This window comes from Erpetoichthys calabaricus, chromosome 14, assembly GCF_900747795.2.
Source record: "Erpetoichthys calabaricus chromosome 14, fErpCal1.3, whole genome shotgun sequence".
NCBI lineage: Eukaryota > Metazoa > Chordata > Cladistia > Polypteriformes > Polypteridae > Erpetoichthys > Erpetoichthys calabaricus.
Genome location: NC_041407.2, coordinates 101,816,240 through 101,960,418, shown reverse-complemented (window position 1 = coordinate 101,960,418; position 144,179 = coordinate 101,816,240). Strand labels below are relative to the sequence as shown.

Here is a 144,179-nt window from a genome sequence, read left to right as displayed (position 1 = left end):
CCACGTGACCACACGGTAATACCCGAACTATTCCGAAGTGACGTTAGCACTGATTTGTCTTTTTTGTATCTCACACACCTTTATCGTAAGAGAATCCCTTATCTACGATGTTGTGTTCGATCAGAAGAAAATATGAAGCTGGTTTTAAATTAAAAGTCGTTGAAGTGGAGAAAGACATCGGTAACTGCGCTGCTGCAACAAAATTCGATGCATCTGAGAAACCGATGAGAGATTGGAGGAGGCAAGAAGATGTAAAAAAATAAATTAAGTGTCGCATTTTTGAACGGGGTCTGGTTTTATGATTGTTTTTTTGGGTTTCATACGGTGAGTACATACGGTAATTGGATTAAATGGGGTTCAGAATGTCTGGGGTCTTTGGAGCACTAAAACGGTCCTCACGGCCCACAGATGACAAAGCCGTTTGCTCGCTCGTTGAACTCAAGTGCCGCCTTCCTGCACCACACATAAGAGTCGGCTGCTGCTCCAATGCCAACGTACCTGGAAGAAAAATACGAGCGGCCCGAGCCAAAAAGGTGAACGATACGGCAGAAGAGCTAGAGGGGTACCTGAAAAGACAGCCACAGAAACGTTGTAAGGGAAACATTTTTAATAAATATTTAAATAGACAAAATATAAATATTTAAATACAAATACAGTATGTAGTACGGATATTCCCAGTCTTTTTCACATTTTGCGACATAAATAAAAAATACCAAAATAGACATATTTACTGTACAGCATAAAGGAATTTCAGTGGCTCAGGACTTTGGTTAAAAAAAAACAAACACGGAGATGACGTCATCAGGTCACCTTGAAGACGTCCCCGTTGTCCGCCGAGGTCAAGAGACCCCCAAACTCCGCACAGCGGCCTCGTCTTCAGGTTCCGGGACGGCAGCCCGAGGTCCGTACATTTTTGCCGCGCGCCTCTCAAAGGCGGCCACCATCTGTTTGACGACTTCATCGAAGAAGATGGTGGCGAGGCGGGAATGGAAAGCCGACTTGAACTCAAAGGAAACCTGCAAAAGAAGAGGAGAGGAGATGCAATTTTACAATCCAAGGTTGTCCTTTCGAGGAGGTCGTTTGAGGTTGGATTTCAACAAAAGTGCCGCCGCCTTACAGATTTGGCTTCTGGGGATCGATTCTAACCACCCCCCCCCCCCCCCCCCCAAAACCCCAGGATGTGCGCCCCCTTGTGTTCGTCAGGGTTGTTCCTCTGGGTAATCCATTTTTTGAAATCCCAGTGACATACGAGTGGAGTTAATGGAATGGATTGGCACCCTAACTGGAACTGCTTCTGGATCCTTCCAGGGTAGACCCCAGACCCCGTAACTGGGCACTGAATTAATCAGCTTTCAGAATGTTGGTATAAAAAAAAATGTATAAAACTGTAAATGGTGCCAAAAAAATCCACATTGTGCCACCTGTCTGATGCCAGCTGTGATTAGTTTAAATTCTTACAATGTGTCACCCTAGGAGCCTAAACGGAGATATCAGCACCGTTAGTCCTCATCATCAGCACTGCTTTAGCTGCAGGGACGTGCAGTCAGGGGAGGCAGGAAAAGTAAAATAAAATTAATAATAACATAAAATACTTGTGTCCACTGGTCTGTGCGATACGTTTGTTTTCTGTTTGATTCCAATAATTTTTTTCATTTTTATTGTCAAAATTGCTGAATTGGCGCACTTCCTGTTCAAATACAGAGGAGAAACGTGAGGTGCGATTAGGGACGAGCCTCCCGTCACCTCGGACTGCGCTCTCCTCACTCACGGGGTTGATGTATGTGAGTGGCGCGTGCCTGTCGCTGTCTCTCTGTATGTCGCCAATGTAAGGTTTGCAGAAACGTTTATTATACACCCTGACTTTCGAATCTCTTTAATGAATGTGTGTGACATATTTAGTCTTGCTGATCTGACATAAAACCACAGTGAAAAGGCACAAGGTGAGGCAGACAGTAGCGTACCGCCCTGAAGGGGGCGCATGTGAGCCCAACGGGTGCTCGTCGCTGCTCTTCTCCGCAGACGCTCGGCGCCGATAAGTTAGCGATATCAGAAAGTCAAGGGCACTGCAGCGCTACGTTTATTTTTATTTTTTATTCCGACAGCCTGCCAAAATGGAAGATTAAGATTTTTTTTTTTAAACTAAAAGGAAAATAAGGAGGACTTTTACAAGAAAGTGACGGAGATTTTGTTAAGGATCTCTTTGTATACCACGTTGTCAGTCCGCCCCTCCGGTTGTAATATGACCAAGCTGTGTGCTGAGCTTACTCTTGAGCATGAAATCTAATGTGGTTTGTGCCCTTCAGAATGAAAACAGTTTGCATTTACCTCTTTAATAAAAGGCGAGCTTTTAAGCCTGAGAAATCACCCCGTAAATGCACACGTTTAATTGCACATGTGTTAATATGTATGCTTACACAGTATTAAGACACTCAACAATTAACGTCATTTACCTTCGTTCCCGCATTTGAGTCGTGCTGTAAATCTCTTCCTTGTTTTCAGTTCACGTGATTACGTAGGAGGCGTGATGACGCGATACGTGACTCCGCCTCCTCCATTAGAGTATATGGACAAAAAACAGGTTCCAGTTATGACCATTACGCATAGAATTTCGAAATGAAACCTGCCTAATTTTTGTAAGTAAGCTGTAAGGAATGAGCCTGCCAAATTTCAGCCTTCTACCTACACGGGAAGTTGGAGAATTAGTGATGAGTGAGTCAGTCAGTCAGTGAGTCAGTCAGTCAGTTGAGGGCTTTGCCTTTTATTAGTATAGATACTAAGAAAAAAAACTCCAATATTTAAAAACTAAAAATTTTGACCTTAAATAAAATATTTTTGTTTTTCTTGTTATCCTTTTGTTGAGCAGTCTCTATTAAAATTGATTAAATCGTCAGAATTAAGCTTTTAAAAACAACTAAATATTTCAATTAAGGTCAAAATTGAAATCCGTTTTTCTCGTACACCTCTCTGTACTTTCATTTGTATTGAAGGAGTGTGAATTGTGGAATAGCGACGGCAGATTTAGAACACACGGAGGGTGAGGAGCAAATGCGCTCTCTGTACTCTAAATGTAACGTTCTTTCTTATCCAAATATGAACCTCACCTCTGTGTGTAAAGAATGTTGATGAGATATGAAACATAACCAGTAGTCAGTGTGCATGCTGCCAGCTGAATAGTGAATAAGCGACTGTTTTGGGGTTCATATATTTGTAAATCCAACTCTGAAGGAGTCACCGGCCATGAACCTCACCGCACGTCACTGTTTAACTTCCATTTCCTGGCTCTACCCAAACCCCCCTCCAGCCCCTCTTCACGGTCCCAACTGTCCTTCAGGATGAGACGCATTCTTTCCCTATCGTCTTCTTCAGACCCACCTCATCCTCATCCCCACCACCTCCATCTTGGGGCACCCTGGTCATCCTGTCCTCTACCCTTCACTCCACATTACCTCCATGCTCGGTCTTACTCTTAACTTGCCATTCATCTTTCTCTCACTCCATGACACTCCACACATTCATCTCATTCTCATCTCCGTTCCTTCCGGCTTTGCTTCCATCAACCACATCTGAAAACTCAAGTAAGCACTTGTGGAACAAACAGTTCACCTCACCTGGCCGACTTCGGGATGCCAGATGAAAACCAAAATGCAGGGAGAATAAACCGCGCACGGGATTGAAACCCAGAAGGGAGCGGCGCCCACCACTTAGCCCCCGTCCTTTTGCTTTCCCCTGTGAGACGCGTTGTACGATGTTGAATATTCAAGTCACCCCTTTTATATGTAACAGTCTGATGTAATCCGCACTGTGCCCCATGACACCCCATTGTGTGATCACCGCACTTACATAAAACTCCAGGATGCAGCTGTCCTTCTGTTCGCAGCTCCCCGGCTTGAACCTCCAGACGGTCTCCAGGTGACTAAAGAGGGAGCCATCAGAGCAGACCGCCTGCAATACAAAACACAAACACGCGGATTAACACGGGACGTCAGAGATATGGCTAAGGGTGGGCAGGGGGCAGTGGGTTTGCGGATTATAGGGGAACAGGAAAATCCACAAAAACGTTTTGGGCTCGTCATTACTGCATATTGTAAGTTTATTGCACTAAATAAGATGGAAACAGAAACGCGAGGCTGAACAATCTGTGTGCTGGCAAATCACGTGTGTGTGAGGCAGACTGCTGAGACAAAGACGCATGGCAGCCCCCCACCCCCCAGAGCGTGTAGTTCAGCAGTACTTTGTGAACGGCAACTTTTTACAAAATACAACTTATTGTGATAAATTTGTGCATATATTTATGTTAGCACAAGACACCAATGCTCTGTACAAAAAGATGATTAGATAGACAGGAGAGAAAGGCACAATATGATTGATAGCTAGAAGTGAAAGGCGCTACATGATAGACACGAGAGGCACTGTACGATATATAGAAAGAGACAGAAGTGAGCGGCTCTATATAAAAAGATAATTAGATAGAAATGAAAGGCACTATATAAAAAGATGATTAGACAGGTAGAATTGAAAGACTCTATATGATTATAGATAGATGTGAAAGGCACTATATGATCAATAAAGTGAAAGGCACTATATAAAAGATGATTACATAGGCAAAAGTAAAAGGCGCTATATAAATGATGATTAGATAGAAGTAAAAGGTGTATATGATAGATAAAGTGAAAGGCTCTACATACAAAGATAATGGAATTGCTCAAAGTGAAAGGCGCTATATGATATACAGACAGAAGTGAAAGGCTCTATATAAAAAGATGATTAGATAGGTAGAACTGAAAGGCGCTATATGATCATAGATAGATGTGAAAGGCACTATATGATCAATAAAGTGAAAGGCACTATATAAAAGATGATTACATAGGCAGAAGTAAAAGGCACTATATAAATGATGATTAGATAGAAGTAAAAGGTGCTATATAAATGATGATTAGATAGAAGTAAAAGGTGCTATATGATAGATAAAGTGAAAGGCTCTACATACAAAGATAATTGAATTGCTCGAAGTGAAAGGCGCTATATGATATAAAGACAGAAGTGAAAGGCTCTGTATAAAAAGATGATTAGATAGATAGACTTGTGTCCTGTGTTGGCTGGGATTGGCTCAAGCAGACCCCCGTAACCCTGTACTTAGGATATAGCGGGTTGGATAATGGATGGATGGATAGAAGTGAAAGGTGCTATATGATATAGATAGATAGATAGATAGAAGTGAAAGGCACTATAGGATAGATAAAGTGAGAGGCTCTACATACAAAGATAATTGAATTGCTCGAAGTGAAAGGCGCTATATGATATATAGATTGACATGAAAGGCACTGTATGCTACATAGACAGACAGAGAGAAGTGAAAGGCGCTACATAAAAAGATGATTAGATAGGTAGAATTGAAAGGTGCTATATAATATATAGATAGGGGGACGTGAAAGGCACTATATGATATACAGATGGACAGATGGAAGTTAAAGCAACTATATGATTGATAAAGTGAAATTCTCTTTACAAAAAGATAATCAGATAGAGGTGAAAGGCGCTATATGATAGACAACATGCAGACAGGTCGATAGATCACTGAGTCGTATCCAGGAGCCCCAGTATTATTCCTGACATACTTATTTTGGATAATTAATTGGCTATAAGTACTTGGTGACTGTGTGCCAAAAACTGATTAATAATAGGATCTGAAAAATATTTGGTCACTCAGAGTGACAGATAGATGAAGGCACTCAATGACCTGTAGATGGGTGTGAAAGGCGCTATATAATAAACAGATAGACAGACTGAAGGTGGCATGTCCTCCCAAAGGGACATACAGTGGTGTGAAAAACTATTTGCCCCCTTCCTGATTTCTTATTCTTTTGCATGTTTGTCACACAAAATGTTTCTGATCATCAAACACATTTAACCATTAGTCAAATATAACACAAGTAAACACAAAATGCAGTTTGTAAATGGTGGTTTTTATTATTTAGGGAGAAAAAAAAAATCCAAACCTACATGGCCATGTGTGAAAAAGTAATTGCCCCCTGAACCTAATAACTGGTTGGGCCACCCTTAGCAGCAATAATTGCAATCAAGCGTTTGCGATAACTTGCAATGAGTCTTTTACAGCGCTCTGGAGGAATTTTGGCCCACTCATCTTTGCACAATTGTTGTAATTCAGCTTTATTTGAGGGTTTTCTAGCATGAACCGCCTTTTTAAGGTCATGCCATAGCATCTCAATTGGATTCAGGTCAGGACTTTGACTAGGCCACTCCAAAGTCTTCATTTTGTTTTTCTTCAGCCATTCAGAGGTGGATTTGCTGGTGTGTTTTGGGTCATTGTCCTGTTGCAGCACCCAAGATCGCTTCAGCTTGAGTTGACGAACAGATGGCCGGACATTCTCCTTCAGGATTTTTTGGTAGATAGTAGAATTCATGGTTCCATCTATCACAGCAAGCCTTCCAGGTCCTGAAGCAGCAAAACAACCCCAGACCATCACACTACCACCACCATATTTTACTGTTGGTATGATGTTCTTTTTCTGAAATGCTGTGTTCCTTTTACGCCAGATGTAACGGGACATTTGCCTTCCAAAAAGTTCAACTTTTGACTCATCAGTCCACAAGGTATTTTCCCAAAAGTCTTGGCAATCATTCAGATGTTTCATAGCAAAATTGAGACGAGCCCTAATGTTCTTTTTGCTTAACAGTGGTTTGCGTCTTGGAAATCTGCCATGCAGGACATTTTTGCCCAGTCTCTTTCTTATGGTGGAGTCGTGAACACTGACCTTAATTGAGGCAAGTGAGGCCTGCAGTTCTTTAGACGTTGTCCTGGGGTCTTTTGTGACCTCTCGGATGAGTCGTCTCTGCGCTCTTGGGGTAATTTTGGTCGGCCGGCCACTCCTGGGAAGGTTCACCACTGTTCCATGTTTTTGCCATTTGTGGATAATGGTTCTCACTGTGGTTCGCTGGAGTCCCAAAGCTTTAGAAATGGCTTTATAACCTTTACCAGACTGATAGATCTCAATTACTTCTGTTCTCATTTGTTCCTGAATTTCTTTGGATCTTGGCATGACGTCTAGCTTTTGAGGTGCTTTTGGTCTACTTCTCTGTGTCAGGCAGCTCCTATTTAAGTGATTTCTTGATTGAAACAGGTGTGGCAGTAATCAGGCCTGGGGGTGGCTACGGAAATTGAACTCAGGTGTGATACACCACAGTTAGGTTATTTTTTAACAAGGGGGCAATTACTTTTTCACACAGGGCCATGTAGGTTTGGATTTTTTTTCTCCCTAAATAATAAAAACCATCATTTAAAAACTGCATTTTGTGTTTACTTGTGTTATATTTGACTAATGGTTAAATGTGTTTGATGATCAGAAACATTTTGTGTGACAAACATGCAAAAGAATAAGAAATCAGGAAGGGGGCAAATAGTTTTTCACACCACTGTATAGCTGTAATATAACAAGCACACTTACCCGAACCTGGCGGTGAGGCTTCAGCATGACCTGTGACGTGTAGCGCTCCACCACTGGAGGGAAGCCGATTTCCAGCTGGGCTTTTCTGACACCATTGCAGTTGGAGGTGACTTTGGAACTCTTGCACCAAGGAACAAACTGGCAGTACTTCTCAACATCTGCAACCACGTTGTACATCTGCTCTGCTGAATACCTGGAGTGGACAATTCAACATTTCTTCAGCATTTTATTTTAAAAAGCATCGGTGACACAGCTGGTGCCTCGAGCGTCACAACCTGTTCCACTGTGTATAATGGGATTGTGGTGGATGTTATAATTGCTGCGATTGTCTGCATTGTGTTTATTTTAATGCTTCTTTGTACAGCATTTTGGCGCAACCTCTGTTTTAAATGTACTTTTATAAATCAATAATCTAATCTAACTGATGCCACTACCGATTACTTGTAGGAGCACCTTAAAAAAAAAAAAAAAGAATGGAGGAGCCCCCCTGCCACAGCCACATTTTATATCCCTTCAATGAAGCCATCACTTCAGCAAAAACTGCACCCGCCTGGAAACCAACTGTTGTGGGTATGAACAGCGGGCAGAGAGTCATGAAGAAGTGAAGATTAGACTTAGAGCTGCCGACAGAAGAGGTGGGCACCATGTTGGCTAACCTAGATGTGCCAGCCTTTAGACCGTATGTGATATCCGAGGGGCACCTGTGTAGTGTTTGTCCCCATGTGGGGGTACTGAGGAGGCTGCGATCACAATTGGTGCCAGTGTGGGTCCATTATGTATTTGTGTGAGACTGCATGGCAATCTGTAATGAAGGTGGCGAGTCCCACAATAATCCGGTCCCCCTAAGGAAAGTTTCCAGCACCTTGTTAAATGTTTGCAGCTTGGGTGGGCCGGGAAGGGTCCTGTCCGCTAGTAGGTAGATGGACCTGACAAAGTCTGCACCTCTGAAATGCAGGACTTGCTCTTACATTTGTTCAAGTGTTGGCTGCTGTCTATACACATTTATTTTTTAATTTTATTTATATTGTATTTTGGTGTAAATGACAGCAGCAGGACACCAAAATAAATTTTGAGACCAGCGTAACCCAAGCCAAAATCTTTCATTTAAAGTTCCACATCAACATGGAGATGTGAAAGACACAAAACAAGACATCCATCCATCCATTTTCCAACCCGCTGAATCCGAACACAGGGTCACGGGGGTCTGCTGGAGCCAATCCCAGCCAACACAGGGCACAAGGCAGGAAACAATCCCGGGCAGGGTGCCAACCCACCGCAGGACACACACAAACACACCCACACACCAAGCACACACTAGGGCCAATTTAGGATCGCCAATCCACCTAACCTGCATGTCTTTGGACTTTGGGAGGAAACCGGAGCGCCCGGAGGAAACCCACGCAGACACGGGGAGAACATGCAAACTCCATGCAGGGAGGACCCAGGAATCGAACCCAGGTCCCCAGGTGTCCCAACTGCGAGGCAGCAGCACTACCCACTGCGCCACCGTGCCGCCCACAAAACAAGACATAAATGACAATTTTAATGAACCAGGTGACACAACATTGGGGTTGGTCCTGGGGTCCAGAGCCTATCCAGGCAGTGCCGTGTGCAAGGCAGGGACCGACCTTGGATGGGGTGCCAGCTTACCACAGGACCCCCTTGGGCCCACATGTGGATCTCACTCACACTCGGGTCAATTTGGAATCCCCAACTAACCTGCAGGTTTTCACGGAGACACTGGGAGAACATCCCACCTCCACATGGAGCAGCGCTTAACCCCAGGATGCTGGATTTGTGAAGCAGAGTCACCAACTACTGCCCTCCAGTCAAATTTGGAAATAAAATGAATGGATGGCTGTGCGCACAGACATTCCAAGAGCCCCCCACTCACTCACGCCAATGGTTATAAGGGTTGAACGGTCTCAACAGGCTTCAGCTTTCTTGAACTTTTACCAAAATGGTGGCTTGAACAGAAAGGTCCCACTTACCCAAGGAGCTTTGCTTCAGCGTACTCCATCTTCTTGCAGCCCACAAAAGGGGCAATGACGTTGAGAAAGCCCCTGGACGGCTGGTGGCTCAGCACACTTCCATTCGGTCGAGGAACTGGAGACGTTTGGGTGGCAAGGATACCACAGGAAGTCAGGTGTCTGGGAGGAAAGAAAGAAAAGGAAGGAGGTCAAGATGTTGCCACCATTTTCCAACAGAAAGCTATAGATGGGCAGTCCATCAAACCCTTTAACAAAAATTAAACCCACGTCGGTTGTTTCCCTTGGCATTTCAAGCTTTGACATGAGCGTCTAATAATATTCGACATGCACAGTCGGCCAAGTTTAGAATTTCAAATGACAGCTCAGTTGATCCGATTTCAATTTTATGTCCAGTATGTGATTAACCAGCCAGGACGAGAGCGGGCGCTGCCCCTAACTTTCTCTTCTCCTCCTCTCCCCGCATCACCCGAGAACCCGCCCAGTGAGGGCACTTAGCCCCGCCCCTTCTGCTTTGTCAAGTCTTTCACGTATACAATAACTGAAATAAAAACCCGCAGTAACCCTCCACCTGCACCATCACAGTCCTGCCACACATCTGAAGACGAAATCTGTGGGGTGGCACCGCCACCACAAGTCCACCTTTCACATCCATAACCCAAAGCCTTTAATCATTCCAGGACGCCAACCGCAGAACTTCAGTCATGCACACCGCTTTGCTCTTCGTTCCAGGTGATGTGTTCAAAGCAAACAAGGCAGTGTACTCATCCTGCCCCACTGGCGGCGCCCAGCCTCCATTACAGAAAATGACAGCTTTGTCAGCAGCACAATACAATCCCCCCATGGACTTATCTGTGCCATCAGAGCTCAGGTTTCCAAAGGGGCCGCATTCACCTCTTCACGTTTCATTCCTTTGAGTTAAGTCTCTTCACTTGTAACGCAGGGTGGCAGGCACATTGGTGCAGAGGTTAGTGCTGCTGCCTCATGGGTCGGGCACCTTGGGTTCAAATCTCCCACCCTATGTGACTGTACGAGATTGGGCCCTGCAATGGACTGGCACCCCGCACAGGGATCCTAAACTGTTGGGAAAGGCTTGGGCTCCTCTCAACCCTGGAGGAACACTGGAGTATAGGCTGTATGGCGCCTTGATGCAGTAGCAAGGAGAGCTCGGGGAATATGATCTCAGTAGGACAAGAGGCTGTGTGTCTGTCCAGTTCCTAAGCCTCTGTCACTCCAACAGATGGTGCATCATAAAACATTAATGCTGCTTTCACGAATCCCATACCAAATGGCATCTAACTGAGACATAGGCATTGCATGGTGCACTGCAATTGTTAACACCGAGGTCAATGTTTATTATTTAGATTTCAACCCATCTTAGACGGGCATCACAGCTAGCGAAAGGACAAGAATCTATGTTTCTGTGTACATGTGTGTCCATCTGGCTGTTGAGTCTCTGTCCACATCAAAAGCCATTTGTAGTAACAAAATGTATTGCAGTTGTAATTCCAACAGATGGAACATCAAAAAACCATTTGTAGTAATTAAATGCATCGCAGTTGTAATTCCAAAAGATGGCGCATAAAAAATCATCCATCCATTATCCAACCCGCTATATCCTAGTTACAGGGTCACGGGGGTCTGCTGGAGCCAATCTCAACCAACACAGGGCGAAAGGCAGGAAACAAACCCCGGGCACCACAGGGCACGCACACACACACACACCAATCACACACTAGGGACAATTTAGGATTGCCAATCCACCAGACCTGCATGTCTTTGGACTGTGGGAGGAAACCCACGCAGACACGGGGAGAACATGCAAACTCCACGTAGGGAGGACCCGGGAAGCGAAACCGGGTCTCCTGACTGCGAGGCAACAGCGCTACCCACTGTGCCACCGTGCAGCCCCATCAAAAAACCATTTGTAGTAATAAAATGCATGGCATTTGTCAATCCAACACAGGGCATATCACAAACCATTTATAGTAATAAAATGCATTGTACTTGCCATTCCAACAGATGGCGCATCACAAAACGTTAATGCTGCTTTTTCGAATCCAATACCAAATGGCATATAACAGAGACATGTGCATTGCCTGGTACACTGCAAATATTAATACTGAGATCAATGTTCATCATTTAGGTTTCAACCCATCTTAGATGGGTAGCACAGCTAGTAAAAAGGACAAGAATCTAAGTGTCTGTATCTGTGTGGCTGTCTGGTTGCTATGTATGTGTCATTCCACCAGCTGATGCATCACAAAACATTTACAGTAATAAAATGCATTGCGTTTGTCATTCCAACAGATGGCACATCACAAAACATAGTAATAAAATGCATTGCATTTGCCATTCCAACAGATGGTGCACCACAAACCATTTGTAGTAATAAAATGGACTGCTTTTGTAATTCCAACACACAGTGCCTCGCAAAACATGTATAGTGATAAAATGTATTGCAGTGGTCATTCCAACAGATGGTGCATCACAGACCATTTGTGGTAACGAAATGCATGGCATCAGTCAATCCAACACACAGCACATCACAAACCATTTGTAGTAGCAAAATGCACTGCTTTTGTCATTCCAACACATGGCACATTACAAACTATTTATAATAATGCATTGCATTTGCCATTCCAACAGACCGTGCATCACAAACATTAATGCTGCTTTTACAAATTTCATACCAAATGGCATATAACAGTGACATGTGCATTGCAAATGTTACTGCTGAGGTCTGCATCATTTACTTCGTTTTCAAACCATCTTAGACAGGTAGCACAGCTAGTAAAAGGACAAGTGTCTGCGTAGCACAGCTAATTGATCATAAACTTCTACTTTATGATGTTAGAGGCTAATTGTAAAGCCGAATGGCTGAAAGAGGATGGCAGTTGAAATGTGGTGGCTCGGGACAGAAAGAGCCCAAATGTGATAAAAGAAATCCGTATTTTTACTGCGGATTATCCCAGCCGATGACCCGTCTCATTAAAAATGGCTGTAGGTCCCCCGAGAGTCTGCATTTCTGGGCAAAGTGCGTCACTTACATTATGTCACTCGTTCAGACCGAGTGTAAACTAACTTAACAATGACGTCCTCAAATAAAACCCAGGCAACAATGGGACACCTAGCCAAGGACAAACCTATTAGTCACCCACGGCTACGCACCGTTTAGAGAGCCTAAGGCCTCGTCACGTCACACCAAGTGACAGTTAGGTGCAACTCAGGTCAGTTGCGAGTCTTATGGTGACCGCTGGTAACTCACCTGTAGATGCACCCTGGTATTCCAGAGTGGAGACATTTCTCCCAACTCATCTTTACAAACACCTATGCCATGTTTCCATTCAACAGTCATTGTAATCCTTTCACTTTTTAAAGTGCTCTTTGACCACCAGAATAAGACAAGACGCAGTGGTGTACAGTTACACTTCCCAACGGTGTCACTTAGAACAGAGTTTCTAGGCCACCGGTGGGCTACGAGTGCCTTTTGTTTATAACGGCGGCAGGTCGTGTTGCTCGGACGATCGCGCTCGATTAACAAAAGGCTGGGATGATGGTGCTGCATTCACCAAAGGGGGACCCCTGCTATCCCACTCCAACGTTTGCCTTCCATTAGCCAGTTACGTAAGAAAAAAGTGACGGGCAAAAGGCTGAGAAACGTTGACTAAAGACCCCGCTCTGATGGTCTAATGGCAGTGCCATTTAGTTCTTTGCTTTTTCAACACACTGGTAGATTAGGGGGCACTTAATAGGCCTTTGCAGACACAGAGTTTGAAGAGCGTGTCTTCCAGAGAAGGGAGAGGCACCCCGAGAGTGTTCTCCGCTTTACCTCGCCATTGTCTGCAGCCTCTTGCAGGTCGGACATGCTGGAACAGACCATAATGCAGCTGGTCAGAACGCACTTGATGCTACCTGCTGTAAAACGTTGAGGAGAATGTGAGGTGGGAAGATCTCTCGATTCAATGCTCCCCACCAAAACGTAGTCTCTGCTGGGCCTTTATAGTTAAGGAAGTCGTATTGTTAGTCCATATGAGGCCCTCGGTTGCATATCGAGAAACTTGGCACTCCTTACAATCCAATAGCACTGCATTTTTGTTTTTATTGTTCTGCTCTGCACTGTACGTGGATGTGTGCTGTGTTGACTTTCATGCTAATTACTTTGTAAATTTGATACTGAACTGTAAAAGCCCTTGTAATTATGCAAGCCATTAATGGCTTTATACAAAAATAATCCAGCTACCCATTTTCTAAATCCGCTTAAACTTGAGCAAGGATGTGGGGGGAGCTGGAGCCCACCTGAATAAACATAGGGTACAAGGGAGGAACCATCCCTGGACAGTGTGCCAGGGCATCACAGGGTGAAAACACACACAAACACGTACACAAGAGCCAAGTTGGCATCGCCAATCCACCTAACCTGCGCATTTCTGGACTGTGGGAGGAAAACAAGCAAACTCCTCACAAGGGGATGTGAACCCCTGGTCTCCTTACTCTGAGGCAGCAGGACTACCACTGCACCTCCGTGCCACCCTACAAAATAACAATTGACTGAAACGACCCTTTAAACCTGTGCAGTCTGGTATTATCCGACTTCTTTTTTTTGTGATTTGTCCTATCTTTCTCAAACCTGCTTAATCCACTTTAATGGGAGGCCAAAGTCTATCACAAAACAGCCCTAGCCAGGTGTGCCCATCCATAGCAGTGCCCACCCACGCTTGCATTCATTCTGGGGCCAGTTTATTTTTTATTTATTTTAAAGTGACATTCAGCCTAACCTGCACTTCCTCTGGGATACGAAGAGAAAAAAACAGTGGCAGACCCCCGTGGAGACATCTGCCTGCGTGAAACATCTGAACCCAGGGTGCTGGTTTATCTGGAGGCTAAAGATCTGCGTCGGTATCCGGAAGGCTGTCGGTTCGAATCCCCGTTACTGCCAAAGGGGATCCTACTCTTCTGGGCCCTTAACCTGCAATTACTCCAGGGGCGCTGGCCCCAAGGGTTATCCGAAAACTAACAAATTCCTAATAGGAGAAATTGTACAAGGCGAAATATAAGGAAAAAAAGGCTGCCGTGCTGTTACGCTACTGTGCCCCCCTGCACGTTTGGATTCTTTATTAGAAGCTGTTTGAATGATCGGATGGGGAATGTGAGTGATGCGTTAACAATTGTATTTATATACAAATTTGCAGGGTTAGGACTTGAACGAAGGGCACTGGTTTATCTAAAAAGCTGGAGTGCTATTATCATCATTTTTTTTGTTCTTTATTTCGCCTTATACAATTTCTTGTATTAGGAACTTGTTAGTTTTCTCATACCCCTTAGGGTCAGCCATTGTAAAGAACCCCTGGAGCAATTACAGATTAAGGGCCCAGCAGAGTAGGATCTCTTTTGGCAGCGACGGGGATTCGGACCGGCAACCTTCGGGATACCAGCACAGACCCTTAGCCTCAGAGCCACCACTCCGCCCTAATTTGTATTATTTATTAGAATTCTAAAAATACAAAAAGTTCGCCTTCAGGCGCTTTGTTGTTTCGATTTCGTTGCGTTGGACGCGCTCTTCCCTACAGTGAGGAGATCCCACCCAAGTCGATTAACAGACTGCCAGACAGTCCACCCCCCCCCCCCCCCCCCCCCCCCGCTTTACAGCAAGGAAGTGTGAAACTGAAGGCGACCCCGGGGGGCAGCGTTGGCATTCGGGCATTACGCTATTACAACCAAATGCCACTTTCGGGTGGCACGTTTTAAGATACCCAAATGCGCGCTTTGCACTACATTACGAGTTTATTTATTTATTTATTGCACATGTTAACGGCGATCCCCAACCCACAGAACACAAAGACCCTCCAGATCGCCATTTCTTTCTCCTCTCCCCAAATCCATCAAACCGTCACATACCTGATACTGCTGCGAGTCACACCGCTTTTTAAAGCCCGAGTTGGGTAGCCCTCCGATAAATCCACCAGCGCTTTCAGTAAAAGGCAACTCCGGCTGGCCATTCCTCTCGTCGTCGCCGTTTACCCCTCTCGTCCGTTTCCCTTTGTTAAATCTCCCAAGTATTCTTACGCCGCTGGTTACCTAGCCGCTCAACGTCGTCTCATTTCCTTATTAGGAGAACGAAGGAGGCTCGTCGGCTTCAGACGTCATTAAGCCGCCGGTCCAATGACAGCCGGGGGCTCGTACTCAGGAGGCGTTCCCTGACGTTCGTATGACGCCGGTCAAGCCGCAATTAGCATTAGAGCAAACAAAATCACTCCGGGCTGGAAAATCCGGATTGCGTTTACAAACGAGGTGGAGCTACCGATGGAGCTGCAGTGATATTGATTGATGGCCCATTTATTAAAAAAACAAAGGAGTTTCCCGACAACCGCAATAAACCTTAAAGTAAAGATAATCACCTTCCATTCCGGGAAATCGAATTGTACTTACGGCAGTGGCGTAGCGTAGTGGGGGCGGCCCGCCCCGGGCGGCAAAATTTCACAATAAATAATAATGATATCTTGTAAAAATTTGAACCGTACCTAAATAAGGGGGCGGCCGGGCGGCTGACACCCACGCTACGCTACTGACTTACGGATGAGATTGGGGTCCTCGATGGAGACGTAATGGTATCGACGGAAAACCCATTTATTATTTAACAAAAAAAAATAAACGAAATAACGCGTGTATGACTGGGTCGAATGGAATTGCTGTTCGTAGTGTACTGATTGTGCTGCCGTCTCGTAGTAAAGAGACCAGGGCTCGTGGCCGGGATCTTCCCTGTGTGGAGTTTACATGTTCTCACCGTGTATGTCAGGGTTCCCTCTGGGTGCTCCCGTTACTTGCAGATTAGGTGGACTGGCAACGCTAAGTGTGTGTGTGTTCACCCTGCGATTAACTGGTGCCCTTTCCAGGGTTTGTTCTTGCCTTGTGCCCTATGCTGGTCCATCCATTGCGTGACCTTGGTCTGAATTACGTGGGTTAGTTAGAAAATGACATGACAAAGAAAACGTGACATGTATAATATTATATGACCAGGTGTTGATGTAAGAAACCGTGACTGCACCGTACCTGCATTTCCTCTCTCACACACACACACACACACACATATGTACACACAGTATATCTCTCTCTATTGTAAAAGAAACTCTTGAGACAAAACTCTCAAGTCCCGCCCTCCTCTCAACCATTTACGGTTAACGGCCCACGCCCGCGCTCCTCTCACCTCTCATTCATGTGATTGCTTTTGTCAGACACAGTTCCTGCGCTATCAGCTCTTATAAATTGTTACCCTTTCCTTACTTTAAGTTCCCAATAAAAGAAGACTTATTATGTCCAAATCTTATTGTAGAATTTCATCACAGATTGTTATCAACAGAAGAAATGAGTACACGGGCAGTCATAGCATCGAGAAACGATGAAGTCAAATGAATTAAAGCGAAAATTGTCGGTCGGTTACACGGCAAAATTGGTTAAATACATATCAATAGACTGTGCTGAAACAGTTAGTGGTGATGGCGCAGAAGATGAAAACATTAACTTACAATATCATGAAGAATATCCATCCATCCATTTTCCAACCCGCTGAATCCGAACACAGGGTCACGGGGGTCTGCTGGAGCCAATCCCAGCCAACACAGGGCACAAGGCAGGGAACCAATCCCGGGCAGGGTGCCAACCCACCGCAGTGAAGAATATCTACAACCGTTAATACTGTCAGCCGAATTACTGTTGAAAGAAGGATGTATCGTAATGTTACTGCGTAATTTATGTCTGAGTGATGGGCTCTGCAATGGAACAAGTTTAGTTGTATTCAAAATTGGTCGAACAATACTAACATGAGGGCGGCACGGTGGCGCAGTGGGTAGCGCTGCTGCCTCGCAGTTGGGTGATCTGGGGACCAGGGTTCGCTTCTCGGGTCCTCCCTGCGTGGAGTTTGCATGTTCTCCCCGTGTCTGCGTGGGTTTCCTCCGGGCGCTCCGGTTTCCTCCCACAGTCCAAAGACATGCAGGTTAGGTGGATTGGCGGTTCTAAATTGGCCCTAGTGTGTGGTTGGTGTGTGGGTGTGTTTGTGTGTGTCCTGCGGTGGGTTGGCACCCTGCCCAGGATTGGTTCCTGCCTTGTGCCCTGTGTTGGCTGGGATTGGCTCCAGCAGACCCCCGTGACCCTGTGTTCGGATTCAGCGGGTTGGGAAATGGATGGATGGATGGAATTCTAACATGTAAAATTTTAACAGGCGACAAGAAAGGTACTGTAGTCCATCTTAACATTAGCCGACAAAGGAGATCATGATATGCCATTCATATTAAAACGTTTACAGTTTCCCGTTAGCATAGCTTTTGTTATGACAATTAACAAATCACAGGGACAACCAAAAAGTCGGTTTACTTAATAAAGAGAAAGAAACGAAATTCACTCACGGGAAATTCAAACACGGAATCAAAATTAAATGCGATATTTACGGAAAGTTAATTCCAGATATTGTTTTACACTTTTACTGTAAAACTTCCGTACGTTTAAAAAGTATTTGCGTGTTAATTTAACCGAAAGAGAACAAAAACGTATAACGCAATGAATACCTCTAACGCAACACGAAACATAATTTTCTTTCAACTTATTACGTTTTACTATTTTTTACTATGGTTAATTACTTGCTGTAAAGTAAAATAGTTAGTTCTATTATGCATAACAATTCCCATGAAAATAACAATCTGTTTAAATTGTACATCCGCTTCCCTAGAGCGGCAGAACCGCAAAATGGCTGGTGAGTAGCGCCCGCCATTATCCGAACACAGGGTCACGGGGGTCTGCTGGAGCCAATCCCAGCCAGCACAGGGCGCAAGGCAGGACACACACACACACACACCCACCACACACTAGGGACAATTTAGGATGGCCAATGCACCTAACCTGCATGTCTTTGGAATTTGGGAGGAAACCGGAGCACCCTAAGGAAACCCTTTCTTCATTAGTTGTAACCAAAGACCTTTTGCCTACACACAGGCTGTGCACAAGTCCATGTGTTCATTACACCTCCTCACCATTGTCACAAAATACACAAATTAATATATCTGGAAGGAGTCAGTCTGGCAGGGTTAGGGTTTGTGCCTCATTTTAAAAAGTTCTAGAGATATCTCAAAGATGTGTCCGTTAGGCTAAATGGCGTCTCTGAGGTGCACTGTGTGGTTGTAAGCTGATGGACTTGCGTCCCACTGAGGTTTGGGTCTGGCCTTCTATCTTAGCCCCTGTGATCCTCTGTTGGAATAATCAACAGTTAAGGCACTGGGACTGGAAACCCTGAGGTTGTGGGTTCGAATACTGACACTATGTGACCCTGAGGAAGTGACTTCACCTGCTTGTGCTTCAATTGGAAAAACAAAAAAGAAACAGAATCAAATGTTTTAAGTTGCCTTGGATAAAGGCTGTCAGCCACATAAGTAGTTGTAAATAATCGAAGAATGACCGGGTAGGATTAGTGTGAGTACATGTATTTTCAGTATATGAAAGGATGAATAAATAGAGAGCATTAGAAGGGCAGCGAGGGGCCGAGATCCTGTTTGGACACATTATCACGGGGCACACACACTCATCATCACTCCTGATAGGCCACTGTAGACTCACCAATTAACCTGCAAGTCTCTAAGATGTGGCAGGAAAACCGAAACACAAAAAACACACACACACATGCAGACATGGAGAACATGGAAGCTCCACATACAGTAGTTGTGTCAGGCCGAGGATTTCAATTGAGGACTCTGCAGCCGTGAGGCAGATGAGCAAAGCACTGCACCGTCTCACCCTCAAATGGCAGCCTTCATAAAATACTGGGGCAATGAAGTTCAGCTTTCTATTCTGGTGGAAACATGAAAATGTGTGGGGACAGTACAGAGCTTCCCCTTCTATTTTGGGACAAATAAACTGGGATGCTGGCAGTTTCCAAGATATTAGTAAGAAAGCTAAACTTACAAGACCCTTTGGCTAATATGTCACTGGAGACTCTTGATTTGTGGGCTTTAATAACAATACGCTGGATCTTGGTGAACAAAATGCAATCAGCTAGTGGAGTTTAAAGTATCAGTACCTCAGGCTTTAACACCCCCAAAACAGCCCTGAGCCGGACAGTCCCCTGCCCGCACTACAAAGAGGCCTGTGCATCCCCTGCCTGTTTAATTCTTCTTCAGAATGTATGATTAATACTCTTCTTAACATTACTAAGTTTTCTAAATGACTCTCTCTCCTAATGGTAGATAGTGTTGTAAAAGGAGTTTTCAAGTTGTTGAGCTGAGGTGGTTTAAGAGAGTGGAGGTGTGCTGCGTGTTGAATAGCAGTTAGCAGACATGGCAATAATCCACCTTAATAAAAGGACAAGTGTCTGTGCATCTATACGTCGTATCTATGTGTCCGCCTGCTTGCTACATCTCTGTAATTCCAACAGACGGCGCATCACACACATTCACCTTAATAACAGAATAAGGGTCTGTGTGCCCATTTGTTCGCTCTGTTTCCGTCATTCCAACAGATGGCGCATCACAAACATTAACACTGGTTTTACGACTCCCATACAAAATGGCATATAAAACAGGGACATGTGCATTGCATTGGATGATGAATGACATATATCCACCTAAATAACATGATAAGTATTTGTGTGTTTATCTGGCTGGCTGTCTGGTTGCTATGTTTCTGTCATTCCAACAGATGGCACATCACAAACAGTAACACTGCTTTTGTGAGGTATATAACAGAGACATGTGCATTGCATCTTTCATTTCAACAGATGGTGCATCACAAACATTTACAGTAATAAAAGGCATTGCAATTGTCATTCCAACAGATGGCGCATCACAAATATTAACACTGGTTTTATGAATCCCATACCAAATGGCATAAAACAGAGACATGTGCATTGCATCTTTCATTTCAACAGATGGTGCATCACAAACATTTATAGTAATAAAAGGCATTTCAATTGTCATTCCAACAGATGGCGCATCGCAAATATTAACACTGGTTTTATGAATCCCATACCAAATGGCATAAAACAGAGACATGTGCATTGCCTTGGATGGTGCATCACATACATGCACCTTAATAACAGCACAAGTGTTTTAGTCCATGTATCCATTGTCAGTGGTGTAAAGAAAATGCTTTTAAAGTTTGAGCACATTTCGCCTCGTTTTATTCTATCTGTGCCTCTGTGCTCTAATTTACATACTCACCTTAACGTAATGGCTGGATTTTACTCAACTAATTCATTTCATAATTTTAAATAATTCTCTCATTGCTTAAATGGAAAAACGTTCAGTCCTTCCAAACTGACTCATAACCCACAGACCTATAGAATCAGCCTGGCTGTACCTTTTTGGTGCTGGAACGACTTTTTTGTAATACGGAGACCCATAAAAGATGCACGACATTCTGGATGAGACCTCGGAGGAAGTTTATAGAGCTTACGGATAACACGGGGGTGAACCAAAAAGTAAAACGCATTAAAATTCAACCCCAATGCATAGAAACTGATGCAAAATAACGCGTTCGCAATGACTTATGGGTAGTTTGACCCCGCACAGTGCGGCGCAGCGCTCTGCCGTTACTCTCGTTGAAGCCAGGTGTCAAGTGAACACGGACGCTCATTGGTGGGATCGCACAGATGCCGAAAAACGCGCTGTAGTGGGCAGCGGGAGTGAAACCTGCTGAAATTCACTGCGGGATGTCCGCTCAACAGGACTCAACGAGAGGTTTCTGAACGGGTACAAAGGCGTAAAGTGGGAGAGACAAGTGTATGTGACGAAGCTCGAGCTGGTTGACCATCAACATCCCACAAGCCCACATCGACACGGCGAGCGCCTTTATCAGAGAAGACCGACGGATTACGCTGTCCGCTGTTGCTACACATTTGGGTATCAGCTATGGATCTGCACAGGTCGTAGTGTGCGATGACTTGGGGTACCGTAAGTTTTGTTCAAGATGGGAACCCAAACAGCTTACTGATCTGCACGAGCCAACATCCTTCAGTGAACTTCAGCAGGTCGGTCTCCCTCCCTCTGCACAAAGACACCTCGCTGCTATACTCCGAGTGTGTGTGTGTGTGTGTGTGTGTTCGAACTACCCAGAAGCCATTGCGAACACGTTGTACTGCGTCAACTTCTAGCCATTACGATCACCGTGTAATTGTCAAACTGCCTTTCCGTTTTGATTTAACCTCCTAATTTTTTCGTCCTTGTATCCTAAATGGCAAACGTCTTTTGGACTTCTTACTCTTCTTGCTGCCTGGAACTGAACAAAAGAGTTCACTAGGACTTGCACGTCTTGTCCTCAAGGCCTGCTTTACGTTTCATAACCCTCATTGTGTAATTACATCAGATATTTACTTACATGAATTTGTGAAGTGCTTCCAACTATGCCTGCCTGTGTCACCAAGACAATCTGTATCTGTCAATTCCAGCACATTTACAGGGGCCACGGCCGACCATCACACAGGCAAGATCAGGAGCTGAGTAAATTTATGGAAGTGTAGCTGCCATCCTGAATTTCCAAGTCAGGTCAGGTTTCGGGCGCTCACTGGTAGGTAGATAGATAGATACTTTATTAATCCCAATGAGAAATTCACATTCTCCCGCAGCAGCATACTGATACAATAAATAATATTAAAGAATAATAATAATGCAGGTGAAAAACAGACAATAACTTTGTATAATGGTACAGCACCTTGCCGCACCCACCTCATGAAGAAACAGCTTGGGACCCTGGTTGGCAACCCTCTAGGCAGACATGCGGTCCAGTCCCCACCCTCCTGAAATGACCCTCTATCTGCCGCAGCCAGGTGTTACGTGGGCGAACCCTTGGCCTGGTCCAGCCACTCGGGTCCCCAACAATGAGGATCCTATGAGCCGGATCACCCTCGGGTAATCGCACCACATGGCCGTAGTTCGTAACTGACGCTCCCTCACAATGCAGGTCATGTGCCTCATTCGGGACTCCGTGTACACCACAAAGTCAAACCAGCGGGACACAAGGGTTCTCTGAAGAGACACAGTACTGATGGACTCCAGTCTATTTCCCTATGAGATTAGATAAACTTTATTAATCTTATTATTTATTAATCTAATTCTGCTCATTTTTTCCCCCCACAGGTGCCACACACAGGCGATAAATGGAGTCGGGGTGACTGGGTGGTTCCGTCATTGGCAGACAGTGCAGTACTTTTACTCTGCTACCTTACTTTAGTAATGCAGTTCAAATAAATCTTCTGCACGTTGCCCAACTACGTACCGTTATGCAATGAGTGCTGCGTAAAATGTACTTTGAGAGTCATCACGTCAGGTGTGTAAGGGCAACGACAGCACTGCTACTGGTTTATCAAGTGCAACCTACTGAGTTTATTAACCCAAAAAAAAGGTTAAGTACACGAAAAAAATTGACAAAACTCAAAAGTGCCAAGCATCGGCTAATGCTTAGCTAAGTGCAACTCTATCTGGTTAAGCTGAGCTCCATGACATTGAGCACGAAAGAACAGATTAGAAAAGCTCATGGCCAGCCATTTAAAGAGCTGACATAACCACTCACCGCAGTGTCCTGCTCTGGCCGAGTCCTCCGCCTGGATTATGACGACTAATCTCCGCAAATTAGCAGACATCCGTTATCTCGAAGTCAAAAATACTGAGTAGCCTTGAAGGAAAAAAGTGAGTCTGGTGATGTAACAGTCACTTGAACTCCATCCATCCATCCATCCACTTCATTCTGCTTCTCTTACTGAGCCAAGCAGAGAAAGCCAGGCTTCTAAATCTCTAATAATCAAATATTTATAGGAAAAAGAGTGGCGTGCAAAAGTCATCCTAATTTTCTGCACAACAAGAAGTTTGTCCTCGTATTTCTCCATTCAGCATTTTAATGTGAACTCTTCTGCTGTAGCAAGACATTTGCAAAGTCCAAATAAACCAGATATTTGTGTTTGTGTTTGCCTGAGCATTCAAGGCCTACGTGTTATTAAGTAGAATTAAATCTAAATAGACCTCGAATATCCATATGAAATTTTTTTTAGGTGCCATCTCCATTCCCATCACAGAAATGAGGTGGCACTAATTGTCCATTAGTCAATAAGGCACTATATACACAAAATATTTAAACATAAGGATCAATAGGGTTAAATCTAGGGCCCAAGGGCTTATTTAACCTTAGGGTCCTGTTAAGATTAGGGCTTTAACATACAAATGTTAAGTTCAGGATACGGGTAGGGGTAGATATAAAAAGTGGGACCCTGAGGAGTTACCCTTAACATCAGGGGCCTTACCATCAACGTTTTAGCACACTTTGTCGAGACCCCTTTTTCTGCAATAACAGCCTTCATTCTTTTGGGTAGGTAAGCAAGTATATCCCAGTTTTGCACATTATGATTCTTCTTCATTATTCTTGGCAGAATTTCTACATGGTGGGATGGCGTGGCTGGACAGCAGTTTTCAAATCGTGGCACAGCTTCTCAGGTAGGGTTAGTCCTCACAGGTGGCACAGTGGTAGTGCTGCTGCTTTGCAGTAAGGAGACTGTGGAAGATTGTGGGTTCGCTTCCCGGTTCCTCCCTGTGTGGATAGCACTTTGAGTACTGAGAAAAGCGCTATATAAATGTAATGAATTATTATTATTATTGTTAAGATCAGGGATTTGACTCGGCCATTTCAAAATATTCAGCTTTCTGTTTTTGAGCCATTCCAGTGTTACTTTGACCTTCGGCATGAGTGAGGCCAGTCAGGTTGAAAGAAGAATCTTTTTCTGAGATGTAAATTCGCAGCAGATTGGTCCAAGCTCTCCTGCAATATTGTGCAGTAGTTATGTCCACCCATCGTCCCTTCAACTCTTGACAAGTTTCCCAGTCTCCATAGCCTGATGCTGCCCCCACCATATTTCACTGTAGGCCTGGTGTTTCTTGAGACCCGGGCAATGTTAGTTTTACACCACACATCCCTCTTTTGAAGTCGGGCCAGAAAGTTCGTTTTGGTTTCCTCTGACCATAAAACCTTCTCTCACATCTTAACAGGGTCTTTCTCATGCTTTGTAGCAAATGCCATACATGTTTTATATGGAACTTCTTAAGGAATGGCTGCTTTCTTGCTACCTTCCCATAGAGGCCTGTTTTATGGAGAGCTTTTGAAATTGCGGACCCCTGTACCTTCACTCCAGTCACAGACTTCTGAGAGCGACGGTTGGATTTTTAGTCACCTCTGTCACCAGTCGACGTCTCGCTCTGATGTTTCGTTTTGAAGGATGGCCTGTTCTAGTAGGAGTCGGGGGTGCTGTGATGGACCAGCAGTGTGGAGCAGGACATTGAAACTCTTCGATTTTTTTTTGTAGCTATTTCACTGACTTTGTTTCTCACATCAGGTGAATGCTCCTTTGTCTTCATTTTTTTAGTGATGTCCAACAAAGGATATGGCCTCACAAAGGGGGCTTTTAATATCTACAGCAGTGGTAGTCAACCTGGTCCCTACCGCCCACTAGTGGGCGTTCCAGCTTTCATGGTGGGCAGTAGCAGAGCAACCAAACCACGCTGCGATTACATACTAATCGGCTAATTAAACTATATTAAGTTGTTTTATAAAGATTTATTCTGCCAAACTTAGAGAAAATCCGACATAAAGTACTTGGTAAGTAATTATTATTATATGCTTTAACTTGCTGTAACTCTGCTTTATAAATTTTATGAAGTAAAGTTACTTCCCTACTTTATAAATCACCATTACTCTGGAACCAGTGGGTGGTTAGAAAATTTTACTACTAACAGAGATACAAAAGTGGGCGGTAGGTATAAAAAGGTTGACTACCCCTGATCTAGAGAGATGTAAAGGACTAAGGCCGGGTTTATACTTCACGTGACGCGACGCATGCTGCAGCGGACGCTCCTGCTATGCAAGTGTTTTTCTGTTCATCCTTGTGCACGTACTTTACGTAAATCTGGGGGAATCCAGCAGGTGGCAGTACGAGATATCATCACGGTGAGAACAGGCTCAGCTTCTCTGTGTTGTGAATTGACTGGAACACCCATTAAATACCGCTGGCACCTTACTGCAATATCTCTGAAAAGGATGTTTAATGATTAAATCCATCAATCCTGGGATGTGTCCATTCCAGCTAGCACTGGGCACGAGGCAGAAACAATCCCTGGATCTTTGGAAGGAAACCGGAGCACACGGTGGAAACCCAGCAGGAAACATGCAAACTCCAGGCAGAGAATACCAGTGAGGTGACTCCCTGCGCGACCGCTCCGCCACTGTGTCACCCCCATGTTTGTAATTATTAACAATATTCATTATTTAAATGAAATTAATGATTTCTGTGTAAAATGTAACATACATACTGTAATGCATTTCATCATGAAAGTGATATCAAGGATAAATCTAAGGATTCTAAATGTGCAGAGAGTTGGCATATCATACATTTAATGTGTTCTGTGTGGCGATCTATTGCTGCTTGCCGCTGTTGTCAGGTCGATTAAAATTTGGGATGACGTTTACGACGGTCTGCTTTAATGATAAAGTAAACTACGAGGTTAAAGTGGACATTTCGAGATTAAAGCCGAAATTTCCACTTTAATCACAAAATACACGTTTTCACCATGTCCTTAATTTTTTTTTTTATCTCTGTGGCTCAAACACAGCGCTGTATATTGTGTTGCTGTTGTGAAGTTGCAAAAAAAAAAAAAAAGATGGCACAAAAGATGGTATGTGAGACTTTTAAAACGTATTGAGTCATTACGATGGGGAATATGCGACGCTTGAATATCAAAGCACCACGAATGCATCTGTATGTCGGCATTCTGCGTCACCACATCAAACCATTCATCAAACATTGAAGTGCGCACATCGATCCAGTAGGATCCACATAGACTCGGCTTTCTGTCACATGTAGACAGTAAACAGAGACTCTGACGTCACTTTCTGACTTTTATCACACGGCGCCCCCTCGACTTTTTGCTGGTACTGCAACTCGCGCACACATCATGTTAATTTCTGAGGACCTGCTCAGAGGACGCGTCAAATGAACGCTGGGAACGCGTGGCAGCCATGATGTGTGCGCGTATGCGTTGTGAGTGTGAAGTATAAACAAGCCCTCATTATGTTTCATTACAACTGTCACCTTTGTGTCATTTGTAATTCATTTGTCATTTGTGTAAACCTGGAGCTTCCAAAGCCCAGGGGTTTAAATACTTAGGCAAACACTCATTTTGAAGTTGTTCTTCTTCAGTTCAGTAATATCTACAGAAAATGGTTTATTTGGACTTTAAGAGTTCACATTAAAAATACTGAACAGATAAATATGTGGACAAACCTTTGGTCATGCAGACAGCGATGATGACTTCCAAGTGCGTCGAGTGATTTTTGCACACCACTACAGCTCTACAGCCTTATGTACCAAAGAGACACGAATACACAACCTTAAAGTTAAACAGAGGGGAAAATCAAAAACGGTACAGCAGCATCCTCTAATTTCCTGCCAGATTTTTGTAACTTTAACATGTTTGCCCGTACTTTCAAGACAGACATTTAACACAAAGAAATCCATTCATCTACATTTTTGAAAACTGAACCTTTTACCTTAGGGTGGCCACATTGGTTTTGGAGTTACATTCACTATGACTGGCATGTCCAACACCACCATGTTAAGATACAAATTTAACAAAATACTGCTGGATGACTTTAAAGGAATACTCTGCTTAAAAGTTATATATTTTTTTATATGTTACTTAACCCCATGCACTTTGTAGTGGTGGCAAAGAAAAAATGTTCTCATGCAGAATGGAGAGAGTTTATCACATAGCAGAACTCAGTGGTCACCAGTTCTGTACAGCAGCAAACAAGCAAAGTGATAAACACCTGGGGAGGAAGAAAACATAAATAAATCTGTTACTTGTACTGCATAATCCACGTCTTTTATCCAGTTGGATACTCAAAACCTGCAAAACAAAATGCTTTTTTGCTTTGCGGCCTACCTCACCATAACCTATCGTCTATGGGGGAGAAGCAAAAGCTTTAGATTTGTCAAAAATTTTGATCTCCGGTTTTGGATGGATCTCAATGTTTTAGGGTCCCCCGATATCGAAAACATGGACATCTCGATGACGGGTGTGTGTCCGTCTGTCACGGTTTCTTGATGGAAAAATACAAAACTGGAAACTTAAGCCTGTTATGAGATGACGATGTGCTGATTAATTTTTTTGAGTCAAATCGTGCAAGAGAAAGAGATGAGAAATCTCGTCAATTGCTATTGTTATGACCTATTTTATGATCAGAAAGATCAGCATCACGGCGGTAAATAACGACTGAAATGTTCTAGAATAGTTCAGGTAACTTGGTTCTTACAGCGTAAAGCCTACTAACGCTCACGAACACATTTTTTGCCAAAACATTGGAAATGATCAGCTTGTGCATAAAGAGTAAACCCAAAGACATATGTGAAAGCCTTTTTGACTTGAAGACCTGCCATTCTCTGCTATTTGTTGGTCAAAAGTCCTGTTTCAATTTCAAAATGTCTCTCCCAGAAGTCTTAGGGTTTCCCATTTACACAGAAACAAAAAATTCAGGAAGTAATTATTTAACAATATTTTAGCAACAAAAGCATTCGTTTTGAGCCACCAACTTCATAAAAGACGTGGCTTATGCTGCACAAGTCAAATAAGATTTTTCTCCTGCACCCCACCATGGATGTTTATTTATCACACTGCCTGTTTGCTTTTGTACAAAACTGGTGACCATCGACTTCTGTTATGCGATAAACTTCTCTCTCTGTACTGAATGAAAACATGCGACTGAAAAATGTTCTCGGCCACCACTACTAACTACATGGTGTAAGTGACATATAAAAGAATAAATACATATTTTTGAGGGGAGTATTCCTTTAAGTGAATCTATCAGAACTGAAATAGATAAAGATTAAAGCAGCGCCATCTGCTGGAGAAGAACTTTTAACTACAGCAGCAAAGCCAAGAAGATGCATTTCTATGGGTTGTTGAGGAAGTCGTCTTGTACAGTCGTGGCCAAAAGTTCTGAGAATGACCCAAGTGTTGGTTTTTACAAAGTTTGCTGCTTCAGTGTTTTTAGATCTTTGTGTCGGATGTTTCTCTGGTGTACTGAAGTAGAATAACAAGCACTTCATAAGTTTCAAAGGCTTTTACTGACAATGACATGAAGTTTATACAAAGAGTCCATCTTTGCAGTGTTGGCTCTTCTTTCTTTTTCAGGACCTCCGCAACTCACCCTGGCAATCAACTTCTGGGCCAAATCATGACTGATGGCAGCCCATTCTTGCAGAATCAGAATTGGTGGGTTTTTGTTTGTCCACCCGCCTCTTGACCACAAGCTCTCAATGGGATTTAAGGTCTGGGGAGTCTCCTGGCCATGGACCCAACATTTCGATGTCTTGTTTCTCAAGCCCCTTAGTTATCACTTTTGCCTTATGGCCCGGTGCTCCATCATGTTGGTCACCAAGTGGTTCTTGGATAGTTGGCAGAAGTTGCTCTCAGAGGATGTTTGGGTCTCATTCTTTATTTATGGCTGTGTTCTTAGGCCAAATTGTGAGTGAGCCCACTGCCTTGGCTGAGAAATAAGCCCACGTGACATGAATGGTCTCAGGATGCTTTACTGTTGGAATGACACAGGACTGATGGTAGTGCCGCTCACCTTTTTTTCTTTTCTTTTTTCCGGATGCCTCAATCAATCAGAAAGGGGATTCATCAGAGAAAATGACTTGACCCCAGCAGTCCAATCCCAGAATATCAGTCTGTCCCTGATGTTTTTCTTGGCTTCTTTGTTGCCCTTCTTGACACCCACCAGGCCATCCTCCAAAAGTCTTCACCTCACTCACACCTGCCTGCTACCATTCCTGAGCAAGCTCTGCACTGGTGTTGTCCCCCGATACCAAGCCATGAATAAAGAATGGGACCAAAACATACTCCGAGAGCAACTTCTGCCAACCATCCAAAAACAGTTTGGAGACTAAAAATGCCTTTGCATAAACTTCATGTCATTGTCAGTAAAAGCCTTTGAAACTTCTGAACTACTTGTCATTCTACTTCAGTACATCGGAGAAACATCTGACACAAAGATCTAAAAACACTGAGGCAGCAGACTTTGTGGAAACCAACACTTGGGTCATTCTCAAAACTTTTGGCCACGACTATAAAGCGCCGTGTCTCTAATTCTGCTTTTAATAACTATGACGGCCAAATCCTTTAGGTTTATGTTAATAGTAAATTTACCTTAGTTTTTGGTTAATTTGAAACTGAATATAATGTAGATTTTAACATACATAATTGAAGATTCTCTTCCATCTCAATAATTTAAAGGTTATGAAATGTTCTTAATGATGATAGTATATACATGGGGTCGCCAATTGAAGTTAGATAAGTGAAGTAGGGACCATGTGCACCCTACCACACCACGTGCCACCTGGATTGTGACCCAAGTGCAGCAGGTGACACCTCAACATCACACTGGAACAGTGTGAAGTTTTTGTTTATGGTGGCTGGAGTGCCAATCCTGCCACCAACCACCCAAATTGGAAGTACCTTGAGAAATATGAACTAAGAACACAGAGTTTTCTAGCCATGTGTGCGTATGTGATAATACTGTATACAGAAACCTTAAGGTTAAGCCTCAAGCGGAATACCATAGATAAGAAGTTTCCCTTTATTTGTATGTACTGTATTATCCTTATTTTGTGTTCACTGTTTGCTTTGGGGGGCGCCACTGTGGTGCAGTGGTAGTGCTGCTGCCTCACAGTTAGGAGACCCAGGTCCACTTCCCGGGTCCTCCCTGTGTGGAGTTTGCATGTTCTCCCCGTGTCTGCGTGGGTTTCCTCCTACAGTTCAAAGTCATGCAGGTTAGGTGCATTGGTGAACCTAAATTGTCCCTAGTGTGTGCCCTGCGGTGGGCTGGTGCCCTGCCCGTGGTTTCTTCCTGCCTTGCACCTAGTGTTGGCTCGGATTGGCTCCAGCAGACCCCTGTAACCCTGTGTTAGGATATAGCGGGTTGGGAAATGACTGACTGACTGTTTGCTTTGAACTTCACTAAAATCTATCAAACAAAGACACTTGGACTTTGAAAACCCTCAACAAACACAGTTATAATGACATTTAAAGACAAAGTACAATTTCTGACCTGGTCACCGAGTAGCGCTATGTTACACCTCGTCTGTCTGGATTTTCTCTGGTTTTCTCCAAAAAAAATGTAAGCTATGTTAATTGGCAGCTCTAACTTGTACTCAAGTCTGGGCTCATTCTAGCCGGCCTGTTTCTCTGGGGCAGTCCTCAAATCCCATCAAAGACAGCAACTGAGTGCATGCTGTTCTGAATCAAGACGATCGCACTTAAAGCCGCCAGCGATGAGTCACTTGCCCTCAGTAGTCAAAAAACAGTCCAGTAGCCACCTGTCAATAAACAAAGGGAGACAAAAGCAGCCACCAAATTTAGCTGTGTGATGATACACAATCTGGTCATCTGAACTATTTGGCAACACTTTAACAGAAATACAGCAAAACAAAAACACAAAAACAATGAAAACTTCCATAAAATCTATTAACCTTTAATCCAACAGTATTGAATGTCACATTACCAGGCCAAAATTAAAATAAAAACATTACTAAGATTAAAAAGGTCTCAGAGCCAGTTGGTTTCCATCTTATCCAATGTTCCCTTTCCAGGAAGGTGAAACAAGTTAAAATTACAGAGAATAATACAATTCTGGAAGTCATCAAATTTAAATTCAGTCCACTGCAGAAATCCAACATGACAATGGTGGGCTGCTAGTTTGAACAAATGAGAAGATCCTCAGGCGGATCCTAAGGCAGATTTCTCTCTTTATGGTGATGTGAACATACTGGCACATCATGATAACTAACTGCATGACAATGTGTCACAATTAATTCTTCTGTCCCTCTCACCATATTCTGTGGTTCAAGTTCATCTCACGTAAAAATATTCAGCTTCTTCAATTATAAGCACAAACATTCTTGCTGTCACGATGTGACAAGCTATTCCGATGCCAAACCTGGTTTACCAAGAATTGAGCAAATTTAAAAAAAAAATCATTCATTTCAACAATCTTTTTCTTTTGTTCAATCAATATTTTGTAACATTAAACACTCCAGTTCCTCGCAGGCCTTTTCAGGACAGGTTCTTGTTTCTTTGGTTTCTTATTCTCTCCTGTAGGAGATCCCAAGCTTTCTGTACCTGCAAAAAATAGCAAAGGTAAGTATTATGCTATTGGTGCACTCGTCTCAAAAAACGTTCTGAAATAAATCTGCACAACAAGCCTGAACTGGATTAAAGGACTGAAAAAAATCTACATTACTGCTGCCTCTAAAATGACCAAGTCATCATTAAGGGAAAATGACCAGGAAATTTTGAATTTTGTGTGTGAGCAATTACATTTTTAAAAGTAGGATGTGAAATCAAATAAAGTAGACACATGAAGTAATATATTAATAAGAAGGTACTGTCACTAAGAAAAGCTTCCATTTAATGTAAAATATTACAGGCTTGCGGTGGGTTGGCACCCTGCCTGGGATTGGTTCCTGCCTTGTGCCCTGTGTTGGCTGGGATTGGCTCCAGCAGACCCCCCGTGACCCTGTGTTCGGATTCAGCGGGTTGGAAAATGGATGGATAGATATTACAGGCTTTATTTTCTGTTTCAAAAATTTCAGAAAACTCCTGAGTGTGAACTATGTGTACATGGATATTCATATTTCCATCTATATCTCTGTATTTATATATCTATATCTATCAATATCCCCAAATCTATTACTATCTCTATACTGTATGTATATACTTATATCTATCTCTATATACTGTGTCTCTGTATTTATATCTCTATCTCTGCATTTATATATCTATATCTCTATCCCTACATCTCTCTGAATTTATATATCTAGCTCTATACCGTGTTTCTGTATTTATTTATTTTATATATATCTCCATCCTATGTCTCTGTATTTATATATCTATCCCTATATCTTTCTCTGTCGCTCTAGTATTTACAGTTAGGTCCATAAATATTTGGACAGAGACAACTTTTTTCTAATTTTGGTTCTGTACATTACCACAATGAATTTGAAATGCAGTTGAAGTGCAGACTTTCAGCTTTAATTCAGTGCGGTGAACAAAACGATTGCATAAAAATGTGAGGCAACTAAAGCATTTTTTGAACACAATCCCTTCATTTCAGGGGCTCAAAAGTAATTGGACAATTGACTCTTTCGCTATTTCATGGGCAGGTGTTGTAAAGTCCGTCCTTATGTCATTATCAATTAAGCAGATAAAAGGCCTGGAGTTGATTTGAGGTGTGGTGCTTGCATGTGGAAGATTTTGCTGTGAACAGACAACATGCAGTCAAAGGAGCTCGCCATGCAGGTGAAAGAAGCCATCCTTAAGCTGTGAAAACAGAATAAGCCCATCCGAGAAATTGCTACAATATTACGAGTGGCAAAATCTACAGTTTGGCCCATCCTGAGAAAGAAAGCAAGCACTGGTGAACTCAGCAATGCAAAAAGACCTGGACGTCCACGGAAGACAACACTGGTGGATGATGGCAGAATCATTTCCATGGTGAAGAGAAACCCCTTCACAACATCCCACCAAGTGAACAACACTCTCCAGGTGGTAGGCATATCGATATCCAAATCTACCACAAAGAGAAGACTGCATGAAAGTAAATACAGAGGGTGCACTGCAAGGTGCAAGCCACTCATAAGCCTCAAGAATAGAAAGGCGAGATTGGACTTTGCTAAAGAACATCTAAAAACGCCAGCACAGTTCTGGAAAAACATTCTTTGGACAGATGAAACCAAGATCAACCTCTACCAGAATGATGGCAAGAAAAAAGTATGGAGAAGGTGTGGAACAGCTCATTATCCAAAGCATACCACATCATCTGTAAAACACGGTGGAGGGAGGCAGTGTGATGGCTTGGGCGTGCATGGCTGCCAGTGGCACTGGGACACTAGTGTTTATTGATGATGTGACACAGGACAGAAGCAGCCGAATGAATTCTGAGGTGTTCAGAGACATACTGTCTGCTCAAATCCAGCTAAATACAGCAGTCAAAGTGATTCATGATACAGATGGACAATGACCCAAAACATACAGCCAAAGCAACCCAGGAGTTTATTAAAGCAAAGAAATGGAAAATTCCTGAATGGCCAAGTCAGTCACCTGATCTTAACCCAATTGAGCTGGCATTTCACTTGTTGAAGACTAAACTAAAGACAGAAAGGCCCACAAACAAACAGCAACTGAAAGCTGCTGCAGTAAAGGCCTGGCAGAGCATTAAAAAGGAGGAAACCCAGCATCTGGTGATGTCCAGGAGTTCAAGACTTCAGGCTGTCATTGCCAGCAAAGGGTTTTGAACCAAGTATTAGAAATGAACATTTGATTTCCAGTTATTTAATTTGTCCAATTACTTTTGAGTCCTGAAATGAAGGGATTGTGTTAAAAAAATGCTTTAGTTGCCTCACATGTTTATGCAATCGTTTTGTTCACCCCACTGAATTAAAGCTGAAAGTCTGCACTTCAACTGCATCGGAGTTGTTTCATTTCAAATTAATTGTGGTAAAGAACAGAACCAAAATGAGAAAAAAGTTGTCTCTGTCCAAATATTTATGGACCTAACTGTATATCTCTATATTTATCTCTCTGTATTTATATATCTCTATCTCTATACTGTCCCTCTGTATTTATATATCTATCCCTATATCTCTATACATTATCTCTGTATTTATATCTCTATATCCCTGTATTCCTATAGCTATCCCTATGGCTCTCTCTTTATCTCTGTATTTGTCTCTCTGTCTGTTCATCTATAATATGGTGCCTTTCCATATCTATCTATCTATATACAGGGGTAGGCAAAAGTAGTCACAGTTGTATGTAAAAATGTATTCTTGTATTATTGTTTATTAATTATTGAATTATTTATTTGTATTATTTGTCCCTTATTTGTTGTCGTCTTCATCATATTATTGTTATTATTTCATATCCTTACTTATGATTTATCTTTTAGGTAATGATGGCTGGTAATTTAACCAACAAACTAATGAAAGTGGACACATAAACATACTGAAAGGAGGAGAACAAACTTAATAAAGCTAAGAGTTAATAAAGCTATTGTAATAATCATAGCCTGCATGTCTTTTTCCATACAAACAACTGTAAACCTACATTTGTCCACCCCTGTGTATATATGGGTCCTACTGGTGCTCTGTCCAGGGTTTCCTCCTGCCTTTGTGCCCAACACTGCCTGTATAGTCTGTGTCCTTCCACAGCTCTGAACTGAATTAAGCAGCCTTAATGGAATACTCAACTCAGAAATAATTTATTTTTTATACACTACTTACCCCATGTAGTTTAAGTGATGACCGAGAAATATTTTAATATAATGTTTTCATGCAGAACAGCGATAACATTTTTGATACAATAGGCATCAATGGGAACCACTGCTGGAGTGGAGCAAACAATACCAAAAACATCCATGATAATTTTTTTCACTTGTGCCTCAAAATTCACAGGTCAAGTTGTCCAGTCATATAATTACAATGTCCCAAACACATGCACTTTTACTAAAATATTGTTAAATAAACCACTCCAGGAAAATGTCTTCATGAAAAAAACTGAACAGGTTATGCGAATGCGAGTGAGTATTTGATAGAGCTACTCTTGGACAATTGTAACGATCTACAAAAAAATCCTGGTGACAATTTGGTTTAATTTCAAGTATGTATGCAAGTTGTTGTCTCTATAAGATTATTTTCTCTTTTATTACCACTAATGCATGAAATACAGGGGGTCCTCGGGTTACGACACAGTTCCATTCCTACAACCTGAATTTTGCTGTTAAGTCGAAACACACCCTAGCCTAAGTCACTTACCTATCTTAACACATTTGCAAAATCATAATCTAGAACATGAAAACACAACTAAGCCACAGAAAAAGGAAAAGGACATAAATATACTGTACTGTAGTAACGGAAAAAATGAGTGTATCTTACCTTACTTTTATTCCTTCTCACGTCTCAATTTTGTTTTTAAGTTTTTATGGGAATGAGTGTTGTAAACTCGAAACGTTCTATGTGGAGATGTTGTAACCCTAGGACCCCCTGTACTTTGAAGTGTTAAATGCCATAATCTTCTTCAGTCTCCATTGCTATGTATAGTAAAGTGAGAAACTTTATGCCTGTGAAATGTTCCAACATACTGAAGATAATGCGACCCACCCAGAACCACCTTTGGGGGAGAGAGAGGCTCTCCTCCTGCTTCAAAGTCTTCTATGTTGTTTCTTTACTCAATAACACACTGATGAGTATGAGAGTGCTTAAAAAAAAAAAACTTAAAAAAAAATGTAGAAATAAAAATACTGCCAGGACATGCTGTGAACAAATAGAATAATTAAGGTTTAACAATATTATGTTCCATTTTGTTCATTGTCCGTTATATGCAAAACACTAAGGATAACAATAAAGATCCCCTTTGGTGTTAGTGCTGTCCTATATGCATAGTTTACTATGAGTGAAGCGACAGTAAATTACAGTAGTGAAAGTTGAAAATGAGGTGCGAAATGACTGTTCTTGAAAAAAGAAAAAAAATGTCATCATAAACAACGCAGCACTCTTCTGAAGTGTCCGTGTTCATTTGTACGTCTGTGTTGTTTAAGCACTGTGCACAAGTCCACACAGTCAGACTGATGTCAGTTTTGTCTTTATGTACAAATGTGAAGATTCTGTAATGTCCCGTGCCAATTAAGCCCCACAACAATTCACCTTGGGCATTTAGTAGTTTGTGAACCAAAACCAGTGGTGGAGTGGAATGACACGGACACAAAAAGGCAAAAGTGAAAAAAAAACAGTGACTCTTTATAGAAATGAAAGCAAAATGTAATCAAACAATTCAAAATCCCTGCCGTGTCAAAAAAAAAAAAGAATCAGCACAGTCGCAATGCTATGCATTAAAAAAGAACGATTATTTACAACAACAAAAGATGAGCTCCCCAGCTTAACCCGATCAAACTTTGCTGCTGCTCAGAATGTCTCTAGGCCAAAGACTGCAATATGACCTCAAGTGCCTGCATATCCTTTTTATATGGTGGTAGGACTGTCATAACCAATCACTAATGATGCCAAACCCTTTCCTTCACTGGGGGACCGGGACAAGATGGTGGCCATGTGCCACCTCCTACCCAAAGTCTACAGTTAATCGAGTTCACTTTTGTACTCCTGTCTACAGGCAGATGAAAGTTCAAGGACACACTCTCTCAGGCACAAGCAATCCTCCTTCACCTGCTCCAAAGCAGGCATGGGCCATGTAGTACTCCGAGCTGTCAGCTTACCGGAGCCCATTGCATTCCCTCAACTGATAAGGCAAAGTGTTTGCCCTTTTATAATATGGAAAAGAAAGCTATAAATAGTTATTCCATTATTCCAAACTGAACTGTGTGAAGTGACCTATCACAGATTGTGTACGATATGAATTCCTCTGGTGGTGCCTCTTTTCATACTGGGTTTGCCAGCTCTTTTAGTTTTAATGACTAAGCAAAACCATGACTTGAGGTGAACAGGTAAGTCAGAATATAGGACAGCTACAATTTGTATTGCAGAGTATTTAATAAGAGATGCTTGAAAGTTAGAGAGAGGGGTTACATTATTATTTTTCACTGTTCCTTTCAAATAAGAAATTCTGTGGATGTCTTATTTATATACTAGACATTAAGCCCATTACAATAATGGGCGCTAGAATAGTAGCACATAAACATTAGTAGGAACAGTCTATATTAAATGGCAAAGGACCGTCTATTTTCTGTTACAGTAATACTGGCTTGTATGTGGCTGTAATATGCGTCACTGTATTGTGTGCCTTTGATTTTCTCTCACGGTAATACGTCTCTCCAGCAAGTATTTTAATCTGTGCTGGCGTGCAGCTGATTATTGTATGTATGGCGTCTCCCCAGCAACGGATTTTATGTGCGCGAAAATAAATCTACTTTTAAAAGTCATCCTATTGTAATATGAAAATTCGTATATTTAGGAAAACACTTTACACTTTACTGGGCCAAGTTTGTTAATCGCAAATCTGACATCCTCAGAGTGAACACTTGCACAACAACAAACACTAATCCCACCTCTTTGGGGAAGCTGGTCTCTGCGTCTCAGTACCCGATTGGATTTTATGTGCATTATGTTTTAGGTCTTACCTCATTTACCGAAATCCGATTGGATCGGCCGCGCGATATTTTATAGGTCCCGCCCTCTCTGTCTTGTGTAACGCGTCAGGCGGCCTTTGAAGCATTGCACCATGCCCCGCGCATGCGTACTTCACCAGAAGACAAACACACACGGACGCACACAGGGATTTTATTAAAGAGGATTGGAATAAATTCCTAGTGTGCTTCTTTCATCTCATTCAATGCATCATACATCCAGCTTGTCTGCATTCAGTCGTATCAGCTGAACGAGATCATCAAGATGTTCCACATGAACTCTGATTAATTTAAATTCTTGTATATTCAGATATTTCCAGTTGCTAAAACTGTCCCGACACCATGACTCTCACCTGTCTTTGTGTAACCTCTGGCTCCCAGGATGTGCAAAGGACAACATTTGCTCTCTCCACTCTTTGTTCATTGGTCCACTGATTATCCAGCCGCTTTTGCGCATTCTCTTTACTTACACCATCTCTGGTCATTATGCGGGCAATTGCCTAATGAAGCAAAAATAAATAATGAGTTCAAAAAAAAAACCAAAAAAAACAGGCTAGCTGAACTTTCCTACAACTGTATAGAGGGAAAAAAATGTTGTCTTACCTCGCCATCTGGGATGATTGTTACCCAGACCTCATGGACTATATCGGTCCAACCAGCCTCCAGTAGAACTGCTGCATCCAGCACACACACAGTCTTACCTGACAAGAAAAACGATGACAAATGGCTTTAACTTAACAACCAGAGAGAGAAAGAAAACACAGGTGTCACGTTATTACTCAAGGCTGGGACACAGATATTTAAAATCAACATCTCAACAATCAACAATCAAAATGTGTAAAAATCAAACGAATGCACTCATTTTAGAATAAATTACAGATTATGAAAGATAGCACTGCTGAACCAAAAAGATGAGTCTTAATAAATGCAGCAAAAGTTACAGCAGGTGCAAAACGAAAACAGAATGTCTTCTGAGGAGGGTGAAGCCCATATGATTTGATGGTAAATTATGCCCTTAATCCAACTATGCTGGACCGATTGTTACGGCCAAAAATGTGATCTGAGCTGTGAGGATGTGTGCCAGTATGCCTACACGAGATAAAAAGTATACTCCAAGTCTTTTCCTTAACTCCTATCACTACCCATACAGCCTGTGACGTAAGTATTCAGCATTACATACCCCGGGTCTATCCTGGTCACTACCTGATAGGTACTACATAACAAAGAGTATAAATGCTTAATCTAGCAGTGAAGACATAACATACAATGAAACAATGCACAAAAATGAAATATTTTCAAAATGCTATACTCTCATTATGGTCAGCTAAGGTACCCCCTCAAATAAAAATACTGACATTTTATTTATTTTATATGCATGCAGGGTGTACTGATCGGGTAGTGGCGTATACACCATAAACTATTTACCCATGTGCAAAGTAGATCAAGCAGCGCTGTAAAGTGTGTGATGGCCGCTTATGTGATGCACGTGTGAAAGTTCTGCTCATGTGCTACGCAAATTAGGCAGGTAGCACAGACTGGGCGATGACATCCCACATCCAACATAGCTGCTACAGCTCTGATGTCATGCTAGAATTGCAAGGCATCATGGGCCACTAGGGGAACAGAATTTGTCTAACCCTACTACACAGCAGATTTGTAGGGAAAAATTCAGTTAAGAAGAACACAGGCAAATTTTGATGATCAACACTAGTGGCTGTCCAAAACAATAAAAAAAAAAAAAAAAAAAAGACAGTGAATCAACAGGTCAGAGGAAAATAAAAATAGAAAAGACACACATGGTTTTGAATTATTTTTTTCTTTACACTTACGATCCAGAGCTTAAAATGATAAGTGGAAGCTTTTTAAACAAAATCCAAAAGCAACACTTTAACCATGGATGTCCTAGTCATTACCAGTAATTAAAACACCTATTGAACATACCCTGAGATGCAGCCTCCAATATTTTCTTTGTAGAAAGCTTTGCTATTTCGGGCCACACAATATCAGTCAAACACTTCAGTTTCTCCTGAATAATAAAATGAAAGTAAAGAAATTAATAATACATTGGCAAAAAAATGAAGGAAGGATTCCTCAAAGTATAAGATGATGTACATGATCTAAAATGAAATGAAAAAACTGCTGTATTCCATCAAGTCTGTGAGAGCACTGTCATGAGACAGGTCAACACGAGACTGACACCAACCATCTAACCATTTTCTAAATCCATAGCGTGTGTGTTCTGATTTGTTTTAATTAAAGGTTACAGAAAATGTGCTTAAAATGGCAGCATTGAACACAAGACAGACATAAACCCTGACTGTTTTTTATATCGTGTGATTCATGGGGTCACCGTCACTCTCAAGTAACTTTACATGTTGTCACACACGGTGCACATGGGAGGCAGCAAAAGGGCTTGAGTAGATAGATAGATACTTTATTAATCCCAATGGAAAATTCACATTCTTCAGCAGCAGCATACTGATACAATAAATAATATTAAATTAAAGAATGATAATAATGCAGGTGAAAAACAGACAATAACTATGTATAATGCTAAATGTTAACGTTTACCCCCCCGGTGGAATTAAAGAGTCGCATAGTGTGGGGGAGGAACGATCTCCTCAATCCGTCAGTGGAGCAGGACGGTGACAGCAGTCACAAAGTGTACAAAGTGAGTAAGGGCAGTTCCAAGTCATACTGGGATGTGGCAGAATGCACCGACTCTTTTTCTCCCTTTCATTCATGGGAGATTCCACCTGGTCCTCTTGACGTCACTTCTGGGACCGAGCCTATGGAAGGAGTCCTTGCTGGCTCCGGGCCCTGTGATGTCACGTCCAGGCTCGAACCTACGGCTGAAGACCTTCATGAACCCGTCCCCTTTGATCTCACTTCTGGTCTTCCGCTTTAAAAGCCTCCACCTTTTCCTTATTCCCTCAGTTCTGTTTTGGACTCAGTTTTGTGCACATCAGTGCTGTATACATTTTTACAACTTTGCAGCCAGGATACCAATTACACGGGTGGCTGATCCAAAACTTACTATGTCTCTGAGTCAAGTTTGTGACAATGTGCATTATAAGAACATTGAAAAATGAGAGGAGATGATTCAGTCCTTCAAGCTTGTTTGTTTAGTCAATAGATAAGCTGTCCCAATATCTCATATGTGTACTTTCTAAAAGTAGTGACGTTTTCTGCTTCAACTCCATGTCTCAGTAGGTTGTTCCAGATTCCCATAACTCTTTGCGTGAAGAAGTGCTTCCCGACTTCAGTCCTAAATGCACTTTCCCTTAATTTCCACTGGTGGATTCACTGTTTAGGTAAAAGAGTTTGACTTAATGGATGCCTTTGAAAATTCTGAAGACCTGCGTTAGGTCCCCACCCAGTGTCCTCTGCTCAGACTAAACAGGTTGAACTCTCTGTTGCAGGAGGACATGTCCATAAGTCGTCAGATACACTTAATTGCTCCCCTCCGCACAGCTTCAAATGTTGCCATGTCCTGCTTGTAGCATAGTGACCAGAATTGCACACAGCACTCTAGCTGTGCTCTCACCAGTGCAGGACATAGTCTGAGTAAAATGTCCCTTAACTTCAGTTTTTACAATATAAAAACATTTTATTGCCTTTTTATTTGCTTTTATTTATTGCTTAGATAAGTGGTCTCAAATTTCAGTCCTGGAGGGCTGCAGTGGCTGCAAGTTTTCATTGTAACCCTTTTCATTAGTTTCACATTACTTTAACATGGCTTTCTCATATCTTCATTTTAGTTTGATGCTTTGTATGGTCTGCATATTCAATTAATTATCATTATCACTCATGGTGGCTCCGAAATCTGTACTAACCCTTACTTTCTCTGCTGTTCTTTTTCCGGTTTTCTGTGGTGGCGCCACCACCTGATCAAAGCAGCATGATGTCCCTACATTGACGGATTAAAGGCCAGAAGTCATCATCAAGTTCTTCCATTTGAACCCTGAATACAATGAGGACTGATTGATGTCATTTATGTTAGGTAGAATACCTAGAGGGGGCTGGGTGGTCTCGTGGCCTCGGAACCCCTGCAGATTTTTTTCTCTCCAGACGTCTAGAGTTTTTTCTGTCATCCCTGGTCATTACTTACTTTTATTCTATGTTAATTAGTCCTCCCTAATTCTATTTTCTTATTTATGTTGCCTTTTTTCTCTTTCTTCATCATGTAAAGCACTTTGAGCTACATCATTTGTATGAAAATGTGCTATAGAAATAAATGTTGTTTTGTTAATTAGTGACCTGTTTTGGCTAATTAACTTCTTTTGAACTCATTTTAATTGGCTTGTTCTTGAAGACTCAGACCCCTTAATTGTTTCTTTTTCCTTAATTAGCAGTCAAAACAATAATGAGACATAAAATGAGCCAAAACATGAACAGCAAACTGTGTCCATCATAAAATAAATCATAAAATAAATCATCTGAAAATAAAGAAAGATGAGGGTCTCAGGAATGCTGATCTGCTCAGGTCCACAAAACATTCTAACAGTGCTCTTAGAAAAGGCAAAATCAACAATTTTGGAAATGTATGCCATTGCACAATGAGAGCAGCAACAAGCCGTGGAATTAAAGAGCGGGTTTAATTAACAACAAGAATCAGCACCTAATTAAGCAACTGGTTGGAGTGAACATGGTTGGAGTCTGAGACCCTGACTTAGTTGGTCTTCTGTTAATTGACTCACTTTACGTTTCATTTCTGTTTGGGTGCCATTTAAGGAAAGAAATTCAGGGGAACAAATCTTAAAAAACAAGTCAATTAAAATGAAAAGAAAAGGAATTAATTAGCAGCAAAAACTGGTCACTAATTAAAAAAAGGGTTAGAATGAAAACCTGCAGCCAGTGTGGCCCTCCAAGACTGGAGTTTGAGACCACTGACTTAGATGATGAAAATATTTTGTCAACATAAACCGCCAAGTCCTTTTCAGAGGTTGCCTTCTGTATGACAGGGTCTCCCATCTTGTATTTATAATTAACAAGCCTTTTGCCCACATGTAGCACTTTGAACTTTTCTAAAGTGAACTGCATTTTCCAAGTGTTCACCCAGTTCTGAAGTTTCTGATTTGTGATTGCTGCCTCCTCAGTGTCTGCCATTCACCCAGTTTAAGTGTCATCTGAAAACTTACTTCTCAAGTTTACTAACAATACCAAAGTCTATGATATCAATATAAATCAGAAGAAGCATTATGAATACAGCAGCATTAATTTTAGGTAAGGTAAAGTAATTGACAGAAGATGGAAGAATCAAAAGAAACTCTATTTGTCTCACTTGTGCCTTTGCAACGGGATATTTCTAAGGTCTGGGTCATGGGGGTCTGAGGGCTCTCCCGGCAACACTGGGGACAGGGTGGTAGCCACTGATGAACAAGGCGCTAGAGATGCACTCACATGCATTAGCATTTAATCAATGACTTTGTTAAATGGTGCGACTCAAACCACCTACAACTGAACACCAGCAAAACCAAGGAGCTGGTGGTGGATTTTAGGAGGCCCAGACCCCTCATAGACCCTGTGATCATCAAAGGTGACTGTGTGCTGATGGTGCAGACCTATAAATATCTGGGAGTGCAGCTGGATGATAAATTAGACTGGACTGCCAATACTGATGCGCTGTGCAAGAAAGGACAGAGCTGACTATACTTCCTTAGAAGGCTGGCGTCCTTCAACATCTGCAATAAGATGCTGCAGATGTTCTATCAGATGGTTGTGGCGAGCGCCCTCTTCTACGCAGTGGTGTGCTAGGGAGGCAGCATTAAGAGGAAAGACGCCTCACGCCTGGACAAACTGGTGAGGAAGGCAGGCTCTATTGTTGGCATGGAGCTGGACAGTTTAACATCTGTGGCAGAGCGAAGGGCGCTCAGCAGGCTCCTATCAATTATGGAGAATCCACTGCATCCACTTAATAGTATCATCTCCAGACAGAAGAGCAGCTTCAGCGACAGACTGCTGTCACCGTCCTGTTCCATTGACAGATTGAGGAGATCATTCCTCCCCCACACTATGTGACTCTTCAATTCCACCCAGGGGGTAAACGTTAACATTTAACATTATACAAAGTTATTGTCTGTTTTTCACCTGCATTATTATCTTTCTTTAATTTAATATTATTTATTGTATCAGTATGCTGCTGCTGGAGAATGTGAATTTCCCATTGGGATTAATAAAGTATCTATCTATCTCTCTATCTATCTTTACATTTAAATATATGTTTTAGGATTTTTCTAGTAAGGAAGACATAAATTTTGAGGCAAAGTAGTTATAATCCATTAGTCATGGAAAACCTGTTTGTTGAATAGAATTTCACTGCCTCAACAATTCTTGCTTTCATTAGGGAAGTGTAACAAGACAACCACCATTTCTATCAGACCTCAAGTTGCAAGTGGAGTTAGCGTTCTAACCTCCATCATGATATTTAAAAAGGAAATGTTAAAAAAAAAAAAAAGTTAATATACTGTATATAAAAAAAAAAAGTGTCATACGAAAATACTTGAAATTTTTAAAGTCTTAAAAATCAAACTATATTGTCACCCACCATAGTCCCTGAAAAGTTTCAAGACTCCTCACCTTATTCCCAAACACTTTTTTTCCAAGTAAAGATCTGTTGATCGTACCATCTTCATTTAAGATATCTGGAACAAAAATGTTGTCACGTCAGAGCTTAACTGCAGGATTCAAACAACAATGAGTACTATGTGCTCACAGCTTCTTAGATATGTAATATTTGAAGAAGACCAAAAGCACTAAGCACAGATTACGCACCATTACCAAACACCTCTTTTACTTTGTGATAGGTGGGTCCTCCTGGATTATAGGTTTCGTGTCCCAGGCGGTCACTGTCGATATGGGCGGCCCCCAGAGCTTCTAGGCGCTTTGCAATGGAGGTCTTGCCGCTCCCACTACCTCCTGTCAGGCCAATCACATAGGGAAAGAGTGGAATGTTTGGATTTTTCTAAAAAGAACAGTGGAAACATGAACAGGAAATTTTAAATCAGATTCTTTGGTTGTATTCACGTTATGAATTCAGTTATCACTATTTGTTCACCCTTGTGGTAAAAGAGTGCCACAACTGTAAAGGTAAAGACAATGAAGGATTTGTAACAGGTGTGCCTCATACACACCCAGTTATAGGCTGTCCCACTATGTCAATCAAGACCTCTTGGGTGCACATAGGATATCAAAGAAGAAGCATTTAAGTCCTGCTAATGCCTCAAAGCCTGCATACCACACGGTGCTGGAAACACCCTAAAGCTGCGATTGTCAATCCTGGAGATTCTTATGCACACCTTTTAGAGTCTCCACACCCTTTAGTGAATACTGTCAAACTGAAAAACTGCCAGGTTAACCAGATAGCCGCAGGTAAGCTAAGCCCAATAACTTGCTGGAGTGGTTAACAAATAGTGTATACAGTGGAATCAGAACCTATCAAGACTAGGAGTGTGTGATATGTACTGCCTACAATAATATCTTAATTGACGTTTTAACGATGCGTGAGTTGAAATAATCGGGTATGCCACTTACTTTGCAAAAAACAATCAAAAACACGCCTTGAGAGTCCGTGCATTCACTGTCTCACATAACCTAACAGGACAGACCACTGTGTGTGTGTAATGCGAGCGCATAGGCATGCATGGTCAGTTAAAGTAGCATAGCTGCCTAAAAATGAGTGCGCAAACGGCACCAGGAGATAAAACAGCGTAGCAATCTACATCATTAGATTTAGTTGTAAGATGTGTGGATCATCCTCACTTGCGTGGAGGTGGGTTGGCTTTGAAAAAGAGCAATTTTGCTCAAGAGACGGCTATCTGCATACTATATCGGAAATCGGTCGCCGTTAAAGACAAGCTCGACAACTAACTTGTTTCACCATTTGAGAACTAGCAACCACACAGAATATGAAGAATAGTAGGAAAAGTGCACAGTAATCTACTAGAAAAGATGTTCTCACAGGACAAAGGTTTTGGAACAGTTGTAGTGCTGAATTCAATAATTGTGACCAAGAGTTTCGATTCACCTCACCTTAGGTGGCGCCAACAGTGTGCCAAGCAGGCGACTACGGAGACTGGACGAACTGATCTTTTCTTCCTCAGTGTCGCTATGGTGGGCATCTTTGATGAGCTTAATCTCATAGATGACCAATTCAGGGTGTCCCTATCAAAAAAGAAGAGGTTTTTTTTTTTTTAACCTTCTGATCTCCGGCACACTTTCTCCAAAAAAAAGTACAGAAACATGATGGTCACACTAAATCTTTTAGTACTGTTCTGTATGCCAATCACCCTTATGTGACATTTACTATAAAATGGAAGCAAATGACAATGAGAATAAAAAAACTATGACGCAGCCTTAAAGTTTTGATGCAGTAAGCAACAGCACTTGCTTCCGACATAAATGTAAAGCCACAATGCAAATGCACTGTTCCATGAACTTAACATTACTTGTGCTGCTATTGACACACTTGCTCTATTAAGATTTACATTGTTGTTCTACTGTGTTTCACTCGCCTTCTCTTCAGTTCTATTCTATAGTGCTTTACTAGGCCGTATGCATTTTGCTAGGATTACATTTTCTACTCTCTTTTTGTTCACGGCTTGGCCCCCTTTGCGGGTTTCTTCGCTGACCACAATACACTGGAGATCAGGATAGGTGATGGATGGACCGTAGGGGTCAGACAGTGGTACAATCTCATAGCGGACGGCTGGCTTGACATCTTGTAGGAACTCGAGGAGTTTTTCCATGCGGAGGGCATAAGGTTGAATCAGCTCCTTCAGGACTTTGTCTGCAGGGTAGACAAGAAAATAATTAGCAATTCTAGTTCCTGCTACACAGACAGGCTGAAAAACCTGACACCAAATGTACAAGGAAGCAAAGTCAGTAGTCACTAAATATGTTATTCTTATGCTAAATATGTCAAACCAGCAAAGCTTTTGTTTACACAACAGTAGTGCTGGTGAATGTTAAGTCAATACATGTTTAGGAAATTCTTTAGAGGCAAATTAACACAAGAAACAGATGGCACGCTACAGGAGCAGGTGAGGCACACTGGTCTGGTCTGTGAGACAACTATCAGGCATAGTTCAGTAAGGGCTATGAATCACAAACAAAAAAAAAACAGAAGGAAGAGCCCCAGGGCTGAACACCAGAAATGGACCACAAAGCTAAAAGGTCTTAAAATCATTTTGGGGTGTACCACGCAGTAGGGTCAGATAAGCCATTTCCTTAATAAATGAATGGAATAGCAGCACTTGCAAATCTTGAGCTCAGAATCCCATGATGTCGCATTTCCTGAAGAGACAGAGGTCTTTCAGGATACACAAAGCCTGAAAAGTAGGAACACCCAGTTTTTAGGGTATTGCCCATTGAGAGAGTGTTAAATGGCTGGTTCCCACCTCAGATCACATCTACAGCATTTGGGTTGTGAGGTGCGTCCTGTGCTGGAAACTTGCTGAATGAAATTTTCTTTCCATTTCTATTCTGTATTTGTCTATTACCTAATATGAACTAATAGTGCACAGGTGTATGGGAGTTAAATAAAACCTTCTTCTTCTTCTACTACTTCTTTTGGCTGCTCCCGTTAGCGGTTGCCACAGCTGACCATCTTGTTCCATATCTTTCTATCCTCTACATCTTGTTCTGTCACCCCCATCACCTGCATGTCCTCTCCCACCACATCCATAAACCTCCTCTTAGGCCTTCCTCTGTTCCTCTTGCCTGGCAGCTCTATCCTTAGTACCTTTCTCTCAGTATACCCAGCATCTCTCCTCTTCACAGGTCCAAACCGACGCAAAAATGTAATGAATTATTATTATTATTATTATCCCACCTCTCTGACTTTGTCTCCCAACCGTCCAACCTGAGCTGACCCCCTAATTTCTAATCCTGTCCATCCTCGTCACACCCAATACAAATCTTAGCATCTTTAACTCTGCTACCTCCAGCTCTGTCTTCAGCTTTCAGGTCAGTGCCACCATCTCCAGCCCATATAACAAAGCTGGTCTCACTACTCCTGTAGACCAGTGTTTCCCAAACTCGGTTCTGTGGCCCCCCTGTGGCTGCAGGTTTTTGTTCCAACCAGCTTCTGTTTTAATTTGGACTCCTGGGCTAATTAAGTGATGTGTTATTTCCCAAGTTCTATATTTTGGGAACAATATAGAAATTAGAAAACTAAGTTTGGTAAAATATATATTTATATAAATATATTTATTATATATCCATCCATCCATCCATCCTCTTCCGCTTATCCGAGGTCAGGTCGCGGGGGCAGCAGCTTGAGCAGAGATGCCCAGACTTTCTCTCCCCGCCACTTCTTCTAGCTCTTCTAGGGGAATCCCGAGGCCTTCCCAGGCCAGCTGAGAGACATAGTCCCTCCAGCGTGTCCTGGGTCTTCCCCGGGGCCTCCTCTCGGTTAGACGTGCCCGGTACACCTCACCAGGGAGGCATCCAGGAGGCATCCTAATCAGATGCCTGAGCCACCTCATCTGACTCCTCTCGATACGGAGGAGCAGCGGCTCTAGTCTGAGCTCCTCCCGGATGACTGAGCTTCTCACCCTATCCTTAAGGCAAAGCCCAGACACCCTGCGGAGGAAACTCATTTCAGCCACTTGTATTCGCGATCTCGTTCTTTCGGTCATACTCATAGCTCATGACCATAGGTGAGGGTAGGAACGTAGATCGACTGGTAAATTGAGAGCTTTGCCTTACGGCTCAGCTCCTTTTTCACCATGACAGACCGATGCAGAGCCCGCATCACTGCGGACGCTGCACCGATCCGCCTGTCGATCTCACGCTCCATTCTTCCCTCACTCGTGAACAAGACCCCGAGATACTTGAACTCCTTCACTTGGGGCAGGATCTCGCTCCCAACCCTGAGAGGGCACTCCACCCTTTTCTGGCTGAGGACCATGGTCTCGGATTTGGAGGTGCGGATTCCCATCCCAGCCACTTCACACTCAGCTGCGAACTGATCCAGAGAGAGCTGAAGACCAGTGCCTGATCAAGCAAACAGGACAACATCATCTGCAAAAAGCAGTGACCCAATCTTGAGTCCACCAAACCGGACCCCCTCAATGCCCTGGCTGCACCTAGAAATACTGTCCATAAAAGTTATGAACAGAATCGGTGACAAAGGGCAGCCCTGGCGGAATCCAAGTCTCACTGGAAACGGGTTCGACTTACTGCCGGCAATGTGGACCAAGCTCTGACACCGATCGTACAGGGATCGAACAGCCCTTATCAGGGGGTCCGGTACTCCGTACTTCCGGAGCACCCCCCACAGGATTCCCCGAGAGACACGGTCGAACGCCTTTTCCAAGTCCACAAAACACATGTAGGCTGGTTGGGCAAACTCCCATGCACCCTCCAGGACCCTGCTAAGGGTGCAGAAATGGTCCACTGTTCCGCGACCAGGACGAAAACCACACTGTTTCTCCTGAATCCGAGGTTCGACTATCTGACAGACCCTCCTCTCCAGAACCCCCAAATAGACTTTTCCAGGGAGGCTGAGGAGTGTGATCCCTCTGTAGTTGAAACACACCCTCCGGTCCCCCCTCCTTAAAGAGGGGGACCACCACCCCAGTCTGCCAATCCAGAGGCACTGTCCCTGATGTCCATGCAATGTTGCAGAGACGTGTCAACCAAGAAAGTCCTACAACATCCAGAGCCTTGAGGAACTCCGGTTGTATCTCATCCACCCCCGGGGCCCTGCCACCAAGGAGTTTTTTGACCACTTCACTGACCTCAGTCCCAGAGATGGGGGAGCCCACCTCCGAGTCCCCAGGCTCTGCTTCCTCATTGGAAGGCATGTTAGTGGGATTGAGGAGGTCTTCGAAGTACTCCCCCCACCGACCCACAACGTCCCGAGTCGAGGTCAGCAGCGCACCATCCCCACCATACACAGTGTTGACACTGCACTGCTTTCTGAGACGCTGGATGGTGGACCAGAATCTCCTCAAAGCCGTCCGAAAGTCGTTCTCCATGGCCTCCCCAAACTTCTCCCACGCCCGAGTTTTTGCCTCAGCAACCACCGAAGCCGCATTCCGCTTGGCCTGCCGGTACCTATCAGCAGCCTCCAGAGTCCCACAGGACAAAAGGGTCCTGTAGGACTCCTTCTTCAGCTTGACGGCATCCCTCACCGCTGGTTTCTACCAACGGGTTCGGGGATTGCCGCCACCAACCACCTTATGGCCACAGCTCCGGTCAGCCACCTCAACAATAGAGGCACAGAACACGCCCATTTGGACTCATATTATTATATATTTATTATTATTATATATCTGCGGTGGGTTGGCACCCTGCCCAGGATTGGTTCCTGCCTTGTGCCCTGTATTGGCTGGGACTGGCTCCAGCAGACCCCCGTGACCCTGTGTTCGGATTCAGCGGGTTAGAAAATGGATGGATGGATGGATGGAGATATATATATATATATATATATATATATATATATATATATAACCAAACTTAGTTTTGTAATTTCTATATTGTTCGCAAAATACAGAACTTGGAATATAACACATCACTTAATTATATATTAAAATGTACCAAGCAGTTATATGGGAATAATGTATTTTTTTCTTTTTAACAATATTTTCATCTTGATTTTCATTCTACTTTTCTAGGTGTTCTAAATGCTTAATTAATCCATTATTTACTAATTAGTGGGTCTGATGCTAAAGTACTTGCACCCTTCGATTATTCCGTGTTGTTTGCCAGTGTGTCTGCTCTTCTCATTTTTAATTGTCATTAATAAGATACAATGAAGGGGAAAAACTGCACAGAGAAAGGGCAAAATATAATGAAATCAACAAAACAAAGTTAAGCATTTAAATCTATAGTAAAAGCAGAAATATTTCTAAATGTCTTATAAATGTAAAAATCATGCTGCTGTGCTTTTCTGAATGTATGAATGTAGAATAAAAGAGAAATAAAACCAGCTAATTAAATGAGATCAGTGTTATCAGATGTTGTCACTGATTAGGAATCTGGTTGGAACAAAAACCTGCAGCCACAGGGGGGCCAGAGGACCGAGGTTGGGAAACACTGCTGTAGACATTCCATTAAATAATTAAGAGGTAAATAAAATAAATAAATTAAATTAAATAAATAAAATAAAACCATTGGCTGTTAAACCTGCATGATAAAGGCACCACAAATCAGAAATACTTTAATTAAATATGTGTGCCCTGTAGTGGTATTGCCTCCAGTGAGGATCTGTGCCCACTGCCACTCACTGCAGATCTGGCTCCACATCACTTAAATTAGACTAAACGGGTAAGGAAACAGTTTAATTAATTTACTCTTAGCAAGAAACTTTAGACACACTGGGTGAGTTTTGTTCCACTTACTTTTTAGTAAGGCACTGTCTGAAAGTCCAATCAAAAAGCGCTTCTCTGTCATCAGACATGACACGGTAAGGAGAGTGCGGTGAGCTCCATGAAGTCTATCAAAAGTTCCCCCAACAACCACATCGCTGTACGTCTCCAAGAGTTCAGTTTTTTGAGGCTCCATGTCTTCCCCAATGATTTCCACCTCGGGTGCGAGCAGAACAGACTTCAGGTGGGGTTTACAAGCGTAACAGCACATGGTATATTTCTCCAAGCAACTCTGCACTAGGCTGATCTGACTGGAATCTGAAACACTGAAGTCTGTAAGAACCACATCGGGAGTATGAGACAAAATCTGGGCTGTGGGGAAAGGGTTGGTGGACAGACCTTGATTTCGGACATTGGTCAACAGGACCCGTATGTCCAAATGGGCACACACGTCTGCCGCTCTGGAATAAAGTTTTGTTATAAGACTTGAGAGGTTGTGAGATGGGGGGACAAAGACTGGTCTGGCTGGCACTATACTGGACAGATTTAAGCCTGGGTGGAGATGAACGTAGAGAGTCTGCTCCACAAACTGGGCGGCTGATGTCAGAACAGGTGTGATCCGCAGGGGTAGAGTATGCAGTGGGGATGTGAGGACGAGTATGCCAGTCCTAAACATGGACATGTTGCACAGCTCTGTAGTGCCTGTGAAAGATGGAGAGAGAAAAAATAAACTTTCTACACAATATCATAATTTCTACAGAATGTGAAGGCATTTTATCTTAAAATTAATATTTGTGACACAGTACAAGCAAAACAATAAAATCTTAAAAAGTCAATGGTGGACCCATAAAGATTATTAGTAATCATCTGTCTGGAAAAATTATAATGAGCACTAAGCAGAGATATGACATGGAGCAACAAAATGTTACAATACATAGACAAGTATTTAATGTCTGCAAATAGCTAAACAGAAGAAAGAGGGAGGGATGGATGGATGGATGGATACACACTTTATTAATCCCAAGGGGAAATTCACATTCTCCAGCAGCAGCATACTGATAAAGAACAACATTAAATTAAAGAGTGATACAATGCATTATTTGGACACTATTATTTTTGTTTGCTGTTATAAATAAGAGCACTTCTGCACCATCCCCTTGCTCCATTTGTTGTGCAAAAATTATTTTACATGTAAAATAATTATTACATTAATAAAGTATCTATCTATCTATCTATCTATCCATCTATCCATCCATACAGCACTGAATGACCGAACCGCTATGATATGCTGCAGTATCCATGTGGCAAAAAGTCAAAATGATTGCAATCGAGTGGAAGAACAAGAAAAATGTTAGCCGCCTAAGCACTGCTCATAACATAGCAACTGTCAATGTTCCTGTCAGGGGAAACGTGGAGCTCACGAAGCCATTTTCCGTGGTAGCTTACGATAGCACAACAGGCATGTCCATCGTGAGGATCAGACACAGACATTCGACCCTCTTCTCATGCACCAAACAGAGAAAACATTATAAGAACAGTGCGCAAAACAAAAACACTTCTACTGTCCTGATTATGGCGTTAGGCTGTGTGCTGGTGACTGTTTCAAAATATATCACTCAAAGCATATTTACTAAATCTGCATCAGTACGCCGGTGCAAACTACAGCATTTATAATGACAGTTTGAGATTTACATGTTTCGATTACATGCAATAACATATATTCTTGTTGAAAAAAATAAATCAATGTCTTTGCTGATTTTTCCAGGAGTCGACATAGTGCTAAGGAGGTTTAAAAACAAAAAAACATTTAAGACAAGGTAAATAAACTGCATTGATTAATTTTGAAACTACTTCACTCCTTAACTAGTGCCACTAGTCAAGTAACTAAGTGACCTTCCATACTTCTCTTTCTTTAAAATGATCATATCCTCATGCCATATCCCAACAATTGATTTTTCCCAGCATTACTAAAGCTTTTTTGAAGTATTTTCACTGGAGGGGGTATACCTAACAAATACAATACAATGCAATTTATTTTTGTGCCGCAATGGGCTTTAACAGGCCCTTCCTATTGACAAAGCCTTGACTCTCTAGATAGATAGATAGATAGATAGATAGATAGATAGATAGATAGATAGATAGATAGATACTTTATTAATCCCAAGGGGAAATTCACATACACCAGCAGCAGCATACCGATACAAAAAAAAAAAATTAAATGAAAGAGTAATAAAAATGTAGGTAAAAACAGACAATAACTTTGAATAATGTTAATGTTTACCCCCCCCCCCCCCCCCGGGGTGGAATTGAAAAGTCGCATAGTTTGGGGAAGGAACGATCTCCTCAATCTGTCAGTGGAGCAGGACGGTGACAGCAGTCTGTCGCTGAAGCTGCTCCTCTGTCTGGATGTCAAACTCTCCAGCTCCATGCCTACAATACAGCCTGCCTTCCTCACCAGTACTCTAAGGAAACAAGAACACCCCCCCCCCCCGCCCCCCCCAAAAAAAACCCTTGTTGGGAAAAAAATGGAAGAAACCTCAGGAAAGGCAGTTCAAAGAGAGACCCCTTTCCAGGTAGGTTGGGTGTGCAGTGGGTGTCAAAGGAAATGGGTAATTACAACACAATACAATACACAGAACACCACTAATCCTCAATATAATAGTGCAATAGAAATATTACAATTACAGAGCAGAATTTAACAGTAGATGATATCACATAATACGACTGGGATTTGGTTCAGAGCCCTAGAGAACTCAACCATCAAGCTACCTCCCCCTATTGGCCATTCCATGCTGAGACAGCGCGATGAAAGGACCCCCCTCTACCTGACAATTCCTGTGATCATCCATCAGAGGTGACTTTACCTTAGGCTGGCAAAACAACATGGCAATAGGGCAGTGGCACCAGGTGCCACATTCAAGTACCGAGAAGAGAAACAGAATATCTGTTCTCTTCCAAATGATAATGATCGCTTTAAGGTTCAAACCCTTACTGATCCCAGTGTGCAGTTGGGCTTTCCTTCTCACAGTCCAAAACACATTCAGTTTGGGTAGACAGGCTTTGCTAAAATGCCCCTACTGTGCTGTGTGTTTTCACCCTGCGATGAACTGGCACCCCGTCCAGGTATTGTTCCTTCCATGTGCCCAATTCTGGCTGGGATGGGCTCCAGTGACCCGGTTTAGGATAAGCACGTTTGAAAAATTGTGCTTGTTTCCCACTTTTCTCTTTTAGTAATATTCATGTGTGAAATATGCTTGAAAGGAAACACAAAAAAGTTTACTTTTTAATTATATGGACGTTGGTATTTGACTCCGCTGTCATTACGATCATAATCCTCTTCAAGGGTCTCAGTACTGTACCAATTTAAAAAGTTTAAGAGCCCCTGCTCGATGATAATAAATACTACCTGATCCGAACTATTAATAACGGCATTATTAAACTAATGAAAGAGCAGAACGACTAATAAAAACTGGTGGATATTGACCTGCTGGGACAACCCGCGGGGTTAACAACCTGCCTCGCCCCACCACATCTCGAAGCAGATGACATCATACTAGTGTGTAACAATGTAAACGTCACCTGTACACGAGTAAAGCTTGTCACAAAAAGCTTAGTTTCGTTACCTTTTTTCACTCGGAAGCTCAGCAACTCGCCCCGCCTTAATTCTGCAAAGGTACGCCAACACTCGTTATCGTCATTGCTGGAGCAGCTAATTCTCGAAGTAGCGAGGGGTACTCGTAACTTCTCGCTTAGCTGATATCAGCTTCTCAAACACCACACGGGCCGCATTTCACTTCCCATATATCACAAACAGCGGCCCATCCTTCGTGTACGAATTCACGCGACTCCTACTCCACCGCTACTTACAGACTCATCTGACTTCAAAAACAGTAGTGGATTGGCTCATCCATGCATCACATGATTCAGAGGTTATGCGCGTGCCGAGAAAGTGTTGCATTCTGGGAAATGTATTTTTTTTCACGAAGGTGCGAAACTCTTTCAAAACTGGGAGAAGGGTATTGCTGCAGACCGGAGACATTATGGGCAGATCTGAAGGCGGGATAACTGTAAATGGAAGTGGATAGTATTGGCTAATTCAGAATTTCAACGAATGAGATTGTTGTTAGAGTATGACAATCAAAAACTCACTCAACGTTTGAAGTTGTCTATCAAGTGTAACTTCCACCAATCTTTTCACAGTTAGTGATCCCTACCGCTTTGAGGTTCCGCCTCATAGAGTTTCTTTTGAAATAGCCTTGCACTGTACTAAGCAACGAAACTCTGTTAAAGAAAAGACAAAGACGAAGCAGCAGCGAAGAAACTCTATTAGACCAAAGAAGAAGAGACGAAACGAATTGTTTGTTATTTCTGTCAATGGAAGTAAGTTTGCTTCTAAATTAAAACGTATGAAATTTGCAATTGCTAAGTTTTGTTCGTGTTTTTCAAATACTTTTTGTTTCTTTGTTGTGATTGTACGTTTGTATAAATATTAATATATATTGTTTTCACGTTTGTCTTAATAATCATTTTCGCTGTAGTAATTGATGCATATTCAGTGCTTGAAGTGAACAGGTGTTCTAACGAAACATTCTACCCATCGAAATGATCTACTCACTGATACTACGCATGCGCAGACCAAAATTACATGCACGAGTAATGACCGTCTTGTGAAATCTTTGCATCAGGCTGTGTCTCTTTCGGGCATTAAATGATGCATATAGAATAAATTGAGAAATGTTAACATTTCCATAAATAAACTACGGTAGGATACTTCGACAATTACTCAGCGGTGCCGGCAACTCTTCAAACACCGCAAAGCAAGTTTTACGGGGAACATCCACCCGCCACCCCCTCTCCGGTGCTCAGTGGAATGCTAGTAGATCACCGCCAGTAGTTTGGTTCCCTATTAACTCTGTGCATATTTACATTTGTGAGATGTTCGATTAAAACGCTGTAATGTTATTTTACATTTTTTTAAACAGGATCATATCACGATCAAAAATACCACAGACATTCCGTCCGTACTTCAATCTTCAGATGTGTTTTTGTGCCCTTTCTGTCATCCACGACTGTATTCTTCACGCTCGTATATACGAGCAAATGAACACTTGCGAGATCACCGCAGAACAGCAGTTTCCTACGGAGGTACGTGTATCCCACTTTTCCCATTAACTCAGGCTGAGTAATCTTTAAACCAATTTATCAATGAATTAATTTTTCTGTATTGATAATTACCACGTATGGTGTCCAGTCCTTTCTTTTAATCTCATTTGGACGTTTTTCAGCTACTTTATTTATGCACAGAATAAGAAATGAGACAATCCCAGGAGCAACACAAATGAGAGGTATCTAAGAAAATACTGGAAAGTAGACTGAGGTGGTTTGAATTTGTAATGAGTAGAGATAATGTGTATGTGGGTAAAAAGATGATAAAAATGGAAGTACAGGGGAAGAGAAAGCTAGTGAGGCCATAAGCAGAGATGGATGGATAAAGTAAAAGGATATCTGAAGGGCAAGGGTCAGGGTCTGACAGGGGAGTAAGTTCAGGGCTAAGCTGTATGGAGAGTGCTGATCAAGCACATTGACCCCACATAGAAGTGGGAATTGATGATGATGAAGAAGAAATTGTTTGGCACTTGCAGCCCTTTAACCAGCTGTAGTGTCATATTTTTCATATACAGGTCAATTGCCTATACTTTTCTGTTGTATGTAAAATACTGCAGTGGTAGATAAATACTTTATTAATCCCAATGGGAAATTCACATGGGCGGCACGGTGGCGCAGTGGGTAGCGCTGCTGCCTCGCAGTTGGGAGATCTGGGGACCTGGGTTCGATTCCCGGGTCCTCCCTGCGTGGAGTTTGCATGTTCTCCCCGTGTCTGCGTGGGTTTCCTCCGGGCGCTCCGGTTTCCTCCCACATTCCAAAGACATGCACGTTAGGTGGATTGGCGATTCTAAATTGGCCCTAGTGTGTGCTTGGTGTGTGGGTGTGTTTGTGTGTGTCCTGCGGTGGGTTGGCACCCTGCCCGGGATTGTTTCCTGCCTTGTGCCCTGTGTTGGCTGGGATTGGCTCCAGCAGACCCCCGTGACCCTGTGTTCGGATTCAGCGGGTTGGAAAATGGATGGATGGATGGATGGATGGAAATTCACATTCTCCAGCAGCAGCATACTGATACAATAAATAATATTAAATTAAAGAATGATAATAATGCAGGTGAAAAACAGACAATAACTTTGTATAATATTAATGTTAACGTTTACCGGCCCGGGTGGAATTAAAGAGTCGCATACTGTGGTGGAGGAACGATCTCCTCAATCTGTCTGTGGAGCAGGACGGTGACAGCAGTCTGTCACTGAAGCTGCTCTTCTGTCTGGAGATGATCCTGTTCAGTGGATGCAGTGGATTCTCCATAATTGATAGGAGCCTGCTGAGCGCCCTTCGCTCTGCCACAGATGTTAAACTGTCCAGCTCCATGCCAACAATAGAGCCTGCCTTCCTCACCAGTTTGTCCAGGCGTGAGGCGTCTTTCCTCTTAATGTTGCCTCCCCAGCACACCACCACGTAGAAGAGGGCGCTCGCCACAACTGTCTGATAGAACATCTGCAGCATCTTATTGCAGATGTTGAAGGACGCGAGCCTTCTAAGGAAGTATAGTCGGCTCTGTCCTTTCTTGCACAGCGCATCAGTATTGGCAGTCCAGTCCAATTTATCATCCAGCTGCACTCCCAGGTATTTATAGGTCTGCACCCTCTGCACACAGTCACCTTTGATGATCACGGGGTCTATGAGAGGTCTGGGCCTCCTAAAATCCACCACCAGCTCCTTGGTTTTGCTGGTGTTCAGTTGTAGGTGGTCTGAGTCACACCATTTAACAAAGTCATTGATTAGGTCCCTATACTCCTCCTCCAGCCCATTCCTGATGCAGCCCACGATAGCAGTGTCGTCAGCGAACTTTTGCACATGGCAGGACTCCGAGTTGTATTGGAAGTCCGATGTATATAGGCTGAACAGGACCGGAGAAAGTACAGTCCCCTGCGGCGCTTCTGTGTTGCTGACCACAATGTCAGACCTGCAATTCCCGAGACGCACATACTGAGGTCTGTCGGTAAGATAGTCCACGATCCATGCCACCAGGTATGAATCTAATCCCATCTCTGTCAGCTTGTCCCTAAGGAGCAGAGGTTGGATTGTGTTGAAGGCACTAGAGAAGTCTAGAAACATAATTCTTACAGCACCACTGCCTCTGTCCAAGTGAGAGAGGGATCGGTGTAGCATATAGATGATGGCATCCTCCGCTCCCACCTTCTCTTGATATGCAAACTGCAGAGGGTCAAGGGCGTGTTGAACCTGTGGCCTAAGGTGGTGAAGCAGCAGCCTCTCCATGGTCTTCATCACATGTGATGTCAGAGCAACAGGCCGAAAGTCATTCAGCTCACTAGGACGTGATACCTTTGGGACTGGGGTGATACAAGATGTTTTCCAAAGTCTCGGGACTCTCCCCTGTTCCAGGCTCAGGTTGAAGATGCACTGTAGAGGACCCCCCAGCTCCGATGCACACACCTTTAGCAGTCGTGGCGATACTCCATCTGGTTGATGTAGTTTGCTGTGCTGTTAATGACAACAGACAACATTAGTAGAACAAACCTGCAACCTACATTAGCTCAATATAACTTAGTATTTTCAGTTTTATTTTAAGATGTAAGTTGGCTGGAGTATATAGGTTATACTTCATGTCTGTACATAGAACCATGTCTATTTTCAGTAAACTGTTAAAACAGTTAAAGTGTTTTTAAAAATAGGTTTGCTGTTTCAGTAATTGCTGTTTGCACTGGCCTGCTAGTCTGGTTAGATAGATAGATAGATAGATAGATAGATAGATACTTTATTAATCCCAAGGTTAGGGTCACAGATGAGCACCAGAGACTATGGATATTAGATGGGTAAAGTCTAAGACAGAAAGCTAATTTATCACAGATGTGTATATACAGTGGTGTGAAAAACTATTTGCCCCCTTCCTGATTTCTTATTCTTTTGCATGTTTGTCACACAAAATGTTTCTGATCATCAAACACATTTAACCATTAGTCAAATATAACACAAGTAAACACAAAATGCAGTTTTTAAATGATGGTGTTTATTATTTAGGGAGAAAAAAAATCCAAACCTACATGGCCCTGTGTGAAAAAGTAATTGCCCCCTTGTTAAAAAATAACCTAACTGTGGTGTATCACACCTGAGTTCATTTTCCGTAGCCACCCCCAGGCCTGATTACTGCCACACCTGTTTCAATCAAGAAATCACTTAAATAGGAGCTGCCTGACACAGAGAAGTAGACCAAAAGCACCTCAAAAGATAGACATCATGCCAAGATCCAAAGAATTCATGAACAAATGAGAACAGAAGTAATTGAGATCTATCAGTCTGGTAAAGGTTATAAAGCCATTTCTAAAGCTTTGGGACTCCAGCGAACCACAGTGAGAGCCATTATCCACAAATGGCAAAAACATGGAACAGTGGTGAACCTTCCCAGGAGTGGCCGGCCGACCAAAATTACCCCAAGAGCGCAGAGACGACTCATCCGAGAGGTCACAAAAGACCCCAGGACAACGTCTAAAGAACTGCAGGCCTCACTTGCCTTAATTAAGGTCAGTGTTCACGACTCCACCATAAGAAAGAGACTGGGCAAAAACGGCCTGCATGGCAGATTTCCAAGACGCAAACCACTGTTAAGCAAAAAGAACATTAGGGCTCGTCTCAATTTTGCTAAGAAACATCTCAATGATTGCCAAGACTTTTGGGAAAGTACCTTGTGGACTGATGAGTCAAAAGTTGAACTTTTTGGAAGGCAAATGTCCCGTTACATCTGGCGTAAAAGGAACACAGCATTTCAGAAAAAGAACATCATACCAACAGTAAAATATGATGGTGGTAGTGTGATGGTCTGGGGTTGTTTTGCTGCTTCAGGACCTGGAAGGCTTGCTGTGATAGATGGAACCATGAATTCTACTGTCTACCAAAAAATCCTGAAGGAGAATGTCCGGCCATCTGTTCGTCAACTCAAGCTGAAGCGATCTTGGGTGCTGCAACAGGACAATGACCCAAAACACACCAGCAAATCCACCTCTGAATGGCTGAAGAAAAACAAAATGAAGACTTTGGAGTGGCCTAGTCAAAGTCCTGACCTGAATCCAATTGAGATGCTATGGCATGACCTTAAAAAGGCGGTTCATGCTAGAAAACCCTCAAATAAAGCTGAATTACAACAATTTTGCAAAGATGAGTGGGCCAAAATTCCTCCAGAGCGCTGTAAAAGACTCATTGCAAGTTATCGCAAACGCTTGATTGCAGTTATTGCTGCTAAGGGTGGCCCAACCAGTTATTAGGTTCAGGGGGCAATTACTTTTTCACACAGGGCCATGTAGGTTTGGATTTTTTTTTCTCCCTAAATAATAAAAACCATCATTTAAAAACTGCATTTTGTGTTTACTTGTGTTATATTTGACTAATGGTTAAATGTGTTTGATGATTAGAAACATTTTGTGTGACAAACATGCAAAAGAATAAGAAATCAGGAAGGGGGCAAATAGTTTTTCACACCACTGTATGTACAATATTTACTCAGTTATGCACAGAACTAGTGGTTTTATTAGTGTTTTAACATAGATTATTCTGATGAAGAAATGAGTAGTCAAGCAAAATGACACCTTTTATTGGCTAACTAAAAAGTAAAACTTTGGTATTGTAATCTGTCTGGCAGCCAAGAGCTATGATGACTTTATAGTGCCAAACACTTGTATTTTCTTGTCCAACAGGCTGTTGTATCTCGTAAGGTATCGTCCAAATGGACAAAAAAATTATGAAAATCCTAAAGGTCACCGGGTAATGACTTATATAGAAGATGAGGATAGGCCATGTAGATGGCCTCTACAACCTCTTGGATGAAGTGCTGTCAAGAGCTGTAGGCACTTTTGAGAGAATTGACAGAGTTCACATCATTCTGGATGTGCTGATGCCAGAGGTTAATTAGCCTTCAGTAAATCTCTAATGGGTACAGAAAGTGTGTCTATGAGTAACATCCTCTCTTTTTCTGTGTTTTTGATGGGCTCTTATTAAAGCTATACAAACAGTTGAGAGGATTTCTCTGCCAGAGGCAGAAAATCTGTTCGTGGATGGACCAGCAGACAGTGAGTGGTACATCATGTGGAAAATAAACAGTCCTTTCTTTTTCTTTTCAGTGCCATTATTCTGTTAAACGGCATACCCTATAGTTGTTGTGAATTTAGACAAGAATATAAACTAAATATATATAAATGTGAATATATATGTTTAAAGTGACTTTTAAACTATACATTAGTACATTTTTAGTATTGGTAAAATTACATTTAGAAGTATGCCATATGTAGCATTTATTCTAAACTTTACAAGGTCAAGAATTGTGGTTTCAAATGACAAATGCAAAAGTGTTTCTGGTTGGTATGATTAGAATTTGTTCATTTGTGTGGTTGTTTTTGTTTTGTTTTTTTAGTGAGAGGGAAGAGTTTGACAAACTTGTTTTGCGACAGTTGGAAGCACAGGGAAAGCACCACTGAGGTATTTAAACTCGGGATTACATCTCAACCCTACTCAAATAAATGTGTCTCTTTCTTTACTTCTCTTTTGCCTTTTTTATTTCTGTGTGTTAAAATGACTGTGCATAATAAAGTTGTATATATTTAATGTAACTATTGATGTAAATAATAAAGGACACTTTCTGTTATTGTTAAAGATTGTTGATTAAGTTCTGTATATTTGAAATTGCTTGTCTGTTTTTAGACAATTGATGTCATCTGGATTTTTTCTTTAATTGTTATAACTGCTTTGTACAGTTGTTATGCATTTTACATTGTTGTTTTATTTATATATAATATATAGAAGCGGGCATGCTGTTGTTTTAATACTTCAGTATATTCCTTGATCAGTCTGTTTGTTAAATTTAATCTTTGTGCATTCTTTCTTTCTTTCAATTCAACTGACCAATCATTATTGATAAATATTTCTTGAAATTGTTGCACAATTTGTATTGAATAATTATTAATAAAATCTTGTTTTTGGTAGTGATAATACTGAGTGTTCTGTTTAAGTGGTGCTGGTCCATTCACCTTGCGTATTAACACTGTTAGAACTGACAGATATGACCAGAGCCTCCACTTGTATCCACATGGTTACAAATGGTGTGCACTTTGCTAGTAATCCCACAAGATAAAAGAGCTTGGAAACTGAGCATCCTGATCAAGGCTTTGCTGTTCACTTACAAACATACTCTAGAATAATATGGTTCTTACTTATCTTTAATTAGGAGTCACATTTTCAATAACACTTGCATTTTTTAACTTAAAATACAGGTTTTACATATGGGAACAAAATTAAAAGAAAAGGATTGTATACGCCTGATAAATAGTCAAAACTTTTGAAGATCAGTATTTTAAAACCATGACTCACAGCTAGGACCTTGTTGTTCTAAGGTCTTGACATTATATATATATAGATATATATTCACGGCATTTGTAGTCTGTGTCACAATCTGATTGTATGGGTGGTTACCTATCAGGTAACGCTTGTGGTTGGCCAGCAAGTCTGCTAACATCCACCACGTGCCCTCAGTTGTGAGAAGCAGATCATAGAATGGTTGAAATAGTTTACTGTCAAATAATGCAAAGAGTACGCGACACGTGCCGTGAATGTAATTACCCTGATCTACATGCTGTCAAATAAACGAACCACATGCCGTGGCGCAGCGTTAGGGGCTTCGCCTCTGGCGCTGACGTCCGAGGTTTGATTCCCAAGAGGGAGTGCAGTAGATTGTGTACGCCTGATGAGCCCAGAATTAGGGCGAAACACGTGTCGCGTACTCTTTGCATTATTTGACAGTAAACTATTTCAACCTTTCTATGATCTGCTTCTCACAACTGAGGGCACGTGGCGGATGTTAGCAGACTTGCTGGCCAACCACAAGCGTTACCTGGTAGGTAACCACCCATACAATCAGATTGTGACACAGACTATGAATGCCATGAATGTAATTACCCCGATCTACATACTGTCAAATAAACGAACCACACGCCTCTAGCGCTGACGTCCGAGGTTCGATTCCCGAGAGGGAGTGCAGTGAGTGTGTACGCCTGATGAACCTAGAATTAGGGCGAAACACGTGTCGCGTACTCTTTGCATTATTTGACAGGAGACTATTTCAACCATATATATATATATATATATATATATATAGATATTTCTTCTCAAAAAATGAAAGGAACCCTTTTTAATGAGAGTACAGCATCAAGTCAATGACACTTGTGGGCTGTTGATCTGGTCAGTGAAGTAGCAGAGGGGCTTGTTCATCAGTTTCAGCTGCTTTGGTGCACATGAGGGGCGACAATGAGATGACCCCCAAAACAGGAATGAATGGTTTAACAGCTGGAGGGAGGTCACTGACATTTTTCCCTCCTCATCTGTTTTGTCACTTATTTTGCATTTGGCTACGGTCAGTGTCGCTACTGGTGGCATGAGGCCATACCTGGACCCTACAGAGCTGGCACAGGTAGTCCAACTTCTCCAGGATGGCACATCAACACGTGCCATTGCCAGAAGGTTTGCCGTGTCTCCCAGCACAGTCTCAAGGGCATGGAGGAGATTCCAGGAGACAGGCAAGCAGTTACTTCAGGAGAGGTGGACAGGGCCCCTCATAAAAGGTCCTTAACCCATCAGCAGGACTCACCAGTTTCTGCTCCTTTGGCCAAGGAGGAACAGGATGAGCACTGCCAGAGCCTATAAAATGACCACCAGCAGGCAGGCCACTGGTGTGAATGTCTCTGACCAAACAATCACAAACAGACTTGAGGAGGGTGGCCTGAAGGTGGCCCGACGTCCTCTAGTGAGCACCAGGGAGCTCGATTGGCATTTGCCATAGAATACCAGAACTGGCAGGTCTACCACTGGTGGGCACCCTGTGCGTTTCACAGATGAGAGCAGGTTCACCTTGAGCACATGTGACAGATGTGAAAGGGTCTGGAGAAGCCATGGAGAACGTTATTCTGCCTGTGGCGTAGTTCAGCATAACTGGTTTGGTGGTGGGTCAGTGATGGTCTATGGAGGCATATCCATGGAGGGACACACAGACCTCTACGGACTAGACAACAGTGGGCACCTTGACTGCCATTAGATATCTGGATGAAATCCTTGGACCTATTGGCAGACCCTATGCTGGTGCAGTGGTTCCTGGGTTCCTCCTGGTGCACCACAACGGCTGGCCTCATGTGGTCAGAGAATGAAGGAATTGATCCCATTGACTGCCCCAAGAACACCTCTGGGTGGGACATTATGTTTCAGTCCATCCGACGCCACCAGGTTGCACCTCAGACTGTCCAGGAGCTCAGTGATGCCCTGGTCCAGATCTGGGAGGAGATCCCCCAGGACACCATCCTTCATCTCATTAGCAGCATACCCCCCCAATATTGTCAGGCATGCACACAAGCACATGAGGGCCATACAAATTACTGAGTGCCATTTGGAGTTGCTGCAATGAAATTTCGGCAAAATGGACTCGCCTGCCTGCCTGCCTGCCACATCGTTTCTTCCCTTTGATTTTCAGGATGGCTTTGAATTCAGCCCTCTGTAGGTTCATCGTTTTCATTTCCAACAAATGATGTGCCATCCTTTTGTTCCTAACACATCAGTCCATAGCAGTAGAGACAGCCAGCAGGATTTTTTTTCCCATTAAGATCTCATGTGCTTTCAAAGTGTTCCTTTAATTTTTTTTGTATATACTATATATATATAATACAAACTATTGAAAACTACATTGATGTAAACCAGATTTTCAGTATAAACCAATGAGAAACGACAATATAAAAATGCCTTACCAGAAATATCATTGCCAAAATAAATTTCCAGCTGTTCAGATTGAATTATTTAATGGCTATGACTTGACAGACTCAGTGCAGTGTGTGCTAAATGACCAGTAAAGTGGAGTCGTTTACAGCTGTGCAGGGTGTTATGTCAGGGCCATACTGGAGTATACAGACTCGGTGTGCTCTTAATATGCTGTTTGCTTGGATACTCATATAGGATTACGTCCAGCTCAAATATCTGTCATCTCTATCTTGTTACCAGTCGTGATGCTGATGCCCATCAGTGCCTGCTGTACAGTTGGACTCCTGACCTCCTCCAGTCTCAGAGACCCTAAAGACAGGCTGACGTGTTCAGCACACCACTAGGACCTGATGGAGTCAAATGGAGGATAAATGAGATATGAACAAACATCTGTCATGTTTTAATCTTTAAATGTAACTTTTGCATAAGTAATATGTATTACTAGCCAACGCCGCATAGTTATGTATTGATGGGTGAACACTTCCTGAACGACACAGATGTCCAAATAGAAGTGAAAATAAAACTGAGCCAGGTGCATTCTTTAATTGCATTTTCTGCCTTGTAGCGCAGTGGTAGTGTTGCTGGTTAACAGTAAGGAGACAGTGGAAAATTTTGGGTTCGCTTCCCGGTTCCTCCCTATGTGGATAGCGCTTTGAATGAAAAAAGTGAACATTTGCAAAATCCATAACGGTATGTTCAGTAAGTACAATGCACACACGTTTAATTTGTCGGCCTTGCTGCCCCCAACTCCTCACCTGAGCCACATTGTCCTTTCATTGTTCTTTGCGGTTTCGGCTGCTTTTCTATATATAATAATCCACCAAGTCACCCGACCACGGTAGTAGGAGGGGGGTGGGGAGTGTACACAGGGCAGGGACGTATTCAGAGGGAGCGTATGACCCGCACTCAGTGGGTATTCCTCGTTCGTGGGGAACAATTCGAGAAAGAGCTATCAATCTGTCAATCCTCTTCGTGTCCGGGCAGGGTGAGGTTTCCCGTGTTGAGTCAAATAAAGCAAGATTTGTGTGTGGTGAGTTGTTGTGTTCGAGCACATGAGCAGGCACTGTGAATGCCTTGAGAGCGAGGGTGGACGCGTGCTGGATGAATAATTAGTATCTATATATCTTCTTAGATATAGACAGCGTCTGATAGTTGTGATGGTTTTACACTCCAGCACATTGGGGTTGAACGCTGGTAACAGTCAGGCGGGCAGGCGTATTAGAGTTGGTGCTCTTAGAGTTGGTGGGCGTGTCTCTCTAGCGGTTCGAGTTCTTGGTGTGGTGCTCTGTCGTTTGTATCACACGGTCGGACGACTTGGTGGATTATATATGATGATGAATAAATGTTGAAATCCTTCGAGCAACTAATTAACTAACTAACACCAACCCGGTTGTGCATATTAAATGTTGAAATCCTTCGAGGAACTAATTAACTAACTGTAACACCAACCCACCCACACACACACACACACACACAGGTTATGTGAAAAAATGCGCCCGCACGGTCGGACGACTTGGTGGATTATATAACGCTGCTTTCAGTAAGTACAATGCACACGCATTTAATTTGTCGGCCAGTTTTTGCCAGCCGCCTTTTCTGGTTTGGGCTGACTTTGCAGTGTTACCGCTTGTGCATATTAAATGTTGAAATCTTTCGAGGAACTAATTAACACCAACCCACCCACACACACACACAGCTTGTGTGAAAAAATGCGCCCGTACTTTCATAATTTTGTTGCAGCCTATTAACTGTTTTAGACGCTGCATTCAGCAATTCACATCTGCGACAAACATGCCTCTTTTCACATGGTCCTGCTTTGGTGGGCGGGAAACGTTTTCCGTGTTCTTGCAGGAGCATCAAAGAAGACACATGTTAGTCGTGGAAACGAATTGCTGTATGTACGTGTAAAACAGTTTGCTATGGTGCACGCGGTCGTGCGTCTTAAGCGAAAAGTCAACGTGGCTTAGAGGTGCATGTGTACTGTAGCCCAGACGAAGATAAATGACGGCGTTTTTTCCCAGTCGACGCGTCCGAGTTGGTGGGTGTGGCTTTGCGAGTTGTCGTCGTAATCCAATGGTTTTAGAGTTTGTGGGCGTGGTTCCTTCCTGCGTGCGCCATGGGCGGCTTACTTGTCGGCGGCTTAGTGAATCCATGCCCCTTCCGCCGTGCTTTCCATGGGTGGCTACTTGTCTTCCGGCTTAGTGAATTATATATATAGATGGCTACTTGTCTTCCGGCTTAGTGAATTATATATATACAGTAGATAATAAACACATATTTGATGATCTTAAAGAGGTATTTAAAATCCCAAAAGTAATAAAGGTCCAATTAAGTCAAATAATTGAATACCCTGATTAACAGGTGCATAGTCACAAAAACTGCAAAATTATTAGTCTTTTGAAGGCATAATATTTGCTCTTCACAGATCGTTTAACATAGTAAACTTCATTGTAAAAATAATAATTGAAAGGTGACTATTAGCACTATGAAAACTGTGTTTCTTACATTTAACATTGATAACATCGAAGACAGCCAATGGATTCTTTAAAGTCACAATTTTATTGCCAGCTTTCTTAACGTTTTATATTCCCTGATACTTGAACGTGAGAGTGTCAAGAATGTGATTTGTAATAATCTGTAATCATAATACAGCTAAAAAATAAACTTAAATACGTGATTCACAGGCAAGAAACTCACTAGAGCTGCTGGTATATTGAGAACAGACATGAAGACCGAAGAATATTGACATCAGCAAACAAAGAACAGAGGCTGATCTGCAGGCAAGAAGGGGTTTCAATGGAATATTAGGAACTCAATATTCAACGTTTAAAATTGTAATACGTTTATAGCCTTTAAGGTCTTTAAGGTGAACCGTTAAATGTAGGCGGCTATTTCATTTGGACATTTGAGTAAACACCAACAGTCAAACATTTGTTTTAATCTGACTGACTTAATCAAGTAGAGCCCACACTTAAATCCACGTCAATCCATTAAAATTAGGCGAACACAAATTTGTATTGTTATGTTCATTTAAATTTTCTTCAGACGTTGTTCAGTAACGATAAATATCTCATATGCAAACTTTTATTATTATTTTTCAGAACCGCTACTTCATAAATGACTGTGGTAAAAATACACTGCAGTCTTAATAATGCACTCGACAAAGTGCTATAGTGTAAGATATTGACACTAGTAGACTATCGTCGCAGAGGTATTTTATGAATATACACTCTGTCTCTTACAGTCACTTCATCTTGACCGTCCACCTTTAGAAATTACACCCACCTTTTTTTTACGTATCCAAAAGGCAATTGGCTAAAGTGGAGCATGAATGACAAATAACACCAATTGGCGATTTGTTGAATAAAACGGTGATTGACCGCGACATTTAAATTTGCGATTGGCTGATCAGTGACTGACGTGCGCAAATTTAATATATGATTGGCTGAAGTCGAAAATGATATTAACGCCCATTTTACTCCGGTCTGCAGCAATATCTACTTGGAAACTGGTAGGTCTGCGAACACTTAACATGCAATCATTAACAAAGAAAGAGGAGTTTCCGTCGGGTTAATTCAGGATGTAATCAAACAAAATTCGTTCATTTTATGCTTTGACCGAAACTTCGCTTTGTATTCTAGGTGCTAGGACTGTGACTCATACACTGGTAAGTTTTGTTTCATTGAGTGCGTATTTCTAATATTCCATAGCTCTTTAAAGCGCACGGATGTGTTTTATATTTGCTTTGATAAGAATGGCCATGAGTGTATTTAACTGATTTTATAACTTTTCTAGTAAAAAGTATAAGCTTATTCGCATTTTTCAAGACTTGGCATATCTGTTCTTTTAGCTCATCAGCATGGAGTGGGTTACGTGTGCTGATTGGTCACAAAGCTGGATGTTGGGGGGTTCTAGGAAGTGAGTGACAGTGACATCCCAGTGAGAAGAGGTCGATCAAGGTCGGTTCAAGCTTAATTTGGGGGTCTGGGGGTGTGCAGTCAAAATTGTCAAAAGTGGTGGAGCAAGGAACCCCCTTGGAGTTCCCAGTGTGCTAATATTCGTATCAGGAACAGATGAGGGTTTGGGGGCCTTTGGGTTTCGAGCGAGCGTGCTGAGTTACATATTCTATATACGGAGTTCGGCGACTCTGACTTTTGTGTTGTCTTTAGAAAATCAAATGTCCAGGGAAACTGTCTGAAACTGTCAGATGTGGTTTTGTAGAGGTATGAATGCAGCCTTGGGTTTTTGGGGGGGGGGGGGGCACATAAAGTTTCTGAAGGGGTATATCCCCTCCCAGAACCCCCCAACATTCGGTTTTGAGCACAGATAACTTCATGATGATGAACTAAAAACACAGATCTACCACGTCTTTTCACATGAGTTTTTGCTAGCGAAGACCATGGATATAATTTCCCATACGTTTCATCTGAAAGTGACTCGAGTTTGACTCTTGGGTGTCATCCCTGTTGGTTCTTCCTTTAGAGGCACCCTAGACACCCACCTTAATGGGCCCCGTTCTGAAACAGCAGTAACTTGACTCCAGGGTCTTTCTGGATTGCATAGGACAGCCCAGGTAGACATCAACCAAGATGTGTCAATGCCATGAGGACACACACACACCGCAGAGTTTGGTGCAAAACTGCATTGTGCTTTTAATTCATCAGTGCTCTCTGAATAATAATTAAAGTGCTAACTAACTCACACTCCTCAGCCTCCCTGGAAAAGTCTATTCAGGGGTCCTGGAGAGGAGGGTCCATCGGATAGTCGAGCCTCGGATTCAGGAGGAACAGTGTGGTTTTCGTCCTGGTTTGCGGAACAGTGGACCAGCTCTATACCCATAGCAGGGTCCTGGAGGGTGCATGGGAGTTTGCCCAACCAGTCTACATATGTTTTGTGGACTTGGAAAAGGCATTCGACCGTGTCCCTCGGGGAATCCTGTGGGGGGTACTCCGAGAGTATGGGGTACCGGACCCCCTGATAAGGGCTGTTCAGTCCCTGTATGATCGGTGTCAGATCTTGGTCCGCATTGCCGGCAGTAAGTCGAACCCGTTTCCAGTGAGAGTTGGACTCCGCCAGGGCTGTCCTTTGTCACCGATTTTGTTCATAACTTTTATGGACAGAATTTCTAGGCGCAGCCAGGGCGTTGAGGGGGTCCGGTTTGGTGGGTTCAGGATTGGGTCACTGCTTTTTGCAGATGATGTTGTCCTGTTTGCTTCATCAGGCCGTGATCTTCAGCTCTCTCTGGATCGGTTCGCAGCCGAGTGTGAAGCGGCTGGAATGAGAATCAGCACCTCCAAATCCGAGACCATGGTCCTCAGCCGGAAAAGGGTGGAGTGCCCTCTCAGGGTTGGTAGCGAGATCCTGCCCCAAGTGGAGGAGTTCAAGTATCTCGGGGTCTTGTTCACGAGTGAGGGAAGAATGGAGCGTGAGATCGACAGGCGGATCGGTGCGACATCCGCAGTAATGCGGGCTCTGCATCGGTCTGTCGTGGTGAAAAAGGAGCTGAGCCGCAAGGCGAAGCTCTCAATTTACCAGTCGATCTATGTTCCTACCCTCACCTATGGTCATGAGGTATGGGTAGTGACCAAAAGAACGAGATCGCGAATACAAGCGGCTGAAATGAGTTTCCTCCGCAGGGTGTCTGGGCTCTCCCTTAAAGATAGGGTGAGAAGCTCAGTCATCCGGGAGGGGCTCAGAGTAGAGCCGCTGCTCCTCCGCATCGAGAGGAGTCAGATGAGGTGGCTCGGGCATCTGATCAGGATGCCTCCTGGACACCTCCCTGGTGAGGTGTTCCGGGCACGTCTAACCGGGAGGAGGCCCCGGGGAAGACCCAGGACACGCTAGAGGGACTATGTCTCTCGGCTGGCCTGGGAACGCCTTGGGATTCCCCCGGAAGAGCTAGAAGAAGTGGCTGGGGAGAGGGAAGTCTGGGCATCTCTGCTCAAGCTGCTGCCCCCGCGACCCGACCTCGGATAAGCGGGAGACAATGGATGGGTGGATGGATAACTAACTAACTAACTTAGTTAGCGAATGAGAAAACTACTTAACGGAGACAATGGATGGGTGGATGGATAACTAACTAACTAACTTAGTTAGCGAATGAGAAAACTACTTAACGGATTTAGATCTTTTTTTTTTTCTATAATTTGCTTGAACATTCCGGTTGATTTTGTGACTTCTCTCATTGCGCTAAGAATCATAATTCGCTTGCAGTAGCGATATATTCGCGCTAATCCGAGACAGGCTGCGGGCCGAAGGGAGGGGGAGGAGTGACGTCAGGAGTAGAGAGCTGGGCGGGGCCGTCCTCACTGTCCTGTTTCACTAATACGCGGGCGAAGCCGCGGGGGATGGCTAGTACATATTACATATATTATAAAAAATGAGTTTTCTACTTTTGTGCTTCTCGCGAGTTTCATTTGGTTTGACTTCTTTGCCTGTTTTCTCTTGTCTATCATTAGGATTTGGTAGTTAGTTTTTAATTAATTTGTCTTGCTTATACAGGGTGGCGCAGGGAAATGGGACATTTTAGAACTGGGTGTTGGCGACCCTGGGGCGTCACCATTTGTTTGGGACCAGTGCGACCTCGTTTAGACCCCCCTTGCCATTAGTTATAATGGAGCGGTGGAGTGGTGCGCAACGAGCGTTCCGTGAAAGCCTTTTATAAGAATAGTGATCATGTGACTGCTGCGCAAACGGGCGACATTACCAGTTAGGACGTCACAATCGTGTCCCGTCTGCTCACGCGATTACAACATGGGTGCATAATTTCGAAGAAGCGGGTTCAGCCTTAAAAAAGGGAGTCCCCAGGTGGAGCCATTTCGCATACTGCCAGACAACGGATGGCAGCAATTCGAGGCTTGTTTGGAAGGCGCGTCGTTTCGCGCAAAAGGTGACATTCCATGGCCTCCAAGATCCAAAGATCTCACTGTTTGTGATTTTTTTTTTTCAGTGGGGACATCTTAAAAGCCAAGTGTACCGCACACGTCCTGCAACCATTGCTGAACTAACCAGGAGGATTGAAGAGGAAGTCGCTGGCATTCCTCTTGACTTGTTACGTCGAACAATGCAGGCTGTCAGAATGTGTACGGAGAAATGGACAACTGCACCTTCATGATGTTTCTTTAAGACATAAAATATTGATTACCATCATTAGTTGCATATCCTGTACATTTCATCATTAAATGTATTTTGTAATGTGTTTATTCGTGCATTGAACGTCAGTTGAAAATTACCGTTTCCTTGCGCCACCCTGTATTTTTTATACGTGTGTGTAACCACAAGTTGCACCACTGAGCCCCAAACCACATACAGATAGTTTAAAGATACATCTTAGGATGTCCTGGCCTGGGACACCTCATCAGTGATGCTCCATGAGGTCATCGGGTGTTTTGGGTCTCGCAACATCAGACCCCCCTCACTCAGGTGACCCCGCCAGGGTTGATCAGGCAGTGGCTTGTGCCCCAGCAGCAAGAGCCCACGATTTGCACCACCTGGAGGCCCTTGCTCTAACCTCTATGGTGGGCATTATGGCTCTCCTTTTTTGTAGCTCCTGTGATACCAAGAAATTTGTAGACTTTGTGTAATGAGTGGCCACCTCGATGGGCTCACAATGAGCATTCCAGCTGCTCCCCCTGCTCCTGGTACTTGGACCACTTTTGTTCACGAGCCTCTTCAATGTGCTCCTCCCAAGGGACTTTTCACCTCCACTATGACCACCTGCTTTGAAGAGACAGATGTTAACACCATGTAATTCCTCAAAGAAGTTGGCGTAACGTGGTCCGGGAACGTGAGCTGCCTACCTAAAGTCTATCTGCAGATCCCAGTCCACCGCCGAGGTGAGCAGGCCCACTGCTACTGGAGGCTGTGACAAAGGTGAAGTCCCTCTGGCTGAAGATGACCCTGCTGTTAGCCATGGCTTTAGAGATGGCCTCTGCCACTGACTTGAGCACCTGGTCATGTCACCGGGCACCGAGGGCTATTGTGCAGCTACCAAGAATGAGCTCCAGTGAGCCCTTTCCAGTGCCAAGGGGACATACTGGAGACTCACTCTTGCCCATGCCAGTTAGCAAGGCTATATTTCAAACAAATTGCAGACTTTCAGATCGAGAAACCCACCCCTGAGAGGCAGAAACACACGCGTGTAACCATCATCAGGAACCAGCCTTGTGAAAATGTTGACATAAATCCTGTATCAGGGAAAGAGCACTTAGGCCTTCACCAGGGACACTCAAGGGCCTTGAGCTGGGCGTCATGCTGTCATTTTTGTTGGGCTGAAATCAGCAAAGAAAGCAGCTTCGGTTTATTTAGTCTGGATGGTGAAAAGCTACGCAGCTCTCAACATCTTATAATTCAGAATGTCGGGCCGGCTCTGGAGCAGCTATCACCCTAGGCAGTCTTCCACTTGGCAGGCATTTTAGATAAACGCATAAATAGAGTGAAAGGCACTATATGATAGATAGATATGAAAGGCACTATATAATAGATATGACAGGCACTATATGATAGATAGATAGATATGGAAGGCACTATATGATAGATATGACAGGCATTATATAATAGATAGATAGATAGATAGAGTGAAAGGCACTATATAATAGATAGATAGAGATAGGAAAGGCACTATATAATAGATATGACAGGCACTATATGATAGATATGAAAAGCACTATATAATAGCTAGATCGATATGAAAGGCACTATATAATAGATAGAGATAGGAAAGGCACTATTTAATTGATAGAGAGGTAGATAGGAAAGGCACTATATAATTGATAGATAAATAGATAGAGGAATGGCACTATTTAATAGATAGATAGATAGATAGATAGATAGAGAGGTGGGAAAGGCACTATTTAATAGACAGACAGACAGACAGATAGATAGATAGATAGATAGATAGATAGATAGATAGATAGATAGATAGATAGATAGGAAAGGCACAATATAATTAATAGATAGAGATAGGAAAGGCACTATATAATTGATAGATAGAGATAGGAAAGGCACTATATAATTGATAGATAGAGATAGGAAAGGCACTATTTAATAGACAGACAGATAGATAGATAGATAGATAGATAGAGAGGTGGGAAAGGCACAATATAATTAATAGATAGATAGATAGAGAGGTGGGAAAGGCACAATATAATTAATAGATAGATAGATAGACTGCGGTGGGCTGGCGCCCTGCCCGGGATTGGTTCCTGCCTTGTGCCCTGTGTTGGCTGGGATTGGCTCTAGCAGACCCCCGTGACCCTGTGTTCGGATTCAGCGGGTTGGAAAATAGATAGATAGATAGATAGATAGTCGTTTTCTCACCTTGACGAAGTCTCGCACTGCCACCTTGTGGAATCCTCCAGATTTATTTAAAGTACACGCGCAAGTACTGACAGTGCTCAGCTTGCGTAGCAGCAGCGTTCTCAAGCGCATGCGCCGCGCAGCGTTAAGTCTATCCCCGTTATTGAAAGCTGAGCCTGAGGTAAACATATACAGATTTGGCTTTCCAATTATTTTACCATCCTAGGGTCGAGGACAGTCGTCACCTGTCCCTTACAGGAGTGAGAGAACGACACAGATTGACCACAATTGTGAGAGCTTCCAAGTGGACAATCAGTTACTACCAGTTGACAGACTGGTATCATCCAATCCACCGTTTTACAGCACTCCCTTTTTTCCTCCGTTTTAGTGAAACTTAAGGAGCTTAAGTCCAGTGAATATTCTGAAATGGGACAAAGGTAGGCACTAAACTGTTGGAGGTTAAGTTACCAAAAACTGAAAAATAATGTAATTTTTATTAGTACAGAAAAGTTTTTTTTCTTTTACTTCAAAGAGCAAGTAATGGGTGATCAGCTGACGGCTTTTCTGCAGCAGCAGAATTTAGTTCAATTTGAATCAGAATTCACTTTATCGACCGGGTACACTAATGCGTACTAGGAATTTGTCATGATGGTGTGGGTGCAACATGCAAGGACAACACGGAATACAAAAGATACACCTATAAAGATAAAGTCTAAAATGATAAAATACTGTATGATGCAGTGTAGAAGGGGCAACACAAAAAGAAATAAATAAAGTGATAGTAGGACGGAAATGGCCAGGCAGTTGGATATAATGGAAATAGTAGGGGCGGTGATGACATTGGTTCAACAGGACGTCGCTCTTGCACCCTCACTTGCTAGCAGTGGTAGAGATGCAGAATGGGAGATGGACCTGAATGGTGGAAGTTACAGTTCAAGCAAGCAAAGCCAAGATCAGCTCACCGTGCTTTCTGCGCAAAAGTACAAGATGCCTTTCAAAACGGAACAGTAGCGCCATATTACATTTTTTTCAATGCCCTGGACTTATTACTTTTTACTTAAAGGTTCTCAAACAACTTCCCAGCCATCTTTAACTAGAATGTTTTTTTTTTTCTTGAGTTAGCATAATTAAATGCCAAGACGGAAACCGCAAGCTCTCGGTCTGAGTGGGCTCTCCAAAGACCCTCCGTGACTGGAGTGTTCAGAGGTCTGTCAGCTGTTCATCCGGGAAGAGAAACTTGCTTGCAGCCTTGATGTACTGGGATCCATCCTGGAAGGACAGCTTGAGCCTGTTGAAGGGCATTGAGGTGTTGGTGTAGTAGCGCAAGGCGGGGGTCTCGGCAGCAATGGCTTCCAGAAATACCTGCAGAACGCAGAAAAAGAGAGGGTTGTGAGTGAATGTGTGTGTACAGTGCGCGTGTGTGTGTGTGAATGTACAGTGCATCCGGAAAGTATTCACAGCACATCACTTTCTCCACATTTTGTTATGTTACAGCCTTATTCCAAAATGGATTAAATTAATTTTTTCCTCAGAATTCTGCACACAACACCCCATAATGACAACGTGAAAATATGTTTACTTGAGGTTTTTGCAAATTTATTAAAAATAAAAAAACTGAGTAATCCCATTTCCATAAGTATTCACAGCCTTTGCTCAATACTTTGTCGATGCCCCTTTGGCAGCAATTCCAGCCTCATGTCTTGTTGAATATGATGCCACAAGCTTGGCACACCTATCCTTGGCCAGTTTCGCCCATTCCTCTTTGCAGCACCTCTCAAGCTCCATCAGGTTGGATGGGAAGCATCGGTGCACAGCCATTTTAAGATCTCTCCAGAGATGTTCAATCGGATTCAAGTCTGGGCTCTGGTTGGGCCACTCAAGGACATTCACAGAGTTGTCCTGAAGCCACTCCTTTGATATCTTGGCTGTGTGCTTAGGGTCGTTGTCCTGCTGAAAGATGAACCGTCACCCCAGTCTGAGGTCAAGAGCGCTCTGGAGCAGGTTTTCATCCAGGATGTCTCTGTACATTGCTGCAGTCATCTTTCCCTTTATCCTCACTAGTCTCCCAGTTCCTGTCGCTGAAAAACATCTCCACAGCATGATGCTGCCACCACCATGCTTCACTGTAGGGATGGTATTGGCCTGGTGATGAGCGGTGCCTGGTTTCCTCCAAACGTGACGCCTGGCATTCACACCAAAGAGTTCAATCTTTGTCTCATCAGACCAGAGAATTTTCTTTCTCATGGTCTGAGAGTCCTTCAGGTGCCTTTTGGCAAACTCCAGGCGGGCTGCCATGTGCCTTTAACTAAGGAGTGGCTTCCGTCTGGCCACTCTACCATACAGGCCTGATTGGTGGATTGCTGCAGAGATGGTTGTCCTTCTGGAAGGTTCTCCACTTTCCACAGAGGACCTCTGGAGCTCTGACAGAGTGACCATCGGGTTCTTGGTCACCTCCCTGACTAAGGCCCTTCTCCCCCGATCGCTCAGTTTAGATGGCCGGCCAGCTCTAGGAAGAGTCCTGGTGGTTTCTAACTTCTTCCACTTACGGATGATGGAGGCCACTGTGCTCATTGGGACCTTCAAAGCAGCAGAAATTTTTCTGTAACCTTCCCCAGATTTGTGCCTCGAGACAATCCTGTCTCAGAGGTCTACAGACAATTCCTTTGACTTCATGCTTAGTTTGTGCTCTGACATGAACTGTCAACTGTGGACCTTATATAGACAGGTGTGTGCCTTTCCAAATCATGTCCAGTCAACTGAATTTACCACAGGTGGACTCCAATGAAGCTGCAGAAACATCTCAAGGATGATCAGGGGAAACAGGACGCACCTGAGCTCAATTTCGAGCTTCATGGCAAAGGCTGTGAATACTTATGTACATGTGCTTTCTCATTTTTTTTATTTTTAATAAATTTGCAAAAAACTCAAGTAAACGTTTTTCACGTTGTCATTATGGGGTGTTGTGTGTAGAATTCTGAGGAAAAAAATGAATTTGATCCATTTTGGAATAAGGCTGTGACATAACAAAATGTGGAAAAAGTGATGCGCTGTGAATACTTTCCGGATGCACTGTATGTGTACAGTGCGCGTGTGTGTATTTACGTGTGTGTGTGCATATACATATATGTGTGTGTGTGTGTATTTATGTGCGTGCGTGCATGTATGTTTGTGTATGTGTATACGTGTGTGTGGCTGTGTGTGCACCGCCACCGGATGCCTGACAATGGCAAACTCCCGGCAGGGATAAAGGGAGGCTAATTCAAAGAAAAGGACGGGAGAAATGTGTGCAGAAACTGAAGGGACCTCTCATATGACACCGCACACCTGAAGAGTGCCAGCTCAGAGCAGCGCCGCTTTGAATTATTTAAATGGGTGGAGCTAAGGCAGTGACGTGCGGTGAGGTTCATGGCTGGTGACTCCTTCAGAGTCGGATTTCCAAATATATGAACCCAAAAGAGTCGCTTGTTCACCATTCAATTGGCCAAATGCACATTGACTACTGGTTATGTTTAATATGTTATCAGCATTCTTTACACACACGGATAGCGCTTTGAGTACTGAGAAAAGCACTATATAAATGCAATGAATTATTATTATTATAGGTGAGGTTTATATTTGGCTAAGAAAGAACGTTACATTTATAGCGGCGAGAGAGAGAGCGGAGAGAGCGCATTTGCTCCTCACCGTCCATGTGTTCTAAATTTTACGTTGCAATTCCACAATTCATACTCATTCAATACAAATGAAAGGTGTACAAAAAACTGATTTCAATTTCGACCTTAATTGAAACTGTTAGTTGTTTTTAATAGCTTTCAATTCTAATGCTTTAATCAATTTTAATACAGACTGCTCAACAAAAAGATAACAAGAAAAACAAAAGAATATTTTATTTAAGGTCAAAATTTAGTTTTTAAATACTGGACTGTTTTTTTCTTAGTCTGATCCCATTTTTTATAAAATTGAAAACAGTTTATGTTGTTACCTTTATTTGTAAATGAAGTCCATGCGCCTATCCTTCTCCACGAAAATCTCCGTCACTTTCTTGTAAAAGTCCTCCTTGTTTTCCTTTAGTGTTAAAAAATCTTAATCTTCCATTTTGGCAGCCCGTCAGAATAAAAAAATAAAAATAAACGTAGCGCTGCAGTGCACTTGACTTTCTGATATCGCTAACTTATTGGCGCCTCTGCGTAGAAGAACAGAGACGAGCACCTGTTGGGCTCACATGCGCCCCCTTCAGGGCGGTACGGTACTGTCTGCCTCACTTTGTGCCTTTCACTGCGGTTTTATGTCCGATCAGCAAGACTAAATATGTCACACACATTCCTTAAAGATATTAGAAAGTCAGGGTGTATAATAAACGTGTCTGCACACCTTATATTGGCGACATAGAGAGAGACAACAACAGGCACGCGCCACTCGCACTCCTCAACCCCGTGACTGAAGAGAGCACAGTCCGAGGTGAGGGGAGGCTTGTCGCTGCCGCACCTCGCATGTTTCCCCTGTAGAAAACAGGGAATGCGCCAATTCAGCGATTTTGACTATAAAAATGATTAAAGTTATTGGAATAATACAGAAAAAAAATTATAGCACAGACCAGTGGACAAATTTATCTTTTAATTATTACTTTTTTTTAACTTTTCATGAGAGCCTCACCTGCCTCCCCTGACCGCACGTCCCTAGTTTGAGGGGTAAAAATAGGAAGGAAAAAATAAAAAGGCTGATGAGTGAGGATTCTCAGCAACATGGTGACACAATTAAGATCTCACCTCTGGGTCAACTCCTTCCTCTTACCTAGGACTGGACTAAGTGGCTCCATGAGTGTAATGCTAATCTGAAGGAACTCAATGATGGCCTTTATAGGGTTCTTATCGTCACATGTACAGAGCACAGTGGGGGTCTAACTTGTATACGCTGATCAACATGCAAGACATCAGCAGTCCCTGGCGCCATGTTTAGGGAGTGGAGTCTAGCGTACCTGGAAAATCTCAGAACAGAATTATATCAAAACTCCACTCCTAGTGCTATTATTTTTATGATGTTATTTCTGAGGACCCAATCACCCCAAATGTAATCAGCTATAATATTATCTCATCATACTGAAATACAATCTTCCTTTGTTGTCTGTCAGTAGAGACATGATTGTCCAGCAGGTAATATCATTACACTTATAGTCTGGGACTGCTGCATTCATCAGTATAACAAATACAATCCTACTTTGTATGATATTACTCTGATATTATTTCCTGGTATATAATTTTATTATTCACAAATTATGTGGCATATATTATCATCCAGCTTAAGAAAAGGAGAAGTGACTTTGTGTGTATGCGTATGAGTTAGGTCTAACTGCAGCCCACAGTAGATGTGACGTAGGTCACTGTATGGCGACAATCAGCCACAAACCACCCACCGAGTCAGATATCCTCTCACAACCCTAATCTTAACAATAGAGTATCCGGGCATTTGATGGGCATTTTGAGACTGATGTTGTGGGCGTTATGTGATATTAGGGCACACATCACTGACCTCATAGGTAATGCAGGCTGCAATAACACTCTATCCCTACGGTGGGCTTGCGCCCTGTGTTGGCTGGGATTGGCTGCAGCAGACCCCCGTGACCCCGTTGTTAAGATATAGTGGGTTGGATAATGGATGGAAGGATGGATAACACTGTGTTGGTCTGTATGTCCATCTGTTTGCTAGGTCTCGGCCATTCCAAAAGACAGCACATCACAAACATTTCTAGTAATAAGATGCATTGCGTATGCCACTCCAAGAGATGGTACATCACAAACAGTAACACAGCTTCTACAAATCCCATACCCAATGGCATATAACAGAGACAAATGCATGGCACTTGTCATTCCAACAGATGGTGAATAAGAAACATTCATAATGCTTTTACAAACTCCATATACCATTAATGCTGCTTTTATGAATCCCTTACCAATTAGCATTTGCCATTGTAACAGATAGAGCCGCGCAAACATTAACACTACAGTTGCAAATCCCATACCAAATGGCATATAACAGAGATACAGTGGTGGGAAAAACTATTTGCCCCCTTCCTGATTTCTTATTCTTTTGCATGTTTGTCACACAAAATGTTTCTGATCATCAAACACATTTAACCATTAGTCACATATAACACAAGTAAACACAAAATGCAGTTTTTAAATGATGGTTTGTATTATTTAGGGAGAAAAAAAATCCAAACCTACATGGCCCTGTGTGAAAAAGTAATTGCCCCCTTGTTAAAAAATAACCTAACTGTGGTGTATCACACCTGAGTTCAATTTCCGTAGCCACCCCCAGGCCTGATTACTGCCACACCTGTTTCAATCAAGAAATCACTTAAATAGGAACTGCCTGACACAGAGAAGTAGACCAAAAGCACATCAAAAGCTAGACATCATGCCAAGATCCAAAGAAATTCAGGAACAAATGAGAACAGAAGTAATTGAGATCTATCAGTCTGGTAAAGGTTATAAAGCCATTTCTAAAGCTTTGGGACTCCAGCAAACCACAGTGAGAGCCATTATCCACAAATGGCAAAAACATGGAACAGTGGTGAACCTTCCCAGGAGTGGCCGGCCGACCAAAATTACCCCAAGAGCGCAGAGACGACTCATCCGAGAGGTCACAAAAGACCCCAGGACAACGTCTAAAGAACTGCAGGCCTCACTTGCCTCAATTAAGGTCAGTGTTCACGACTCCACCATAAGAAAGAGACTGGGCAAAAACGGCCTGCATGGCAGATTTCCAAGACGCAAACCACTGTTAAGCAAAAAGAACATTAGGGCTCGTCTCAATTTTGCTAAGAAACATCTCAATGATTGCCAAGACTTTTGGGAAAATACCTTGTGGACTGATGAGACAAAAGTTGAACTTTTTGGAAGGCAAATGTCCCGTTACATCTGGCGTAAAAGGAACACAGCATTTCAGAAAAAGAACATCATACCAACAGTAAAATATGGTGGTGGTAGTGTGATGGTCTGGGGTTGTTTTGCTGCTTCAGGACCTGGAAGGCTTGCTGTGATAGATGGAACCATGAATTCTACTGTCTACCAAAAAATCCTGAAGGAGAATGTCCGGCCATCTGTTCGGCAACTCAAGCTGAAGCGATCTTGGGTGCTGCAACAGGACAATGACCCAAAACACACCAGTAAATCCACCTCTGAATGGCTGAAGAAAAACAAAATGAAGACTTTGGAGTGGCCTAGTCAAAGTCCTGACCTGAATCCAATTGAGATGCTATGGCATGACCTTAAAAAGGCGGTTCATGCTAGAAAACCCTCAAATAAAGCTGAATTACAACAATTTTGCAAAGATGAGTGGGCCAAAATTCCTCCAGAGCGCTGTCAAAGACTCATTGCAAGTTATCGCAAACGCTTGATTGCAGTTATTGCTGCTAAGGGTGGCCCAACCAGTTATTAGGTTCAGGGGGCAATTAGTTTTTCACACAGGGCCATGTAGGTTTGGATTTTTTTTTCTCCCTAAATAATAAAAACCACCATTTACAAACTGCATTTTGTGTTTACTTGTGTTATATTTGACTAATGGTTAAATGTGTTTGATGATCAGAAACATTTTGTGTGACAAACATGCAAAAGAATAAGAAATCAGGAAGGGGGCAAATAGTTTTTCACACCACTGTATATGTATTGCATTTGTCATTCCAACAGATGGTGAATAAGAAACATTCACAATGCTTTTACAAACTCCATATACCAAACGGTATATAACAGAAATTTCAACAGATGGTGCATCACAAACATTCACAATGCTTTTACATCTTCCATACCAATAGGCATATAACAGAGACATATGCATTGCATTTATCATTCCGTGGCACATCACAAACATTTTAGTAATAAAAATGTCACTGTGAAAGCTGATATACAAAATCAAAATGGACTGACCGACTGGTGGAGTCGCACGTCACCACTGACCTGAACGACATTCTCGGTGTCCTGCATGTCATCCTGGAATATTCTCTGGCAGTGCTGGATGTAGGCCTGGTAGAGGGCCTTGGTTTTGGCATCAATCTTCTGCAGCTCGCTCTCTTTGGGGCTGGTCTTATGCTGGTTTGCCATAAAATTGGTGTTGACTGGGCCACATTCAATGAGGCTGATGCTGCAAGTGCACAAATGGGGGTGGGGGGGGGGGGCAGCAGACCAGACACATGATGAGCGAGAGGTTCATGACAGCCCTGGACTGATTGGTGCCATGTCTCCTAACAGGTCAAATGGCAACAGCTGGCCATACTTACTGAATGTTGAAGTGGTGAAGCTGGATCGCCAAGCTCTCACAGAGGCCTTCGACGGCAAACTTGCTGGCACAGTAGACGTCATTGAATGGGAATCCTGTAGAGATGGGAGACACGGAGGACAAGGAGGAAAAAAAACATAAATAGATAAAATCAGATGTTTACACTTTGTTAAAATTTGGTAGCATTGCCTTTAAATTGTGTAACAAGCCAAATGTTTAGAAAGGCACTATATAATAGATATACATAGATAAATATGAAAGGCACTATATAATAGATAGATAGATAGATATAGACATGTAAGGCCCTATATAATATACAGTATATAGATAGATATGAATGGCACTACTGTATATGATAGATAGACATATAAGGTGTTATATAATAGATAGATAGATAGATATGAAAGGCACTATATAATAGATAGATAATAATTATGATTTACATTTATATAGCACTTTCTCACTACTCAAAGCATTCTCCATGCAGGGAGGACCCGGGAAGTGAAGCCACAATCTTCTTACTGTAAAGCAGCAGCACTACCACTACACCACAATGAAACAGATAGATATGAAAGGCACTATAGATAGATAGACATTTAAGGCACTATATAATAGATAGATATAAAAGGGGCTATATACAGTAAATTAGATAGATGGATGGATGTGAAAGGCGTTATATCAGATGCGATGAATGTTGCACAAGGTTGCAGAGCTGAAATGCTGGGTGTGATGATCAGGTTTAATTTTCGGGCTTGTGCTCACTTCTAATTAAAGTTGATATATTTTACCATATTTTACGTCATTTTCAGGTTTTCCTAATGCTGCCAAATTTTGGATCCGTCGGGTCGCGGTTCATTGGTGCGACAAGGTCAGCTGGGTGCTCATTGCTTTATCCGGTCTACCTTAAAAGCTAAATGGCTCTTATTTGCTACTCTTCGCGCTTTTCTTGGTTTTGACTCCTTGACAGTTTTTGACTTCGACTCTTGCCTCTCGTCTGGGTTTTGCTCGATATTTTTATTACTTGTTTTGCTTTCCTTTGACGCGTATCTCACCGGTTCTTCTCTAATCAAGTTCTCGTCTCTTCTGAGGCAGGACACTAGCCGCGTTTCCATCCACCTATACTTAATGCACATTTTGAAAACGCGAAACAAAAAAACGGTAACAGACCCACGTGAATTTGGAAAAACACTCTCAAAACTCTCTAAAAAATGTATACAGTCGCTTAAGGTGATTTTTTTCAGGCGATTCGACAAAGCAATAATCCGCAAAACTGCAATAGAAACTGTTTTTTTTTTGCATTTAGGTCACATGACACGAATACAGCCGCATCACGAGCACTAGCGAGCAATATCCAAATCTTATTATGTGATATCATCTACTGTTAAATTCTGCTCCGTACTTCTAAAATTACTTCTAAAATGTTTAATTTTTTTACTTCTAAAAAAACTTTTTATTTTATACTGTATTGAGGATTTGTTCTGTTCTGTGTATTGTATTGTATTGACCCCCTTTTTCTTTTGACACCCACTGCACGCCCAACCTACCTGGAAAAGGGTCTCTCTTTGAACCGCCTTTCCCAAGGTTTCTTCCATTTTTTCCAACAAGTTTTTTTTGGGAGTTTTTCCTTGTCTTCTTAGAGAGTCAAGGCTGGGGGGCTGTCAAGAGACAGGGCCTGTTAAAGCCCTTTGCGGCAGTTCCTGTGTGAATTTGGGCTATACAAAAATAAACTGTATTGTATTGTACTAGCGGGTGACCCAACACAAATGTCCCTGGTCATTAATCTGCCGTCAACGACCGCCTGCAGAGCAACAACTGCCCCGCCTTTCCTGTTAACACAATCCCGATAACCGTCACTTGGTGCCGTCGACTACACCACACACCTCTGAGGTATTTTGTGTACCTCGTAGCTGCGCTGGGACATCTACCATGCTTCTTCCACACCAGGTAAAGTGGCGTATCGCCTGACACACCTGAGAACGCTAGTTTGGCTCACACCAACATTCTCGGTAACGTCCCCGTACTCCGCACAGGTAGCCGGTTTATAAATCGTGACAGCTATGCGCTTCTCGATCGGGACTGCTATGCTACAACAGGGGGCACAAGGGAGCCTACTGTGCTGCATAATTCCATGAATGTTGTGCTGCCCACCCTAAAATTTTATACCCACAGCCGATTTCAAAGATATTCCTAATAGGGGTAACCTCTGCCAACGTATAGGGAGTTTGCCTTGCCTCTGTTGTATTCACTCGCTCCCATCACCTTCTAACACGAATCTGAAATAACAGAACCGACACCTGTCGCCATTTTTAATTCCAGATGATCCCTCAATGGAAACACAAACAATTTCCTTTTGTGTTTTGTTGACTTTTGAGAACTGTCTCTTCTATTTTGTGCATAGCTGACATCATTTTCACTCTGAAACTTCTGGTGCAGACCTGTGGTGCAGCTCTGTACTTGAATGCTTCTCTTAATGTTTGTGGTGCATCATCTGTTGGAATAACAAATGCAATGGACTTTGCAAATGTTTGTGATGCGCCATCTGTTAGAATGACAAATGCAATGGACTTTGCAAATGTTTGTGATGCGCCATCTATTGAAATGACAAATGCAATGCATTTTAGTACTGCAAATGTTTGTGATGCACCATCTGTTGGAATAACAAATGCAATGGACTTTGCAAATGTTTGTGATGCGCCATTTGTTAGATTGACAAATGCAATGGACTTAATACTGCAAATGTTTGTGATGCACCACCTGTTGGAATGACAAACACAAAACATTTTATGACTGCAAATGTTTGTGATGCACCATCTGTTGGAATGACAAATGCAATATACTTTGCAAATGTTTGTGATGCACCATCTGTTGGACTGACAAATGTAACGCATTTTAGTATTGCAAATGTTTGTTATGCACCACCTGTTGGAATGACAAATGCAATGAATTTTATGACTGCAAATGTTTGTGATGCACCATCTGTTGGAATGACAAACACAACACATTTTATGACTGCAAATGTTTGTGATGCACCATCTGTTGGAATCTCAAATGGAATGGACTTATTACTGCAAATGTTTGTGATGCGCCATCTGATGGAGTGACAAACACAACACATTTTATGACTGCAAATGTTTGTGATGCACCATCCTTTGGAATGACAAATGCAATTAATTTTATGACCGCAAATGTTTGTGATGCACCATCTATTGGACTGACAAATGCAATGGACTTATTACTGCAAATGTTTGTGATGTGCCATCCGATGGAATGATAAATGCAATGAATTTTATGACTCTTAATGTTTGTGATGCACCACCTGTTGGAATGACAAATGCAATGAATTTTATGACTGCAAATGTTTGTGATGCACCATCTGTTGTTGTACATACCATACATGCAAAATTCTCTGAGTTGCTATTCTGCACAGAAAGTACCAAATAAACTTGATTTACCAATGATTATGCACCTGCATGCTGGAATCATATATATTTGATATATTACTTAAATATTGCTAGTTGTTTGATTGGACATAACCAAAGAACAACTCACAGCACCTTCCCACCATCACCTCCACAGAGAGGTCTTACCCTGAAGGCCTCCCAAGCTGCCCGTCACTATGATCCTCCCCGACCGACGGGCCTTCATTTCCGGCAGGAAGGTTTGGATGGTGCGGATTGTCCCAAACAGGTTGACATCAAGGATCTGTTGCATCGTGTCTTGGGTGAGGAGCTCCAGGGGTCCCAAGAGCCCCACACCAGCATTGCACACTGAAATTGAACAGATGATCATTTTAGATATTGGAAAGGACATCACCCCCGTGACCCTGTGTTCGGATTCAGCGGGTTGGAAAATGGATGGAAAGGACATCACATAATTGTTTCCTTTCTCCCCTTCTCCTCAGACTTACTAAAAGGACATGATTACCCCTTGGACAGAAATGATCCTGAACTTGGCCCAGCTGAAGGACAACTCTTCCACCCAAGTGTACATTTGTTAAATTTTGGTAACCAACTTTAAAAGAAATGAAGCCATTGGAGTTAGGGCTACACACACACAACCATCCTGTGAGTGGTCCTGCACTGGGACAAGTTGGTTGTCACATAATTCAAATGTTCTCAGGAATTTTTAAATATATGGTGGTCTTGTCTTCATGCGTTTTGTGCTGTTCTAAAGCCAGATTGTTTTTGCCTGATCTTTTTTTGCTGCTCCTTTAAACCCACCCTGGGCCTCTCCATATTATTATCACCTAAAATATCGACTCGTTTTTCCTCAATGTTCTGCTTGACTGCCAGAATGGACTTCTGATCGGTGATGTCCATCTGCAGGATCTTCAGGGTGTCTTCATGACCACCACGCACACACTCCAGGAGACGCTCTTTCTTGGACAGATCCCTCATTGTGGCATACACTACAGATTTAAATAAAAAAATTAATTAATTAAATGAAAAGGAAGACAGAGACAATAAACTCATCCAGCTGTTTTGACGCTTCTGTGCGTGAGCCGCTGAAAGAGCTCTTTGCATCAAAATGGTGGGCATCTTAACTCACTGGCTGGGGATTTAACAGTAAATGTGACTTTAACCACCTAACATCTACACTCGATTTAAACGTGTGTCTCAGGAGGGGCAAAATAGCAAGGGGTCCGATTTAGAGTGCAGCCAAGATTAACGAGCTTCGTGTGTCAAAAACTGGGGTAGTGGAGCGGAAAGGGGGCGTGGTCATGTAAATTGATACCTCGCTGCCATCTCCGTTGGTCTGGTGAAGCGCCACCTTGTGGGAAAAAATTAGAATTCTAAATACTGTACTGGTCCTGCGGTGGGTTGGCACCCTGCCCAGGATTGGTTCCTGCCTTGTGCCCTGTGTTGGCTGGGATTGGCTCCAGCAGACCCCCGTGACCCTGTGTTCGGATTCAACGGGTTGGAAAATGGATGGATGGATGGAATACTGTACTGTACAAATGCTAGTTTGAAGCATAACTGGAAGAAACGTCAGACAGACCCACAGGTCCTCATCCTGTGTCCCACCCTACTAGGGGCCCCACAAAGATGACTAAAAAATGTCTATTTCACAACATTCAGGTGCATCCAAATAGAAATATATTACGGAGAATGCAGTTTTGAAAGTCAAAAAGTTGACAGGTTGATTGCATAAACACATCATGTCCCCAGCATGGCACCCTGCTAGAAAATTAAAAGCACATATCAGGTGAGTTGGAGCGCGCAATATAGCTGAAAAAGCTCCCAGTATTTCCAACTTCCACACATTAATTTGCCTCAGGCCAACCAACAATGCTACCTGTTGAAAGCTGCAATAATAAAAGGAGCGAAGTGACGAGGCGGAGGAAGGCGGATCGACCGATGAAGAAAGCGACTGCACAAATAAACACAAATAACAGAATAAATGGATCGATCGCTTGTCACCACAGCACGCAGTTTTATTGTCAGTATTAATGCAATGTTATTTAGGTTGAAGTAGCGACACACTCAGAATGACGTTTCGAATGCTGTTTATTTTGAACCCTGTTTAACCAACTCTCCGTACAGCGTTCTTTTTTAAAACCACACCCTTTCCCTCAGGATGTCATACGTCCCAAAAGACGCAGACCATCAGGCCCTGTGTTCGGCCGCCCTCAACAAAACGCAGGCTCGGCGCGGGGCTCGTCTTTTCCCGTCGAATGTCGGTAACTTGCATCAAAGAAAAACTTACTTATGATCGCCGATGTGCCAAGAGAGATTGAGAAATTTAGGTTTAATTGCAATAGAGAAAGAGTTGTCACAAGAAATTAACTTAGATGGCGAACTTGCAAGTAAGAAAGCAAGGAGAGTGCAATTTAAATTTAATATAATATTTTATTTAATGGAATAATTATCCATCCATCCATTTTCCAACCCGCTGAATCCGAACACAGGGTCACGGGGGTCTGCTGGAGGGTGCCAACCCACCGCAGGACACACACAAACACAAGCACACACTAGGCCCAAGTTAGAATCGCCAATCCACCTAACCTGCATGTCTTCGGACTGTGAGAGGAAACCGGAGCGCCCGGAGGGAACCCACGCAGACACGGGGAGAACATGCAAACTCCACACAGGGAGGGCCCGGGAAGCGAACCCAGGTCTCCCAACTGCGAGGCAGCAGCGCTACCAACTGCGCTACCATGCTGCACCTCATATTTTGTTTTCCTATACAGTAAATATCATTCACAGGTGTGATGTGAAGAAACAGACTTTTGCTAAATTTTGTATTTGCGAGAATATGAGGCGACGCCTTTTTCAAGAAAATTAAATCTATAGTCGGCACTCGCTCTATTTTCGGAATTTTGCTGATGAATTAATTAAGCTTGTCGCCGATTCGTTAAATGCGTAAGTCAAGTTTTCTTCTACCTACGAAGCAATTTTCTTTAATTTTTTTTTGACATTAAGGCTATTGCGAAAATTTTTAATTTTAAATACATTGATTTAGAAATCGAGTGAAGGTATTATAGGGCGAGGGGGCGGCTGAAATTAAATGGCACGATGGCAGCTTCGCCTCTAGAACCGGGCCTGCAGACCATAGCAATCAATACCTGAACATAAAGTAATCGACAAAAGCATTATTGAACAATCATATACAACAATTAAGTGGAACACAATAGCGTATTGCATTCTCATTCATGTCCGTAGATCGCGCGTCACAACAACAAGCATGTACTGTATTGCATTTCGATTTGGGACCGCGCTTTAATCATTTGCAACTAAAATTAATCAAATGACCAATCAGCGTCAAAAGGTGGGTAAAGGGGCGTCAATGATAGGGAAAAAAGGCGTGCCCAATCACGAGTGCACTCGAGACAGTGTTGAGTGGGGGCGGAAACGGAGGGCGTGGACAAGCAAAGTCGGGGTTAGAATTTCTCCAATAGACTCTCTTGTCCAAGTGCGGACACTCAGAACTCCAATTCATCGAGTTGGTTGTCTCTTTATATTATACGTCAGTGATAACACCTGGTTACACTATGGTTAAGATTAGGGTATAGGAGGAGTTATCTGACTCAAGTAAACCAAATGACAAAAACCTGCAATCCAATTGGCTGTCCAGCGGAGCTTCTGAATCGCGGAGCTGCAGAGGTTTGCAGCTGGACCCAGCTCAGAATTTCATATACCTGTATAACGTTATCCTCGTTCGGATGGTAAGAAGTGGGTGGGTCACAGTTAGCCACACCACCTCATCCTGCTTGCCGCGGCGGGGAGCTTGACTCAATCTGCCAAAGCGTTTCTTCGTTTTCCTCTTGAAATAATCCGTCCATCCATCCATTATCCAACCCGCTATATCCTAACTACAGGGTTACGGGGGTCTGCTGGAGCCAATCGGAGCACGGGGAAAACATGCAAACTCCACTCAGGGAGGACTCTCTTGAAATAATCGGTTCATAAAATAGGACATAAAATCCAAAACAGCGATATGAAAACAGCTATTTCAATTAAATACATTTTTGAAGCACAGTTATGAATGAGAGTTTCTGTCTGCTATGCTGGAAATATCCAGGTGTCGTATGGTGTGGGTGCAAATACATAACAGATAGCAGGGTTTTGCAAACATAAACAAGACAATTTGCAGCCCTGTCCGTTTGTCCTAAAGAAATCGGATCACTTGACTGCCTTCATATTACAATAAGTGTATCTAGCGAGAAGGAAGCTGCTGTTGTTATCCGTAAGCACTGACATTACATTAATGCACGAGTCAACTGTAATGCCAAGATGTGTCTGGCAAACGTTATCTCTCAGTGTCCTGGGCCAACCCGCGATTCATTTATTTTGAGGCAACGTCGTTTTGACAGATGTGATGGTGCTGTACGTGATGGCTGGCTTTTTGTGTTTCACGTGGCATGTGCTGTTTGTTATAACAGCAATCACGTCATTACAGTGTCAGGTGGTAGTGGCTATACCCGCTCAGACGCTCGCACCTTAGCCTTCTTCCTGACTCCTAAAACACAGAGGAGAGGCGCTATAAGGACGCACATGGCCTCGCGTTCTCAGTTGTTGAGCACAACCAGATACTCTTGAATGCAGGGGCGGAGTCTCAACGTGTCAGGCGGGAGAAACTGCTCTTCCAGCCAATGAAGTTCTGCACCATCGTAATTGCATATGCATGAGGTGGATTAGCATGCCCCATATATGAATTTTTCAGGGCGGAGTTTGAGGCGCACTTACAGTAGAATTGTGATTTAAAAAAGGCAAACTTCAGAGATGTGCGCACGCCAGATTTTATAAATCTAATTATTATTATTATTACTTTTTTTGCAGTACGCATATTTCCACGCTCGAAATCCATGCAAAGTTTTATAAGCAAGGTCCCTGGATAGGACGGCAGTGCATCACAAGGTGAACACACACAACACATCAGGATCCAAATTAGCATCTCCAGTTCACCTCACCTGCATGTCTTTGGAGTTTGGGCTGTGGGAGGAAACTGGACCACCAGAAGGAAATCCACACCGACATGGAGAGAACATGGAAACTCCACCCTTGGGCATGATCCCCAGTCTCCTAACTGTGAGGCAGCAGAGCCACCAGAGCACCACCCAATAATTAATAAATAATAATAATTAATTATAAGAAGAATACCAACAACAACCAGTAATAATAATAAGTATTTTGATGATGATTATTATAATGCTTTAATGCAGCTATCAATAGATTTTAGTACCCAGTTGTCCAGTTCACAAGCATTCACTGCATGGGGTAAATAGATATACAGATAAGCAGCAACGATACCACATGCAATAAATAGATAATAATACATATTGTTATTTTGATTAAGTAAAAAGTACAAATTATGACTGCAATCAATTGTAAAATGCAGTGTTCATAGACTCATAATAAAGAACCCACCCAATGAAATCTAACCCCTTAGCTGCCACTTAAGTCCTTGCATCCCTCCAGTGGATGAAGAAAATTATTACAGGGAAGGTGGAACCGAAAATAAAAGAAAAGGACAGAAAAAATATATTAAAAAAAAAACCTTACATGGATACAGGGTCACAGCTGCTCTCATATTGACTGCAGACAAGCCGTTCTGAGGTTTGCCAGTTATATATTGACTGATATATTCTCCTGATATATTCAAATTATAAGAGGTTTTCCACAACTCCAAAGACACCGTAGAGGGGAATTCCAGCTCGAGGCTGCAGCTAACTGATCAGCGCGTGAACACAGCGGGAAAGAAGACAGAGACAGAGGAGAAGAAAAAAAACAAAAGGAGAAAAAAGGATTATGTGGGAAAGAACAAGTGAAAAAGGAAGTAAGAGACTGGGAGCCCCAGAAAAATCAAAACAGTGAGGCATTCCCGAAATGTCTTAAGAAAGTACAGTGGGATTTGGAAGAACAGAGAAAACACAAGAGACCACCAGAAAGGCATACAGCAAAGTGTAGGTGGGGATCTCAGTACAAACAGGGTACAAATTTAAATTGGGTGTGCGGGTAATCAGAGTTTCTTTGTATCAGAATTTTTCTTTCTTTTTAATATTTTTTGTTTTATAGTTACGGGCGGCACGGTGGCGCAGTGGGTAGCGCTGCTGCCTCGCAGTTGGGAGACCTGGGGACCTGGGTTCGCTTCCTGGGTCCTCCCTGCGTGGAGTTTGCATGTTCTCCCCGTGTCTGCGTGGGTTTCCTCCGGGCACTCCGGTTTCCTCCCACAGTCCAAAGACATGCTGGTTAGGTGGATTGGCGTTTCTAAATTGGCCCTAGTGTGTGCTTGGTGTGTGGGTGTGTTTGTGTGTGTCCTGCGGTGGGTTGGCACCCTGCCCAGGATTGTTTCCTGCCTTGTGCCCTGTGTTGGCTGGGATTGGCTCCAGCAGACCCCCGTGACCCTGTGTTCGGATTCAGCGGGTTGGAAAATGGATGGATGGATAGTTACTCCAGTTGTGCGTTCTGACTAAAGTGTGTATGTATATTTATATATTTATTACTTATCTACCCCTTTACATATTTAGCTATTTAAAGAGCTTCTGTAAAAAGCAAAATTTCCCCCTGAGGACAAATAAAGTTCTGCCTGTCTGTCTGTCTACGATATAGTGCAATTCACATCTATCTATCTATCTATGTAGTGCCTTTTACATCTATCTATCTATGATATATTACCTTTCACATCTATATATCTATCTATCTATGATATAGTGCCTTTCATATCTATCTGTCTATGTTATATATTACCTTTCACATCTATATATCTATCTATCTATGATATAGTGCCTTTCATATCTATCTGTCTATGTTATATATTACCTTTCACATCTATATATCTATCTATCTATGATATAGTGCCTTTCATATCTATCTGTCTATATTATATTTTACCTTTCATATCTATCTATCTATCTTCTATCATGTAGTGCCTATCCATCTATCTTTGATATAGTGCCTTTCCCGTCTATCTATCTAACATATGGTGCCTTTTATATGTATCTGTATGTTATATACTACGGTGGGCTGGCGTCCTGTCCAGGGTTTGTTTCCTGCCTTGCATCCTGTGTTGGCTGGGATTGGCTCCGGCAATCCGATCCTCTATCTATCTATCTATCTATCTATCTATTATATAGTGCCTTTTATATCTATCTGTCTGTTGTATAGAGCCTCTCATTTCTCTCTATCTAAAGTAATATCTTTAAATCCCATACCAGTCAAAAATGATTATTATTTTCATAATCTTATTGTTGTTGTTCTTATTATATCCCACAATCCAAAGATGTGCTTATGGGGTGGATTGGCGATATTAAATTGCCCTTGATGTGTACGTGTTTGTGCTCATCCTGCAATGGTCTGGCACCCCATCCAGGGATTGTTCCTGCCTTGTGCCCTGCTGTGGCTGGGATCGGCTCCAGCTTCCCCATGAACCCACTCAGGATAAACAGGTTTGGAAAATGTATGGTTTGGCTTAGTTAGCCCCAATGTGTGTGTGTTCACCCTGTGATGGACTTCCTGCCTTGTTCCCGATGCCTGCCTGGATTGGCTCCAGCTTTCCCACGACCCTGATCAGGATAAAGCAGATTTAAAAATAAGGTAGATGGATGGATGGTTTGGCTAAGTTCGCCCTAATGTGTGTGCGTGTGTTCATCCTCCGATGGACTGGAGGGTTAGTGATTGTTCCTGCTTTGTGCCCACTCGCTTGCTCAGATTGGCTCCAGCTTTCTCATGCCCCAGCTGAGAATAAAGCAGGTTTAGAAGCTGGATGGATTATCATCAGTTCTAGTACTACTAGAAGTATAAAAATTGTCCTGTGTATAGAGTTTAAATTATTTTAGTGAAGTGAAGAAAAGCAGAATGTGTGAGACTTAAGAATTAGTATAAAAAAAAAAAGGCAACAAACCTTTAAAGGCCCCCGAGGAGTCGTAGGCGAGCCTCACTGCCAGTCCCAGGCCGATGCCCGAAGAGCACCCGGTTATAAGGACCACTGCTTTCTCCATGGCTCCCCGTCACAAACTGTGCTCCACGGGGTGACTGGCGCAGAGCACACCCTCCTGGGTTATTTAGTCTTTAGAGTTGGCCCAAGGTCGTTCACAGGCAGATATTGTGTTGTTGCTGCATTCCTAGATTTGCAGGCGTCCCCATCTGTGCAGACAGGAATGGCTTGATGAGCAGGAAGGTGGTGACGAATGGCACCTCTCTCTCTCCTTGGAAGGCTCTCTTGGCCTCCATGATGAACATTCACGTTAACCCTGGGTCACACGTATCAATGAGGTGGGAAGTAGGGCTGTCCTTCCTGTCTCGGAGGGGCCTCTCCTCTCCTAATGATGTGTTTCAGCTCTCCACCAAAGGACTAGGGTTCAAATTTCTCATATATGTTGTGGCAGATGGCCAGGGATCTTGCCCCACTGGGACACCTAGAACCCAGAATACCCCCCAAGGACGTAAGAGGGGAGCCCCTCTGGATTCCATCAGGACCACGGAGCTGGGAAGCTTAGCCCGGTGGAGGATCGTGGTCACCACCAGGGGGCGCCTGGATGGTTCCTGAGCCAAAGACAACAGCACTTCCGCCACACCAGGGGGTGCTGCCCAAGTAGGAACAATGTACGCCCGGAGTGCTTCTGGGTGCAAGGGCAGCACTTCCACCACACAAGGAAGTGTTGCTGGAGCACATCCAGGGCAGGATAAAAGGGGCCGCCTCACTCCATTCAAGGAGCCGGACTCAGGAGGGAGAAGACAGAGCTTGTAAGAGAGGAGTGGAGGCGGCTGAAGAGAAGCACAAAGGACTGAGCCTTGTGGTTTGTGCACGGTATCATGTGTGCAGTATTTCAAATAAATAGTGCGTGTTTTTGGGATATCTGGAGTCCGTGTTTGTCTGTTGCCGGGCCAATCTTTCACAATGTCTATTTTCTTTGTTTTTATTGTTACCATTATTAATTATTTAGGTTCGATAGTTTAAAGTGCCTTCTGTTATTGATAGTTGTGTTTTGTGGGTGGTGCCCCAGGAGGCGGGGCCACCTGCCCATCACTGCAGGGTTAACTGCCCTTGGCCCTATAAGGGCTGAGGAAAACCCTGCAGGTCCCTGGGGTCCACGTGAATGTGCTGGTGGCGTGCCAAGCCACTCTAGTGTTTCTCAACCACTGGGTCATCATGGGCTACCACAGGTGGGTCATGAGTTGCGATTGTTTATAATGGTAGTGGGGTATGCTGCGGGGGGTTAGCCACCCTGAGGAACGCGCTCGACCCACTCAACCCAACACACCACCTTATGCTCTGGTGTTCATGGCAGATTCACTAAGGGTTTCCCCCCCTCCACTCTAACGTTCACACTCGATTCTCAAAGGATGGGGGGGGGGGGGGCTGTCTGCCCCCTTGTTGTGTCGTGATGACACTAACTTGGGAAAAAGTAGCTCATGACATCAGAAAGGTTGAAAAATCCTGCTCTATTGCTGCGTTTCTTCTTCTTTTTGTATTCCCAGTCCAGATCAGAGTAGGGGTTTGTTGTGGTGTGAAATTTTGTATACAAGTTGAAAAATATTTTGCATGTCTTTATTTGTAACTTAGACAAAGTAATGTAATATTAGTCTTTCGTTAGTGAGAAGCATTCATGTTTACCCTCCTAGGACTAAGTCAGAATAGTGAATTTTACAACAGGGTTGGGGGGAGAAACCAGTTTGACAAGTGATCCTCTGCGAGACCCTCTTGATCAACCCCCACAGGAAAGCCAATCTACCGAGCTGGCAAGCATCAGCTAAGCAAATGGTTTTGGGGGCCAGTGTGAAAGGTATTGAGTGCCCTCCATTGGTCTAAAGTATGGCTGTTTGGGACTGGCCTGAATCAGAGGCCATTCTGGAGCATGACGCCCCACTGGTGTAAGGGTTTGGACAAAGAAAGCACACATTTGGTTGCTTTATAACCCCCCCACCCCTTACACCATCTGATGAAGGAGCATCTCACACACCATGAACTAAAAAGGACAACACAATGAAGAGCACAGCTCGGCAGCCATATTGAGACAGGCATGCGGCCTGTTCTGAAGAAAGCTGACCACAAATGAGGACTTAGAGACATTTTAAATAAAAAACAAGTTTGTGTGCCCCCTGAAACTACACATCAGCATTTCTCTGGTTGTAGGGGGATGCGTTCCCCCATTGGAGGGTCACCACCGTCAGTTGATTGCTTAAACAACACGCAACAACCCATCATCGCAGGACACTTTGCAAACCGTACGTGAGTGACCCTTTCTCATTGAATACAACCCAAAAGGCAGCAACCCACGACCCTAAGAAACTCCGCTCTGGGGGTCTATTCTGTGCTTTTGTGATTGTTAATGGAGTTTTTTGGATCTTTTGCTATGTTTTTGACTTTGCCAAATGAATTGTGTATTGGGACCTGTTTGACTCTGCCTTGCATTTTCAGACCCTTTCATTTGTATGAAGATTTTTGGTGCCAAAAAGAAATGCAACCCAGCGTGCCCCCCTCCACAGCTCCTCCACCCTCACACTTTGGCTGGAAGGTGAACCTTGGTTCCAGTCTGAGGCCTGGAACAGGTTTTCTTTAAGGATATCTCTGCACTTTGCTCTATTCAGCTTTCCCTCAACTCTGTGCAGTCACCCAATCCCTGCTGCTGACATACAACCCCATAACACGATACTGCCACCACCATGCTTTACTGCTGAAATGGTATTGCACAGGTAATGAGCAGTGCCTGGTTCTTCCAGACATGACATGCAGTATGGTTTCATAAGACCAGAGAATCTTGCTTCTAACAGTTAAGAGTCCTTTAGGTGCCTTTTCCCAAACAACTAGTAGGCTCTCATATGTCTTTTACCAAGGAAGCTTTTGTCACTAAGCCCAGAATCAATGGAATGTTGCAGTGGCTCCCCTCAGGGCTGTGTGCTGAACCCACTTCTCCTTATGACTGTACATCTAATTACTCCACCATAATTGGTGACGATAACTCAAGCACACAGGGACGAGGTGCAGAAGCGGTCAGTGTGGTGCTCGAGTAACAATTTCAAACTAAAGATGAGGATCCTACGAGCTGGATCACCCTCGGGTAATCACTCCACATGGCCGTAGTCCCGTAACTGACGCTCCCTCACAATGCAGGTCATGTGCCTCATTCTGGACTCCGTGAGCAACACAAAGTCAAACCAGCGGCGCCTAATGATTCTCTGAAGAGACACACATGAAGGAGTCCAGTCTTCATCTCAGGTCACTGGATAGCGGCCATGTCTCAACACCATATAGCAAGACAGGGAGCACCAGGACTCTAAAGACTTGGACCTTCATCCTTTTGCAGAGACTTTTTGCACATTTTTTTGCCCCCTGTGGGCGCTACGCACTAGCCTCTGTGCAGTTCTGCCACTCGCCTATGGGGATGCAGATGTACAATTTAAACAGATTTATATTTTCATGGGAATTGTTACATATGCATTACATTACAGCGAGTATTTAACCATAGTAAAAAAGAGTAAAACGTAATAAATTGAAAGAAAATTATCTTTCACGTTTTTTTAGAGGTATTCATTGCATAATACGATTTCGTTCTGTTTGGCTTTGAAATTAACACGCAAATACTTTTTAAAACTTCAGTAAAAACAATTGTTTGAATTCAATTTTTGTCAATATCGCATTGAATTTTGATTCTGTGTTTGGACTTTCATTGTGGCAACCCAACGTATAACTGCCTGTGAGTGAATTTCGTTTCTTTCTCCCTATTAAATAAAACAACTTTTTTGAATGTTTCGCTCCGAGATTTGTTAATTGTCTTTGCAAAAGCTATTCTAATGGGAAACTGTTAAAATTTTAATATGAATGGCATATGAAGATCTCTTTTGGTGTCTAATGTTAATCCACGGAAGATGTACTACATTACCTTTCTTGTCGCCTGTTAAAATTTTACATGTCATTGCCGTGAAATTGATCAACAATTTTCGCATTAATTTGTTTGACTTCATCGTTTCTCGGTGCTAGGATTTGCCCGTGTACTCATTTCTTCTGTTGATAACCCTTCGTGATGAAATTCTTCAATAAGATTTGGACATACTGTAATATGTCTTTTTTTATTGGGAATTTTAAGTGAGGAAAACGTTAAAATTTATAAGAGCTGAGAGAGCAGGAACTGTGTCTGACAAAAGCATTCACACAAATGAGGTGAGAGGTCCTTGGGCGTGGGCCGTTAACCGTAAATGGTTGAGAGGAGGGCGGGACTTGAAAAAATCTCATGGCCAAAGTCTTGACTCGTCCCAGGATTTTTTTATATAATAGAGAGATATTGTGAGCACCACACCCCCCTTTCCAGCGACCTCAGGACCCCCAATGCTCTCCCAATCCGTCTACTGACTTCATAGGAAGTGTCACCAGAGACATTAATGTCAAGGTAAGTAAACCTCTTGAGGAGGCTGACACTCTCTCTGCAGACAGACACACTGCTGATGGCTAAGATGTCATTAAAGGCCTGGATGTTGGTATTTATCAGGACACTCGCAAGCCCAGAGAAAAGATCCAATAAATCACAACCCCCCCCCCCCCAAAAAAAAATCAGTGAAGAAACACTCACCAACTTTCAAGCGCATCTGAGTGGACTCTGGGTTGTCGCCACCTTTATAGGGTTGAATCAGGCAGTCCCTTGTGGTGATGGGCAGGTGGCCCCGCCTCCTAGGGAGTCACCCACAAAGCACAAGGAACATAACAGAACATACTTTGACCAACAGAAATGAAATAATCAACAACGGTAACATTAAAAGTGAACAAAGCAAACATAAGAAACGTAACACAGGGATTGAGCAAAACGAGGCAACTTCATCCATACATAGATGCTTTATTGCTGTAGAATACAAAAGTAGCGTATGCATTTTAAAAAACAGTCTCATTCCAAATTTTTACAAAAATATAAAGAATTTCAAAAAAGACCAGAGAGACGATCCAACTGGTCAAGCAAACCTAAGACAATCGGTTTTACTATGATGTTAAAGCTGCAGGTTCTGCAAAATGTCTACTTGCTGTCCCACAAGCTGGCGTCCCAATTCAACACACCCAGTGCATCTGTTGAACCGTGCTGGGTCTGCACTTGGGCTGCAGCTGCTGTGCCCACCCTCCCCTGTGCAATCGAAGGCGGATGGCCAAAGCAGGCCTTAAAACCACAAATAGGGGTCTTGTTGTGATTATTAATTTTCTGCCAACTTTGACCCACCAGTGCTCATTGGCACAAAGCTATGCCACTTCAGCCATGAGTCCCATGTGTCTTACAGCCTCTGGTGGGTGACAAACCTGAATGGCCCAGCAGGCAGCAGCAGGAAGGAGCTCGGCAGGGAGGATGGTTTAGCACAGAGTCCAGTCGCCCGCCAGTGGTGGTGTGGTGGTGCTACACTTAAGCCCATCCCCCCCTTTGTTTTTCACTTTCCAGTGACAATCAACAGGATTGGCCCTCAGTGCTGTGCTTTGGGAATGAGGGCACTCTGAAGTATTTAAGCAAATGGTAAAAAAAAAACACAAACAACAAGCCGTGGCATTTTTCAGTCAGCTCTTTTCTTTTAAAACTCCTTTTGCTTTCGGCCAGCTGGCGCAAGTTCAGAGGCGGCTGACACTCTCCGTTTCAAGGGCAGCATGCCACCCCCACTCCAAGCTGGCAGCACATTAGACTTTCTAAGGCGGCACAGTGGGAGTGGAATGTGACAGAAGAGTGGGTGGGTGGGGCTTGGAAGCCCCCTTACCTGTGGTTCAGTGCCAGTTAAGGCTGTCCTCCTTGTTTAAGGGAAAATGAGGGCTTGGCTGGGGGTTTAAAGAGTTTAGGGTGGAGGCGTTCTTATGGGTTGTTTTCACAGATCGGCTCTGCCCTCACACGTGTCATGAAAGGGGTTGTAACCCCATGTGAAGTGATATGTATGAGGAAGGGGCTGGGAACCAAATCACATCTGAGGACCCTAATGCATTCACAACACATCACTGCCTCTTTTGTGCCCCTGTCCCGTAGGCTCTACACTCTATACTACTACTACTACTCCCACCATTCAGGACAATGACATTTACTCTGCTCTGTGAAGGAATTTGTGCTGGGGCTCACAGTGAAAGGGGCCATATAAAAATAATACTTGAGCAAATTAATGAGGGGGCACTTTCATCTTAAAACAGGTGACTCTAAATTGAATCCATTCGTGTGACAGTGGGTGACAAGTGGGCCACTATAAAATAGATAGATAGATAGATGTGAAAGGCACTATATTATAGATATGAAAGGCACGATAAAATAGATAGATAGATGTGAAAGGCACTATATGATTGAGAGAGAGACAGATAGATATGAAAAGCACTATATGATTGATAGATATGAAAGGCACTACATAATACATATGAAAGGCACTATATGATTGATAGAGAGATAGATAGATAAGAAAAGCACTATATAACAGATATGAAAGGCACTATATGACAGATACATAGATAGATAGGAAAGGCACTACATAACAGATATGAAAGGCACTATATAACAGATATGACAATGCACTATATGATAGATAGATAGATAGATAGATATGAAAGGCACTATATAATATATATATATATATATATATATAAAATTCACTAAGTCCATGGCAAGCAAGACGCACGCAAGACCGAGCCCCGCCCACCAACAATTCACTAAGCAGCCGACCATGGCACACGCACTACAGAGCCAAAAATTCGCGCGAGAGCAAAAGCATTTGCCAAGAATGTTTTCATTAATCAAGAACGAAAGTCGGAGGTTCGAAGACGATCACATACCATCGTAATTTCGACCATAAACGATGCCGACTGGCGATCCGGCGGCATTATTCCCATGACCCGTCGGGCAGCCATTACTCCCTCTGGCATGCCTCCGCATAAAGTCAAACTTAAAATTGGTTCAGTCGTCATTCTTCTCAGAAACCTCATGCCAGCAAGAAGTCTCTGTAAAGGCACTAGACTGACTGTTCTCAGCATTCACCGCAATGTACTGGGGGGTAAAACAATCGCAGCTCCTACCTCACAAACTGTCCATATTCCCCAGATTTCCCTGACCCCATCAGATTAAAATTTGCGTTTTATTTTTACACGCAGACAATTTCCTGTTAGATTGGCCTTTGCAATGACAATTAATAAGGCGCAGGGACAAACTTTCAAAAAGATATGCCTGTATCTGCCAAAACCAATTTTCAGTCACGGACAATTGTATGTTGCGCTCTCCAGAGTTCCATCTTTTCATTCAATTACAGCTGTACTCTGTACACGTGACCAGGCCACTGTATCTACTGGTCTTTTTATTTAACCATAAATAAGCAAAATGACTGCTTGGAGCCTTGCAGTCACTAAGGGGCCCTGTACCACAGCAGTACCACTTAAAGCCCCAAACTGGCCATGTGAAGTGCAACATATAAAGCAAAGTGAGTTGTTATTTGACGTTTTCAAATCTGTCATTTTGCTATGCTAGTGCTTACTGGGGAAAGACCATTTAAAATAAACATTACACCATATTGGGAAACCAATGTTGGACCATGGAGAAACTGAGCTTTTCCTGAATAAATCAGGAGTTGGGTATTCTCTCTCAAGCAGACACAAATCTTCTGTATGTCTTGTGCACACAGACACAGGGAGAATTTAGAAATGTCACACAGGCCACGATGAGTATGGGATTCACGTAAAGGAGTTGAGCAGGGAGGCCGCAGTGCTGAGCACTGCTCCTCTCTAACTCCAGTACACTACTGCAGATGGCTCTGGAAGGTGCTACACACAACGATCACAAGAAGATCACACAAACCTCACCTGCATATGAGGTGTACCAGGTAAGAGCCACTGCTGTCCAAAAAGAACATCAGAGGAAGGCTAAAGCTTGCCATTGAACATCTAGTGAAAGAGCAGGTCATTTGGAGCAATGTGCTATGGGCAGATGAATCAAACATGGAGTTGTTTGGCCACAGCAACAGCAGAGATGTTGGGCGCAAACCGAAAAGAACTTCACACCAACTGTGAAGCCTGGTGGTGGAAATGTTCTGGTTTGGGGCTGCTTTGCAGGTTGCAGTCATCGAATTCCGCATCATAACAAAGCAATGATGTACTGCACTGAGATGTGGGGCAGCAAAAGGAGCCGCAGGGGACGAAGTTAGAAGTGGCTGGAAATTTGAATGTTGGGATGGATATGTGGAGTTACAAAAAAAGAGCAAAATAAGAAATGAGACCATCTGTGGTTCAACAAAAATGGAAGAAATATCTAGGAAGATCCAGGAAAGTAGGCTAAAGTGTTATGACATGTGATGAGGGCAAAAGAGTGATGGGAGTGGAGGTCCAGGGGAAGAGACAGTAAGGGAGGCCAAAGCTGAAGTGGACAGATAAAGTAAAACATGATCTGAAGGTAAAGGGTTTGACTGAGGAGGAGCAGGACTGAGCTGTTTGGAGAAGGTTGATCGAGCACATTGCCCCCACACAGAAGTGGGAAAAGATGAAGAGGAAGAAGATAAAAGTCTGCTTGATGAGAATGAAAGGCCACCAGTCTGGAAGTTGAATGGATCTTTCAACAAGATAATAATCCAAACCACAAGGAATGGCTCAAAAAGAAGAAATATGGACTGGAGGAGTCAAAGCCCAGCTTTGCATCCCAGGGAAATGTTGTGAAACTGGGAGGACATGCAAGAAAAACCCACAAACATCTTGCGACTGAAGGAATCTGGCATGGTGGAGTGGTCACAAACGTCACCGAGTCAATGTCAGGGACTACAAACCGCCTACATGAAGTCATTTCGGCTAAAGGGGACAATACCAGCTCCTGTGGCCAAAGGTGGACTTTTCTTACATCTATTGATATATTTGCTGAATAAATGATTAAAAAGACAAATGTTCCTTGTGTTTTAATTCAACTATATATCACCTTTATCTGTAGGCACCGTTTACATGAAGATCTATCATTTGCCTGTACAGTTATGTTAAAGAAAAATCCCCAATTTCCCTGGGGTGCACTTACTTTTTCACACACATGTATGCGAAGCATAATGATAGCCAATGAATAAGCTGTTGCTGGGCAGGACTGACCAATGAATGAAAAGGGAGGAGGGTCTTTGATTCAAAAGCACTTTCACATTTGCAAGCCGTTTATTCACGAAGTGATTTTTCCGAAGCTGAATTTTTAGCCAAAATACGCCTGTTTGGGACGCTGTGTGTATTCGAATGCCTGCCTGACGCATCAATGGTGTGAGACGAGTAACTGGAGATTTTTTTTTTTCTTAAATAGTTTGCTGTTGTTTAGTGTGGGCTCCCACTAAAGCCCGTTGCATTGGGAATTTTTGTTTCTTTAATAAACGATTATCTCGGCCATCATAACAAATAATGCGGGGTTAAACAGCGGATAACAAGATGTCATTTTTGGTGGGAGTATACCTCTAAACACTGACTGGCAGACTGACTGACTCCCCCTACCAAAACCTGGCACTGATTTGAGACCTGGTAATGCTTTGAGTCTAGAACATTCCCAATTGAGGGTTTGAACATAAACAGGTTGAGTCTGGGTCTTGCCCTACCGCACCATGCCACCCAAGGTCAGTCTGCTAGAAACATGAACAGGATGAAACCAGTGAAGCATCACCTCACCTACCGGGGGAGCACGATACTGGTACAAGATGCCACATTGCACAATTAAAGATGAGTTTGGAGATGTCCAAGCTGGGTGCACTGATTCAATAACATCCTCTCAGCTGGCACATCCTGGAGGCTGGAGTACAAGGGGGGCACCATGGGGGACTGTCACAGGCTCATCATGCCTTCCGCAGGTTCCACACAGCTTGTGGGTAATACTTCACGAATATTCTGGAGGCAATCTCGTAGGTGTCCCCCACTGGCTCAACGGGATACTTGCGCCGGCTGGCCACAAAGGCCTTCTCCACTTGGAACACAGCACGGTTGAAAGCCTCCTCCTTGAAAGGAACCCCTTGGTCAATGCACTCAATCAGAGTGCTGACAAAGAGCCCCCATCGCTGGGTGTAGTAATCCATGACAAGACCGCCCCACTCTTTGTTAGCATAGTCCAGGATATTCCCACTAGGGCCCCAGAGTGTGATCTGATTGCGAGCGTTGAACTCGTACAGGTCAGCCTCTTTCTCCTCCAGTGCCATAGCCCTCGCCCGTTCCAACCAGACGCCAAGCAGGAAGTGTCCCTCACTAGACAGGAGGTTGTCCAATTCAGGCAAAATGTCATAAAGCAGGACTCCACCCGCAGTCATCAGCTCAGTCAACTGGTGATTGGCAAAGTAAGTAGTGATTTCCTGATAGTAGTCGCTCACAAGGAGCTGCAGGGCTTCCCTTGTGACATCCACGAGATCATGTCTGAAGGTCTCTGAAGAAGATGCCAGCGACTTGGCCTCCAGGTAGAGCAGCCGCCAGGCCTCGTACAGGTGGCTACGATTATACCAGATGTTTGTGTCCATTCGAAGTGACGGCCGGCGAACCAGTGGGCTGCGGTTGTGGTTTCGGTAGAACGGGATGGTGCAGTTGTAGATGCTCTGGAAGAGGAGGCGCCAGGCAGCTGCCACGTTCTCACTGCTGCTGGCATAGCGGCGTGTTGCGTAAGCAGACACCCACTTCAGAAGGTTGACAGGCTCCTTCCGCCACGCCAGTTCGCTCATCAGCTCATACAGCACAGCATTCTGCTCAATGCCTTCAGGTGCAAGGCCAGTCCCCACCATGGTAGAGTTAGGGAAATGGAGGGCATCAAATGGACCTTGGTTAATACTCTCGACTGTCCCGAAGAGGCCGGTGTTCCCGCCGAAGTTGTGCAGCATGCACCAGATGAAGGGCTGGCCGTAGAAGGATTTGGTGGAGATATAAATAGGCGTGGACTCTGCAAACAAGTCAAGCACAATCATTCTGCCTAGGGGTACACCAAGCACCAGAGCCTTGATCTGAGGAGGCTTCCAAAAATCCGGCTGATGGACAAAAAGCCAACCTTGCATGAGCCAGACAGCTTGAGGATCAACTGCAGAACACAAGAAAAAAAAGAAAAACACACATTTTGTTAGCTGCTGAAGTGAACCCTTGTGAAATTACTTTGAAAGGCACTACAATCATGGCCAAAAGTTTTGAGAATGACACAAATATGAATTTTCATAAAGTCTGCTGCCTCAGTTTTTATGATGGCAATTTGCATCGACTCCAGAATGTTCTGAAGATTGATCAGATGAATTGCAATTAATTGCAAAGTTCCTTTTACTAGCCTACTTTCCTGGATCTTCGTAGATGTCTCTCCCACTTTTGCTGGACCACTGATAGTCTCATTTCATATTCTGCTCTTTTTTTGTAAGTCTACATATACATCCCAACATTCTCATTTCTGGCCACTTCTAACTTCTTCCCCTGCGTCTCCCTTTGCTGCCCCACGTCTCAGTGCATGAAAATGAACTTCAGCCCAAAAAACCATTGCATGTCAGCCCTGCCACAAAAGGACCTGCTGACATCATTTCAGTGATTCTCTAGTTAGCACAAGTGAGAGTGTTGAGGAGGACAAGGCTGGAGATCACTCTGTCATGCCGACTGAGTTAGGACAAAGAGGTGAAGAAGGCTTCAGGGCGCACAAGAAAATTCAGCAAGTGCCAGGACCATCTGCTAAAGTTGATTCAGCTGCATGCAACACCAGTGTAGAGCTTGGTCAGGAATGGCAGCAGTCAGGTGTGTGTGAGGCGAAGACTTGTGGAGGATGGCCTGGTGGGTGTTAAGAAGGGCAGCAAAGAAGCCAAGAAAAACATCAGGGACAGACTGATATTGTGGGATTGGACTGCTGAGGACTGCCGGGGTCAAGTCGTTTTCTCCGATTAATCCCCTTTCTGATGGTTTGGGGCATCTGGAAAAAAGTAAAGGTGAGCGACACTACCATCAGTCCTGTGTCATGCCAACAGTAAAGAATCCTGAGACCATTCATGTGTGGGCTCACTCACAATTTGGCCTAAGAACACAGACATGAATAAAGAATGGGACCAAAACATTCTCTGACAGCAACTTCTGCCAACCATCCAAGAACATTTTGGTGACCAACATGATGGAGCACCAGGCCATTAGGCAAAAGTGAGAACTAAGGAGCTTGGAGAACAAAACATCAAAATTTGGGGTCCATGGCCAGGAGACTCCCCAGACCTTAATCCCATTGCAAACTTGTGGTGAAGACACAGAACCCACCAATTCTGACAAACTCTGAGCATTGATTCTGCAAAAATGGGCTGCCATCAGTCAGGATTGGGCCCAGAAGTTGATGGACAGCTTGCCAGGGTGAATTACAGAGGTCTTGAAAAAGAAAGAAGGGCCAACACTGCAAATGCTGACTCTGCGTATAAACTTCATGTCATTGTCAATAAAAGCCTTTGAAACTTCTGAAATGCTTGTCATTCTACTTCAGTACACCAGAGAAACAGCTGACACAAAGATCTAAAAACACTGAAGCAGCAAACTTCGTGAAAACCAACACTTGTGTCATTCTCAGAACCTTTGCCCACGACTGTATATACTGATTAATGAATTGAGTTTGGTAGAACTTTTACTCCTCTATGGCTGTCAAGAACAATTTGCAGTGTTACTTGAAACCTCCAGGGTGCAGCAAAGGACCACATTAAAATCACACCGATGTTCACAGTGGCTGATTTTGATTTTACAGACTCAGGGCACAAAAGTTCCAGAAAATGGGTAGAGATGGGATTTTGGGGCTCAAAGGTAATCACCAATATCAGGTGACACACACAACTGAAAGATGTTTCCAGTTGCAGGACTACTGCAGGTTTGCCAGCAAGGGGGTGCAACTGGACAACAAAGGGGTTGATGAGTGAGACTCACAATGTTCATCTTTTTCAAATCAGTGGCTAAACGGATGGACTGTAAACAATAACAGCCGATGTCTCAATGTGTGTCCGTGCAGGAGAGACAAATTGCCATTTTGTGAATTGTGGACATTCAGCATTAAACTACAGTGAAGTGCTTCCTGCTGTGCTCAGAAAGCCTTCAATGAACTGTGACCTTTAATGGACAAACTTAAAACTTCTACTCACAGTTGTTTCTCGGGTGGAACAGAAATCATGAGACTCTACATCAGGGATCCCCAACTCCAGTCCTGGAGGGCCAAAGTGGCTGCAGGTTTTCATACTAACCCCTTTCTTAATTAGTGATCTAGGTCTGCAGCTGATTAACTTCTTTTGAATTCATTTTATTTGACTTGCTCTTGACGACTCTGACCCCTCAACTGCTTCTTTTTCCTTAATTAGCAGCCAAACAATAATGAGATACAAAATGAGCCAAAACAGGACCAGCAAACTGTGACCATCACACAATATCTGAAAATTAAGAAAGGTGAAGGTCTCAGGAATGCTGATCTGCTCTTAGAAAAGACAAAATCCACAATTTCGGAAATGTCTGCTAATGCACAATGACAGCAGCAACAAGCCATGGAATTAAAGAACTGGTTTAATTAATGACAAGACTCAGCGCCTTATTAAGCAACTGGTTGGAGTAAAATTGGTTGGAGTTTCAGGCCCTGACTTAGTTCTGGTCACATGTTTTCACTTTGTCGTTATGGAATTTTGATTGATTGATGGGCAAAAATGGCAAATGTATTCATTTCAAATGAAATCCACAAGACAATAAAGTGCAAAAAGTGAAGTGGTGTGAATTCCCACTTTTTTGTATACAAAGTATAGGTAAAGTATTGTAATCATCAAAAAATTCAATGCTGAGATTTTGATGAATCTCAACATTTTAGACCGTACCCGAGTCCGACAATACCATTTTTTGGAATTATGTCTGTGTGTGTGTGTGTGTGTTTGTGTATAAACATGATAAGTTGAGCACGCTTTCACTTGGTTACCCCTTCACTCAGTAACTCAACTTCTCATCAGGATGGTGGTGTACAGTATTGAGCAGCGCGTCTTCACGGTGCGAACCTATTGGGTCACCAATTTGTTTAAGCAATGTCAGAATCAACTGGATGATCACAAGTTAATGGAAGGTTACATTCAGCAAATTGGAGCAACGGTTCACACATTGGCAAGGACTATGGCAGAAACTGAGTCCTTCTTCTGCAACAGGGTCATTTCAAAGGGGCTTTGGCCCACCACAGTTGCTGGATCTGACACCACCAGACTTCTTCCTTTGGGGTCTGCTCAAAGGAAAAGTCTATCGGAACAAGCCTCGCACTGTGGAAGATCTGAAGGAAAACATCCAACATGAAATTGCAGCTATTCCCCCGTGAGATGCTTGCTGATACGTTCAGGAACATGGAGCACCACCTCGAACTGTGTCTGGCAGAAATGGAAACCACTTCCAGCATCACATGTAATGCAATCGATTACACATACGTCAAGGTATAAATGCATATTTTGGTTCAGATTGATTCAGAGTTACAACAGAATATTCGGGGCCTCTTTTTGAGTGAATCTCCCTGTATTTCTGCAATTAAAATACCTAAGCTGAGTCACCAGAATGACCAGGTCATTATTATATGGGTAACATCTGAACCCCATGTGTGGAAAATATTAAAGGACATCAGTGAAGCTGTCCACGTGCAGGCCTCACTTCTGAATCAAGACAAGCTGCCTAAACCCGCACTTTCTCCCTTGCACAGTCAATTCTGGTACGTGTCACTTGCTACCAATAAAGTGACTCTGATGAGCACTACACTAATTAGCTTCCATATACTTATTGAACGTATCACTGCAGGTATGAGAGGACATGCAGGCAGATTCTGTGTTTCAGTTCCTTTTAACCAATCAGGAAGTGAACTTGCGTTTATGCTTTTTGGACGTCTGGCTGCAAAATGGAGGCCTGGGATGTGCGGTGACAGGAGAACCAACTACTGAGTGACATTTCCGCTGAGAAATATCACAATTGTGTCATCAAATAAGCAACAATGAGGAAACTGGGCAGCAGCTACAAATTCCTGGTAGCGCTGCATGGTCTTACTTTTAAAATGAATTGGAAAAAGTAATGTAATCTGCTAGTCATAAAACACAGGCAAATCAATTAAGTACTGGCAGAGAGCTTAGCTACCTTTAGTCTACCTTAACAATGGAGATACAGTCTTGACTCAGTTAACAATGTCCAGACTAACAATGTGCTTTAACAATAGAGTTTCCACAGAAATACCATAGATGAAATCAAACAGTGATGAAATGCCATCAAAAGCAGTTGTATTAAAGTAATAATATTGTAATTAATGTGTTATTATTACTGTATTTCAATAATTATTATTAATTTATGTGAAGTATGTACAGGGCGAGTCAAAATTATAAGGTATAAATGTGTATTTTGGTTTAGATTGCTTCATGCTAACGGGAGTTACAACAGAATATTTGGGGCCTCTTTTGAGTGAATCTCTCTGTATTTTTGCAATTAAAATACCTAAGCTGAGTCACCAGAATGACCAAGTAATTATTATATGGGTAACATCTGAACCCCATGTGCAGAACATATTAAAGGACATCAGTGAAGCTGTCCACGTGCGGGCCTCACCTCTGAATCAAGACAAGCTGCCTAAACCCGCACTTTCAGTTCTGGTACTTGTCACTAACAATGTGCTTTAACGGTGGGAGTTTCCACAGAAATATCCATCCATCCATCCATTTCCAAACCCGCTGAATCTGAACACCGGGTAACGGGGGTCTGCTGGAGCCAATCCCAGCCAACACAGGGCACAAGGCAGGAACCAATCCCGGGCAGGGTGCCAACCCACCACAGTCCACAGAAATACCATAGATGAAATTGAATAGTGTTGAAATGCCATCGTAAGCAGTTGTATTAAAGTAATAATATTGTAAAATTATGTTAAAACACTAATGGATTATTTTTTATCTCGACCACACCTTTCCAAGTCGATGGACAGGTTGTGGTGGACCATTGTCATGGCCTCCACACTCCACTGATTTGACACCCTGTGATTTCTGGTTATGGGGTATGGTGAGGGTGCATGCGTGTATAGCAGGAAAGTTCATGATATCAATGACCTGAAGGACAGAATACGGACTGTGGTATTATCTATTTCTTGCGAAATGTGTGTCCGGGCTTTAAATGGTACTCTCGCTTGTTGGTTTTTGTGTGTTGAACGTGATGGCGAACAGGTTGAGACATTCCTGTAAATCATCTTGCACATAGGAAGTATGTTTTGTGAATAAATTGTTTCCGCCATTCAAATGTTAACATAACTTTGACTCACCCTGTATTATGCTAAGGTTAGGTTAGGTTGGCTTAGGGGAGGTTGCATCAAGTCATGGCGAAAATTACACAAAGGCACCACCCTGGGAGCTGCTGGCGTGCGTCTAGGTTTTCAGTGCATGCTGCACACAGATGCTGCTTTGTATCATTCATCAGCAAAGTGAAAATGACATCAGACAGAGTCACGGCCCCGTCCCCTTAATAAACATCAATGTGCTTAACAATGTGGACCACTAGGGGGCACCTGGGGCACAAGTTCAAGGCACACACATTTTTTTTATTTTCTTTTTCCCTCGTGGTAAACGCCTTCCCCTGTTTCCCACAAGCACAACACAGTTCAGCACAACAAAAGCACACAGCACTCTTCTTCTGTCTTTCCTCCTCCACTCCTCCTGACAAGTGTTATGTATTGAAATAAATGTAATAATGTTTGGCAGTACTCCTAGGCAGCAGGGGGCGCCGCAGTGGGGTTTAGAGATGTCTTTGTATAAGTGGTTGCAAAAAGTCTTAGCAAAAAAAACAACTGTGCAGTTAACATAATTTCTGGCCTCAGTGTCTATCATTGAATGTCTGCTGTCATCAGCCTCAAATTACCGGACATAATAACAAGCTTTGTCTTCTCCCATCTGACTCTGGCTCACAGACTAGTGGCTGCTGGCTCCTTTGATAAAACAACCAGAAGTGCTCCAGGTGCTCGCTGACTCAGTTCTCGGCAGCACTTCCGGGTGTGGTGGAAGTGCTGCAATTAAGGGCTTATTAGCTCCCCAGGCACCCCCAGTGGTGGCTATGGGCCCCAGCAGGGTTGACCTTTCATGCTCCAAACCTGTGGCACTGCTGCACACCAGGGAAGGCTGCCCTCTAGTGCTCCGGGGGAGGTAATGTTGTTCTGGATAGGCTCTCTTCCCCAGACTTTCCATTAAAGGGGCGTCCCACCACCACAACAATTAAATCGACTAACGCCGTACTGGTCTGAACCATATGCCGTCATTAGGGGAGACACGACAGTACAGTAACATATCACATCTTCAAAGCTTTTATGAGCCTATAAAAATAGCCTAGCACCTCCAACTGTCTATCGGAACAAATGTGTCGTTATGTGTGAAGGGGCTCCCAAACTGGTCATGCTGTAAAAAGTGTGAAAATTGCAAAGCAGGCTGGGTGGACTACATGAAGACTTGGGTAGGCAAACATTAACACAATAACCGGTAGAGGTGTTGCACATTTCTAAGTGGGACCACTTTGCTTCATTTAGAGGCTTTCTGGATTCTTCCTTCTTCAGCCTCAACACAGACCCCCTGTTAGACAGAAGAGCCTTACCTGCCGTCATGGAAGAAAACACCGCCTTGCTAACTGCAGACAGGTAAACAGGATCAGACGACGCAGGGATCATCTCATTAAAAGTGTCTGCACTATAAATGTGATCTGTCCCAAACTTTTGGAGCTGCTGTTTGAGGAACAACTTGCCAATGTTCAAGAACAAGGGGTCCCGAGGGTCTAGGAGATAGGAACACGAGTAGTTACAGTCAAAGTGGCTCCATGGCCCTAGCTGTGTCACGTTTGCTTGGGGGAACAGCCTGATGGAAAACAAGAAAAAAATTTTTTTAGGGAACCTCAGGTGAAACAGTTCGCCCATCCCGAAAATCTCACTCAAACCAGGAAAGTGACTTTATGCAACCTACTTGGTAATGGCTGCTGGCACGTGACCGGCAAAGGCCGGCAAGACTGGAATCATCCCCAGAGACCGCATTCTGTCCAGGATCTTCTTCTGCAGCAAATAAAAGAGTTGACAGAAGACTCAGTAATATGGTGGATTCAGAAAGACTTCATTTTCTGAACACTTTATAGTGTTTTAAAGATATCATTTTAAGTGGATAAATGTGTCATTTTTGCTCGTCAATCTACACTCAATATCCCATAATGCCAAAATGAAAACATGCTTGCAGAGGTTTGCAAAATTATTAAAAAACCAAAAAAAAACAAAAGCTGAAATCTCTCATTCATATTAGTATCTAGACCCTTACTTCAGTATTTTGTAGAAGCCTCTTTGGGAGCCGTTATAGCTTTGAGTCTTCTTGGTAAGTCTCTACAAGGTTTTCACACCTGGATTGGGGCAGTTTATATCATTCTTCCTGGCATGCTCCATTAAATCAAGTGGGAAGTGTCTGTAAACTGCCATCTTCAGGTCTCTCCCCACACATGCTCTATGGGGTGTAAGTCTGGGCTTTGGTGGGACCACTCAAGGAAAGTCACAGACTTGTCCTAAAGCCACTCCAGCATTGTTTTGCCTATATGCTGCTGGTCACTATGGTGCTGAAAGGTGAACCGTCGAGACAGTCTGAGGTGGTGTGCACTCTGGAGCAGTTTTAACTCAATGACAACAGTGGACTTCTGAAGCTCTGTTAGAGTGACCACTGGATTCTTAGTTGCCTCCCTGACCAAGGCCCTTCTTGGCCAGTTACTTATCTGTTCAAGGTTTTCTCAGTGTTATTCAATATTTTTACATTTAGTTTACTATTACACTGTGCATTCTATGGTATAATTAACTATTTTTGTGCTTAAAAATCTTTAAAAAAATATATATTTACATTCAGCTCGTACAGTCCGGAACGGATTAATTGTATTTACATACAATCCTATGGGGGGAAATTGCTTCGGGTCACGACCAAATCGGGTTATGACCAGGGTTTTGGAACAAATTACGGTCGTGACCCGGGGTTCCACTCTATCTATAGCTAAGAAAACTACTTGTGTAATAGAGGTTGGGTGAACTAAAAACGTTTTTCAAAAATCACCTCACTGTTCCTTATGTAGTATCTTTATTAAATTGCAGCCGGTTTAATATAATTCTGATGTTTTTTTAAATTAATTGTTTTCTGTCCTGACATGCAGTGTGTATTGTAGGACCTTCTATACACAACCTGTCTGTCTTTTTAAAGAATGTCTAATCCATTCAGTTTGCCACATTTAAAGGAGAATTAAAGCAAACACGATGCACCTGAGCACAACCTGGAGGACCCCAGCAAAGGGTCTGAAAATTTCTAGGAATGGATTTTTAATACATTTGCAAAACCTTTCTGAAAAATGCCTTCACTTTGTTATTATGGGTAAGTGAGTGCAGACTGATGGGCAAAAATGGCAAATTTATCCATTTAAAATGAAACCTACAACATGATAAAGTGTGCAGAAATTGAAGGGGCCATAATACTTTCTGAATCCACCGTAGCGAGATGTGTGACAGGACTCCATCCTCCCGCGCTTTGCTCCCTTCATCTTACCTGCAGGGATGCCTGCTTCACATGCCAGCTTTGTGGTAAAGGTCCACCCCACGAATGTAAATTTCCCATTCGCCCCCAGGCCAGGAAGGCCGGGCCAGTGAAGAATGCGTCTATGTCCGATTGATTCAGACCCAGGGACAGGTACACCTAGAGGTGGAAGAAGAGCTGTTTAGGGTGATTGTAACAACATGTCAATAACTAAAATCACACAACTTCATACTTTATATATACTAGGGGGTTTTGCCCCCCTGCCTGCACTACGCACCATTGTGAAGAGGGTGGCTGAACACACCCCAAGGAGATGCAGCCGCTCCTCCGAAACCCTTCTTAAATGGTGATACAATGGGAAACAAATACATTTTTGTTTTAACTCCTCTTTGCTCGATCAGCTGCTGGCTTGCTGCTGCTGCCTTGCCTTGTGATCTGCACTTCATTTGCCTTGCCCTTCCCTCCCCCCTCCAGCACTTCACACCACTGTGAAGAGGAAGGCTGAACACACACCAAGGAGACGCGGTTGCCCCTTTGAAACCCCTCTTAAACGGCGATACATTTTCTACTTCCATTCTCTGTAAACTGCTCTGCATGTGCATCACAGGACTTGCTTCCAAAGGCTTGTAAGTATGACGTGACCTGTCCGTCTCATGGGAAGTGAAAGTGTCCCTCTGTGTCTCTTCAAAAGATCACGTCTCGTCACCAGATTTTTTTTATAACAGAGAGATATAAAAGTCAATGTATGTATGTTCCAGCATCACTTCCGAACAGCTGGAGCGATTTTCATGAAACTTGGTACACATGTTTCTCATTGGTCAACTAAAAATACTGGAGGGTGAAATCAACCCTAACCCACCCCCTTCTGGGTAGGGTGGGGGGTGATCTTGCGGTCTTGTATGCATAGGGTTGCCAGATGTCCCTTATATACGGGACATGTTCCATATTTGATAATTTTGTCCCCTGTCCCGTACTGACCTATAAGGGACACAAAAATGTCCCGCATTTAGTTCATTTTCAAATTTCGCAATAAAAAAATATTTTTACTACCTTCTTACGGTACTTAGTTGTAACTTTATAAGTAATTATACTTTCTTTTCTCAGATTCTCTTGATGAAAATAAACCAAATGTAACAAGGAAACTCGTGTTTGCTGCCTGTTTGCAGCTTGTTCAGTTGCTATGGTTGGCTGAGGACAGCGACATTCTTACTGTTTTGCTCTCCAGCTGTGCTGCTGCAGTCCTGGATCAGCATTGCAACATACAGGGTCAACAAAGTGTTTTGTTACTACTTGCCACAGCCCACTTTTTTTTCTAACTGCCTGTATTAAATAATAATAATATTTCTCTGTTGTCTGTATTAAAACAATATTTTCGAATGATTTCACTTTTACGGATTTTTTTTATCTTGTATTAAATAATTTTCAAATGATTTTACTTTTGTTTTCCTCAGAACCCATTAAAATCCTTGCTTCATGTTTTTAACTTATGTCTCTACTCATATATAATATATTGGTCTGGGTGTGTAACGGGCATGTATAAATTTATAAATATAGTAATATAGAGAGAGATTATAAGAGTGTCCCGTATTTCTAATTTTCTAATCTGGCAACCCTGTGTATGCATGTTATCATCCTGTGATACTCGGAACGACCACCAGAGGGTGAACTGGAGGTGACATTCTTTATGTTTGAGCACCACCGCGCCCGCCTGTTGCTTTTTAAATTAAATAGAGTTGGCCAGTTCTGAGCGTCAACTGGATAACATACAGTACATACCGCAAGACAAGCACATTAATGAGTCTTCATTGTTTGTTCATTTTTTATTTTTAAAATGGTGTTTTTTATTATATTTTTCTCAAAATAATAAAAAAAAACACTTTTTTATTATATTTTTCTCAAATAATAAAAAAAAAACACTTTACTTTCCTCCTTTATTTCAGCTGTGTTAGCTAGTACTTTATAAATGGCATTTCTATAGATCTCACAGTAGGAGATGCTATATAAAGCAGGCCTGAATTCAAAAGGCACTAAACAAAGGGTAACGACTAAAGTGACTAGTTAGTGCTAAATGGAGTGGTGATGATGGTGGTATTGGCATTGTCACATGGTAATGTGAAAGACACTATATAAAACAAAACGAATGACTGATTGTTGAATGATTCCAAATATGCTACAGGATGTTAGGGTGAGTTGGCACACTGGAGTGAACTGGTCATCCTACCCAGGGTCACACTTCAGTTTAGGTATCCATCAGTTGTGACGTGTACAGTAAAACTTTTACTTGCACGTCTGACTAACATGCAACAGGCCGCCACTCTTGGATAACAACAGCAACATTTACTTCTATAGCACATTTTCATACAAATGATGTAGCTCAAAGTGCTTCACAGGATGAGGAAAGAGGAAAAAATGCAAAATATATAATAAATAAATAAAATTAGACAGGATTACCCCATAAACAAGTCTGTATTAAAATACAGAACTTAATTTTATTGGATAGAAGTTCATCTTATGTACTCCTCACTTCTGTTTCTACTGCCTGAAATCTTCTGGAAAAACTGCAGTATGGAGGAAACTATGCTGGAGTAGGACCTGGAAATGAGATGCAGTCAAAACTGTGTAATTTTCATTGCTCAAAAAATCAATCTGCCATATTGTCAAACCCAACAGAGAATCCAAAAAACGTTACCAAAAATGTGTATGTTTGACAAAGAGCAGATCAACATCGCTTGATAATCTATTAAAGGTTTATCTGCAAGCAGGGATAATTACAATAGTAAATGGGCAGAACTTTATACATCATGTGTTTTTGTTGCTAGTAATGGCCATGTTACCAGTAAAAATAATGACGGCCACAAAAAACATGCGGAAAAACACAAAAACAATTCAACACCATTGAATAGATTTTATTTACAAAAAATGAATCAGAACTTTGAAATCTTTACCTTTAACAGCACTAAATGAGAATAACAAAAATTACAAAAGACATGTAATGCACTTGAGAGTTCCCAAGCACAAAAGTCCCAAAAATACTCAAAATTCCCACTAGAGGGGGAAATACTGTCAAAAACCTGGACAGTCACACAAAGGGCAATGTAGCAAAAAAATAAAAAAATAACATTTATGTTTTCAAAAATGCTCCGAGGCACAAAATAAACACGGCCATGGGAGGACAGAAATGGCAGTGGGAATCCAAATGAAAACGAGTCCCAGTCACAGATCCAGAATATGAAATCAAAAACAGAACATCTAGTGAATCACAAAGAATCAAAGGGAACAGAAAATCACAGTAGAAACTCACCACACCACAAGTGCATCCAATGGACTGCAAGGGACTGTGGGTAATTCCTCACCCTTATAGGGCTGAGGGCAGTCCCTTGACTGTAATAGACAGGTGGCCCCGCCTCTCGGGGAACCACCCACAGCACACACTAAACATAACAGAATAAACTTGGACACAAAGAAATTAAATCCTGTTAACACAGAATATAAACTAAATAAATGTAACAATATTTGAACTCCAACCAAGGGGTGCAACCCTGGCTAAAACATGACAAGATGTAAATGGTGGTTGAGAAAAATTGAACAAAACCAAGTGGATTATAAGAATGGCGTGTACTCTAGCTTTACGTGTTAAGACAATTTTCTTTCCCCTTTTAGATATGTTTTCAATTTTTTAGTACCCAACAATTTTATTCAAAGGGACAAGGTGTTCCAGAAGCAACAGCAGGAGCCAAACTGACATGATGCATTAAAAGTTGTGATAAGACACATTTACAATAGGTCTGTGGCAGAGTGCAACTTTAAATAAATAAATATGGTGTGCTCAGGCTTGGAGGGTGCAGGGCACATAAACAGGCATTAATTAATGATTGCTGGCTGATTATGGTGCAGCAATGGGAAGGCACCCTGGCAAGTCATTTGTGCCTTTAGTGTTCTTTGGAGCTTCTTAGTGAGGCAGCTTTTTTGTGGTAATAAATCTTTTTATTCAAAAAGACTCTGTGCTTGCCCTCATTACTAGCTGGGGTTTGATGGTGATATCCTCCTCTAGTGGGCAAGTTTGGAAGATGCTTTTATGACTATGTGCTTACACAACACACTGCCTGTGTGAGTCTGGGTGATGAATGAGCTTGTGTTAAGTAAAGAGGCTTTCATTTTTAATTAGAAAAAGAAAACATAAAGAAGAATTGGAAATTGCTGCTTAGCAAACAACAGGCTTGTTAGCTTAACAGCAAAATGTGTCCATTTTACTTGTAAACTTGTCAAGCATGTTAGCCTTATACCTCCTTGATAAACATTTTATGAACATTTGATAGATTTGCAGCTTTTTTAAAAGTCTGCACTGTGTTTACCATTTCTTTGTGTGTTTCATAAAGTAGACGTTTTGGTAAAAAACAAGTACTCCATAACTGAAATGGTAATCCATCCATTTTTATAATTACACCTCAAGAATTATAAATGTATTGCTGATACACTGAAGAAGATAAAAACAAGCAAAAAACTGCATTATATAGAGTAAATGTATGTTTTAACAGCAAAAAGAAATTATAGTGCAATTAATAATTAAAAATAATAAATATATTTACAATTACAATGTGTGAGAATATACATTATTTTTTGTTAGACAACTGGCGAAAACTACGTTTTTCAAATTAAGCTTTGTTTTAGACAAGTACATTATAGAAATTAAACAATGTGACAGTTTTTTTATATTAGTTTTTTTTAATCATATATGTATTAAAGATTAATATTGTTTCTACATTATTTCATTAGTTAAAAAGCATCCATATTACTAACCGAGAATGGTAAACCGGATGGCATGGATGCAGGTACACGGCGATGGGACCATGAGACGTACTGCGCAGGCGCGTACAGCTCAACTAACGGAAATAGCAAATAAAACAACCGCCATATTGTGAGTGGCACTACTGCGGAGTGAGGTTAGGAATAATGTGCTGCTTGGGATTGTACAAACCGCTGAATGCTTTACACCAAATTGAAACACAATATAGCTCAACGATATAGACACGAGCCCACCTGGATAAGATCAATGAACGCAGGCGCCTACAACAAGAGTCAGAAACTGCGGAAGCAAAGCAGGCACGGGTTAAGACACTACGGGGTCCGCAAAGGTCCACAAAGATAGTACGGAATATATAAGAGCACACCGATCAAAAAAAAATCAATTGTGTAAAAGCACATAGTACACACAAATCATGTGCTCTCAGCGCATGGAAAGCGTATAAGGCAAATACAGAGAATAGAGACCCAAAGGCATTGGAGAGAAAAAAGGCAGATAAGAGATTATGAAAACAGTGGAATTCGAAAGGCTCAAACAAACGATGGCACGATACACATGCAGACAAAGGTACAGAATATGGAAGCAGTAAAATTCGAAAGTATTGTAGCGTCCCACCCAGGTTGAGGGCTTTTTGGTTTTAAGTGACTGTTAGGTCCAATTGAGGGAAGGCGGAGTACAGCACGGAGGACTGATAGCGGGGTATTGATTTCATGCGGTAAGGGGGGGTGTTGGAGAGGGTGCTAGAAAGTTGTGTTTGGGGTTAGGAAGTCAGTGATTGTTCAGGTAAAACTTTTGTGACACCTTGTCATGTCAGTCACTACAGTATCAAAGAAAAGATAGAAACGATTGCATTACCACAAACAAAAGGTGATTAATCATCAGAACCAGGTGTAATTGAAAAAATACCAGGCCAAATTGAGGTCTGAAAAAAAGAGTAGACAATAAAGTCTTTTCGCATTCGCATCATTCAATGGACAAAACGTGGATTTACACAATAATGGACCATATGCTATGAGAATCTGTGGTCCCACAACAGTTAAAGGAACGACAAGTTAAATTTCAAAGAGTACACAATTCGGTCGGGTGTATATTGATGATCTCGGAGAAGTGATGCAAATTTTAACAGGCAAAAAGAAAGGTGATGTATATATTCCGCGAGTAACATTACACACCAAAGGAGATCGTGATATGCCATTCGTAGTAAAATGTTTACAGTTTACTGTGAGAATAGCTTTTGCTATGACAATCAATAAATCACATGGACAAACAGAAAAACTCGGATTATTTATTACAGAAACAGAAACAATATTCACTCACGGGCAGTTAAATGTTGTGATGTCACAATGTGTCTCCAGAAAATATTGTTTTTAATGAAGCTTTAAAGTAAAAGTGAAGATAATGAAATTGAAACAATTCCAACACACAAATCATGTGCTCTCAGTGCATAGAAAGCGTATAAGGACAATACGGAGAATAATGTGCCATTCTATGGGTTCTTTACTTCCTTTGTTCATCATCTACACCTTTACAATTCGATATATCTCATACATTCATCAATGTATTTCAGGTTACCCAACCCTGGGGGTAGGCGAGCGAAGCGAGCAGGGGGCAGAGCCCCCTTGTGTCCTTTAAGAGGATTTTATTTATTTTAGTATTTTTAGTCACTTAACAATAAACCTACAGAATTTCACTTTCTTCTTATATCATATGCTACTGTGGCTGTCTGTCTGTCCAGGATTTTAAATCACCTGTAGCTCGCAAACCATTTGAACTATTGACCTGAAATTTGGTACTGTGGCAAGCGGCTGGGGGAGGCACCCAGCCGGGATGTCCGGAAGGACCCGAGGAGGGATTACGCCTCCTCCAGACCACGAGGGGGCGACCGCCCTGGTGGCTTTGGGGACCACGGGAACTGAGCTTGGAAGCTCAACTCTACAGGGGCCCGTGGTCATTGTCAGGGGGCACCCCAATACCTGGAGAGCCCTGGTCCTCAGCACTTCCGCCACACCCAGAAGTGCTAGGGGAAAGACGACCAGGGACACCCGGAGTGCTTCCGGGTGCACAGCCAGTACTTCCGCCACACTGGGGAGTGCTGGCGGAAGATTATCGGGAGGCACCTGGAGCACATCCGGGTGATTATAAAAGGGGCCGCCTCCCTCCGTTCGAGGGCTGGAGTCAGGAGAGGAGAAGGACAGAGCTTGGTGGAGAGGAGCAGAGGTAGTGAAGAAGGCATTGAGTGAGAGGCCTGAACTTTGGGGGAGTTTTGGGGTTGTGTGTGCACCTGTAAATAAGTATTTGTAAATAAAGCGTGTTGGGTGATTATAACGATGTCTGCTTGTCTGTGTCCGGGCCGCTTACCACAGTACACATATACTACGTGACATCTACTATCTGCATTCGTGGTGATGATTGACCTCCAAAGTTATTCCTCATTTTGTTTTTATTTTATTTTATTGTAGAATCAGCTATTGGCAGTGGCCAGCAGGACAGCACATGTGTACGGGAGCCGTTCTCATCCCTACCACCTTTGCCGTCACTTCCCCAACCTCTTCATATCTTAAATCATTCTTAAGGAAGATGGAAGACTTAAGTGCCAGCTTAAGTCAAAAATGAAAGGAAATGTACTTAATCAGTTTTACCGCCAAAAGATGCTGACGAAAGAAGAGAAGAAGCGGGCCGCTAGGGTGGAGAAAAGAAGAGCTGCTCAGGAAGCAGCAAGCGCATCAACCTTTGAGCAAATGAATGCTAAATGTACAGAGAAAGAATATGAAAACTAGGAATGATCAAGTCAAGTGTATCCACTGCATGCTATCGTGCAGTGCGTCGTTACTGGTGTTAATATAAAAATGAACAGATAACACCTGTAAGTCTAAAGTTTAATTACAAAAAAGCCAAAGTTAACACTTTAATGTAGAACATAAGGCTAGTGGATTAACATAAGGTTAACGTTAATGTCGTTTAAAGAGATAAAGGGAAAAAAATTAGTTTTGGAATCGGCTGATCCAGTAACATGAAATCTGTGATCAGTATCAGCTGATCCAGTAACACGAAATCGGTATTGGCAGATCCAGTGATATGATATTGGTATCAGAATCAGCCGATGCAGTGACACATCAGTGGTTGTTATCAGCTGATCCAGTGACATGATATCAGTGATCAATATTCAGCTCTCAAAAATCTGATCAAAGCATCCCCAGTGCAGCTCTTCAGGATTGGAGTCTGACATGCCAGCTTAACTCAATATAAAAATTTCATACTAAATACTTTCATAAAATGCTTTCCAAAACAATTTAGATGAGAATATCAAGGAAGAGAAACTGTGCTTGCCTCTTGCCATATGGCCTCCTGTCCAGTGAAGGCTAGTGGAAGGTTAATCCCATTCAGGGCCATCCAGTCGATTTCTCTCTCCCAGCGGGGCCAGTCCCACCAGACAGTGGAGTAGCTCTGTGTGCACACATTCTGGTAGTACCTGAACCTGGGAACAGAAAACAACAAACATGCTGAAAAATGGTGAGCAAGCAGCAAACCCCATTCCATGTTGGATTTCACAACCGCGTCATCTGTTTTGTTTGAGTGCTTCCAGGTTAGAAAGACCAAGCTTATTTATCTTTTACATTCAACATTGTTTGAGGCCCACTAGAGTTTGGGTTTTAACGCTGCTTTGACATTACTAATTCTACATCACAGGTTTAATGGCAGACATTAATGTGGAATTCAAAGCCAGCTTTCTTAGAAATAAAGTATACAGTTGTTTCACAGGGACTATTACTCAATATTTATGTTACAATTTTTTATCTTATGGTCTTCCACAGCTGCATCTCTGATGTCCTGCACACTTTGCTAGACAGAGCTGTACACCAGTGGCTCTCAGGTTCAGTCCTGGGAACCCCAGTTTTTCCATCCTGCCCATGCCTGCTTTTAACTGGTTTGAAGGAACTCATGGATGGATGGGTGACCGAACTGGGAAGGTTGGTGGAACCTGTACCAGCATGTTTTTTTTTTCCTAGTCACAGAACAAAAATGGTCAGCTAATGAAACAATAAAATTATTTAAAGGTAAAAAAAAAAAAAGAAAAAAAATGACTCACTGGATTGTGAAACCAGCTGGAACAAAAATCTGCAGCCATGGGGCTCAAGTATCATGGCTGCTGGGGGGCAACCGCCATTCCACATATGGAGATCATTAGGGCCTGGTGGGGAACAGGCTGTGACTGCAGAACTGAGAGGTCCAAAAGGGCTAGCGGCTGCCAGGTTCTCAGTTTCTTCGAACACCCCACCCCTCCCTCACTCATCTTCTCACATGAGAGTGAAAACGAAGTGACCCGAGACTTCGCACAGGAGCAAACCTCTCAAATGACGTCAACTGACTTGCCACCATTAGCACCAATACTCTCCGTTGAAGTATGATCATCACTAACTTTATGCGTGTTACTGAAATGTACGTATGTATTATGCACAGGGGTGATTTGCACTCAGATCTTGTAACTCCTGTACAAGAAGAATGTCAGTTGAGCTTCTAATGACGTCCACTGAAGATTAAGAATTAAGGGTATGAAACTGATTCTGAATCGATAAGCTTATAAGCTTAAAAACCTAAAGCTTAAGCTTAAAAACAATGCCATTCTCAAGGACAGCAGTCACCTAAGGGAGGCGACAGTCCTGGCTCATCTCTCAAAGTGGAGGGTCTCGTCCCAAGGATAATTCAGGCTGCACAGGAGCGTCACAGTAGTTCATCCGTGGGTGAGCTCCGGGGGTTTTTGCTGCAAAAAGGCTCCTCTCATAAATCACATATGGCTCCCATTGACTAACATTACAGAGTTGTTTATGAGATTTCTGATTGGATACTGACTTGTTTCAAAAAAGTCCTTACTGGCCAAGTCATTGTTTTCCTAACTATTACCAGCTGTTGTCACAAACACAGTTATCTGAAGGAGCCTGACTGACCAAACAGGAAATCAGTTAAGGTTTGTGGAAACTGCCAGAGAGACCATGTGTCTCTATGCGTCTCATTTAGCACTGAAGGTACTGACCTGCCTGAGGACCACTCACTTCCAACAGGCTCTGCCTTCTAAACTGGTGACCACTGCCTCACCAGGGCTCTTCTTCACTGCGGTCACAAAAATTCTGTTAGGACACTCTGGAAGGGACTTTATCCAATGTGCCCAATGCTGGTGGTGTCCTTGCACCACTTAACCTACTTGTCAACCATTATATCGGGCTTTCGACCCAGCAACTGAAACCCTTTAAGTTCTGTGTATTTTTAGTTTACGGCATATACAGGCATGTCCAGGTCCGAGTGTGAGATGTTCTCATAGCTTGCAAAGTCAGAATAGATAGATAGATAGATAGATAGATAGATAGATAGATAGATAGATAGATAGATAGATAGATAGATAGATAGATAGATAGATAGATAGATAGATAGATAGATAGATAGATAGATAGATACTTTATTAATCCCAATGGGAAATTCACAATGGAATTACATGGAATGTAGTGGTGGCCAGACTTGTTTTGTTTTGCATGGACACGTTGTGTGACAGGTCATAATTTCCTTTAATATTTGACATTGTGATAAAACATTTTTTTCCAATATCCACATCGCAAGAATAATTTTATTCAGTATACTGGACCAACTGGTTCCTCTCCCACTGCTACTGTGAAGTGCTTCCTGATGATGTCAGCTGGGCTCTCTTTCTCAGACACACCACACTCTTTTGTGCAGCTCCACACTGATGCCACACTGCAACCTCACCACAGTGCAAATCCTGCCGACTACGCCAGTTTCTTTCTTGTGAATTTACACACACCACAAGCCATACCAATACCCACTCTACTGTGCAGCTCCATATTGACAAAACAGTCCACCCTGATGTGTAAACAATGACAGGTGTGAATGTTTCATAGCAGAAGGATATCAAAGAATGTCAAAGTGCATTTAGCTAAATTTCCATATAAAATATAATACTGTATACATTTTTTACTACTGTAGAGAGAACACAAAGTAACCATAGAGGAAAACACGGCTTAGGATGGCGAAATACCCCTGTACTCAGAGGCGGGAGGTTTGAAAGTAGCCAATCCGAGAGCGTTAGTCATTTCTCCTTGCTGCTGATTGGCTGCTGCCCTGTGATGCATCTCTGGCAGATGCAGCCCAGCATTCCCGCATCATACCAGTTTAGTGCGTGTAGCTATCTCGAGTGTTTCGCTGAGCATTCTTGTGTTTTTCATTTTGTTCTTCTTAAAACCCTAAGATGCCGCCCAAATGCCCTGCACCTTCTAAATTTGCAAAAATCTCAAGTAAACTTTTTTCACGTTCTCATTATGGGATGTTGTGTGTAGAATTCTGAGGAAAAAAATGAATTTAATCCATTTTTGAATAAGGCTGTAACATAACAAAATGTGGAAAAAGTGATGCGCTGTGAATACTTACCAGATGCACTGTATGTGCGAGGTACCGAATGACTTTGTTTTCACTCTCGTGTATTAAGACAAGTTGGGAGGGGGTCTCAGATATGGGGGACAATTTTGGAAGAACAGCCAGAAGCACGAGAGATTGCAGCTCAGGGTTGGCTGTAAATGTCTACAGCTTTAATCAGCTTAAAAGGTGAAGGTAGAGGGAAGCCAGATTCTTTCCTCGATTGCTGGAAGCAGGAAGAACGTACCGGAATGAACAAGAAAGCTGTTTTAATATAACGTACAATGGAAACGCTTGTAAGGGTATCGCTCACTTCTTTTGGGGAATTGTACCATAATATGATTGGCCAGCATTGAACTTTATACTCATTGCATTTCATGTATTGATGCACTTCAGTTTCTGCACTTTTTATTGGATTTATATTTTGGTTTAAGAAGCTGTTTTGAGGATCTACACAAATAAGGGATTTGAAGACATGATTCTTGTGTTGACTTACTCACTAATTCATCATTCCTCAGACTCAGCACAATGTCACCCTCTGTGTTGTTTTCTTTTTTTTTTAAAGGGTGAGGAAACCTGTCGTCACAAGGCCCTGGACTTTGGACCACAAGGCTGGCTGATTCAGTTCCTTCTACCAACTCCGAGCAGGTTTCTGTAATTGTAAAAAATGCCTATAAAGGACTGCACTAAACCTTAGACTAATTAGTCACCACAGACGTGTCAAACTAAAAGCTGTAAAATCCCTCCATAAATGGGAAACAAGCATAGTGGGGGGACACCAAGTCCTATGCTTGTTATAAGCTCACTTCTTTCAACATGCCAAACTCTAATGAGACTACACTATATGGCTCCCATTGCCAAATGACCCAGTACTAGATGGCACCCCCCCCCCACTCCCAGCCCCAATAAACAATGACCACACAGTACACACAACCAGCAGCTATGCCAGCTTCACACACCAATCTGCTCTCTCAGTCTGACTGTCCTAAAATGATGGCTTGAAGTTGTCACCAAAGTAGGACTACTGAAGGAAGAGCAAATCATTCATGAAATGTCTTAAAAAAAATAGACTATGAGAAGGTGGGATTCACTACCCATCTAAGCGATGGGTTCAGTAAAAGGCATCACCCTCTCAATAACAAGACCCATTCTTTTACTGAATGTGAGCCTACATGTGAATTTCCCCTTTGGATTAATAAAGTATCTATCTATCTATCTATCTATCTATCTATCTATCTATCTATCTATCTATCTATCTATCTATCTATCCACCTACATATTATACCCAATAATTTTATTTAAATGTCTGTGAAATTTTGGGGTTTTCTGAATGTCAGAAGCCTGGATTAAGACCCCCCCCCCAAGACCCTGGGCGACTTAGCCCCTTAACAGACAGGTGGTCATACTTTTAGCAGTTCCGCAAGTGGAAACCCAGTAGTTTCATGCTGCATGTGCTTGTGTTTGATGCGCGGAGACTCGCTTGTTTCATCAAGTGGAGAGCAGGTAGCAGGGATTGGCCCCCTTTGGTCACTGCGGTACTTGAATTCTACATTGTTTCATCAAGCATCATTTTGGTGCACTGAGACTCAATCCTTTTATCTACATTGGGGGGGTTTGGTGGACTTGCAGTATTCCCTTTGGTCATTTCAGCACATGGGGATTCGATCGTTTCAATGTACCCCTGGATTGGTAAAAAGGCTCCTTGCTGTCACACGGGCCCCTGGGTTGTGTACCCTGAATGCCCTAATGATGGATCTGCCCCTGAGATGTAAGTTTTGTGTCTTTTCTGGAGGTTCTGACACCTACATATTTTTTTTTTAATTTCAAAGCAGCTTTAAGGTAGGTGAAATATTTTTTGCACCTTCCTGTAACACTATCTTGGGTACCGGGAACCGAGTTGTTTCATGTTGTCATGGATGGACCGGCACCCTGGCTGAGATGGACCCCCGTTTCCTTGCCTGACTGAAAGGATGGTCTGTATAATTTGTTGAGCATCCTGACTGGGATGATTGGCATTTCCCTTTTTCCAAAAAAGAAGAGACGGGCAGTGGGAGGCTATTGCCACAGTGCCCTGGGTGGAAAATATGACAACTGCAGGGCTGCATGGGATTTGTGGTTCTGTAAGGGGTTACATGTGCAGAAGCAATTAAAAAAGGCAAATAAAGTGTTAGGCTATATCGTGAAAAACGTTAAATATAAATCATGGGATGTTATGCTCAGACTATGTAATGCACTAGTACAGGGGTCCCCAACTCTGCTCCTGGATGGCACCAGCGGCTGTAGGTTTTCATTCTAACTCCTTTCTTAAGTAGTGACCTCTTTTTGCTGCTAATTAACTTCTTTTGAATTAATTTTAATTTACTTGCTTTTTAAAGATTTGTTCCTCTGAATTTGTAACGTTCGTTCTTAGACCAATATGCGCTTCACCTATGTGTGTGTAAAGAATGCTGATGAGATATGAAACATAACCAGTAGTCAGTGTTCATGCTGCCAGTGGAATAGTAAATATGTGACTCTTTTGGATTCATATAAATCTGACTTTGAAGGAGTCAGTGCCTCACCAGCCATGAACCTCACTGATACAATGCTACTCTCTACGTGAAGAAAAACTTCCCAACATTTGTGCGCAAATTTACTCTTAACAAGTTTCCAACTGTGTCCTTGTTGAACTGATTTTAAACTAACAGTCTTGATCCACTCCACTAATTCCATTCATAATTTAAAACTTCAATTTTGTCGCCTCTTAATCTTCTCTTTCTTAAATAGTAAATGTTCATCTCCTTTAATTTTCCTTCATAACTCATTCCCTACAGTCCTGGAATCAGTCTACTCACACTTCTTTGGACTTCTTCTAGTGCTGCTATGTCTACTAAAACTGGATTAAGTGTTATCTGGTCCTGGTGATTTGACAGATTACAGCCAATTTAATCTAAACAGTACTTCACTCTCTACAAGTTCCAGATCACCCTGTACTGCTTTGGTAGACCTTTCTCCTACTGGGAAGTTATCCACTTCATTCATTTCTAACACACTTGTCTACTTCAGGATTTCAGAGAGTAGATTCCTTATCACCACAACACTGGGTACAAGGTGAGAATGAATACTGGATGGGGCACCCGTTGATCACTGGGCACATAACTCACTCAAACTGAGACAATTCAGACTTTCCATCCATCCATCTTTTAAACCAGAGTAGGATTGGGGGGAAGCTGGAGCCTATCCCAACAAACATTGAGCACAAGGCAGGAACAGCTCCTGGAGGGATACCTTAGACTTTCCAGCTAGCTAGTATCCTTCCAGGTATGCAGATTCCACACAGGCAATGCCTGGAGTGGGATACAGGCCCAGGACTCTGGAACCTGGTAACACCAATGTAGTGCTAACCATTGAGTCACCATGCCCCCGTTACTTGGTTTATTGCTCCAAATTACGGAGCTGAATGTAAATAATTCAGACGTAAACAGTACTTTGTCATAAGCGCCTTGTGCATGAGGAAGGCGCTATAAAAATAAAATGTATTATAATTATAGTGTGCCACCTAGCTTATAGACAGCTTGGGACAGTTGTCCCTCACCCCTGTGTCATGAAGAACTGGCAGACACATTCTCCCTCCTCCCGCTTACCTATTGGGAGAGCTGACCTTTATCACTTCTGGAATCCGCGGCAGCGGCCGGGGCACTCGCAGCTGGTCGCCCGACCAGGACACGTGACAGCCGCAAAACTCCTTCAGATAGCTGTAGACACCGTTCGCCGCCGCCACGCCGGTGTTTCCAGTTACGGAGACCTTGTCATCTTTGGTCGAGCTCAGCTCGTAAGAGTCCAGGTCGCCTTCAGCCCATCCCTGCGCTCCGTCCACCGACACCACAAAGTCGGACGCCCGCTCCCCCAGAAGGCGGCGCAGTAACTCTGTAACCGCTCGCGTCTGCACCCCGTCATCTATACGAGGCCGGAGATGTGCTAAACTCGTCCAGCTGCTAATCGCCTCTGGGATGCCCAGAGCCAGGAGGGTGATAGCAAGAAAGTGACAGCAGCGCGTCATCGTCACTCCAGACCCACCCGGAGAGCGGGATGAGTATCACATGAAAAAAACGGAAGAGCAAGCGGAGATTGAGAGGTGTGGAGGCCAACCAGAAGCCGACTTTTCGAGCGCGCAGCAAGACAAAGCCACGCCAGGAAGGCGGACTTTCATGAAATTGACACATTGCTAGTCCAATCAGACGTGGGATAAGACGGGGTTTTCGCACTGGACGACCAATGACAACTTTCGAGCAGCTAAACAACTTTTGCTTTCTATACAAATTTCAGATGAACTGAAGCACCTCGCCTATTCATTTTGAAGCCTCTCTTTTCACAATCAGTGAACGGGCAAGTTTATTTATTTGCGCAATTTTTGTGAGGAATTAGCGACGGGAATTGAACCGACAGCCTTAAGGTGTGTAGTCGTAGTTCTTTACCACTTCACCACACAGATTATCGCGTTTGCCCTCCCAATCCATGTAATGTTATTCTATAAATACTGTTAATTGAGTCTCGCGACGCTTCTTTGGATTAACGGGTTTAGAAAACTGATGAATGAGTATTTGGAGAGTGTGTGTGTATGAAGAGCTTACCCGAACCTGCTCATTCCAATTTAAGATCGCGGGGACTGAAGTCTATCCCCTTAGCACTGGGGCGCAAGACAGGAACCAACCCTGGACTGGCAGCCACTCTAACGATGATCGCCATCGTAAGATTACACAAATTGTTTTTTTTCCCCATTTGTTTCATAATCTAAAACAGACCTTTGACTTTCATGTATTTATCAATTAGTTGGTATTTAATGTTTGATATCAGTTTGTATTCTGTGTTATAACGTCACGTTGCTTTTATTCTTATTGAATTCCACTGAATAGTTGTGATGCACTTTAAGGACTGGAAAGGCGCTATATAAATAAAGTATGTTCTTATCATGGAGCTCATGCATGCACACAACGGCAGATCTGGAAATGCTGCTTAACCTGATTTGCAAATCCATATGGAGGAAAACATATTGGCAGGAAGCAAACCGTCTAAACTCCTCAGGGACACGACTGGGTTGAGATTCAAATCTAGAAAGTAGATTAATGGGATAGCAGATGCTGCACTACCGCTCACTTGCCCACTTATTACCACTGACATACTTCAATAAAAGAAAAAGTATCTGTGTGTCTGTCCAGTTGCTATGTCTCCGACATTCCAAAGTATAGCATGTCACAAGCATTTTTAGTACTACAATGCATTACATTTGTCATTCCAACAGATGGTGCATGACAAACATTAGCACTGCTTTCAAGAATCCCATACAATATGGCTTATAAAAGAAATATGTGAATTGCATTTGTCTTTCCAACAGATGGCACATCACAAGCATTAACATTGCTTTAAAGAATCCCATATCATATGGCATATAACAGAAACATGTGAATTGCATTTTTCATTCCAACAGATGGCACATCACAAGCATTACCACTGCTTTTAAGAATCCTATGTCATATAGAATATAACAGAGACATGTGCTTTGCAATTGTCATTCCAACAGATGGTGCATCACAGACATTAGCACTGCTTTCAAGAATCCCATACAATAGGCATATACCATATACACTCATGGATAAGTTCTCCCGTGGATAAGTCAGGACTGGATTTTATCGTTTAATTTCTGGTATTTTATTATGTTGGTTCTATAAGTCGAATGTGGAAAACTCACACTATTGGTCCAAGAGATTATGATAACGCCCACCTGAGAGAGTAACCACGGAGCACACTGCCTTTTTTTTCTATGTGGGTGCAGCAATGCGCTGTATCAACGTGTGCTCCTTACCTTTCTCTCTCTATTGTGCCTACGTGACCACACGGTAATACCCAAACTACTCTGAAGCAACGTTTGTCCTGTTTTGTGTGTCTCACACCCTCACACACCTTTATCGTACGATAGAACATTTGATCAGATGAAAATATGAAGCTGGTTTTAAATTAAATGTTGTTTAAGTAACGAAAGAAATCGGAAACTACACTGCTGCAACAAAATTCGATGTGTCTGAGAAACTGGTGTGAGATTGGTGGAGGCAAGAAGATGTAAAAAAAAAATTAAGTGTCGCATTTTTGAACGTATAAGTCGGGGTTTGATTTTATGATCGATTTTTTGGGTTTCAAGACCCGACTTCTATGTGAGTATATATGGTAAAAGTGACATGTGCATTGTATTTGCCATTCCAACAGATGGCACAGCACAAACATTAACACTGCTTTTAAGAATCCCATACCATATAGCACATAACAGAGACGTGCATTGTATTTGTCATTCCCACAGATGGTGCATCACCAATATCAACACTGCTTTAAAGAATCCCATGCCATATGACATATACATGGGACAGGACTGAATACGTGGAGTAGGGTTGCCAGATTATAAAATTAGAAATACGGGACACTCTTAAACTCTCTCTATATTACTATATATATAAATTTATACATGCCCCCTACACACCCAGACCAATGTCTTTATATATAATACGCTACCATGGCTGTTTGTTTGTATGTCCAGGATTTTAAATCACCTGTAGCTCGGAAACCGTTTGACCTATTTGACCTGAATTTTTGTACAGATATACTACATGATGTCTACTATCCAAGGTTATTCCTCTTTTTATTTTTATTTTATTTTATTGTAGAATCAACTCTCGGCAGCGGCTAGCAGGGCGGCCGTGTGGCACATACATATTTCATCCTGATACCTAATGGCAGTCAAGGTGCCGTTGTCTAGCCTGTAGAGGTCTGTGCGTCCCTCCATTTAGATAGATAGATAGATAGATAGATAGATAGATAGATAGATAGATAGATAGATAGATAGATAGATACTTTATTAATCCCAATGGGAAATTATATGCCCATTATATTATTATTATTATTATTATTATTATATGCCTCCCCAGATATACCATCACTGACCCCCCACCAAACTGCTCATGCTGAACGATGTTAAAGGCAGCATAACGTTCTCCACAGCTTCTCCAGACCCTTTCACGTCTGTCACATCTGCTCAGGGTGAACCTGCTCTCATATGTGAAAAGCACAGGGCGCCAGTGGTGGACCTGCCAATTCTGGTATTCTATGGCAAATGCCAATCAAGGTCCATGGTGCCCACTAGATGATGTTAGGCACTCAGGCCACCCTCATGAAGTCTGTTTTATGATTGTTTGGTCAGAGACATTCACACCAGTGGCCTGCCTGCTGGAGGTCATTTTGTAGGCTCTGCCAGTTCTCATCCTGTTCCTCTTTGCCCAAAGGAGCAGATACCGGTGGGTCCTGCTGATGGGTTAAGGACCTTGTATGAGAGGCCCTGTCCAGCTCTCCTAGAGGAACTGCATGTCTGTCTCCTGGAATCTCCTCCATGCCCTTGAGACTGTGCTGGGAGACACAGCAAACCTTCTGGCAATGCCACGTATTTATGTGCCATCCTGGAGAAGTTGGACTACCTGTGCCAGCTCTGTAGGGTCCAGGTATCGCCTCATGCAACCATTAGTGACACTGACCGTAGCCAAATGCAAAAACCAGTAACAAAACAGATGAGGAGGGAAAAATGTCAGTGGCTTCCACCTGTTAAACCATTCATTCCTGTTTTGGGGGTCGTCTCATTGTTGCCCCTCTAGTGCACCAAAGCAGCTGAAACTGATGAACAAGCCCCTCTGCTACTTAACTGACCAGATCAATAGCCCACAAGTTTCATTTACTTGACGCTATACTTGGATTAAAAAGTGGTCCTTTAATTTTTTTGAGCAGTATACATTTACCCATAATTCCAATTTGAGGGTCATCATTCGGTAACGAATAGACACATTTAGTGTAATTGCGAGAATGCAAATAATAGATTGTGACTATCCAATCAATGCAGGACTTCAGAGGGTGTTTCCCGTGAGATACGGACTATGGAGAACTTCTTTCTTTTTGAGCCAATCTCATACAATGGAGAACGACGGTGTGCTGAACATAACCGCTAGGTGGCGATAGTGACCTATATAAGAAACTGGTTTATTTAAAGTCTTCCCGATGTTCACCAAGCTCGTTCAGATGCTATTTCTAAAGCCGTCCCGATAATAATAATAATAATAATAATAATAATAATAATAATAATAATAATAATAATAATACATTTTATTTATATAGCGCATTTCCCACGCACAAAGCGTTTATCTCATTTATATATTTTTTTAAATCTCACAGGGTCTCTGGTTGAATAGCATGACTTTTTTTAGCTGTTGGTTCCGGCGGCAGTTTATAAGACCAAAAGCTTCCATGTCGATTTCAAACAGCTTAGGCTTTATTATTTTTCACCTTTCTTCTTCTGTGTTGCTCCATTATCCTGATTATTTAAATCCCTTTTTGATAAAACCATTTATTATCACTTTGTACTCCTGGATGATCTCTTGAGTTTGGGAGTGGCCCATAAGTGTCCTCCTTCGTCCACAAGGTGTGTCTTCTGTGAAATGTGTTTAATAAAGAATCAGTTAATAACACTGTTTGCTAATTACTCGGACTTTCTGCATGTTCATTGCGGTTTAGGGGTGGCTCATACGTGCCCCTCTGGACACAGTGCTTTCTGTAAAATGGGGTGTATTGCATACTGTTAAATTAGTTAATTTAGCTTTTTATTATTAACTTTGGCATCCATTGTTTGAGTCTGGTGTCGGCTCATGAGCGCCCCCTGTGTGCACATAGTGTTTGCTGTGAAATGTGGTATGTACAGTAAATTAGTTAACAAAGCTATTTGTTCTCACCTTAAACTCCTGGATTATTATTTACTAGACAAAGAGCCCGTTTTGACAATTTAAGATGAAACGGGCATGAGTTTGTGTCAGCAGTGTATGAAGAACAAATGATAAGTAACGAAGAAGTTGTTTTGTAATGATTGTAGTCCGCTTTACTCATTACTGTACATGTTTGTACGGTTAGTTGATGAATTTTCCAGGCCTATAGTATAATATTGAATGATGAATGTTCCAGTACAATATGGAATAGTAATAAGTATAAGCACCACAAACCTGATATAGGTGTATTGAATGAATGTGTAATTGAATCAGAATGCGTAATTAGGCCTCGAGCTGAAGTCGAAATCGCCTTTCAGGCCTCTAGAGCTTTAATCGAAGTCGCCTTTCTCTTTGAATTTTTGCGTCCGTAAATCCGCCGCCTGCCGCGATGTTGGGGATGGATGTCGGTCTCGTAAGGTTTTTCGGGCAGCTGCGCAGAAGGTGACTGTGCATTCGGCTTCGGACGGACGTGAGTGAGTGAGTGAGGAGGCAGGCGAATTACAGTATGTATTAAGATGTTTGGAGCCAGCTGGTGCGTGTCCTCCTTTGGTTACTTAGGATGTGTCTGCTATGAAATGCGCTATATAAATCATTTAATAAAGCCAATTGTTATTATTTCTGCCTCCAGGGTAATCATTTGAGTTCTTATTTTGGACTCCTGGGTAGTTTGTGTTTGGGTATGGCGCCCTCTCTTTTTGCCTTGACATCAAAATCAGTTCACAAAGCTATTTGCTATTAATTTATTTTATATATTTTTTTTTCTTTAATTACATGGGCCTTCTGGATGATTGATTTGGTTTATGGATGGCATAGGAGCGCCGCTTGTGTTCACATTGTGTTTGTTATGAAGTATACTATATAAATGAATGCATAAAGCCATTTCTTCCTACTTTGTGGACTCCTAGAATATTATTTCTACTTAGGAATGGCTCATGAGCGCCCTCTCTGGACACACAGTGTTTTGCTGTGAGATGAGATCTATAAATCAGCTCATAAAGCCATTTGTTATTATTTTATTTTATAATTTTTTTTAATTACATGGGCTTCCTATATGATCATTTTGGTTTATGGATGGCATAGTTCATACTGGCGGCACGGTGGCGCAGTGGGTAGCGCTGCTGCCTCGCAGTTGGGAGACCTGGGGACCTGGGTTCGATTCCCGGGTCCTCCCTGCGTGGAGTTTGCATGTTCTCCCCGTGTCTGCGTGGGTTTTCTCCGGGCGCTCCGGTTTCCTCCCACAGTCCAAAGACATGCAGGTTAGGTGGATTGGCGATTCTAAATTGGCCCTAGTGTGTGCTTGGTGTGTTTGTGTGTGTCCTGCGGTGGGTTGGCACCCTGCCCAGGATTGTTTCCTGCCTTGTGCCCTGTGTTGGCTGGGATTGGCTCCAGCAGACCCCCGTGACCCTGTGTTCGGATTCAGTGGGTTGGAGGATGGATGGATAGTTCATACTGTTCACACTGTGCTTGTTATGAAGTATCTTCTTTATATATAATACACTACCGTGGCTGTTCGTTTTTCTGTCCAGTATTTTAAATCACCCGTAGCTCGCAAACCGTTTGAACTATTGACCTGAAAGTTGGTACACTTATACTACATGACGCCTACTATCCGCTTTGGGGGTGTTGATTGACCTCCAGGGTTATGCTTCTTTTTATTTTTATTTTATTTTATTATAGAATGAACTCTTAGCAACGGCCAGCAGGGTGGCTGTGTGACGCATGTGTATGGGCGCCGTTGTCATCCCTACCACCTTTGCCGTCACTTCCCCTACCTCTTCATATCTTAAATCATTCTTGAGGCAGATTGAAGATTTAAGTGCCAGCTTAAGTGAAAAATTAAGAAAAACATACTAGGTAATTGCAACACAAACACTGACTTAATCAGTTTTAACAAAAAAAGATGCCGACGAAAAAAGTGAAGAAGCGGATGACTAGGGTGAACGTACAGAGAAAGAGGATGAAAACTAGGAATGCTCAAGTCAAGTGTACGTGCAGTGCACTGTTACTGGAAGTATATAAATGAATGCATAAAGCTGTTTCTTCCTACTTTGAGCTCCTGGAGTATTATTTTTACTTAGGAATGGCTCATGAGCGCCCTCTCTGGACACACAGTGTTTTCTGTTAAATGTATATAATACATTACTTCATAAAACTTTTTGTTACTGGCTTGGCATCCTGGATTATAATTTGAGTTTGGCTCACAAGCGCCGTGTTCTAATCAAATAGTGTTTGCTGTAGATTAGCCACCTTAATAAACGGATAAGTGTCTGTGTATCTATCATTCCAACTGATGGTGCATCACAAACATTTGTAGTAATAAAATGCATTACATTTGTCAAATTGAACAGATGGCACATCACAACACTAACACTGCTTTTATGAATCCCATACCAAGTGGCTCAAAACAGTGACATTTACAGTCAAAGTAAAAAGTATGTGAGCCCTTTGGAATTATCTGGTTTACTGCATGAATTGGTCATAAAATGTGATCTGATCTTCATCTAAGTCACAGGTCCTGATGTACCCAATGAGCTTAAGCCAATGACACACAAACAATTCTACTCTTTCATGTCTTTATTTTACAAACGCATTCAGCGTTCACAGTGGTAGTGGAAAAAGTAAGTGATAATAATAATAACTGTTTGACTCTCCTTTGGCAGCAATGACCTCAACCAGGCGCTTCCTGTAACTGCAGATCAGACCTGCATATCATGGGAGGTGGGGGGGGGGAATTTGGAACCGATTCTTCCCGAGGTGGGGGGGGGGGAATTTGGAACCGATTCTTCCCTGCAGAACTGCCTTAACTCTTCCATATTCCTTGGTTGTCCTCTGTGTATGGCTCTCTTCAAGTCATTCCACAGCATCTCAATAGGATTGAGATCTGGACTCTGACTGGGTCACTCCAAAAGGTGGACTTTCTTATTCTGAAGCCATTGTGCAGTGGATTTGCTGTGATGTTTGGGGGTCATTGTCCTGTTGCATCACCCAGCCTCTTCTGAGCTTAAGTTGACGGACAGACACCCTCACATTATCCTGGAGAATGTGTTGATAAATTTTTTAATTTATTTTCCCCTCAATGATGGCAAGCTGTCCAGGCCCTGATGCAGTAATGCAGGCCCAAATCATGATGTTCTCTCCACCATACTTTACTGTAGGGATGCTGTTTTGATGTTGATATGCAGTGCCCTTTTTATGCCAGATGAAGTTCTGCTTGTTCCTCCCAAATAGTTCAATTTTGGTTTCATCACTCCACAAAACATTTTTCCAGTACCGTTGTGGAGTGTTCAAGTGCTCTTTCGCAAACTTCAGGCATTCAGCGATGTTCTTTTTTGATAGTAATGGCTTCCTTCTTGGTGTCCTGCCATGGACTCCTTTCTTGTTCAGTGTTTTGCGTATAATTGACTCCTGAACAGAGATGTTAGCCAGTTCTAATGACTTCTTCAAGTCCTTTGCTGTCACTCTAGGGTTCTTCTTTACCTCATTGCTGACTTTGTGTTGTGCTCTTAGAGTCATCTTGGCAGGGCGCCCACTTCTAGGCAGAGCAGCCACAATACCAAACTGTCTCCATTTATAGACAACTTGCCTAACAGTAGACTGATGAAGATCTTAAATCTTTGAGATGACTTTGTAACCCTTTCCAGCCTTATGCAGATGAACAATTCTTGATCGTAGCTCTTCAGACAGCTCTTTTGTGCAAGGCATGATTCCCATCTGGATATGCTTCTTGTCAAAAACTCAAACTTTATAGTGTTTCTGATCAATCAAAGTCATTCTAGGTCACACCTCGGAACTCGTTTCATTAAGTGGACTCCAGCTGTGCAAAATTCTGACTGCAGTGAGCCTTTTAAAAAATAATTCGCTTAGGGTTCACATACTTTTTACTTTGACTGTACATTGCATTTGTCATTCCAACTGATGGTGCATCACAAACATTTGTAGTAATAAAATGCATTGCATTTGTCAATTGAACAGATGGCACATCACAAATACTAATACTGCTTTTATGAATCCCATACCAAATGGCTCAAAACAGTGACATTTACATTGCATTTGTCATTCCAACAGATGGCGCATCATAAATATGAACTCTTCTTTTATGAATCCCATACCAAATGGCTCAAAACAGTGACATATACAGTGTTTTTGTCATTCCAACTGATGGTGCATCACAAACATTTGTAGTAATATAATGCATTGCATTTGTCAATTGAACAGATGGCACATCACAAACAATAACACTGCTTTTATGAATCCCATACCAAATGGCTCAAAACGGTGACATATACAGTGCTTTTGTCATTCCAACTGATGGTGCATTACAAACATTTGTAGTAATATAATGCATTGCATTTGTTAAATGAACAGATGGCACATCACAAACAGTAACACTGTTTTTATGAATCCCATACCAAATGGCTCAAAACAGTGATATGTACATTGCATTTGTCATTCCAACAGATGGCACATCATAAATATTAACTCTTCTTTTATGACTCCCATACCATATGACATATAACAGAGACATGCATTGTAATTTTTTATTGTTCATTGTATTATTTTAACATGTCTTAGCTAGTGGTATGTAAATTAGTTAATAAAAGCCAGTTGTTCTAATTTTGGAGTCCAGGATTATTATTTGTGCTTAGTGACGACTCATGCGCGCCCCGCTCTGTTCTTATAGTGTTTGCTGTTATATTCTCTATACAGATTAGTTAATACAGACGTTTGTTACTACTGTGGCCTCCTGGTTCATTATTTGGGTATATAGATGGCTCAAGAGCGCCCCCCCCCCCCTTAGTTCTTTGTGTTGTTTGCAGTGAAATGCGCTGATTGAAGCATCGTTTTCTGTAAAGCAACAAAACCTCAAGAGCTGCAAATGACCTGGATAGTGTGACAGGAGGCCCCCTGAGGTGTGAGACGAGGCTTCTCCATTTCTGTCGTGTGGCGGGTGTGTCCCGTCTCAAAGGGAAAGGTGACACAAAGGGACAGGCTCTTCTTCTTGTGCTCATCTCCTGTTATTTCTTTCTTTCTTTCTTTCAAAAAAAAAGTCTCCTTTCTCAAAAGCTACCGGCACATTAAATCACCTCAACACACCCATCCTCACACACGATCGTTCATGACACGCAAGGGGAAACTTTATGACAATTAATTTTGCTGACATGAAGTAATTACCTAATGAGGCCGCTTCGTTTTGTGTCATGGCATCCGCATCTCTTAGTGAGCCCCGGCTCAGCATCACCACTGCATGCAGGAAGCCCAACTGAGTTGGGGAGCTGGGATTTTTCTAGCTAAGTTTGCAGGAAATTTCAGATCAAGGCCTTTCTGAGTGCACAGTATTGCAACGTGCGGCCACAAGCGATGCACTTCAGCGATTTCTGGGAAATGTTACGGCGGTTTCCTTATGTCAGCCTTTCATTTAGGTTGGCTGTTACCACATTGTGGTTTTAGTATGAGTGTAAAAACACCCCCGGACTCAAAGTGGGGCAACTGATCGCTGGTTAAGGTTTGGTAGCACAACCCTTTATATAGTGCGATTCTGAAGAGAGAAGAGTCCCATATACTTTATCAGCATTTTCAAACAAATCCATCCATCCTTCCATTATTAGGTTCAGGAGCACTGAATGTAAGGGGAACCCACCCTGGAAGGGGTGCCAATCCACATATCACCTATGCCCATATATTTGATCTCTTTTCGCTGTTCCATTATTTCACCAAGTAATAATTTCCATTTGTTAGCGCTAATCATTTTTTTGATACTTTTCAAATTTTACTACTTTCATAAGCTTTAACTTGCTCTGCATGTGTATCGCGCCAACCTTTCTTCTTCGCTTAGTCGTTGCTTAGTTTCCTTATTTTCAGAATTTACACATAGATTATTGTTGTTCTTTTTGGCATTTTTGGGGCATTCTTTTCTCTCCAATGCTTTTGGGTCTCTTTTCAACGCGCTGCTCTTTCTTCTTCACTTAGTCGTGGACGTGTCATCTTTAACTTTGAAATATTTTTGGAGCTGCTCTTTCTTCTTCGCATAGTCATTTTTTGAAGTTCTATCCTATAACTGAGAGGTTAGATGACCGTGATCTTGTTTGATAATGGTTGTAAGTAAAGAGCGTGACTTGCAAAGGTCACCGTCTCATGGGACTTGCTTCCAAAGGATGTCAGTATGACGTGACTTGACCGTGTCGCGGGACGTGAAAGTGTCTCTCTGTCTTTCTTCAAAAGATCATGTCTCCTCGTCAAAAAGTCTTGTCCGAAGTTTTTTTATAATAGAGAGATATTATATTATATTATATTATCCATCCATTTTCCAACCCGCTGAATCCAAACACAGGGTTATATTATATTATATTATATTATATTATATTATATTATATTATATTATATTATATTATATTATATTATATTATATTATATTATGGGCGGCACGGTGGCGCAGTGGGTAGCGCTGCTGCCTCGCAGTTGGGAGATCTGGGGACCTGGGTTCGCTTCCCAGGTCCTCCCTGCGTGGAGTTTGCATGTTCTCTGCGTGGGTTTCCTCCCACAGTCCAAAGACATGCTGGTTAGGTGGATTGGCGATTCTAAATTGGCCCTAGTGTGTGCTTGGTGTGTGGGTGTGTTTGTGTGTATCCTGCGGTGGGTTGGCATCCTGCCCAGGATTGGTTCCTGCCTTGTGCCCTGTGTTGGCTGGGATTGGCTCCAGCAGACCCCCGTGACCCTGTGTTTGGATTCAGCGGGTTGGAAAATAGATGGATATTACATTATATTATATTATATTATATTATATTATATTATATTATATTACAGTCGATTCCGCTTAATTGGGCCACCGGATAATTGGTGCAGCCGCTTATTTGGGCCAAATCTCAAGGAATGAAAACCAAAATAATAAACTAATACATAATTTAAAAGCTTAATTGGGACAACATTCCACTTAATTGGGACAGTAGCAGACGCGTGCTGCAAGTCAGTCATCTATCGTCACCTGTCGAAGAAGCACTGGTAAGTTTAGATAGTACAATCTTAGAGTGGAGTAGCACATGTCTGCTTAATAGTCTACTGTCACCACTACCGTACCGTATTCAGTTACCCCTACGCCACCTCGCATGTACGTATAACGTATAAGTAAACTTTTTTTTTGTCAATTTTATTTATAAAATTATAACCCTTGCCAAGATGCCAAGAAATTATTTTACACTTTCAAGTAAAATTGCTTTGTTGGATAAAATTAAAAGCCAGCCATTTAATACAAGTCATCATAGGTAACTGGTGTACCAAAATATACCATAGTGCGTCTCTTACAACAAGAAAATCAACTGCATGAGGAATGGGCATTACAGAAAAGACAAACTGCAAAGGACAAAGTACAAACTTACAAAAACAAAAGACAGACTACACTTGATGCATTTTTTAGCATTAAATTGTATGTGCATACCTAATGATTTTACTTTAGAATTTATTATTATTTTTTCTTCACAGCTTATATTATTTTCTTATAATTTATATTTGGGTTCAATAATTTATTAAAATATTGAAAGAAAATTATTGTTTAACTTTATGTGGAATTCGCTTTAATTGGGGCAGCCGCTTAATTGGGACAAAAATGTCCAGTTCTAATGTGTCCCAATTAAGAGGAATCGACTGTATATTATATTATATTATATTATATTATATTATATTATATTATATTATATTATATTATATTATATTATATTATATTATATTGTATTATATTATATTATATTATATTATATTAGCTGTACCCCATGGCTGCGCCAACATAGTAATGAAACAGGACAAACTTTAAAAATCAATAGACGTTGGCGCTGTATCTGATCGTGTTCAGCTCTGATGGGAGAGCATTCCCCAATTGGGGAGAAAAGCACATGGCCGCTATGTCTCTGGCAAACAGCAGGTACCCTCTAAAATACATGGAGCTCTGATCTTTCTCTCTCACGGCAAATGTTACTCCTTAACAATCTCTAGATGATAATGTTTGCTGGACAAACAGATATCACTAGCTAAGCCAGCGTTTCTCAACCTTTTAAGTATTTGCGACCTGAGTTTTCATAACAGTTTTAATCGCGACCCCCCCCTAACGTTTTTTTTTGAAAGGAGCCCACTAATACCAATTTTTTCTTTTTTAATTAATGATATATCATAGATGCATATTTTATCATAACTACTGCGGTATATGGCCAGCCAGTCATCCCGGCCAATGGAGCTCTCCCGGCAGCATGGAAGTTCCCCGAATTCCAGCAGGGCCTCATGGACCTTGTAGTTTTTATAACCAGCCCTGCTGGATACCATGGGGACCACCAAGGGACGCTGTAGGGAGGGTCAGGGAATACTACGTGCCCTATAACCCAGAAGTGCGTCCAGGTCACATTGACAAAAGGAACAACGTACTTCTGGGATGAAGAGGATTTTTATCTGACCCGGAAGTGATATGGAATCACATGAACTGAACACACTTCCAGGTCAGGGAATATAAAAGGACCATGGGTAATCCCAGATGATGAGCTGAGCTGGGTGGAAGGGTGGCAACGTGTCCAGGAGTGAGGAGGATTATTGTTATTAATTATATATTATTTGAGTATTGTGGAGAAGGGGGTGCTCTGTGCACGTTTTGTCTAAATAAATATAATATTTGGACTTTTACCTGGTGTCTGACGTGTGGTCTGAGGGTTCAAGGGGTCATGGGGACCCTAAATCTGTCACACTACTTAATTTTTATCGACATTTATCTAACTCTATATTTATTTTTCTAGTATCAGAATATAGTTTAAGTTAATTTGTTTTGGTTTCAATAGATGTATTTTTCATATTTTCGATTCTTGTTTTCTTTTTTTCACATCTTTGCGCCCCCCTTTTTGTTACTTCGCGGCCCAGAGGGGCCCTCCTCACAGTTTGAGAACCACTGAGGCGAGGTGCGCTCCAACACGTGGCAAGAGGTAGAGCAACTTGAATGAGGGGGGCACATGCATCAGGAGGGCCCGCCCACTTCTCCCCTTCCCCTCGGCCCATTGCGGCCCTTCTTGTGTGATTTTGGGCTATACAAGAAATAAATTGTATTGTATTGTATTGTATTGTACTTTATCGTGAGGTTGATTTCTTTTATGGAATCCATAAATTCACAACAACATATTCTCCTGTCTTATGAGGTGAGGCCACACGTGTCCTGCTGGGTTTTCCAGTACAACATCCCAGCTCAGTGGCAGTCAGAGTCACGGACCCCCCTCAACACACACCCACCCCTGCTCGGCAGAAAGCTTACAGCACGATGCACACAAATTCCCAGCCTCTTCAACTCTCTTCAGCTTTTACTGTGAGAGCTGCCGTCCTCCAATGTGTGCCAAGAGAACTTTATATGTGTGCCCCTTGTGCCCGCCAGTCCGTTTAAGTTTTGCATTTTTTTTTCCTGAATAGCTGTGACCTTTCTGCCCAGTCTGGCCCTGTCCACTGAACCGCTACCTCACATGGCATGCCGCAAGTCGGCCGATTCTTTCCAGTAAGGAATTTCCTGCCATTGGAAGCCTAAGCATTTTTGGCATTTTTATTTTCTTTCCAAATTCCTTGGGAAACAGTGAAACTGGGCAAGGGACCAAGAGACTGTTTAAGTCATTAAGTCTAAAAGAAAGAAAGAAAATAAATAAATAAAACAAAGATGCAAAAAAAAATACCCAACAAAACAAAAATGGCAAAGAAAAAAAAAGAGCGAAACATGGGAGAGTTCAGCTGAGGCCGGGCTGGCAGACAACTGGCGTGGAGAAGTGGAGCAGCGGCGGCTCATTGCATGCAGCACGGGCACAGGGGCACAATGCCCTCCTGGAAAGACTCGTTAGAAATGCAAGAAATGTGATGGGCGAGAGGCGAGACCATTCAGTCTGCCGAGCTCGTTTGTTTAGCTGTGTCTCCTCCAGATCCTTCTTAAAGGATCTCCGGGTGAGGACCGCAGTGCAAGAACAGATTATACAGGGTGGGCCAAAAGTAGGTATACGGTATTGATTCATGCCCACCTACGGACATCTTTCTTGGGGCATAGTAAACGAGATGGTTTTCAAGAGGAAGCCCCACACCGTGGATGAATTTAAAGGAGTTCATCTCACAGGCATTTATGGACGTTGTTATGGATGATGCCAGCCGGAATGGCTGTGTTTTACTGTGTGCCACAGTGTCGGGGACAGGCACGGGGAATGTTGCAACGTACATGGAGGGACACCCTAACTAGAGTGTGTGTTACTGTGGCTCACAGTGTCACAGATGGTGTTCCAGGCATGTTACAACTTTGATGGAAAACATGAAGGACTTGGTAACCAGAACGTGTGTGTTAATGTGTGTGAAGGGAAACAGCTTGAAGGCTTGTGTGGCGGCAATTCTACGCCGAGACAGGAGGTGGCACTGTGCACTAACGACCGCTCTTCTTCCCCTTCTGCAGAAAGGATGATTGACACCGTTGCGTCTGATGTCACCTCCGGAGTTCATCCGCCTGGACCCGCCTCTTCCTCCCAGAACGCCTTAAATACGGAAGAGCCGCTATTCTAATTAGTCTACCTTAGTCAGAGGTCGGGACGGCTCGATTTGGCGTTATAACATTTATTGTTGAGAATTATATGTGGTTGATCGCAAGGTGCCCCATAAATCTAAACCTTGCCCTGTCGTTACTTTTACACCGTGTGTCACAGTGTTTCGGACAGTGCTCCGGAAATGTTACAACATCGATGGAGGACATGCTAACCGGAATGTGTGAGTTAATGTGAGCGCATGTGCAAGGGAAACAGCTTGAAGGCTTGTGTGGCGGCAATTCTACGC

General features: G+C 42.6%; 4 protein-coding genes and 1 long non-coding RNA gene across 5 annotated transcripts; 1 reads left to right on the top strand and 4 right to left on the bottom strand.

The window, feature by feature from the left end:
* Positions 1–589: 589 nt before the first annotated feature.
* On the bottom strand, positions 590–15,566 carry si:ch73-141c7.1 (coenzyme Q-binding protein COQ10 homolog, mitochondrial). The gene is made up of 5 exons (XM_028818552.2): positions 15,350–15,566; positions 9,455–9,613; positions 7,464–7,656; positions 3,841–3,942; positions 590–1,016 (listed from the first exon to the last, which is right to left on the bottom strand). The coding sequence occupies exons 1-5, from the start codon at positions 15,448–15,450 to the stop codon at positions 840–842; spliced, it is 732 nt and encodes a 243-aa protein (XP_028674385.1). The 5' UTR covers positions 15,451–15,566; the 3' UTR covers positions 590–839.
* A 15,410-nt stretch (positions 15,567–30,976) lies between these two features.
* On the bottom strand, positions 30,977–54,834 carry coasy (CoA synthase). Its single transcript, XM_028818549.1, has 10 exons — positions 54,597–54,834; positions 51,007–51,675; positions 46,231–46,445; positions 45,689–45,820; positions 44,432–44,621; positions 44,237–44,301; positions 39,599–39,683; positions 38,261–38,358; positions 38,011–38,157; positions 30,977–31,644 (listed from the first exon to the last, which is right to left on the bottom strand). Exons 2-10 carry the CDS (start codon positions 51,653–51,655, stop codon positions 31,579–31,581), a joined length of 1,647 nt encoding a protein of 548 aa, XP_028674382.1. The 5' UTR covers positions 51,656–51,675; positions 54,597–54,834; the 3' UTR covers positions 30,977–31,578.
* A 13,575-nt stretch (positions 54,835–68,409) lies between these two features.
* On the top strand, positions 68,410–72,033 carry LOC114665348 (uncharacterized). The gene is made up of 3 exons (XR_003718401.2): positions 68,410–68,545; positions 68,729–68,837; positions 71,828–72,033. It is a non-coding gene; the product is annotated as an uncharacterized LOC114665348 (long non-coding RNA).
* Positions 72,034–74,566: 2,533 nt separating this feature from the next.
* hsd17b1 (hydroxysteroid (17-beta) dehydrogenase 1) lies at positions 74,567–94,150 on the bottom strand. The gene is made up of 6 exons (XM_028818922.2): positions 93,787–94,150; positions 86,693–86,854; positions 86,034–86,213; positions 82,448–82,541; positions 82,128–82,311; positions 74,567–75,537 (listed from the first exon to the last, which is right to left on the bottom strand). The coding sequence occupies exons 1-6, from the start codon at positions 93,881–93,883 to the stop codon at positions 75,376–75,378; spliced, it is 879 nt and encodes a 292-aa protein (XP_028674755.1). The 5' UTR covers positions 93,884–94,150; the 3' UTR covers positions 74,567–75,375.
* A 6,562-nt stretch (positions 94,151–100,712) lies between these two features.
* On the bottom strand, positions 100,713–128,653 carry naglu (N-acetylglucosaminidase, alpha). The gene is made up of 6 exons (XM_028819245.2): positions 128,175–128,653; positions 121,462–121,609; positions 113,346–113,492; positions 111,750–111,835; positions 111,388–111,644; positions 100,713–104,863 (listed from the first exon to the last, which is right to left on the bottom strand). The coding sequence occupies exons 1-6, from the start codon at positions 128,588–128,590 to the stop codon at positions 103,647–103,649; spliced, it is 2,271 nt and encodes a 756-aa protein (XP_028675078.1). The 5' UTR covers positions 128,591–128,653; the 3' UTR covers positions 100,713–103,646.
* Between the last annotated feature and the right edge of the window lie 15,526 nt (positions 128,654–144,179).

Bases quoted from the DNA above. Each gene is read 5' to 3' on its own strand.
- hsd17b1 (XM_028818922.2), bottom strand. From the start codon at position 93,883: ATGGAGAAAGCAGTGGTCCTTATAACCGGGTGCTCTTCGGGCATCGGC. The intron at 86,214-86,692 runs GTGATAATAATA...GTTCAATTTCAG, and splicing joins AAAACGAGTCGATATTTTAG to TGTGCAATGCTGGTGTGGGG. The intron at 75,538-82,127 runs GTCAGTGGTGAC...TGCGTTCTGCAG, and splicing joins ACACCGAGAATGTCGTTCAG to GTATTTCTGGAAGCCATTGC.
- coasy (XM_028818549.1), bottom strand. From the start codon at position 51,655: ATGTCCATGTTTAGGACTGGCATACTCGTCCTCACATCCCCACTGCAT. The intron at 46,446-51,006 runs GTAAGTGGAACA...TCTACCCTGCAG, and splicing joins AGACAGTGCCTTACTAAAAA to ACAAAGTCCTGAAGGAGCTG. The intron at 44,302-44,431 runs GTGCGTAATCTG...TTTTTGTTCCAG, and splicing joins AAAAGAGGTGTTTGGTAATG to ATATCTTAAATGAAGATGGT.
- naglu (XM_028819245.2), bottom strand. From the start codon at position 128,590: ATGACGCGCTGCTGTCACTTTCTTGCTATCACCCTCCTGGCTCTGGGC. The intron at 121,610-128,174 runs GTAAGCGGGAGG...TTCTGTTCCCAG, and splicing joins AAGGTCAGCTCTCCCAATAG to GTTCAGGTACTACCAGAATG. The intron at 111,645-111,749 runs GTAGGTTGCATA...GTTTTCCATCAG, and splicing joins GTGCCAGCAGCCATTACCAA to GCTGTTCCCCCAAGCAAACG.
- si:ch73-141c7.1 (XM_028818552.2), bottom strand. From the start codon at position 15,450: ATGGCCAGCCGGAGTTGCCTTTTACTGAAAGCGCTGGTGGATTTATCG. The intron at 7,657-9,454 runs GTAAGTGGGACC...TGTCCACTCCAG, and splicing joins GCTGAAGCAAAGCTCCTTGG to GTATTCAGCAGAGCAGATGT. The intron at 3,943-7,463 runs GTAAGTGTGCTT...TTTGTATTGCAG, and splicing joins AGCCTCACCGCCAGGTTCGG to GCGGTCTGCTCTGATGGCTC.